Source organism: Mauremys reevesii, linkage group 8 (genome assembly GCF_016161935.1).
Source record: "Mauremys reevesii isolate NIE-2019 linkage group 8, ASM1616193v1, whole genome shotgun sequence".
Classification (NCBI taxonomy): domain Eukaryota; kingdom Metazoa; phylum Chordata; order Testudines; family Geoemydidae; genus Mauremys; species Mauremys reevesii.
In genome coordinates, this window is record NC_052630.1 from 61,470,430 (window position 1) to 61,592,325 (window position 121,896).

Here is a 121,896-nt window from a genome sequence, read left to right on the forward strand (position 1 = left end):
AGCCCAGAGCCCACACCCTCTTCCACACCGCAACCTCTTGCCCCAGCCTGGTGAACATGAGCGAGGGTGGGGGAGAGCGAGCAACAGATGGAGTGAGCGGTGCGGGGCCTTGGAGAAGGGGCGGGGCAGGGTGGGGCCTCAGGGAAGGCGGGGCAAGGATGTTTGTGTGATTAGACAGTTGGCAACCCTACTTTTAGAGCCTGATCCAACTCTTACCAAAAAGTCAATTCCCATCGACTTCAATGGGAGTTGAATTGGGGCCTTATTTGCCACCTCCAGCAGTGCTGTCAGCTCAAGTCAGAGTGTTAAATTTGTTAGTTAAATTGTAAGCTAGCCCGGAAAGGCCTATATCCTTCCCTTCCCATGTAATGTGTTGAGAACCATGTCAGTTGGACTCTAGCAGAACTTGACTTCACTTCTAAGAGGGGAAACAGCATGTCTGAATGTAGAGGGGACAGGACTAGAGGAGAAAGGGTGTTTGATGAGAAATAGGAAAAGAATGAAAGAGATGGCAAAGGAGGTCAGGAAACATGAGAGGAGGGGGTTGGTTTGATAAGATGTGGATACCTTGGAACTGGACACAGAGCTAAAGGAAAACAAAATGAAGAAGTGAGGTGCCAACAATTTTACTTTTTAAAATTTAGCATGATTTTGGCCAGACAGAGAGAGAAGAGAGGATAGAAATGGATGAGGAAGGGGGTTTAAGCAGAGTGGAAGGCAACAAAAATCTGTTTAGGATTAGAGGCGAGAGTGGCTAAGGCCTGGTCTACACTAGGCGTTTAAACCGGTTTTAGGAGCGTAAAACCGATTTAACGCCACACCCGTCCACACTAAGAGGCCCTTTATATCGGTATAAAGGGCTCTTTAAACCGGTTTCTGTACTCCTCCCTAACGAGAGGAGTAGCGCTAATATCGGTATTACCATATCGGATTGGGGTTAGTGTGGCCGCAGATCGACGGTATTGGCCTCCGGGCGGTATCCCACAGTGCACCACTGACCGCTCTGGACAGCAGTCTGAACTCGGATGCAGTGGCCAGGTAGACAGGAAAAGCCCTGCGAACTTTTGAATATTTCCTGTTTGCCTAGCGTGGAGCTCAGATCAGCACGTGTGGCGATGCAGTTAAAAATCAAAATAAAGAAAGAGCTCCCGCATGGACCATGCGGATGTGATCGCTGTAAGGGCAGGCAAATCTGTTCTATCAGCGCTCTGTTACAGAAGACGAAATTCAAAATCATTTTTAAAAAATCTCCAGACAGACGCCATAGCAGGGGCTCAGCGCACTGCTGCGTGACAAACGTAACGGAAAGCCCAAGAATCAAATGGACGCTCATGGACTGGAGGACTCAAGCTATCCCACAGTTCCTGCAGTCTCCGAAAAGTATTTGCATTCTTGGCTGAGCTCCAAATGCTTCTAGGGTCAAACACAGTGTCCGCGGTGGGTCAGGGCATAGCTCGGCAATTTACGCACCCCCCCCACCCACCCCCAGAAGTGAAAGGGAAAACAATCCTCTCTTGACTCTTTAACATGTCACCCTATTTTTACTGAATGCTGCAGATAGACCCGATGCTGCAGCACTCAACACCAACATCCTTGCTCCCCCCCGCCATGGGTGGCTGATGGTGCAATATGACTGGTATCCGTCCTCGTCATCAGCCTATTGGCACATGGGGCAGTGCAAAAGGACTGGTAACCATGCAGACTAGCATCCGTTAGGTCGATCAAGGGTGCCTGGCCCTAATTTTTCATGGTAGATGGTACAGTATGGCTGATAACCATCATCGTCATAGCAACAGGGGGCTGAGCTCTGTCAGCCCCCACCCTTCATGTGTAAAAAAAAGATTCAATTGCCCCTGGACTAGCAGAGGGATGCTGGGCTCCTCTGCTCCACACTCCTTACTGTCCTGTCTGGACTATCATAGCAGCTGGAGGCTGCCTTCCACTCATTTCTCACTAACAAGTCAGTGTGTCTTATTCCTGCATTCTTTATTACTTCATCACACAAGTGGGGGGACAATGCTACGGTAGCCCAGGAAGGCTGGGGGAAGAACGGAATTAACAGGTGGGGTTGTTGCAGGAGCACCCCCTGTGAATAGCATACAGCTCATAATTTCTGCAGGATCTGACACAGAGCAGCTGTGCTCTCTGATACAGTGGTTCTCTAGTACACTTGCCCATATTCTAGGCAGGACTGATTCTATTTTTAGATACCAAAAAGGAGGGATTGACTCTGGGAGTCATTCCCAATTTTGGCTTTTGCGCCCCTGGCTAACAGCAGCCAGGGGCACTTATGACAGCAGCAAATGGTGCAAAACGACTGGTAGCCATGCTCATCTTTTTACCAATTTATGGATTGGTAGATGGTACAGTATGGCTGATAACCATCTCTGCTGTCATGCAAAAGCAAAAGCATGCTGCTGTGTAGCGCTGCTGAATCGCCTCTGTCAGCGGCATCTAGTACACATACGGTGAAAGTCACAAAAGGCAAAACAGGCTCCATGATTGCCATGCTATGGCATCTGCCAGGGCAATCCAGGGAAAAAAGGCGCGAAATGCTTGTCTGCCGTTGCTTTCCCAGAGGAAGGAGTGACTGACGACATTTACCCAGAACCACCCGCGACAATGATTTTTGCCCCATCAGGCACTGGGATCTCAACCCGGAAATTCCAAGGGGCGGGGGAGGCTGCGGGAACTATGGGATAGCTACAGAATAGCTACCCACAGTGCAACGCTCCAGAAGTCGATGCTAGCCTCGGACCATGGACGCACATGGATTTAATGTGTTTAGTGTGGCCGCGCGCACTCGATTTTATACAATCTGTTTTACAAAACCAGTTTATGCAAATTCGGAATAGTCCCGTAGTGTAGACGTACCTTAAGAGAAGTGACAGAGCAGAGCTGAAGGAGAGGAAAAGCTAGTATATGCTTGGTAACTCCATGAGCACAATAAACCTAAATAGAATAGAATGCCCAACACCAGATTTGGCCTTGTTATTAAGACTTGATGACCTGAACAACAGAACTGAATGCAGCTCACTGTCCCATAGGCATTGGTTCTGCAGGGCGATGGGAATAAGCAGCAGTAAAATCTTGTGTGACTACAGCAAACAGCCATTACTTTTGGTCTAGTTGCCCACACTGAGGAATAAGAACCCCTTTATACTCCTGCATTGGCTAGCTGGACCTTGGGCTCAGCATGAAGGAGTGCCTCCTGAATCAAGTGGGCTGGGAGTGGATGGGGAATGGACAGAAACTTGGTTCTGAGGCCTCCATCCCCATCCCCACATCCAACCCTCAGCCATACACTGTGTTCAGCCAGTGCAGATGCACCAGTGCAGAGGGCATCTGTTTGCTGCCAGTATAGGCCAGCAGCAAATTATTCCCCCTCACCAGAACAAGGAAGAAGCAGCACAATGCTCCCCATGGAAAGCAGATCTGTTGCTTTAAAAAGGTGCCATTAATTTGACAGTGATTGTTAATTTCATTTTAATTCTGTTAGGGACATAACATTTACAACAGCAGCAACACCTGTTGCATATCAATGTAATTAATAAAGCTGCTTGTGTAAGCAGAGACAATTTTAGTTTTATGCGCTCTTTCGCATTTAGAGAGGTCTCCCCGCCTCCCACACTTAGTAGATGCTCTAAGATTTAAAGATACAAGTGCCTGCTGAATAGCAGGTTTCCTCTCCCCTTTCAAACAAGAAAAGTGTTCTTAAATTTCATACACCTGTGCTTGCATTCAGACTAACCATATGGGGAACACGATCAATAAAACAGAGTTGCTAAAATATACGCTGAAACATGACATAAGGTGCGTCAGTACTTGTCCTGCTACAGCTTGCATGCAGTTCTGAAGGACATTTGGATTTCTGTTGTCATTAAAAGTACTGTTTTAATAACTATGATACATGATATGCCTGAATTGCAAGCCAGCCCTGGATTCAAGTACAGAATGTCCAATCACTAGTGTTTTCTCCTAGCTCATGCTAGGCAAAAAAAAAGTGTCACAATTTCTTTTCTCTTTCTAGATTACAGGCCAAGTTATACTCAGAAAGTTGTCATCTGGCCTCTGTTTCTGTGAGATAAAAGTTTATTGCATCACTCAGTTTCATCTCACATTGGTCCAATCTTAAAGAGCCCCTGTTCATTTAGGTCAGCCTGGTAAAAGATTTCTCAGTGGTTTGCTTTCCTGGCTGCTGAGGAAGTATTCCACTAGGATATAGTAAAATGCTTTAACATCAATTACGTTTCACAACAGGTCAGATGGTAGAGATGTCAGCTGCTTCTGTTACCTGTATTTGATTCTAAAATTAGCTTAGTTGTTTCCTGCTACAAGTGAGATGATAAGAGTGAAGCTTCACATACGCTGGAGTACATTTGAGCTGTGCAAGAACATATACTGAAATGATTAACTAGATTGTCCTTTCCAAGCACAAGAAACAGAGCTGCAGCTGACATCTCATGGCATCTTCTGGAATGGTGGAAACCCCAGCTCTACAACACTGTACCTGGGACCTTGTAGAACCCCTGAAGCAGTGAAATAGCTCTTTGGCACAATGGAGGGGAGCCAGAAAGAGTGGAATCGGGGACAAGCTGCTCTTAACAGCATTGTCCTGTATGGGCCTACTAGAGTCCATGTTGTTAATGCTTAAAACAGGATTAATTCCCACCTGGTTCCCTGCAGAGCCACAGCTAACCAGCCAAAGGACAGCCTCAGTCAACTACAACTTTACTTGGTGGAAGTTATGCTTCCAGGTGGGACATCACAGCCATCTGAAAGGTTATGGTAGTTGCCCATGCTGAATGGCTTCTGCCTCCCTGGATCCAGTGGTGCCCATCCCCTGCATTTCAGAGTTGGAAGCCTTGCCCCGTTTACTCTGTAGCCCCCTAAAATCCATAGTACTAGTAATGAAAGGACAAATTGCTTAAATTCTGCAAAGTGAACTTTAGAAGGAGTGACAAAGTTAAGGGCACTTTCCCCTCTAAAGGCCACCAATATCATGCTGTGCCTGTGTAGAGACATTTCTGCAAGCTGTTAGAGAGAATCGGAATGTGCTATGGAGCTCCTGCACTCCCTGCCCTATTTCTCCTGGGTTTTGTTCCCTCCCCATCCCACACCAATGGAGGAGAGGATTGTTCATTAGTTGTTTTTAAGAGAGATGCATTTCCCCCTTTGCACTAATTTGTTTTCTCCCACAGGCCAGCTCATATTACGAAATGCAAAATGCATTTGCTCCAGATCCTAGCACAGTGGGTCACATGCAAGGCATACCACACAAGACATTTCCTTTTGCAAATGAGGAAGTGATAAAATCATATCCTGGTGCGGAAGGCTCTGAAAGGGCAACAAACAATGGACTATATAGATAAGTCAGATTTAGCTCTTTTTGTAACAGGAAGTTTCTTGCTAGGAAGGCAATGATAGAACAGTGTGACTGCTTCCCATTCTGATCTAAAGAGTGCGTAAACAAGCCTGTTTGTAGTGTATAGGAATTGGGAAGTATCTCTTTAAATACTTGCCCTCACTCTGTTCCAGAAGCCACTAGAACCCATACATGTAGCTAGGTCTTGCATGTTCTATGTGTTTAGTCAACATGGTCACTTGGACCCCACTTTGCCCAGGTGGTTTCCTCATGTTATGCATGTTGTGCAACAAAGAGCAAAAACACAGCTGCTGTATGAACTGAGGAACTGAAACCAGTTGCTTGGCAATTTGTTCAATCAGCCTGGCCTTGAGAATCCTTTCAAAGTAGGAGATATCCTGAGCTTTCAGACAAGCGATGGGGTGGGAGGAGGGGGGGGGATGATGTCCATTTGACTCTCCTCAGAGGTTGGGAAAGTTAGCATAAATCACACCGGACAGGGATTGGGGCAGAGGGCAGATCAGTCAAAGGTGCATGAAAAATACAATTTATGACATGGCCTATCATGCCCATATGTGCACACAGATAGGAATGAGATAGGCACATGTAAGAACTGCTTCTCCTAGTCACCTGTTTGAACCAGTTCATCCGGTGAGGTAATGATGAGATAAAACTGATAAGTTTACTGGTACATTTTGTACACTGTTATTTTCTGCTCATGAACTTTGCTCATTGCAGAAAATCCTGACAAATGACATAAAAGGTCAGATCCTCAATAGGAGTAAAATGATGTAGCATCATTATGGCAATGGTGCTAAGCCAGTTTACAGCTGAGGATCTGGCCCTCTGTATTAGCCCTTGTGCAATTTTTTTCCTTCTCTTCCATGAACTCAAAAGTGACGTCACTAAGATTCCAAGGATTCCTTCTGAATGTGTCTATTTAGATTTAAAATAAAAACTCGAATCTTATCCAAACAGGGGTTCGTGGTACTTTCAATTGAAATAATGAACATGGGCTCATTATTAAGACAAAATTAGCCCACCACAGTGTTTCCCTCCTGAAATGAAATAAATCTGAACATCAGAAGGGCCAACAATAAGCACAGTTTAAAGAGAACAGAAAACTCATAAATACCATTAAAATGTTGACACGTGTGATAGATCCTTATGATTTGTGATGTAATATCTCTCTCTATTTTCAGTACAAGTCAACTAAACAATGAATTTTCTGTATATGCAGAAAGTTATTCTGTGTAACTATTCATTTCAAAGAAGTAAATATCATGGGATAGAATTTCCCAAAATAGAACAGAAGCTTTTAAGAAGCTTGTTGTTTTTAAAAGCAGAGTTGAATAAATTAGCATGGATTTTTTAAAAACTAACTTTGTAATTTTCTGACTTGTATCTCACTATAGAATTGGCGGAGAAGCCAATTTTAATATTAAAAGGGGCTTAAGTGTTAATTAGGATAGACAGATTTGTGTGTGTGCAAACTTGCACAAACTCAAGTCAAAGACTTTGTGTATCTCCCAGGCTGTGGTGAAATTTTACAAATCAGTTCCCACTGGTTCAAACATCAGTTTAGAACCCACCAAAGATTTAGGAGAATCTACATCAGGTGTGAGAAGCTATGCACAATTCCAATAACCTCATTGGCTAGGAGGCAGCAGGTCATGCCAGATATTGGGTCCTGAGATTACACAAAATAAATACATCTTCAGTATCTCTGATGTGTGGGGAAAGGATTCCTCACTATTTCCAATTGAGCTAATATCAGTTAAAGAAACAGAGAGCTCTTCAAGTTATTCTGAATGTGCATGCCAAGTGAATGGTGAATGTTGCCATCTTGGATGCCGTGACTGACAAAATCCTGATCTGGATGTTTACTAGGGAGATGGGTACCTAGAGATTGGCAGCAATATCTACTCACACTTTTGTAAGGGAAAAAAAAAGACACCTGGGAACTCAGGATAGGTCAAACAGCAGCATTTGCAATATGGGATTTTGAGCTGTTATATGGCCGTTAAAAAAGCGAATGCTGTTTTAGGATGCATCAGGCGAGGTATTTCCAGCAAAGATAAGGAGGTGTTAGTACCATTATAGAAGGCACTGGTGAGACCTCATCTGGAATACTGTGTGCAGTTCTGGTCTCCCATGTTTAAGAAGGATGAATTCAAACTGGAACAGGTACAGAGAAGGGCTACTAGGATGATCCGAAGAATGGAAAACCTGTCTTATGAAAGGAGACTGAAAGAGCTTGTCTTGTTTAGCCTAACCAAAAGAAGTTTGAGGGGGGATATGATTGCTCTTTATAAATATATCAGAGGGATAAATATTAGGGAGGGAGAGGAATTATTTAAGCTCAATACCAATGTGGACACAAGAACAAATGGATATAAACTGGACACTAGGAAGTTTAGACTTGAAATTAGACGAAGGTTTCTAACCATTAGAGGAGTGAAGTTCTGGAACAGCCTTCCAAGGGTAGTAGTAGGGGCAAAAGACATATCTGGCTTTAAGACTAAGCTTGATAAGTTTATGGAGGGGATGGTATGATGGGATAGCCTAATTTTGGCAATTAATTTGGCAATTGATCTTTGATTATCAGCAGGTAAGTTTGCCCAGTGGTCTGTGATGGGATGTTAGATGGGGTGGGATCTGAGTTACTACAGAGAATTCTTTCCTGGGTGCTGGCTGGTGACTCTTGCCCACATGCTCAGGGTTTAACTGATTGCCATATTTGGGGTCGGGAAGGAATTTTCCTCCATGGCAGATTGGAAGAGGCCCTGGAAGTTTTTCACCTTCCTCTGCAGCATGGGGCACGGGTCACTTGCTAGAGGATTCTCTTCAGCTTGAGGTCTTCAAACCACAATTTGAGGACTTCAGTAACTCAGACATAGGTTAGGGGTTTGTTACAGGAGTGGATAGGTGAGATTCTGTGGCCTGCATTGTGCAGGAGGTCAGACTAGATGATCATAATGGTCCCTTCTGACCTTAAAGTCTATGAGTCTATGAAGACCTTTTAAGTATTATACAGGATTTTTTAATTTACGTTATTTACAGTATATCTTGATTGTTGGCATCATTTTTGACAAGCTTCTTTCTAGGCATCTATGCGAGTATGGCAACATAATTACTAAGGAACATAAAATGTTAAATGACAATATGCCAAACATATAATCCATTAAACACAGAATATACACTGTCCAATTGTGGAAAGCCTCTGGAAGTTACTAGTTGCATAGAGTCTTGAGGCAAACTGTAAATTGATAGCTATTTCAGTCCTTCCTGTCAACAATTCAGTCCCTTTTAAAACTACAAAGTTAACTGACCTTTAATAATTAGTTACAGCCTAGGACTTACTGAAAGAGCGGGAAGATACAAATAAAATAAATAATTCAGAATGTAAAAGAATTGACTTGAGCACAAACTTATTTGGGTAGTCCATTAAAAATATGAAGTGCATTCAAGATTTCACTCTAATTGATTCAATTTCAGTTTTTAGAAACTTGTGATTAATTTGCTCTCCACTGAAATTTGCTGAAGGTGCTTCTTTCAGCGTGTTTAAGGTCTATCTACATGGCAAATACGACTTTGCTGGGGGACTCATTTACAATGGCTTTGCTCCCAATGTGTTATAAAAATGTTTTTGCCTGCATAGATAGAACCCTGAAAAAAATCACGACTGTAGCATGGCCCCCTTAACAAGATTATAAACACAGTTTCGTCATGTCTACCTGTCATAGGTTTATTCCCCACTTTGAACTTTAGCGTCCACAAGATGGGGACCTGCATGGACTCCTCTAAACTTAAATCCTAGTTTAGATCTGGTACGCTGCCACCAGCTAGAAATTCCAGTGTCTAGCACACTCCCTTTCCCCCCTCCTCTTCCCCTGAGATTCCAAACAAGGGAAGAAATCAATCAGGTTCTAAAAAGAAAATATTTTATTAAAAGAAAGAAAGAAAGTAATACTATCTCTGTAACACCAGGATGAAAAATATTACAGGGTCTAACTTATAAACCAAGAGGGACTTCCCCCCCCTCCTTTCTCAGAATAATCAAAGTAACAGCAAACAGAAATAAAGAGATTTCTCCAGCAAACACACATTTGCAAATACAGAAATTAATTATAAGACTAATCCGCCTTTCTAATACTCACTATACTGAATAGAAGAAAATACTTCAGGAAACTTGGAGAGCCTGGATATACGTCTGGCCCCTCTTAGATCCAAAGAGAGAACACCCCCCAAACAAAGAACCCAAACAAAGACTTCCCTCCACAGAGATTTGAAATTATCTTGTCCCTTGATTGGTCCTCTGGTCAGGTGTCCGTCATGTTACTGAGCTTGTTAACCCTTTACAGGTAAAAGAGACCTTAACCCTTAACTATCTGTTTATGACACTACCTGATATAATCCCACACCACGCTGGGTGTAGTCAGGCCCACCGACAGTAATTCCGGGCCCCAGGGCAGAATAATCAGGCCCCCATGCACGCCCAAGCCACACCTGCGCGGAAGCAGTCCACCTGACATTTGGATGGTGCTGCCCCTATGCTGGCTGGTGCTCAGCGAGCTGCCAGCTGCGCTGCTGGGCACAGTCTTCTGGCACAGCCAGGGCTTCCACACACCCACCAGGTAAGGTTGCCAACTGTCTAATCACACAAACCTAAAGATCCTTGCCCAGCCCTGCCCCTTCCCTGAGACCACGCCCCTGTCCCTTCTCTGAAGCCCCACCCCCTACTCACTCCATCCCCCCTCCCTCTGTCACTCGCTCTCCCCCACCCTCACTCACTTTCACCAGGCTGGGGCACTGGGTTGGGGTGTGGGATGCAGGAGGGAGTGTGGGGTCAGGCTCTGTGAGGGAGTTTGGGTGCAGGGTCCAGGCTCTAGGCTGGGGCAGGGTGTTGGGGTGCAGGAACGGGTCAGGAGGTCAGCGCTTACCTTGGGCTGCTCCCAAAAGCGATCGGCACACCCTTCTGGCAGCGGCTTCTAGGTTGAGGTCCAGGGGGTCTCCACACGTGTCACTGCTTGCAGGCACCATCCCCTCAGCTCCCATTGGCCACAGTTCCCAGCCAATGGGAGCTGCAGAGTCAGTGCTTGGGGCAGGGGCAGCGCATGGAGACCACATCCCCAGGGGTCGCAGGGACATGTCCTGTGCCGACCACTTCTGGAAGCAGCACGGAGCGAGGGCACACAGAAAGTGTGCCTTAGCTGTGCTGCACTGCCAGCAGCGGTGGCCAGGGGCCCCAGGCCCTTTTAAATCACCCGGGCCCCTGGTCAATTGCCGCCCTCCCCCCATTGGCAGGGGCCTGGGTGTAATGTAGAGAAGTTCCAAAGCATTACAGGAGTGCTTTATATGTGTATATGTAAATAGTTAATAGAGAAAGTGCCAATAGATGGCAATCAAGAATATAGCTTAGTTCCTAGATTTTGTAGGACCAAATCAATGTGTTGTACAATGCAAACAGCTTCCACTGGCTGCTGTTTACCACAAAGGATACGTTCAGCCAGTAGTATAGTGGACTGAAAATAATTTTTTGAACACGGGGCATCCTAACTTGTAGATGGCAGTTGTTCATGGATTCTAGGGTGGCATTTTCACAAAAGCACCTAAATTGATTTAGGAGCACAAGTCTCATTGTCTGCTAATGGCACTAAGGGCAGCCTAAAATTATGATAAATGGTTTACAGATGGGGTTTCAAAAGTGTCCAAGGGTCTTAGAAAATCTCACCAACAAGCCATTTAACATAAAACTAGGCTCCCCCCACTGTTGTTTCATGGCTAATTGAACTAACTGCATGGGCAGTGGGTATCGTAGGCAGGGGGAGGCTACGCCTCCTCAAACAGCCTGGTGTGGCCCTGCCCACACTCCACCCCCAGCCTCCCTCCTGCAGTTCCTGGCACTCTGCCCTGGCCAGGCTGGCTGGGGCTGGGGCTGGAGGTAGCCAGCATGCCTCCCACAGGGACTTGGGGCGACTGGTGCTGGGGCTGGGGACACTGCAGCCATGCTGCCCAGCCACCCGGTACACTGGGGCTGGAGGCACTGCGGCTGCCTGGCACTGGGGCTGGGGGCCATGGCGGGGGTGCTCTGGGCTCCTGAAGGGGAGCGGGGCAGAAAGGGAGGGGCAGAGCCTAGGGCACAAGGGGAGGGCAGGGGCGTAGCCTCCCCCAACTGCTGGGTCACCGCCCCCCCCCCCATGGCTAGCTGAAGCAATTATGGTAAAAGCATGTTTACAGGCCAGTGCAAAAAACATGCAAAGTGTGCAGCCTCAGAAGGACCCTTATTATGAGCTCTGGGTTCTCAGGAACTTAGGAGTGGCTGGTCTGAAGACACAATCTCTGGAAGTGAGTGGAGGTAGAGCAACAGGCTCTCCCCCATTTCGCTAGCTCGGAGAAGAGTCCCATTCCCATTACAAGCTCCCCACTCCAGATTCCTGCCAGTATATCACTGATGCTTGGAAAGCCAACAAATACCTGATCAGGAAGCTATTGGAGTCTTTCTGGAGTCCTGTACATGTGTAACCAGGAGAACCTAGGTCTGGCATTGTTTATGTGGAGTCACTAACCTGGCATAAAAGGGGGGAAAATCAATAAAAATATGTGATAAACATAATTGTATTCTCAGCTGTTCAGAGCAAATATTGGACTCTGGTACATTTTTTAAGCCAGTTTAATACAATCACAAATCCTGTTATTCTGCTTGTATTAACTCCATCCATAATAAATTGTGTTGCAAGTGTCTCTCTCACAATTTAGGGGAAAGGTGTACAACACAAAGTGCACAAATCAAACAGTTCCAACTGAAATAGTATCCTTTGCCTCTTAGTCCAATTCTGTAGTACAACACAAAGTGCACAAATCAAACAGTTCCAACTGAAATAGTATCCTTTGCCTCTTAGTCCAATTCTGTAGTTGTAGGACTGGGCATTTCAATATTATAAATCAATTACTGTATGTTTTACTAGCAAAGATAAACAACACGAGAGCAGGGCATTCGGACTGCAGGAAAAACTTAGCACTTCCAGTAAAGCAGAATGATTTATCATTATTTTATTTTGAACCAATCTGTTCATCTATAAATATCACCACATTTTTCATTTTTCTCCATGTTTCTCTTATTATGAATTAATTGAAACATACACGTCACATAACTACACTGTGAAAAGAAAATCAGACAAGGAGACAAAACAAGGGAGGGGAGATAAGATTAGGTAAAAATGAAAAATGGGAACATTACATTCAGGACTTTTTTATTTTAAGAGGTCAGCATATGGTTTAGGAAAAAGAAGTGGTAATGTTAAGCACTGAACTCCTTACCAGGTTTGGAAATATGTAAAAGCACAGTGATTAACAATGGGGAAAGGACACTATGGACTAAGGCCCAGTCTAAACTAAAACACTATTTTTTTAATTCAAAACTCCCCTAGAAATCTTCTAAATTTGGGTCTACTTACCCAATTTGGGTTTACATCAAGGAACAGCAGCCTTTGGCACGTGGCCCGCCAGGGGTTTACCCTGGCAGGCCAGGCCAGTTTGTTTACCTGCCGCGTCCGCAGGTTCGGCCGATCGCAGCTCCCACTGGCTGAGGTTCGCCGCTCCAGTCCAGTGGAGGCTGCGGGAAGTGGCGTGGGCCGAGGGAACCGCGGCCAGTGGGAGCTGCAATCGGCCGAACCTGCGGACGCGGCAGGTAAACAAACCGGCCCGGCCCACCAGGGGGCTTACCCTGGCGGCCCGTGGGCCAAAGGTTGAAGATCCCTGTTTTACATAATACTAGACTTAATTATTCCTCCTTCGCTGCAATTACTCATCAGGGACTCATAATGGCAGAGAAGCTAGAAGTGCAGCAACTAATTGCTTATGGGTACCCCTTGCGCAAATATTTGATTTATATATATATAGCCCCATTCCTACACACTCTTGCACGCATGAGTAACTTTACTCACCTGAGGAGTCACACTGATTTCAGTAGGATTCCTCATGTGGGGAACTCAGGGTATGGCTATACTGCAACTGGGAGCATGCATCCCAGCCCAGGTAGAAAGGCACCAGCCAGCTCGAGTAGACCCAGCATGCTAAAAATAGCAGTGTGGCCACTGTGGCACAGTCTAGATACCTGAGTTGGCAGGCTTGTACTCAGGTGGCTAGTTCATGCCACAGCACCCATACTGCTATTCTTAGCACACAAGCTCAAGCTGAGCTAGGACGTGCCCATCTACCAGAGCTGGGAGACATACTCCCAGCTACAGTGTAGATGTACCTTCAGTGACTTCAAAGGGAATCCTTGGGTGAGTAAAGCTACATGCATAAGTGTTTGCAGGATCAGGCACCTACCAAGCAGGGGGAAATAAAATAATTTTAACATCACTACAAGAACTAGTTCTGAGAGTGATGCAACAACACTGATCAAAATCATGATGTGACACCATTAAAGGGCATTTCCATTAACAAGAAGAGGAAATGCAGCAACAGGCAAAATACCACACATATATAAGTGGTAGTCACTTCAGCTCCCACAATAGCCGTTTGAGATTCAAGTCTCTCAACTAGCCCTTTGGAACATAGTAACCCCTAACTGTTCAATGTCCCTGTTCTTTAAAATCTGTGAGCCCACATCTGCCCCATTTTACATTTGTAGTATTGCTGGTGGATCTGGCCTGCTGTCCTAGTCTCCTACCATTTATATCTGTTTGGCTCAGACTTCACTGATGAGACTTTTCCCCATTTGAAAGTGCAAGAATATGGAGGGTTTTGAATTGGTAAAACACCGTCTTTATGTCAGAATAAGAACAAGGACTTTGGTTTGGTCTTGGTGAAAGAGTAGTTTTATATCACTGTTTTCACTGTGTGGTTTGACAAAAATATTTGCCAAGTCTGTAAAACTGTAAACTTGGACTATCTAAAAGATCCCCACTCCCTTTGCAATAGCACAGTCATTAACATTTTACAGCACTTCTGACCTATAATGCTTAGCTCCTACTTTATTTGCTGTATATTATGTCTGTGTGTACAATACACCATATGGTGAGTAGGAAGTTATTGCATTAGACCTGGTTATGTAATTGCATGTTTACACTGAAACATAATTTACCATGGTTTTGCACACACTTGTGTTCCTTCAGCCACATGCTGTAGATGTGAATGGACAGGTAGAAGAGGAAATTAAATACCCAGATGTTTGTGGTCAACAGAAGTTCATCAAAAGTTTTTGATATCAGAAACAAAAAGGATCAGAACCACATTATCATTTATATCTTTGTTGAAAACCATATATCTCCATCAAAAATATGTATAATTGAGTCATTAATGTTAATTGAAATTGCACCTGAGCCTTAAGGGCAGGAAGTGATTCTTCCCATTTACTGTTAAGGTCACCAATTCTGGCTGGATGAATTCCTGGGGGTTTCATCACATAACATAATCTTTAATTCCTGGAGACTCCAGGACTATCCTTGAGGGTTGGCAACCATATTTACTGCCCACACCACTAAGAAACAAAATTCATTGCTTTCTTTGCTGTCCTGACACCTTGTTCTAGCAGAATAATGAGTTGTCATTCAATGGTTTCAATGGTTGATCATTAGTAGAGGTGAAAGTGACCCACACGTTTGGATTCACAACTAAGCTTCCTCAAAGATCCAGAAAAACCCATTTCTGATTTTCAATTTTCAACTACTGTACTGAGAATAACGTATTTAAATTGTACACAGTTAGAATACTAAAAAATCTTAATTGCTATGTAGCAGGGTGGACCCCTGCTCCGGCCCTGAAGGGGTTAAAAACAGCCCTGGGAAGGGGCCCAGGCTTGAGAAAGCAGCTTTTAAGCTGGGCTGATTGGGGAAGTGGCTGCAACTGGGCCACACCCCAATCAGGCCACAGCTGGCCCTATAAAAGGCCAGGGAAGCCAAAAGCCAAGACAATCTCTTTGCTTTCAGAGAGAGAAGGCCCTGGCTGCAGGGAACTAGACCGGGTACCTGAGTGGAGCAGGGCTGGGGAAAAGCAGAGGAGCTGGGGAGCTCCAGCCTGGAAAGCCCCAGGCTGCGGCCTAGCAGAGGGCTAACAGGTACTGGGAGTTGCAGAGGGCAGCCCAGGGGTAGGCCAAAGCAGCAGGTCCAAACCCTCCTTGCCAGTGATGAGTTGGCTGATACTGCAGTCTACCCCAGGACGTGGGGCTAGACAATGACTGGCAGTGGCCATACACTGAGGCAAGGTGGGGATAGAGGGTGGGGGTTCCCTGAGAGGGGAGACCCTGAGAGAAAGGGGTTACTGCCAGGGGGCAGCAACCCCATGTAAAAGGGCACCGGGTCCAGGGAGGGACACGGGGGGCCAGAAGACAGGCGGATCACCGGCCTGCAGAGGGTGCTCCAGTGCTGGAAAACAAGCTAAGGTGCCGCAGGGGTGAGTCCGACCCATCTACATGCTATAATTGAAATATTCTTACCAGGAGGAGAGACCTGGACTTATTGTTAGGACACAGGCCTGAGAGTTAGAATAGTTAGGTTCTATTCTTGATTGTGACACAGACTTCCAGTGTGACCTTGAACAAGTCACATCACCTGCCTTTGCCTCAGCATCTCCATTTGCAAGGTGGAGATGATACTACTTCCTCACCTCACAGAGGTACTAAAGGGTAATGACCATGGCAAGCCACTCCACTTTGTGCCTTCCTTTTCCTCACATTCTTTTTCTGTTTTGTCTATTTCATTTGTAAACTCTTCAACTCGAGGACTCTCTCTCAATGTGTCTATATACTGTCGCAACCCTATACATAGTTATGGCTCTGTATGGCCAATTGTCGGTCCACGGCCAGCAACACCGTGGTGTCATGTGCAACCCATAGAGTGCGGTGTGCAACATTATAGTGCTGTGTGCATTTTCCCGCTCTTTTTGCTTGGTCATCTAGGGGTCAGGCTAGTGCCTTGTGCAGAGATGCCAGTGTGCCGTGTCCAGATCCTGTTGGCGTGGGGGGCAACAGCTTGAAGCCTGAAGGGTTTAGGAGCCAGGGACCAATCAGATGCTGACACGAGTGAGTGAGACCCTTCGAATAAAACTAGGTTTCCCCTCAAAATTTGTGTGGAGTGTCCGTGTGTCAGCTGAAGGGCCTGATCAACCTTTCAGCCAGGGTCTCCTCCGGTTATAGCTAGCTCGTGTCGTGTCACTTTGGATTTATCGTCTTGGATCTATTTCTATCAGCTCGTCATGCTTCTGGTGTCTGTTCTGCTGGTCAGCTGCGCCTGGAGTGCGGTATTTGCATTCTAATTTCTGACATTTTGCTTACCTAGCTTCCTATCTTTTCCCCCTTCCTAAGTCGGTACCAAGTGTGTATATAGCATATAAAAGTTGAATTTTTGTATTTTATAGTATTTGGCTAATAATTGCACAGTTGTCTAGTTTGTAAATCTGTTCTGGGTTCTAGTAGATAGTTAATCATAGACTGTTTTAAGTTGTGTGAGTTACTGCTCTGTCTTTGTGTGGAGTGTTTGGGTCTGGGTGCTGTCTCCATCTGGGGATTAGCTGACCAAGGGGTTTCTGTCCCCGCGGTCTGAGTGAGTGGAACCTGCACAATCGCAGCCGCACCACACTCTGGGTAAATCCCTTAGTGTGAAAGCAAGGGCGGTTGAGGCAGTGGCCTGTGGGCCTCTTTTCTGTGTTGCACCGGGCACCGCTCTGACAAACCCGATTTCCATCTTGTGTAACTGGTGTGTCTGTCTATTCAGTGTGAAGCAGTGAGCAGTATAGATTTGTATGTTAATGATTTTTGGGTGTGTTTGTATTGTTTGATAACATCTCAGCTAAGAATTGCCTCCTCCCCTCGGCCCAATTTGTAACTTTCCCCCAAATAAACGCAGCCACTTGGCTTTAAACTTTATTCTGGTCCAGCCTGTTTTTCCTCTCCCAATACCAAAGTTATTCGAACCCAGATCGGTTTTGGACATATACAAAATCTAATAAAATAGGGCTGATATGAACTGGGGCCTCTAAGAAATAATAATAATAAATCAACATCCCTAATTCATTAAGCTCTTTGGGTGTTGGGCGATCATATCCAACATTACCAGCTGGCCCAGCAAAGGTAAGAGGCTTGCCATTTACTAAGAACTAAAGGACTTAATTCAAGTAATAGAGGGTTGTACTAGAGATTCTGGGTTTGATTCCCATTGACAAACAATATCTATCTATATATGAAGCTATAGCTCACTATAGAAGGTGTTATAGGAGTGAAACATTATTAATACTGTGTCTTTTTTTTTTTCTTCCCCCTTCCTTTTTATTTGCCCTCTTTGCAACTACCAGAATACCTGCATCAGATTACCAAACAAACCAACCCCCCTTAGCCAGCTCAGATCTTCCTTAGACTATGAGCTCCTCAAGGCAGGGACTTGAACATCTTGAACATCTGAAAAAACACCTAGTACAGTGTGGATTCTGCCATAAACAAGATACCGAACTAACAGCTTCCAATGATTCATTAAGGAAAGAACAGAATAAAAGTGGTGAAGCTACCATACGCACACCTATGCCCCACTCTTGCAAACACATAAAGACTTAACTTTTCTCCCATCACCAGTCCCATTAAGTCTTAAGAGGAGCTTAAAGATAAGCATGTATGTGAATGTATGTGTGAGTACTAACTCTCATAATTCTCACAGTATTTGGGTTTTTTCTTAAATTACATACTGGAGTCACATTATGTGAGAATTTCAGCTTTTTAAAAAAAAATTCTAGCCCTCATGTTTTTAAGAGCAGCTTGAACATATTAATTGCATCAACCTAAAGGTTCAAAAATCAGAAGGCAAGCAAAAAGCACTCAATTTTATTATTTAGCTTACAAATCTCATGATTTTTAAGGGTCTGACTCAGGATTTTTGAATACGTGGTTAGCAATACTGCATCAAACAGGGGAGGCATTGCTCTTCCCTTTTTCTACAAGTTACATGCTTATGCACACAGTAAGATTCACTACTATTGTAATGCTGTGTATAAGAAAGATGACCATTTGTCACTTGCTACCACTGTTATACCATTGCACAAATCTTGTACTGCTACAAACCTGATATAAGGACTTTGCAGTCATTTGTATGAATATGATCTATTAACCATATGTACAAAGGTATAGGAGAATCTATCTCACTAGAACTCACAAAAGAGAGTCCAGGCAGCAACATAACCTGAAAATGTTTCTTCAGTAAACAGTGTCAGTTTGCTAACTCTGTTACGTGCCTGATTATATTCAGCCTCATTTGGGGAGGAACAATATGGTGAGCTTTTTTATAGCTCGTATAAAAGACGGTTGATCACCTTTGTAACTGTTGTTCTTCGAGATGTGTTGCTCATATCCATTCCTGTTAGGTGTGCGCGCGCCGCATGCACGTTCGTCGGAAGATTTTTACCCTAGCAAGCCCAGTGGGTCGGCTGGGTCGCCCCCTGGAGTGGCGCCGCCATGGCGCCGAATATATACCCCAGCCGACCCACCCACTCCTCAGTTCCTTCTTGCCGGCTGCTCTGACACTGGGGAAGGAGGGCGGGTTTGGAATGGATATGAGCAACACATCTCGAAGAACAACAGTTACAAAGGTGAGTGACCGTCTTTTCTTCTTCGAGTGCTTGCTCATATCCATTCCAGTTAGGTGATTCCCAAGCCTTAACTAGGCGGTGGGGTCGGAGTGAGATGTCGCAGAGTGTAATACTGTGGAGCCAAAGGCTGCGTCATCCCTGGACTGCTGAACCAGGGCATAGTGAGAGGCGAAGGTATGGACCGAGGACCAGGTAGCTGTGCGACATATCTCGTGGATGGGCACGTGAGCCAGGAAAGCAGCAGATGAGGCTTGAGCCCTGGTAGAATGGGCAGTGAGGTGGCTCGACGGAACATGAGCTAAGTTGTAACAGGTGCGGATGCAAGATGTCACTCAGGATGAAATCCTCTGTGAGTAAACGGGTAGGCCCTTCATATGCTCTGCCACCGCAATGAAGAGTTGGGGGGTTCTGCGGAAGGGCTTTGTCCGCTCGATATAGAAAGCGAGTGCTCTATGGACGTCTAGGGAGTGCAGTTGTTGCTCTCTGCGGGATGAATGTGGCTTTGGGAAGAAGACAGGAAGGAAGATTTCCTGGTTAACATGGAAGGCCGATACCACTTTTGGGAGAAAGGCCGGGTGTGGTCGCAGCTGCACCTTGTCCTTGTGGAACACAGTATACGGAGGGTCTGCCATGAGAGCCCGAAGCTCGGAAACTCGTCTTGCCGATGTGATGGCCACAAGGAAGGCAGTTTTCCAGGACAGGTAGAGAAGGGAGCAAGTTGCTAATGGCTCTAATGGGGCTGACATAAGTCTGGTAAGAACCAGGTTGAGGTCCCAGGTCAGGGCAGGGTGACGTACCTGGGGGTATAGGCGCTCCAAGCCCTTGAGGAATCTAGATACCATAGGATGCGAAAACACCAAGCGGCCATTCTCCCCTGGGTGGAAGGTAGAGATGGCTGCCAAGTGCACCCTCAAAGATGATACCGGTAGGCCCTATTGCTTAAGAGACCAGAGGTAGTCCAAGATGGTGGGGATGGAGACCTCGGCGGGAAGAACGTTGTGCTCTCTACACCAGCATGTGAAACGCTTCCACTTGGCCAGATATGTTGCTCTAGTGGAAGGTTTTCTGCTACCTAAGAGTACTTGTTGCACTGGGACAGAGCAACGCAACTCAGACTGGGTCAACCACTCAGGAGCCATGCCGTGAGATGGTGGGACTGTAGGTCTGGGTGACGCAGTTTGCCGTGGTCCTGAGTTATCAGGTCCAGGTGAAGAGGTAGTGGGATAGGGTCGGCTATTGACAGGTCTAGCAACATGGTGTACCAGTGCTGCCTGGGCCACGCTGGAGTGATCATGATCAAGCGGGCTCTGTCCCTGTGTATTTTCAGCAGGACCTTGTGGACAAGTGGGAATGGTGGAAAAGCGTATAGCAGGTGAGTCGTCCACGGTATCAGGAAAGCGTCCGCTATGGAACCCTGTGAGAGGCCTTGAAAGGAACAGAACAGTTTCCGGGATCCAGGGATGGGATGATGGTCCCCAGGGATACCATACGGAACTTCAACTTTATCATGTATCTGTTGAGTTCCCGCAGATCCTGGATGGGTCTGAGACCCCCCCTTTGCCTTGGGGATTAGGAAGTAGCGGGAGTAAAACCCTGCGCCCCATTCGTGTTCCGGTACCTCCTCTATGGCTCCTTTGGCAAGGAGCATCCGCACCTCCTGGAGGAGGAGCTGCTCTTGAGAGGGGTCCCTGAAGAGGGATGAGGAAGGAGGGTAGAAGGGGGGCGTGAAATCAATTGGAGGTGGTACCCAAATTCCAGCGTGCGTAAGACCCAGCGATCTGACATTAGCCGGGACCACGCAGGGAGGAAAAGGGAGAGGCAGTTGGAGAAAGGAGGGAATGGATCCTGTGACGATACTGGTACGACACCCTCGGGTGCACCTTCAAAGGGAGGGTTTTGGCCCTGCAGAAGGTTTGGAGGAACCTTGGTTCTGGCCCCCTTGGTTGCCTGACTGCCTCCGGCGACCAGTTCTACCCCGCCTTCTAGCAAAGTCCTGTCTTTCTCTGGGCTGAGGGTAAGAGCGGTGTGGCTGGGGGCGGAAGGGCCTGCGCTGAGTCACTGGCGTGTGCATGCCTTGTGAGTGCATAATGACCCTGTTATCTTTTAGGCTTTGCAGCCTAGGGTCTGTCTTATCGGAGAACAGGCCTTGCCCTTCAAAGGGGAGATCCTGGATTGTATGTTGGAGCTCCGGGGGAGGCCTGAGACTTGCAGCCATAAGATACGCCTCATAGTAACCCCGGACGATAGGGGTCCTGGTCGCTGAGTCCACGGCATCCAGGGAAGCCTGGAGGGAAGCTCTAGCGACCTTTTTTCCCTCGTCCAGGATGACCGCAAAATCTTCTGCTTCGGGGAGAGAGATCGGTGCCGAGCAGGACCCTGCGCCGGAGATGGCCGGTGCTGCAGTGTTTTGGCGGTGCCGGCATGGTCCAGTGCCGGAGGAGCGCTGCTAGCAGTGTGCTCAGTGGTCGGTGCCGAGGACGGAGGATTCAAAGCTGCCTCCATGAGGAGATTCTTTAGGCGAAAGTCTCTCTCTCTTTCTTTTGTCCTCGGTTTAAATGCCTTGCAAATACGGCACTTATCTGTAATGTGCGATTCCCCGAGGCACTTTAGGCAAGAGTCGTGGGGATCGCTTGTGGGCATCGGCTTATGACAAGCCGAGCACGGTTTGAACCCCGGTGAACCGGGCTTGGCCCCGGCACTGGGCGCGGGGAAGGGGCTAATGCCCAAACCCCGCTGAACTATATACACTAACTATTTAAGAACTATCAAACTAACTATAACTATATATAAAACCAACTATATATAACAAAGATAGCGAAGAAATAAGGAGTAGCTAGGGAAGTGGAGGACAGCTAAGCCGTGCTCCACTGTGCCAACGACCAACATGGGCGGTAAGAAGGAACTGAGGAGCGGTCGGGTCGGCAGGGGTTATATATCCAGCGCCATGGCGGCACCACTCCAGGGGGCAACCCAGCCGACCCACCGGGGGTTGCTAGGGTAAAAATCTTCCGACAAACGTGCACGCGGCACGCGCACACCTAACTGGAATGGATATGAGCAAGCACTCGAAGAAGAATACAGTTGTTGTATGAGTCCTGATTGGACTAGACCAGAACAATCAATTTTTATCACCAAAAAAAATTGCTGTAAATGAGAATAGCCATTTTTTCTTTACTTGCCAATTTTCTCACTAAGCCCTGTCCACTTTGCAAGAGCTGCAGAGCAGAGTTGTCTGGGTGATTACACTGTCCAATTTAGAGTACTGCTTGTTTTGGCAATCTGAGTGCTCTTTGCTGGCCTTAAGCTCAGTTTTGAAGCTGTTTGTTTTCACAATTTTCCATAAACTATTAATGTAGTTGCACTTTCATAGACATCTGGAAAACAAGCATTGCTTAACCCTCCAAAACACATGACATCATCCATCTTCTGCTGTTCACAAAGACAGCACAAGAGCACCTGGCTCTATTTTGGGTGGTTAGAGATATTACCATTTTTGGTGTCTTGAGCCTATGTAAATTTGTAAGCCTAGTTTGTCAGAAGCTGTTAAGTAACCCAAACAATAACATGAATAGCTTTCTGTGGTTTCCAACTATTAACAGAAGGCAGAACAATAGCTTACAGTGATTCATGAAACACTGTAATAATGTCCTGGAAGTCTCTCCTCCTCCTTCAAGGACAGACATCACAGTTCCAGCCACTCAGCATTTCTGATCTCGCAGCATCTTTTCTGGAAGAAATGCTTTTAAATGTCAGCCCTTCTATACATGACGTCAAAGAGGCTGCACTGCTGAGCATCTTTTGGAAGGGAAAACAGTCCCTATACTTAGCCCTGGGTTTCCCCCTGACTGCTTCTTTGGTCTCCTTCTCCCACACTCTATTATTTGCCTTCTCCCATACCTCTCCTTCTGCTTCAGATAAGCTCCAAGTTAACTGTTGCCAAACATCCTCCCTTAGTCTCCTTCTTCAGAAAGATTTCTCAGTCTGTCCACTCCGCAAAGCTTAACAACTAGCCAGTTTGCTCTGTGCAATAGTGTACCCATACATACTATTAGGTTATGATGCAGTATGATGAAGTGGGAATTTTTCATAATATTTTGGATGAATATGTGCCTCAATTTCCCCTATGTACTGCATGATTAACTGGGCGGTGGGAAAAGATGGTTTATTCTTTGTAGAGATACAGGTGTGATTGTCACCTGTCTGTCTGGGGCCTGGGCCCCATGCCCATGCAGAATCTCAGAAGACAATGACAACTCTGCACAGACATCTGGTACCTAGCAACTAACAACCAGGAACTGCTGATCTCTTCTGCAGGAAACCAGCCGGTTTTGACCCTTGGAGAACAAAGAACTAAGGCGGATAGACAGGTGATGAGAGGTTTGCTCGGGAAGAAGAACAAAGGACTGGGGAGAGGCAGAGGGGATTGTATAGTGTGGGCTGCTGGAAGCAGAACACACTTCTGGAGTGGGAATCTGCTGGGCTGGGGAAAGAAAGAGAGCTTGGGGCTCAGGACTGACCCCAGATGGACTATGCTGTTACTCTCTATGTCAACCAAGGACTTTCTACACTGTGTTCCAAACACCTAATAAACCCTTCTGCTTTTTACAGAACCCTGCCTGAGAGTCACCCCAGATTAAGGAAGCTAAGGGTGCATTACTCCCTTGGATGTGCAAGTCTTCCTCAGGTGTGCAATTTGAGTGGACTCACTGAGGGGAGCACGTGGAGTGAAGCAGGGGTGCTGAAGGTTCAGAGGGTCTGTCTCAGGATGTGGTGAAGCCAAGAGGCTTACCCCAGTGAAAGAGAGTGACTTGGGCTGGGAGGGATAGCACGCTGAAGGGGTCCTCCTAGGGCCTGTTCCAGAGCTGTGCAAGAGAGCAATGGATCTGTGATATGCAGCACAAACCACTTAAAAATATGACCAGTCCCCTTGGCTTCAACAGGACAATTCACATGATTCAAGTTAAGCATGTGCTTAAGAGATTTCCTTGATTGAGGCCTGAGATTGTGAACTCTTGATAAGAGGAGAGATTCTGGGCCAGAACCTCAGCTGATGTAAGTCAGCATAACTTCATTTACATTCATGGAGCTACACAAATTTACATCAGGTGAGTATCTGGATCTCTGCTGTTAATTGTTATGCGCTCTTATGGCTCTGTATATTCAAAAGAAAGACACCTACACTAATTCCAAACTTCTTTGGCATTTCTCCAAAGTCATACCAGAATTTGCTACTTAAGCACCATGTAGCTACTTAAATTAAGTTAGTGATCTATAGCTTTACACACACACTATAAATTTAAACCTCCAATGATTGATTTATAGCAAGGATTTAATTAAATCAGTCTCTTAGAGGATTTCCTTAAAATATATACAGATATCCACACATACAATAACTGTTGAAAGAAATTAGATGCAGGTGAAACATTAGGCTTGTTTTATATAGGCAGAAATAAGACAGAATATAAGGCAGAAAACTTACAATTCGGGATGAAGAAATACACTCCTATCTCACTTTTCATTCCCTGGGACCAGTCTTGCACACTGCCATTCACACATAAAAGCGTGAATGGAAAAAGGTAGTTTTTGCATTAAAACTATATTAATTCAATTTCCAGCATTTCTAATTACCATATATATTCGTTCATAAGCCAGATTTTTTTTAGTAAAAAAGGGAAGCACCAGAGAAGGGGGTCGGCTTATGAATGGGTATAGAAAGGGAGAGGTGGGACACAACCCCTCCCCCCAACAGAGGGAGCAAGGAGAGCAGCACAGCCAGCAGAGCCAGAAGGGAAGAGGCAGGGACAGAGTCTCTCCACTTCTGGCCACGCTGCTCCCCCGCCAGCCTCCAAAGCAGCTGCAGCTCCAGGGCTGGCAGGCTGCAGCCGTGTCGCTCGGCTCTGCTCCCCAGAGCAGGCTGTGGCCGCGCCACCCTGCCCAGCCCACTGGAACATGCTGTGGCCGGAGCAGGCTGCAGCCGTGCTGCCCAGCCTGCCGGAGCAGCTCCAGCCAGGCCAGAGAGATCCTCCCCAGATAAGGTGGGAAGGGATGGGATAAGGAGAGTGCGGGGGTCCCAGGCTAGGGATGGGGTCATGTGGGGGGTGGTCACTGGGTTACTCCCCTGACTCCAAGCTTCTCCCCCGCAAAACATTTCCCCACCAGTTGCTGTCCCAGCCTGTCAGGGTAAGCAGCTGGCGCACCAGGATGCTTTGTTTACTTAGGTTTACCGCTGTGCCTATGGACACTTGAGGTAAACAAACCATCTTGACCCCTCAGCTGCTTATCCTGATGACTTTGGAGCCAAAGTTTGCTGACCCCTGAATTATAGGGTCGGCTTATGAACGGTTAATAAAAAAATTTCATTTTTACTTATCCATCTTGGGGGGGGGGGTGGCTTATAAACAAACCACCTTATGATCAAGTATATACGGTAAATACTTTTCTTCTAATTGCCCTTTTTTGTTTATTTTGGTATTTCCTATTGTTTTAAATGCAGTCTTCATGACTGATCAGATTTATTGACTTTCTCTAGTATTTTAGTTGATGTATTTCATGCTCATTATGAAACAGAAATTTATAACATAACACTGGAGAGGTTTCAGGAAGTTTTAATATCTCTACTTGATTAAGGGAATAACTATTCCCTTACTGTTCCCTCTACTATTCACTGTATAGAACCTGTTATTTTTATTTGAACTCTGTGTGCTGTTTGTGATGAGAGAGAACACTTCATATCTAATTAGTAGTTCGCAATGAGTCATGAGATGTGAATCAAGTTCAATGGTAAATTAATCACAACCTATAGCACAGCATCATCTATTGCCACTTCCTCAACGTAATCTCGCTGTTTTATGGAAATCACTAATGCTTTCAATGTCCAAGGTTATAAGCATCCTAAGAGGTTTGGTCCTTTTATTATCCAAGATCGTAAACTTAATGGAAACCATAACAAACATCGAGAGAATTAACACTATTGAAAACAAACTATAAATCACAGAATCATAGAACAGTACCCTCCAGAAAAGAAGCCCTGTTACATAAAACTGTTTAAAGAATGAAATTTTAAGTGTCAAAGTAAAAGATCATATTAAATGTTCCCTGTCAAATAAATATTCTTGGAATAAAACTGATGTTCTAAGATGTTCTGTGGTTCAGACACAAATACATCAAATTCTACTAAGTGGTGTATTTTGAGGAATTATTGAAACAAAATGTGATAAAAAGCAAGAATATGGTTCCAATTCTGTCCAAGATGCATATACAAGATTCCCGTTTTCCACAGGAGAGATGAGTGAATCCAGGGGAAAGCAGCATTTGCAAATATTTTTTTAAATAAAAAAGAACTACAAATTCATTGTGCAGATACTTTATTCACTTTCTGCAAAAATTTGTCCAAGCAAATTTTTGTTTGAAAAAAAAAATTGCAAACAGTTAAAGTAGCACAAAAACTCATGCAAATGTAAATTCAGAAACAAAAAGCCTCTGCAGTTATCTAGAAATCTCTGTGGATTTATTTGGAAGGTCATCCTGCCAAGAGAAAAAAAACAACAAAAAAAACCCCCAAAAAACTATATTATGTGATTAGCTTGCCATCCACAGCACAAATACCAAATACTCTCAGTGGCCATATCCTGTTTACCTTTTTCCTCAATCCCAGCTCTGTCTGTTATGTTCACCCAATCTTCTCCCCCCACTAGAAATCATCCATCACTTTCTCCCTGTCCCCTACTCAGTCTTTCCGACTCCCCTTCCTTCCCCCACCATCCTACCTGTATTGTCTTCTCCACCTTAGCCCAAGTCAGCTGTCTCTTACACCAAAGCCAAGAAATGTCACATCTGGGTAACATTAATGCATTTTGTCTTTATCACACTTGCCCACATGTAAAGTACAATATGGGGCAAAGAAAGAGAGAGAGACTGCCAAAAACACATGTGCTTTCATATACTATCTGGCCTGGGGTAGAATACACTAGGCTGTAAGCCAGAAAACCATGAGAGCTAGGATCACTTCTTTCACACACTGCTGCTAACAGACCAGCAGTTCAGTCTTTATTACTGAGCAAGGCCTTGTATCCATACCTGGAACAGAACCCAGCTGTCTACTATCAGAGACCCCAGTCTCAGCCACTCAGCTACACTGCTTCTCAAGTGCTTGGCTATGTTGTCTGTTAGAACTAGACTAAACTCCGCTCTCAGACCCAAGAATCTTGATACCCAGCATGCCACTGTTGTATCACAAAAAGTTCATTAGGAACCCACTAGAAGTGTCAGGTCCAACTTTAATGTCTGGACCACACAGCCAATGACAGCCTACCTCTACTAACAGTTACCTATTAGTTTAAGGGGAGGCGAGCTATACTATGGATGTGAAGGGGCTAGGTTCAAACTATGCTGCTAACTCACTCAAGGCAAAATAATGTAGGATAATGTCATGAAAGTCTGAATCATAATGCATACACACAGAGGGGCTGAATTAAGGCTGCTCAAATAACCTTAATTCTAACTTTTGAGTGCTTGACTTGCAAGTAAAAGCTTTCTTTTACCAAGAATGCAGGATATATCTAGGAGACCCCTTTTAAGATTTATTGGGCAACTGGATGCTTCAGGGCATTCCTACACAACCTTACTTCTGTAAGTTACTAGATGGAATCCCACTCTAGGGATTCAAAGCTGCTCCTAGTTAATGGATGTGTGGCAGTCCTGCTAGGATATGGGTTTGGAGAGGGACTCAGATCCATTTTTTACATCAAAAACCTACCACCACACTTCAGACTAGTTGACGGGCTCAGAGGAGAGACCAGAAAAAGCATGGATAATAGATAGTGAACTACTCCTGGTACTACTAAAGCAGAGTTTCTCAGCCTTTTCAAGCCACCCTTTGGCTGAAGTAAAGAAAAAATGTTCATGGTCCTCCTATATTTATTAAAAAACTGTAAAAAAAAATGTATCAGTGACAAGCCAATATAATTTGTGTGTTTTGAGAGATTATCGGAGAATACATGGGGTGGAAAGAGCAGGGTTTTCTTTACTTTAGATTGTAATAAAATTTTCAATGCCCACTGGTTGAGAAACACTGCCCTAGAGAAAACCCACCACCCCACTGAAATAGCAGCCAAGGCTATGTGTGGGAAGGTTGCCCTGCTGCTGCCCTGGGTATACACAAATGACTCCATTGTGTCAAGCCAGCACTTTCCACCAACAATAACTCTATGCAGTTATTTTAAATCTAAAGTTCATGGGTTTTATACAAGTTATCTCATTAAACAGTTTGCATGAAATGTCTTGGCACAGAGCTTGGCAGGTGTAGTCTTCCCTAGTCACCTTTCAGGGGAGCAAGCAGGAATTCTTCTTTCCCTGTGCTGTGGAAAAAAGGAGCCAGGAGCAACAGGGGTTGTCTCTGCTGGGTCCCTCCTATGGGCCCTTGGTGTCTGTCTCACTCCCATAGACCGAGATTAAGGCACTTCTACTACTTCTCCTCTACGCTGCCCAGCAGAACAACCTATGCAGTTAGTCCAGCAGGTAAAACCACAAACCTGAGATGATGAAACTCTTCTTTCTGACTCCATCTATCTATTTGTACTTCACCTCTGGGTTAACATTTGTGAGGTATGAGAACAACTGTAGGAGGATAAAAGAGAGAAAAGTCAGAGAAAAGGGGAAGCGATATGCCTCCTATTGCTGGTTGCTTACAAGCAGCATATATAGATATTTAGATATTGATATAGATATTTTATTTAATTCACATGCAATTTAAGAGGATGTTGAAATGTTCTTTGCTAAGAACTGGCCCATAACACCACCGCCTTCCTCACTACAACTTCAGACAGAGGTAAACTATCTGAACTATGCAGGACCCCTCTTTCTCTCCAGTACTAAAGCCTTGCTACGACTAAAAAATGTGTAATGACACATTTGGATTGTCTGGTTAGGACTTTTTGATGATGTCACCCATGTACCAATTTCTAGTAGTGTATATCTGATAGCTTATTGTCTTTGAGAACAAATCCTTGCACACCTTATATTAAATGTGTGGGTGGGTGGAGTTAATAGGGAAGATGAAATTTAATAGGAGCAGGAGGAAAAGAAAGAGGCTGAAGGAGAAATTACATGTTTAAACTTTTCCAAGGGACAAGCTGTTTCTCAGCAGAAATTTCGGGATCTCCAGTCACTTTTAATCACTTTCTAATGTTAAAAACTAAAATGAGAATTGTTCAATATTGCAAATTTAGTTTTTACCATAGAACGTGAGTTTACGATTACTATTACTGTTGAATCCCAAACTTTTGCTGAAAGGATATCTAGGCTTCTAGAGGATTAGAGAAGTAACTCAAATAATCCAGGGAGAGCCACTAAAAAAGGGTGTTTGGGGGAAGGTGGGGAGTTAGAAAACGAAGTCATATTTTTCTTACCCTTCAGTAACCCTTTTGCCAAGTGTCGTTGGCAGCAGAAAGGACCAGATTCTGTTTTCTAGGGGTTCCTTCTGAAAACTTAAATAATACCACCTCAAGCCCTCACCCAGAAACCTGGGAAACTATATTTATCACCCTGAGTGCCCTTGACAGACAATACTTCCCCACGTACAAACACTGAATCCAGGAGTTGAACACAAAGAGCTTTACTGGGCGAGAGGGAAAAGGGTTACAACAGAATAAACTTGGGAACGCCAGCAATTAATAAATTATCAATATCTATTAAGTAGGATAATAGTGTTAATCTATTAATTGCTGGCTTTCCCAAATTTATTCTGTTGTACCCCTTTTCCCTCTCGCCCAGTAAAGTTCTCTTTTTCTTTTGATAGCATTCACAGGACCAGCCTATGACACATTCTGTGGGCACATAGAATCCCCCTCCATATAATCAACATAATCAAAAGCTTTTATTTCAACTTTACATGCAGTGTTGATCACCGTGAGCTCAGTTTTGAAGTCAAAACAGGAGTACATCAGGGGTGTGTCATGTCTGCAATCCTCTTCAACATTGTCATCGACTGGGTAATGCAGCGTACAACAGAAGACATGCCAAGAGGCATTAAATCTTCTCATCCCTTGAAGACCTGGACTTTGCAGATGATCTCACTCTCCTATCACACACCCAACACCATATACGAGAAAAAACAACTCAACAGATTCAGCCAGCAAACTGGACTGAAAATCAACCGCAATAAGACAGATATCATAACCTTTAATATTGCCTCACCATCACCAGTACAGATAGAGGATTATGTTCTCACCAATGTAGAAACATTCACATACTTGGGCAGCACCATCGGCCAGGATGGTGGAACAAGCCAGGACATCCGGAACAAAATCAGTAAAGCCAGGAACACCATCAGGAGCTTAAATACAGTCTGAAAATCATCAAAATACAACACCAAAACCAAACTCAAGATTTATCAGAGCTGCATACTTTCAACATTACTTTATAGTGCAGAATCCTGGGGAATGAGAAAATATTGACAAGTCCAAACTGTCTTCATTCCATACAACCTGCCTCAGAAAAATCCTCCGTATCTTTTGGCCCAAAACAATCTCAAATCAAGATCTATTGACACAGTGCAGCCAAGAAGATATGAAGAACCATCATTGCCAGGAGGCGTTGAAGATGGATTGGCCATGTGCTTCAGATGGAAACTGATTCCATCACCAGAATAGCAATAAGATGGACACCTGAAGGCAAACAAAAAATGCAGCCGCCCAAAAACAATATGGCGAAGAGTTGTGGAAGCCAAACTGAAAAACCTGGGGGACAGCTGGGGAACGATTGAAAGACTTGCCAGAAACAGACAGGAGTGGAAAAGCTTCATCACTGTCCTAAACGCCAGAAGTGTAATGGGAACATGACAATGATAAAAAGTAGGTTCTCTCCCCCCGCCAAAAGTATTTTAACAATAGTCCCAACCCCAGTCCTCCTCTTGCAGTTGAGTGACTAAACGCATTCTACCTACTTCCCTTCTCCCCAGTTTCCCCCGTTTGTTGTCCAGAGTCAGAAGAGTCCAGGAATTCTGTCAAGTTAGTCTCCAGCCTCCAAAGAAAGTGCTGCCTGTGCTGTTCCAGAGGCTCTCCCACCAGACTTCAGCTTTCATTACTGGGTAGAGGGGCCTGCACCAGGGTCCGTCAGACCTGGCTTAAACCCAAGCTACCTCAGAGCCATCACCTGCCTCAACTCAGCTCTATCTACCACCTCAACACCACTTCAGCTCAGCTCTTTCTGTCATCTCAGTGCTGCAACTGTCTTGAACCTGCCTCTATCTTTGGAGAGGAATCTCTAGTACAGAGGACCCTTAACAGAGTCCTTACTGCCAGAGAGGCAGACTCCATAGAAAATATGAACATCTTTCTTCTCTCTTCTTATCCAGGCTCAACTGTGCCTTACTCCAGTCTTGGTCAGGGTGACCCTTCACCTCTGGCACAGCTGGTGCAGTTTCTGGTCTTTTCATTTCCCACCAGGGTCTATAGCATTTTATTGGTCCCCAACCCAAAAAACTTAACTGTATTTTAGCCAAAATACCCAAAACTGTTGGAGAATTGAAATGCAGATAAGAACTAACCTATTCACTCACTTCCCCTTGCTCACCAACAGATGCCCGTAAAGAGCTCCTTCTCCTATGGAGCCTCTGCCCCGCTCTGGAGTTCTCAGGCAATTCTGGACTGCTCTTCTTCCTGTTCACCAATGCATGTCAATAATAAGCGCCTTACTCTATAGGTAGGCTTGAAAGGATAATATTTTTATTGGTAAATGTTGGTAAACACCAATTTTGCCATACACACACAAACCAAATATTTCCATCAATAATAATCTAAAGGTACAGATAGGTAAAGTAAAAAAAAATTCTGCTTGAGAACTTGAGTTTGATTTAAGGCTAAAATGTTGACATGCTGTTGACAGTTCATGTTTTAACTGTTATAAAGCTTTATGTTTTTGAATCTCCAAGTCTGTGGTTATTAAATAATTCTAACCTGTCCCCTCATTTTCTGAGCCCCCCCATAATTTCCTGCAACTGTGAAAATTTAAACAGATAAACATTGGGAAAAATGCTTAAAACCCATAATTTTGTGCAACTGAAAATTTAAATTGATGAAAATATTTAAAAATGCTTAAAGATAATCATTTATTTTTTATAATTTTGATGGATAATATCAACCACCCTAAAATCAAATTCTGCCAAGCCTATCTACAGGACTTCAGGGCACAGGACTTGCACTTCTATTGGACACAGCTTTTTCTAGTGGAAAGGTATTTTCCATAAGCCATAACAGTGATTTATTTTATTAAAATGGAATTTAAAATTAGTGAGACACATTCTAACAGAAACATGCCAAGCCAGCATGTGCATTAGTAGACTAGAAGGGCACTTTGAATACCACTAGCCTAACAACATACACATTTTTGTACTTCTTGCTATCTTTATTCACCATTTGGCATCAATAGCAGCAATCAATAGTGTATAGTGAGATAGTTTAATAAACCCTATGGGGCATATTAAATCTGTTCTATTTTATAACTGGTTTGGTCTTGTTTTCATTCATGTAGCTAGTTAAAAATTATCCATTAAAGTAAAATCCTTATAGAGCGTAGGGGAATCTGACTGGTTGGGGAAACAATAACCTTTGGTTCTCACTGGGTATCTATTGTGAGAAAGAAACCAAATGTGTGTGTATGTAGATAGTGTCATTATTCCCCGCAAATAGAAAGCATTCCCCGCAGTTAAAAGCACAGGTAATTCTTTGTATTCAGGTAATGGTTTGCAGATGTTTCATATCCACTCATTTAAACATTAGCCAAATTAAGAAAAATATTTGCTTTATTTTTCATTTATTGAACTGTAAATATCTGGTGCTGATAAAGTTTCAGAAGGTGCTCTGTTACTGTCTGAGATGTCACCCAAGCAGTTAGCAATGCGTGTTAAAAATCAATCAAAACATTAACATTACCTTCAACTAGTGTAATTAAAGGACCCCAAAACTGTACAAATTGGGGGAAACACTTGCTTATCATGGCAAGATAGTATTTTCATCAGTACACATGGCAAATACCTTCATTAGAATAAGCTCCACTAGATATTGTTAATAAAGGGAAGTGAGATTATCCAGAACAGACAAAGAGTCTCCATGGTTGAATTGCTATTTTGCAGTATTTGTGGATATTGCACATAATAGAGAACACCACTTCGTGTCAGACTCTATTGAAAGGACACAAGCCAGTCATTGTAATTCTTCATGAATGCCTTTCACAGTGTTATCACTACTTTTGTAACTAAACTATTTTTTGACATCAAAAAACAAAATAAATGCCAGACAGCATATTCAGTGCTCCTTACATTGCTCCATTCCCGCTGAAGTGGATTGAAGATCACACTACCTACCAGCAACTGCAATTTAAAAGCCCCTGCAGGTATATATAAAAGTAGTATACGCTAATATAAGAACTTTACTGTTTTATTTATAGCTGATTTTATTAATATTTGGCAATTATGTGACACATTACAAGAAGCCCCAGCCAAGATAGGGCTCTCATTGTGCTAAGCACTGTACAAATACATAGTAAGAGACATACCTTACCCCAAAGAGCTTACAACCTAAACAGAGAAGATAAATAAGTTTTATCACCCCTATGTTACAGATGGGAAACTGAGGCACAAAGAGATTAATACTTGCCCAAGACCACACAGGAAGAGCCAGGAAATGAACCCAAGTCTCCTAAATCCACCTCCTCAGCATGTTTTTAATTATCACCCTTCTTTGCTCCGCCACTATAAAAATTGTATTGTGCACTGGTATTTTTAACCCTTAATAGAGCTTTTTTTTTTTTGTTAAGTAACATGAATTATTCCAATTTCTTCTGGACTCTGTATGAATGGCTTCTGTAAAAGGTTGCATCTAGTGCAACAAGGCACTTTTAATGCCTCTGAACTCAAATAGAGACAGCAGCAGATATTTTCACAAAGTTCACAATGTATTTCAACTCACTGTAAATTTGACACCACTTCTGGGATTCTTTTTCACATTGACATTGTTAAGACTGCATGGAAACAAGGCAATTTTAACAATAATAATCATAGTTGTTAATCTAGGGTCCAATAACTAACAAAGGCATTTGCACTGTACTCAATGAGTAACTAGGTTCTCAATGCTGTTGATGGCTAACTATTTACACAGTCTCATTGACTGCAAAGGGACTACTCCTGTACAAAGTTCTGTAGTCTGAAGCAACACATGCATATGTATTATTTTTAATTCTTCTAGAACAGAAGACTCTGGACTCATATATGAATATTGATCGCAATGGGAGCTAAAGTTGCTTAGCCCTTCAAGATCCATCCCAGTGCATAAAACATTTGTGTCCAGATGACAAAGGTTGTTGGAGGCATTGGAAAGTATTGTCCATTCACCATAAGCATCTGTTACTGTAATGTTTCCCTGACAATTAGAAGTTGTTTATCTTTACATTAAATTCTTTTTCTGTTGCATAAACCTAGAAATTACAAACACCTAAGTTTTACAAACTGGAATGGTGTAATATTATTGGGAATCACCAGATGGCACTACTAAAGAGTTTTACCAGTTTTCTTTAAGTGAACGTAGAGGCCATTAGATCTTAGAAGAAATGCTATAGTTTCAATTGCAGGGTAGAGCTTTTTAGAAGCTGAGTAAATTACTTGTAAAGTCTGTTCACCACCTGAGTCTCTCTGGCAAGTATTTCTTAAGTGCAGAGCTGTGTCTCTAACATATACCCAAACAAAAAAAAGTTTGGGGTGTCAAAAAACATTACAAAACATCAAGGATGGAAGATTAACTCCTGAGGGTTTGAGGTAAATACATCCTATGTTTTTTCCCTGCACTCACTCTATGGTGATATTGCTTTTCTATATTTAATGATATTGTAATGAAGTGCCTAAAGATCACGCCTTTTAAATATATTTGTATTATCTCCATAACGAGGAGTAATGGTGTGATAAATGAAGGGGAGTGGGGTAGCTCCCTTTTTATGGACACCCAGACAGCCAGTTAACTATAAAATCCCTGGTAGTAGCTGTTCTCTACTTGCTTTACCTGTAAAGGGTTAAAAAAAGCCCATAGGTAAAAGGAAGGGAGTGGGCTCCTGATCACAAGAGCCAATGGGAGGGCTAGAACTTCTAAAATTGAGGAAAAAACTCCCCTTTTGTCTGTCTGTTGTTGTTCTCAAGAAGGAGGGGACAGAGCAAAGACAGGGCTGGAGCTATGCTGTAAACCAGGTTTATCTCTCTCATTTTTGTAAGGCATTTGTAGCACCTCTGTGCTAATCCCAGGTGCTTTTGTTTTGTTTGTAACCTTTAAGCTGGACCTCAAGAAAACCATTCTTGATGCTTAATTATTATATTTGCTCTTTTTAAATCTAGCCATAGCCTAAGATCCAGATGTATTTTCTTTCTTTTTGTTTTTAATAAAATTTACCTTTTTTAAGAACAGGATTGGGTTTTTTGTGTCCTGAGAGGTTTGTGCATATGTTGTTTAATTAGCTGGTGGCAACAGCTGATTTCCTTTGTTTTTTCTCTGCTCTTTGCCGGGGGAGGAGGGTGGGTGGGTGGGTGGGTGTGGGTGTGTGTGTGAGAGAGAGAGAGCTTGAGGGTACCCCACAGGGAGGAATTCCCAAGTGTACCTTCCTGGGTCAAAAGGGGTTTTTTGCACTTGGGTGATGGCAGCATCTACCCATCCCAGGTCAGAGAAATGAGGATTTTTACTCACTAAACTTATGCCCAAATAAATCTGTTAGTCTTTAACGTGCCACCAGACTCCTTGTTGTTTTTTTTAGAGAGAAGCTGTAACCTTGGGCGTGTAATACCAGCCTGGAGTAGCCAATATTAATTTTTAGAATCCTTGCGGGCTCCCACCTTCTGCACTCAAAGTGCCAGAGTTGGGAATCAGCCTTGACAAATGGGGAGAAATTAAACAAAGGAATATTTATTATTATATTATTATTATTATTATTAACAACAGGATGGTACTTAAAAAAACGGTTATCCACCTTTTAGTAACTGTTGTTCTTCGAGATGTGTTGTTCATGTCCATTCCAAGCAGGTGTGTGCGCGCCGCGTGCACGCCAGCCGGAAGATTTTCCCCTAGCAGCAGCCATAGGGTCAGCCCTGGCACCCCCTGGAGTGGCGCCACTACGGCGCCCTATAAAGGGGCCCGCCAACCCTCCACCCCCTCAGTTCCTTCTTGCCGGCACTCAGACAGAGGGGCAGGAGGGTGGGTATTGGAATGGACATGAACAACACATCTTGAAGAACAACAGTTACTAAAAGGTGGGTAACCTTTTTTTCTTCTTTGAGTGGTTGTTCATGTCCATTCCAAGCAGGTGACTCAAAAGCCTAAACCTAGGTGGTGGGGTCGGAGTTCACTGCTGACTGGAGTACTACACGGCCGAAGGCTGCATCATCCCTAGCCTGGTGCATGATTGCATAGTGCGACAAGAACGTGTGGATAGAGGACCACGTGGCCGCTCTACAAATCATCTGAGTCGGGATCTGAGCCAGGAATGCCGCAGAGGAGGCCTACGCCCTAGTGGAATGGGCCGTGACTGGAGGGACAGGGGTCTTAGCTATGCGGTAGCATTCCCAGATGCAGGTAGTGATCCATAAAGAGATTCGCTGAAAGGAGACCGGGAGCCCTTTCATCCTATCCGCCACCGCAATGAAGAGCTGAGTCAAGCGTCTGAACGGCTTGGTACGCTCAACGTAAAAGGCCAAGGCCCTGCGGACATCCAGGGAACGTAACCTCCGCTCCTCACTGGAAGAGTGAGGTTTCAGATAAAACACCAGGAGAAAGATATCTTGGTGTCCATATGGAACTGTGAGACGACCTTGGGGAGGAAGGCCGGGTGAGGTCTAAGTTGGACCTTGTCCTTATAGAAGACAGTGTACGGGGGCTCGGATGTTAACGCCCTGAGCTCCGAAACCCTCCTGGCCGAGGTGATTGCCACCAGGAAGGCGGTCTTGTACGACAGGTACAACAGGGAGCACGAAGCCAGAGGCTCAAAGGGAGGTCCCGAGAGGGCGGAGAGGACCAGCTTCAGGTCCTAGGCAGGAGCCGGCTGATGAACATGTGGAAATAGTCTGTCCATACCCTTGAGGAAACGCCCGACCAGCGGGTTCACAAACACCGAGGTACCCCCCTCTCCTGGATGAAAGCCGAGATGGCCGCCAAGTGAACACGAATCAAGGAGAGGGAGAGGCCCAGTTGTCTGAGGTGGAGCAAACAGTCTAAGACAATGGGGATTGGGACCCCCAGTGGATTGTGACCTCACTGACCCGACCATATTGAGAAGTGCTTCTATTTGGCCAGGTAGGTGGCCCTACTTGATGGTTTCCTACTACCGAGCAGCACCTGTCTGACCTGCTGGGAGCACTGCATCTCCACCGGGTTCAGTCATGGAGCATCCAGGCTGTGAGGTGGAGAGATTCCAGGTTTGGGTGGCGGAGGGATTCCAGGTTTGGGTGGCGGAGGGAGCCCCGGTCCTGCGTGATCAGGTCCGGGAGCAGGGGCAGTGTTAGGGGCGCCTGAACAGACATGTGCAGGAGCGATGTGTACCAATGTTGGCGCAGCCTCGCCGGAGGTATCAGGATTACCCATGCGTGGTACCTGCGAATCTTCAAAATCACCCTGTGTATCAGGGGGATCGGAGGGAAAGCGTAGAGCAGACCGACCCCCCAAGACTGGAGGAAGGCGTCCGACAGAGGGAGCAGAATCGTCGGTACTTTCTGTTTTCCCTCGAGGCGAACAGGTCTAACTGAGGAAAGCCCCAGAGCTGGAAGATTGAGCATACCACATCCCGTCGGAGGGACCACTCGTGACCCCAGAATGAGCGCCTGAGGGTGTCCGCCAGACCGTTCTGCTCCCCCGGAAGGTAGAACGCCGTCAGGTGGGTAGCATTGTGGACGCAGAAATCCCACAACGCGAGGGCTTCCCTGCACAGGGGAGAGCAGCGTGCACACCTGTTTGTTGATATAAAAGACCGCCGATGTGTTGTCCAAGAGGACTGAAACACATCTGCCGGCCAGTTGGGACCGGAAGGTCAAACAAGCCAGGCGAACCGCTCTCAGCTCCCTGACATTGCTATGCAACTCGAGGTCCTCTGGCGACCACAAGCCCTGCGTCCTGAGGTGTCCCAGGTGCGCTCCCCAACCCCAATCCAAGGCATCCATTACCAGGGAGAGGGAGAGTTGAGGGGCAGCGAAGGGGACACCCATGCACACTTTCTGTGGGTCGAGCCACCACCGTAGCGAGCTTAGCACCAAGTGGGGAATGGACACCACTGAGCAGGGGGTCCCTGGCCGGGCGGTATACTGTCGCTAACCAGGACTGTAGTGGGCGAAGCCGGAGTCTGGCATGGTTTACCACATAGGTGCACACCACCATGTGACCCAACAGCCAGAGGCAGATCCGCGCCGTGGTAATCAGGTTGCGGTGCAGTCCGAGGATTAGCTCGGAAATCGCATGGAACGTGGATTCCGGAAGGTACGCTCTGGCATGGGTGGAGTCCAGAACTGCCCCTATGAACTCTATTCGTTGCGTAGGAGACAGGGTGGACTTGGCTTCATTCAAGAGGAGGCCGAGATTGAGAAAGGTCCACCAGATGAACAACACCTGGGCCTCCACCTGCTCCCTGGTGCGGCCCTTTACGAGCCAATCGTCCAGGTAGGGGAAAACCTGGATGCCCCGCCTGCGCAGGAAGGCTGCCACAACTGCCATGCACTTCGTGAAGACCCTTGGGGCAGCTGACAAGCCAAACGGGAGCACCGTGAATTGCGGATGGGCGTCGGCCACGACGAACCTGATGTACCGACGGTGTAGTGGAATTATGGCGATGTGGAAATAAGTGTCCTTTAAGTCGAGGGCGGCATAGCAATCTCCTGGATCCAGGGAGGGAATGATTGAGGACAGGGAGACCATGCGGAACTTGAGCTTTCGTGCAAACTTTTTCAGCCGCTGCAAGTCCAGGATGGGTCTCAGGCCCCCTTTCGCCTTCGGTATCAGGAAATCCTGGGAGTAGAAGCCTTTGCCCCTGAGCTCCCGAGGGACTTCCTCCACCGCCCCTGCCTCCATGAGGGACTTCACCTCTTGAATTAGAAGTTGCTCGTGAGATGGGTCCCTGAAGAGGGATGGGGAGGGGGCTGCTGGGGCGGGAGGAAAACTGGATAGAATATCCCCTCTCTACTGTGCGGAGCACCCAGCTGTCCGACGTGATTCGGGACCAGGCACGGTAGAAGGGGGACAGACATGACCCAAAGGTAGGGGTAGAAGGATCCAGAGTCTCGATAGGTAGGTCGCCCTCAACCATACCATCAAACAGGGGGCCTAGGCCCCGATGGCAGTCTCTATTGACCGGACGCCTGGCTGGAGGGGTGGCATTGGTGACGCCTCCTGTCATTTCTGCCCTGCCTGTGCCCCATCTCCTGGTGAGTCTGGGGCAGGTAGGGGCGTGGGGCCTCCTGCGGCCTAAACTGCCTGCGCTGGGTCGCAGGGGTATGCAAGCCCAGCGAGCGAAGCATGGCCCTCGAGTCCTTTAGGATATGCAGACATTTGTCCGTCTTTTCAGAAAACAGCATCTGCCCCTCGAAGGGGAGGTCTTGAATAGTCTGCTGGACCTCATAGGGAAGGCCCGAGACCTGGAGCCAGGCTCCCCGGCTCATGACTAGGCCCGTGGCCAGGGTGCGCAAGGCTGAGTCCGCCGCATCTAGGGCAGCCTGGAGAGAGGCTCAGAAGATCAGTTTCCCCTCCTCCACCAGGGCCGAAAACTCCGACCTCGACTCCTGGGGAAGGAGCTCCGTAAACTTCGACAGGGCTGAACACGTGTTATGACCATATTGGCTTACGACTGCCTGTTGGTTGGCAATATGGAGTTGTAGGCCTGCTGTAGAGTACACTTTTCTACCAAAGAGGTCGAGTCTTTTGGCATCCCTGCTCTTTGGTGTTGACCCCTGAAACCCTTGACGCTCCCATTGGTTGGCTGCATCCACCACCAGGGAGTCCGGGGGCGGGGGGTGTACAAGTGTTCATGCCCTTTAGAGGGGATGAAATAACGCCGCTCCGTTCTCTTGGCAGTAGGGGCCAGTGAGGCTAGCGTTTGCCATAAGGTACGGGACGTATCCGTTATGGTCTTGATCAATGGGAGAGCCACCCTGGATGGCCCTGAGGGAGCCAGGATGTCTACTACCGGATCCACGTCCACCTCGATTTCCTCAGCCTGGATTGCGAGGCTCTGAGCTGCTCGCTGGAGTAGTTGTTGGAGGATCCAAGTGTCCTCCAGGGCCAGTGCCACAGCCGTGCCCGAGACCGCTTCGTCCGGGGAGGAAGACGAGGAAATTACTTGGATCGGCCCTTCCTCAGGTGCATGCAGCCCTTCGGGGTCCTGCGGCACACGGTACTGTGGTTGCGGGGCCGATTCCGATTCTAAATGCAGCACCGCGATCGGTACCGGGATTGCCAGTGAACAGCTTGGCGTATCGGGCGGTGCCTGTTGAGCCCGAACTGTAGCCGCTGCTGGTGTCGCTGCCCGGCTAGGGGGTGCTGAACTTGGATATGGCACACCCCTGCCCGACGACGGTGCCGGTGGAGGAGGCAGCTGCGCTGGGGCCACCAATGCCAAGGAGACCGAGGCCGACCTTGATCAAGGACCAAACACCTGGCCTACCGACTGGTGGTAGGCCCAGGGGGTCCAAAATGGCCACTACGAGGGCAGATGCCATTGCTGCTGCCACTGTGGGTAACGCTGGTGGCTCATCCCTGAAACCGATCTCCTGCTCTGTGACCGGCTGGAGCGGTAGGAGTCTGCCTCTGAGTCTGAAGTCTCTGAGTAAGAGGCCTGGGGGGGGAGCAGCACCCGGTGCCATTGGAGAGCAATGCTGAGGCGGCGGGGAGCTTCTTATCTGGTCCGGTGCCGCCCTAGCAGCGCGGTGCGGGGAAGGAGGCAACAGCATGGCCGGCTTGCCCCTTGATTGTACTGGGGGTTGGGTCATGGAAGGCAACTCTCTACTACAGTGCGGGGAGGCCAGTGCCGGGAGTCCCATCAAGTCTGAGGCTGCCTCAAATGCCTCCGGTGTCGAAGGGAGGCGCAAGTCTCTGCTGAGGTCCAGGGATCTAGGCCGGTCCAGACTCGACCGCCTTCTCTGCGGTGCGGGAGTCGACGGAGCAGCCGAGGGCTGTAGCCCAGCCTGTCCGCTTGCACCCACGGACGGCGTCGGCCTCTGGGGGTCCTGGTGGGGAGACCGTTCCCTAACCGGCTTTCTCTTCTTAGCAGGCACCAGAGACGGTGAGCGGTGTCGCACGGATGCTGACTTCCTATGACCCGACTCTGTTCGGTGCTGGGTCTTAGATGACTTGGGCTGGGCCCTAAGTCCTGATGCCGGTGCCGGGGCGCTCCGCACCGAGGAAGACGTGCTGGGCACCGCCTCGGCTGGTTCCAGGTCCAAGGGTGGCCGCAGGGCAGCCTCCATCAGGGGGACTCTAAGTCTTTGAGCTCTGTCTTTGAGAGTTCTCGGGCGGAAGCCCTTGCAGATAGAGCACCGGTCCTTTTGGTGGCTCTCTCCGAGGCACCTCAATCAAGCAGAGTGCGGGTCACTCTTGGGCATGAATTTCCCGCAGTCCTTGCAGAGTTTAAACCCGGGCATGCCCCAACGGGCAACGAAAACGTGTTGGGAACCCCCCAACTACCAAGAACTATATACAAATGACCTAAGTAAACTAACTATATACTAACTATCTACACGGACTATACACGAGGATAGGACACTGATAACTTGCTACGCAAGAGAAGTTCTAGCTAGCCGTCACCGGCGGTAAGAAGGAACTGAGGGGGTGGAGGGTCGGTGGGCCCCTTTATAGGGCGCCGTAGTGGCGCCACTCCAGGGGTCGCCAGAGCCGACCCTATGGACGCTGCTAGGGGAAAATCTTCCGGCGGGCGTGCACGCGGCGCGTACACACCTGCTTGGAATGGACATGAACAACCACTCGAAGAAGTCTTTATTCAGGCCTAATTTGATGGTGGCCAGTTTACAAATTAATTCCAGTTCTGCAGTTTCTTGATAACTACAAAAAGTAATTTTCCCTCTCTTGCTATTCACCCCTTGTCTAGTTCACCCCTTCTTGTCAACTGCTGGAAATGGGTGACATCCACCTTGACTGCATTGGCCTTGTTAGCACTGACCCCCCATACACACTTGGTAATGCAACTCCCATCTTTTCATGTGCTGTAATATATGTACTGCTTACTGTATTTTTCACTCCATGCATCTGATGTAGTGGGTTTTAGCCCACGAAAGCTTATGCCCAAATAAATGTGTTAGTCTCTAAGGTGCCCCAAGGACTCCTCGATATTTTTTCCAATACAGACTAACACGGCTACCACTCTGAAACCTTAGAAAAATATGTTTAGCTAGATCTCGTATCTGCATAGACAGTGAGGGTTTGTTTATATGGAGATTTAAGATGTTGTTATATGAACTCAGCAACTACTAATGGGAGGTCAGGTTTTTTTAATATATGTAGATTAGTATAAACTTTTATTCTAAACATACTTAATACAAGCTTTATACTTGTTTTCCAATTTTTCTTTTCTAAAATCTCCCTGTCTACTTTTCTAACACAATTGCTTGCCCTGCTAATGCCCTCACTGTCTGAAGCAGGTCTTTCATCTAATACTTTGTTTCCATTCTGGGGAAGCTCATGTTAAATTATTTATTATTATTAAATTATATTTTCTTCTCCATTCTCTTGGAGCAAGTCCAGAAGTCATCTGGCTCCCATGTGACCAATATCTTTCTCTGGATTAAAGAACCGGGAAAGAATATTACTATTCTCCATTGGATAAGAAGTGGGATGTTGCCCTAAGGCAACAATATATTTAAGTCTGATAGTTCCATCCCCTTATCCCATCTTATAAAAAACACAGGCTACTGCATTTTTAACTAGATGCGTCTATCAGCCAATCACTTATTCACAAAGGAGGCACAAACATTTTGATTACAATGATATTGCTCAGTGAATGGAATCCCATCCCTCTCCCACAGTCCCTTTGTACATACTGTGAATTTTAAAGTAATCTACAGCAATAAAAAGTTCTACCTCTGAAGGAAATGGCCAGGTTACATCAGGATCCTTGTCTGTTCAAAGTCTCAATTTAGTAAGTTTTGTTTTCACTGAATACTCTTCTATTTTTAAAAACACTCATTTACATTCAATTCATTATAGAGATCAATGCACTTCTTAGCCGTAAGGAAGTACTTAAACACCTGGGAAAGAAAAGATACCATCATTTTATAATATGGCATTAGAAGATTTGTTCTGGGACAGCCTTCATGCTGACCTCAAGCCTCCTGTGAAATATTGCAAGGTTTCTGGGGATGCAGCATGCGACCATCTAGTCTCACTGTAAGTGAAGTTTTAGGGTATTTTCACATTTAGTTAAGTTTGTGTATTTCTGTAAACAACATTTTAAATTATGTCTAAATTACTCAGACTAATTTGATGTGGTATACAAAAAAACTTCTCTTTTAAAGTATGGTGACCGTCACTAACACATTAACTGCCATAACTCACTTGAACATTACAATGAAAGAGAGAAACAGGATTAAGAATGACCCAAACCTGAGCCAAATATCTGGAAACCTTGACATTAACAGAGACAAGGAAGCATTCTTTGTTATTATTAGATCTGACACGGGTAGCAAGAGCTCAGTGCAGTGTGATCAAGGAGAGCTTACAGCCACCACCTCTCAGCAAGTAGCAGAATTTTTGAAAATGCGCCTGCTCTTTGATGGAGACAGGAAAAACCAAGAGCAGGCAGAATTCTTCACAGAAACTAAACATATAAAGCTTATATTAAGTATAGACAATATACATCAGGTTGTGGAAGCCTACACATTTTCATTTGTTTATGCCAGCAGAAACCACAGCTTCTGGATGAAACCGCTTGTTCCATAACCAGAATGGAAATGCCATCACCTCCCTGGATACAGAAGGAAGGAAAACACACACCTTTAAATTAAAGAAGGCAAAATCTAATTTGCCACATTTCTTTGATCAGCTTATAATATAGATTTTAATGTTTCAATTTTTCCCCACAGTACAAAAACCACAGGTCATCAGATGAAATAAATAGGCAGCAGGTTTAATACAAACAAGAAGGGTTTTTGTGTTTTTTAAACACATAATGCACAATTAACCTGTTGAATTCATTGCCATGGGATGTTTCAAAGGACATACTAGGTACAGAAGAGAACTAGACAAGTTTATGGAGGCTAGGTCTGTTATTGGCTATTAGCCAAGATGGTCTGGGATGCAACTCCGTGCTCGAGGTGACCCTAACCCTCTGACTAGAAGGGAAAGACAGGGGTGGATCTGTCCAAGAAGCTATGGTTCTGGACACTATCAGAGACAGTATACATGGTTAGATGAACCATTGGTCTGATAGAGTATGGCTGTTATGCTCTTGCTCTATGGAAAAAAGTGATTCACTTCCATGGCCAGTGGTCTATCATTTGGCTTGATGCAGACAGCTTATTTGCACTGCAATTAAAACTAAGGTCCACACTGAGGAAAAGTACTTTATTGATTGGCCCTAATAACCGTTGAAAAAGGTCAGAATAGGCTTTTGTTCAGGAGAAAAGGTGTATATAGCACTACATAAAAGGGACCCTGCAGATCCACAAGATAGAATTGGATTAGGATAGACTTTTGGTAGCATAGGAAAAATTAAAGTGATTTGGACAGAAGGGTGCTGGTTCACAACACCCACTAATGTTTTTCCAGTTTCAAGAGTAACTTTTTCCACTCCCTAGTCAATCCCTCCCTCACCCAATCCTCAATAGTCTTCCCAAACCCCCTTCCCCTCAATCAAAAAAAAAAAAAAAAAAGTTTACTACTCTCCCAGCTGAGATCTTGTGTGTAGTGCCAAAAATATAGCTATAAAAGTGAAATATCATGGAGTTTTGTATGGATGGTCAGGTACAGTACAAGTCCAAGGCTGCCATTTAAAAAAAAAAAAAACCTTTTCCCTTGCAGAAATAGAGTTCCGAACAACCTGATCCCAGTGAGGCTTGTCACTATGAAAATTTTCTTCCCATCCCAAGCAATGGACGCAAATGAGTCAGTGAAGCCCGGGGGACTCAACATCTCAGTTGTTCTCATTGGTTGCTTACTTGATCATCTGTATATTGATCACACATTAAATTGGCTCCCATGTCCCAGTCTGAGGCACCAGTACCTCATTTCAGTTGGGTTTCCTCCAGGAGAGAAAAGATGCTATTATACTTCAACAGAGCATTCACTTTTAAGTGGAATGGAATGGTATAAATCAGGGGTAGGCAACCTATGGCATGGGTGCCGAAGGTGGCACGCAAGCTGATTTTCAGTGGCACTCACACTGCCTGGGTCCTGGCCACCAGTCCAGGGGGCTCTGCATTTTAATTTAATTTTAAATGAAGTTTCTTAAACATTCTGAAACCTTATTTTCTTTATATATAACAATAGTTTAGTTATACATTATAGATTTATAGAAAGAGACCTTCTAAAAAGGTTTAAAATGTATTACTGGCATGCAAAACCTTCAATTAAAGTGAATAAACGAAGACTCGGCACACCACTTCTGAAAGGTTGCTGACCCCTGGTATAAATCTTCAGCATCATACATGAGGGAAGCAGGCAGCAGCAGAATCTTCCCTCCATCAGATGGAGCAAAACAATTAGCGAAATCCATACACAGATTTCCCTTCTCCCCCACCACTATGGGTTAAGGTAGCAGAAATACCACATCAACATCTACAGGGCGTACACAGTGTTACTTCTGGCCCTGGTTATAAGAATGCCTTTGAATCCCAAAAAAAGGGATGGAAAAAAAGGAACCACCAAGATGGAAAAATATAATGGAACCCATGGACGTGTGTATTGTTGACACTGCACGTACAGGGAGTTGCGAGGCACAGAGACCAGTAGCATTGCAGTAGCAGTTTAGGCACAATTTCCTATATTTCCTTAAAGATCTCCCCGAATAAAGAACAGACCTGGCCCCACAAAGCACATGAAATCAGAGGAACTTGCAGCCCAAGGAGCTATGCCTGCAGGCAGGTTATGTAAAACTAATATTCTTTTACGAGTTTTAAACATGCTGCCTTCCTTTTCTAAGTCATGTGTCTCTTTTCTTGGAATTGATTATACTGTATTTCTTACGTAGGACTTCTGGGTGGGGACCAAAAGTGGACTGAACATAAAATTAGCATGTATTACCCCTCTGAATCACATTTAATACTTTCATTATATACTGCCTTTTTAAAGACAGTACTATATTTTATTCATTGTAATCAATGTGCTTTGAACACAGCTTTCCTCCAAAAAATGAGGAAAATTTCAGAATAAGCACAATCTATTCATAAAGAAAAGACAAGGTCATGAAACACAGAGGAAAAGAAATGGGGGGGGGGGGAGGAGAAGAGGGAGAGAGAAAATTCTCTCTAGGTTAGTGGCAGAATCACTGTCTGACTTATTCAAAACCAGACTGAGCAAATCAGTTCAGATTATACTATCAGGAACCATCCTGTATAGGTAGGCAAACAGAGTAGACGACCTGTAAATATGTTCCATAATACCAAAACCACTTTAACAGTGCATCACCATATATTATAATACAAACACCTTCCTCTCTCACTTTGAGATTTAAAGCAGATTTATCATTAAATCAGTAAGAATAATTGCAATGCTAGTTTTCCCATGGTCTGGACTGAGGTTATCACTGAAATTTTGTTTTTAAACTCTGGTATTTTAAGTTTTCCCATGCATTTAGTTCTCTTATATGGTTACGTCACCTCCCGCCCCTCCCAAATCTGTCTCTTCTACTGGTCAAGGAACCCCTCCACAAACCTACCAAAGTGTATGTTGAAAGGTTTACAATTAAAACTGTGGAATAAACACATCTCCAGAAAAATCTCCTGAACTCAAATGGTGAACTTCCTTGTTGCAAGTTTGATGTATATGGTCAAGAAGCCATGATTTCAAGTACTATGCTATCCAAAACAGTCACGGTACCAAATGATAGGGCTACAAAATACCACCTGAAGAAAGTTTGCCAAAATAAAAATGGGAAAATTTATTATCTTTTCTACTAAAGCAATGCAGATCTTTTGAGATTACACATTGGTCTTTGCAAGTGGTTTACAGCTAAATTCATACTTTTCAACTCTGTAAAAAATTAGTCAAAGTTCATAAAAACAAAGACACAGGGGAAGTTGGTGAAAAGAGACAGACTATAATACCTGTCAATGGTGATGAACAGAGAAAGCCCAACTGTTATTTTAAAATTCTGACATTCTCTGCATCATTAGAAATCCAAGTCCCTTAACATGGGATGAGGTGTAAATATTTTCATTAGGAAGAGATTAAAACATGGGTACATTATTTGCACATTTTCAGATCTGTAACAATGGCAGTTCTACTTCCCAATAAGCTATGAGGAATTGATCAGATACAACCGTTAAATAATGGAATTTGATCAAGAGACTAAACATTACTTAGTAGGTTCTACATGCACATGATGCAAGGGGAGGAGATTTATAGACCCGTACATACGATACAAGACAAACTGTTACAATTGTCAAACGTGCGCTGGACAAATTTAAAGTTTATGGAAAAGTCTTGTAGGCTTGTTTCATGAAAACAAGGTCAGAAGCACATTATTGTATATATTTTTCCTCCAAAATTATCTTCACTTGGCCTCCTGAGCTTTCTTGGCATTCTGTTTTTCTTTTGCCTAAAGGTAAAAATAGAGAGCATGTTATACTACGATGAGAATACTACCTACTTTTGTCTACAACTCAAAATATACATGACTGTGTTACCTCCTGGAACATAGAACACAATTAAAAGTGGCTTTTGTTACAGTAAAATATCAAACATAATTTGGATGCTTGTCGAATGCTGCACATGAAGTTACTAAACCTTAATATCTCTGGGCATATGCTTATATAACACAAAACAGGTTAAAGACCTCTTGACTCTCTGTGGAAAAATCTGGAAAAAAAACCCCACTTTACTTAAAAACAGTTTAGTCTTATGTTTCTATCTTTTTTCACATAACTAAGGAGAGATATCCAACAATAAGATTTTTTATTACTCTGGAGATCATCTGCTCATGCAGTTTATTCTATACCTGACAATCATAATCCTCCGTATGAATATCACAACTGGAGCAGTGGGAAGAATCATATAAATCAAACAGAAAATGAGCTCAAGTGAGGAATTATCAGTTGATGAGCTCTGAAGCAACAAAGATCTTTTTACTAGTATTTTGCTTCATCATCAAGAAGCACAAAGGAAGAAAAATACAGAAACTAAGAGCAAGGTTATTTTCAAATAGAATTTCTTGTTCAGTTTTCCACAACGTGTTAAAAGTCTACGTTCCATACAAATGGACGTAATTGTTTTGCAACAAACTTGCAGCCTGGTACATCGTTTTCATAACACCATTTAGTAAAATACTAATATGCAAATTTTGGTTTTACCAATATTCAACTAGAAAATGTTGTGTTGAATAGTAATGTGAGAAGATTAGACAGGCAATCATTTCCCTTAGGATGCAAAAAAAAAATAAAAATCTGTCATTGTTAAAATAGAAATCCCTCCCCATTTCTTTCTTGCTATTCATCATATCATTTGCTGTGGTAGCTACACACTAAACTAAGATCAGCAACAGAATTCTGAGGGGTGACATTTCTCTTGATGTGTATATATGGAGCTTTAAATCAAGCTAAAAACTTTCTTTACACACAGATCACACTAATATGCCAAAAAGATACAATCAAGACATTCTCACTTATCTCAATCATTTAAGTTTGAGGCAGTTTTCACATTAAATCTTAGAAGCACCTGGTGGCATTTACCTTGATGTCACATGACTTAACCTCTTCCTTTTAGATATAGATTTTAAAGACTAAAATGATATTGAGAAAGATTATTTACCCATCCATATAGTAACTGTGGTCCTTTGTATAAAGGTGTGCATGCACCTAGCTCTGACTGCTGCTTGTTACTGAACTGCTTTGGCTCTAACTAAAGGACCCTGAAGTAAAATTCTTTGTGCGCCGTTACGAATCCTCTTAAGTCACCAAGTCTCCCCTGAAGTTCAGTAGTGAGACACAAACTCATAATATGTAACTTAATACAAAAACCATACAATGCTGTTGGTAACACAAGACTGCAAAATATATAGTTTAATTAAAAATAAGAAAATTCAAAGCTGGCTTAATTTCTCTGGGTCACAGTTAAACTACTAACTGTAAGGAAGTTTCTTCACGTTTGCACATGTACAGAGAGAGAAGTGAGGCCAACTACTTAAGGCTCTTTAAGAGTTTTTCTGTCTCCATTTCACATGGTAAAAACATTAGACAAAAAACACTAGGAAGTGGCAGAGACCAAAATGCCTTCAACCTCAAAACAGTGGTCCTAACATCAACTGGTAAAGCAGTGATCTGCGCAAGCAACTGGGCTTCTAAACTCCCCCCTTACCCCCAACCCAAAATGTTCAATTAAATGGAGATGCTTGTTAAGCTAAATAAATAGCTATTTATTTAATGTAAGAGTCTAACATTAGGAATACATGTTATATCTACTGCATATCAGACACATATGCAAGCCAATAACATAATAAAAACCCCAATTAAGTTAGCTGTTTGAATAACCTAGCAGTTTAATGATCTTACCAGGGAGACAACTGAAACAATACATACTTTATTTAAAGCTTAAATCAAGGCATGTTTAACAGTAAATCGAAACTATCAGTGGAAGAAGCATAGAAAGGAAACAGCAAAAGTTAGGAAAGATCAGACAAAAGAAGCAGACACGTACAACAGGATGCAGCAATACAGCCACACATGGGTTGCCATCTAGTGTTCACAGATAGTATAGACAGGGTCCTGGAATCTAATAAGACAAAGGATACACAGACCTTGTGTGTGGATAAGTTTTAGATTTCCGTGCTCCCCTTGGGGAGATAAGTTATAGGGGTTCTCTATACCAGAGTATATTGTATGTCTCTCAGAGGTATGAATAAACCATCCATTAAGTGACACAGGTTACACCGACCTAAGTGCCAGTGTAGACAGCACGACGTCAGTGCTGCTGATACAGCTACTGCCCCTGGGGAGATGGTTTTATTATGCCAATGGGAGAGCTTTCTCCCGTCGGCAGTGTCTTCAACAGATGTGCTACAGCGGCACAGCTGCACGCATTTCTAGTGAAGACAGATTCCTTTTGCCCTCCACTTCACTAATATAGTCGTTATTGAAAGGCCCCCTGATTTTACAGCATTAGGGGACTTTGGGCTATCAGGGAAGACACTACCTGGAGCTTTTGCTCAGAAGAGTGTGTACCCCCCATCTTGGTGAGCACTCTGCATCTTCAAAACACAGGGCTGGAGGTGGGGGGGAATCCCCATATATACTTGCCATTTAGTAGCACACAGCAAGTTTAACTAAATAAACCTCTTCCACTTAAGAATTCCAGTTTTAGAAGTGCAGCTACATTTCTGTTCAGGTAGAAAACATGCAAAATACATGAATTAATACATCTTGCTTCTTTTAAAAAGTCGTACAAGAAATGCTCACCTTCTCTACCAGTGGTATTAACTGCTGGTGTTCTGCTAAAGTTTTTAACAATTCCATGATGAAAGGCAGGTAGTTATGTTTTCTTCTAATATTTTCAATCTGAAAATTAATTGCAAACATTAATGGAACTGCTATGTGTCAGACAAAAGGCACCTCTCTCTCATTATAAGAGTTCTCTTAAGGTTACATTCTCTTTTTGAGCCAGTTACCAAGTTCAGATGGTGAGGTTTAGAGCACTTCAGATGCGTCGATGCATTACACAAAGTTTGTATGGCATAAATATAAACCCTCCTTAAGACTCATGCCACCTTATATCATGCCACTTACCAAAACACTCAACCTGACAATGAATAGACAGCTAGCATGTTGTAGCTCCTGCTTAACATGCTGACAAATGCTGTTTAATTGTGCTCCCCATCTCTCATTTTATATTTCAACTATAAGCTCTTTAGAGCATGAACTGTATTTTTGTTATGTATTTGTACACTCCCTAGCACAATGGGGCTCTGCTCCAGGACTAGTTCCCTTAGAGAAAATTGCAATACAAAAAATAATTAGTAGTATTTATCAATTTTTGACAGAGGAAAGATGCTTTACAGAGATAAATCCTCCTAATATATCTCATAGCACTTTGTCATATAGCAAAGGCCTAAATATGCAGAACAGAAACAGAATTTAAGTTCTTACAGGTGACAAAGAATTTTTTTATTGAAACCTATCTTCAGGGAACTAGTAAAATAAATAAGTTTATCCAAAAGAAATTACTGTATACATATGCATTTTAGTAAAAAGCTTTAGGAGTATCTCTCTTGATGGTGACCTGCATAATTTAAAATAAATTTATTTTCTATCCTACCAAGGGGCAGAGAGATATTTATAGATATTAAAGATGGGAAAAAACCTGTATGGTTACCTAACTCATTCTCTTATTTCTCTAAACATTCCACAGCATGTATTCTGTAGGTATAACTAACAAACAATGGAGCTAGATGGCCATCACTTTGGAGAAACTAAAGCAAATAATTTTGAAGTTGCCTATTTGTTGTTTCTTTTATATCCCCTGAAATCATTGGTGACCGGCTCCAAATGTTGATCAAAAAGAGTATGTCTACACTGCAATTAAAAGTGCGTGGCTGGCCTGTGCCAGCTGACTCAGGTTCATGGGACTGTTTTAGTTGCTGGTGCAGGTTTTCAGGCTTGGGCCTAGGCTCTGGTGTCCTCCCACCTTACAGAATACAGCCCAATCCGAAATGTCTGCATCACCAACTAAAACAGCCTGAGCCCAAGACTGCTGTGGGTGTCTAACTGCACTGCAGACATATCCCAAATCTTTCCCCATTTCTATGAATACAATTAAATGCATTCAGATTACTTCCTTATTTAAGATAATCAGTCAGAATCTCTGTTAAACATGACAATTTCTTCTGCACTTCATTCCATTCATCAAAAACTAGGGGCTGGACTTCAAAAAGCAAAGAATATAAATATGCTCTGCTAGTTTCTAAACAGTGTATAATCTCACATCCGTACCTAATGTAAAGATTAAAAAAATGCAAGCTGTTTCTATGCCATATTCAGGGATCACAGATATGTTCTGATACAGAGCAGCAAACAGCTAAGTATTTTCATTTTTCTGTAGTTCATTGCCAATCCAGTACACACATCTTCCAAGACGGATGGTCTTCCAAGAAGAAGGATTGCTAGGCAGAGACAGGCTCCACCTCACGAAGAGAGGGAAGAGCATCTTTGCAAGCAGGCTGGCTAACCTAGTGAGGAGGGCTTTAAACTAGGTTCACCGGGGGTAGGAGACCAAAGCCCCGAGGTAAGTGGGGAAGTGGGATATCGGGAGAAAGCACAAGTAGGTGAGTGCAAGAGGGGAGGGCTCCTGCCCCATTCTGGGACACCAGGACGATCAGTGAGTTATCTTACATGTCTATACACAAATGCAAGAAACCTGGGGAACAAGCAGGGAGAACTAGAAGTCCTGGCACAGTCAAGGAATTATGATGTAATTGGAATAACAGAGACTTGGTGGGATAACTCACATGATTGGAGTACTGTCATGGATGGATATAAACTGTTCAGGAAGGATAGGCAGGGCAGAAAAGGTGGGGGAGTTGCGTTGTTTGTAAGGGAGCAGTATGACTGCTCAGAGCTCCAGTATGAAACTGCAGAAAAACCTGAGAGTCTCAGGATTAAATTTAGAAGTGCGAGCAACAAGGGTAATGTCGTGGTGGGAGTCTGCTACAGACCACCAGACCAGGGGGATGAGGTGGATGAGGCTTTCTTCCAGCAACTAACAGAAGTTGCTAGATCATAGGCCCTGGTTCTCATGGGTGACTTTAATCACCCCGATATCTGCTGGGAGAGCAATACAGCAGTGCACAGACAATCCAGGAAGTTTCTGGAAAGTGTAGGGGACAATTTCCTGGTGCAAGTGCTGGAGGAACCAACTAGGGGAAAAGCTCTTCTTGACCTGCTGCTCACAAACAGGGAAGTAGTAGTAGAGGAAGCAATAGTGGATGGGAACCTGGGAGGCAGTGACCATGAGATGGTCGAGTTCAGGATCCTGACACAAGGAAAAAAAGAAAGCAGTAGAACAGAGACCCTGGACTTCAGAAAAGCAGACTTTGACTCCCTCAGGGAACTGATGGGCAAGGTCCCCTGGGAGAATAACATGACGGGGAAAGGAGTCGAGGAAAGCTGGCTGTATTTTAAAGAATCCTTATTGAGGTTGCAGGAACAAACCATCCCGATGTGTAGGAAGAAAAGTAAATATGGCAGGCGACCAGCCTGGCTTAACAGTGAAATCCTTGCTCATCTTAAACACAAAAAAACAGCTTACAAGAAGTGGAAGATTGGACAAATAACCAGGGAGGAGTATAAAAGCATTGCTCAGGCATGCAGGAGTGAAATTAGGAAGGCCAAATCACACTTGGAGTTGCAGCTAGCCGGAGATGTTAGGAGTAACAAGAAGGGTTTCTTCAGGTATGTTAGCAACAAGAAGAAAGTCAAGGAAAGTGTGGGCCCCTTGCTAAATGAGGGAGGGAACCTAGTGACAGAGGATGTGGAGAAAGCTAGTGTACTCAATGCTTTTTTTGCCTCTGTCTTCACAGACAAGGTCAGCTCCCAGACAGCTGCACTCTGCAGCACGGTATGGGGAGGAGGTGACCAGCTCTCTGTGGAGAAAGAAGTAGTTCGGGACTATTTAGAAAAGCTGGATGAGCACAAGTCCATGGGGCCGGATGCGCTGCATCCGAGGGTGCTAAAGGAGTTGGCCGATGAGATTGCAGAGCCATTGGCCATTATCTTTGAAAAATCATGGCGATCGGGAGAGGTCCCGGATGACTGGAAAAAAGCTAATGTAGTGCCTATCTTTAAAAAAGGGAAGAAGGAAGATCCAGGGAACTACAGGCCAGTCAGTCTCACCTCAGTCCCTGGAAAAATCATGGAACAGGTCCTCAAGGAATCAATTCTGAACCACTTGAAGGAGGGGAAAGGGATCAGGAACAGTCAGCATGGATTCACCAAGGGCAAGTCATGCCTGACTAACCTAATTGCCTTCTTTCTGGACTTTAGCAAAGCTTTTGATACAGTCTCCCACAGTATTCTTGCCAGCAAGTTAAAAAGTATGGGCTGGATGAATGGACGGTAAGGTGGATAGAAAACTGGCTAGATGGTCGGGTTCAACGGGTAGTGATCAATGGTTCCATGTCTAGTTGGAAGTCGGTATCAAGTGGAGTGCCCCAAGGGTCGGTGCTGGGGCCGGTTTTGTTCAATATCTTCATTAACGATCTGGAGGATGGTGTGGACTGCACCCTTAGCAAGTTTGCAGATGACACTAAACTGGGAGGAGTGGTTGATACGCTGGAGGGTAGGGATAGGATACAGAGGGACCTAGACAAATTAGAGGATTGGGCCAAAAGAAATATGATGAGGTTCAACAAGGACAAGTGCAGAGTCCTGCACTTAGGACGGAAGAATCCCATGCACTGCTACAGACTAGGGACTGAATGGCTGGGCAGCAGTTCTGCAGAAAAGGACCTAGGGGTTACGGTGGACGAAAAGCTGAATATGAGTCAACAGTGTGCCCTTGTTGCCAAGAAGGCTAATGGCATTTTGGGTTGTATAAGTAGGGGCATTTCCAGCAGATCGAGGGACGTGATCATTCCCCTCTATTCAGCACTGGTGAGGCCTCATTTGCAGTACTGTGTCCAGTTTTGGGCCCCACACTACAAGAAGGATGTGGATAAATTGGAGAGTGTCCAGCGGAGGGCAACAAAAATGATTAGGGGGCTGGAGCACATGACTTATGAGGAGAGGCTGAGGGAACTGGGATTGTTTAGTCTGCAGAAGAGAAGAATGAGGGGGGACTTGATAGCTGCTTTCAACTACCTGAAAGGGGGTTCCAAAGAGGATGGATCTAGACTGTTCTCAGTGGTAGAAGATGACAGAACAAGGAGTAATGGTCTCAAGTTGCAGAGGGGGAGGTTTAGGTTGGACATTAGGAAAAACTTTTTCACTAGTAGGGTGGTGAAGAACTGGAATGGGTTACCTAGGGAGGTGGTGGAATCTCCTTCCTTAGAGGTTTTTAAGGTCAGGCTTGACAAAGCCCTGGCTGGGATGATTTAGGTGGGTTTGGTCCTGCTTTGAGCAGGGGGTTGGACTAGATGACCTCCTGAGGTCCCTTCCAACCCTGAGATTCTATGATTCTATGATCTGATAAGCTGAGTATCAAATGTTCTTTATTAACTTAAAACATACCCTTATAACAAAAAAAGGCGGAAAGGTTTATTAGAAATATCAATCTTATCAAAGGAGTTCAGAGGGATGACTCCCCCCTCCCAAAAAAACCCCCACCACTATAGCAAAAAAAACAAATTCTGAGAAGTAAAAGAACGCCACTATAGAGCAGAATTAATGGTGACCATAGTTGTAACTTCTTGAGGCACATGCAACTGTCTCTTTCCAGGAGTTCTACACGTCACTATTTACAAAAGCTTTTTGATGAACTTTTATATATACACACACATACTTGAATGGGAGGAGATGGCAGAATAGGGGAGGCTCAAAGAATATACATAAGAAAATGTGATTGTTTTACAATCCAAATAAAAAGAGTAGATAAAAATATCAGTTTCCCAGGTATCTAGAAAGAAAGATGGTGAGTAAACAAACCAATAACTCAGGAGTAAGTTGACGCATGTGAATAATGTAGTGCAGTGCCTTGCTAATATCCTTGTAATTCCTCCAGCCCTGATGTGAAGGAGCATGAGATTGGCCTCATTTTCAGGCCTCACATCAAGTTGGCTCTTCATTATGATCTTCCTGACAGTTTTACTATGAGAAACAAAAAAAAACTACACGTACCTTGTATCTTTTTAGTTTTTGGTTCTCTTCTTCAATTAACATCTGATATTTTGCAACTTCTGACTGAATAGAACTTAATATATTACCACTCTGGTCTGTATCCATTGGCTCTTCCTTAAAGAAAGTAAAATGAATGCAACAAAGTTAGAATTTTATAAAAAGTCTGGTCTGTACAGTGTTTATACTGCTATTACCTAAATTAATATTTTTAGTTTTTTAAGGACTGTGGTAGCAATATGCTACAGCTATCTGGCTAATTCTGTCTTAGTGTTGTACAATGGGGCCCATTAACATAATATCTGAGCATCTTCCATTTAAAAAAAAAAAATCAGTGGCAACATGAAGTCCATAACAAACTTCATAGTCTCTTGGCACATCTCCCTTTGTGGAGTAAAAACACTGTCAGGGTTTTTCTTTTCTCTCCCCCCTCTCCTTTACGGGGCAGGAATAGGTTAGTTGCAAAATAAATAGTAACTAAAACATTATTTTTATAACCCTTCTAAACAAAAAGCGACAGTGGCATGGAACTACTGCATTATTTAAATATCATATCCTACCTCTGAAAGTTGCTGCTGTAATTCTGCTATCTTCTGCTCATATATCATTTTTCTGTCAGACACAATGGCCATAAGGTTAAATCTTATCTCCCCTTCACTGTATCTAAAAGAAGAGAACATAGTTTTCAAAATTAAATCATTTGCACAGCAGCTCCAAATAAACAAACAAAAGTCCTCTATGGTTTCCTTAGTTGTAAATAAATATTTATTTATTTCACATTAAAGTTGTGGATATTGTTTCACTCTTATTGTGAAACAAAAATCACATCATAGATGACTGCATTGAACTACAAACAACACTAAATATGGCAATTAGTCCAATAGTATCTTTTACAGCACCTGCACCAAAGTTTATTTGCCCCACCTGAGCTTAAATGTTAATCTTTCTGTTTATATAATCTGACTGTTAGTTAACTGCTTATTAAAAATAAAACGTAAGAGTATGAGAAGACTCCCTTTAGTAAGTGTCCTCCATAAGTGAGATCATAAAATAAGTTGTGTTTCTAGCCCAAGCTGTTTTGGAGCTGTGATTTGGGGAGGAGGGTTAAGAAGTTAGGAAAACTGATGGCAGTAGCTTATTTTTAGAAAGCTAAACAAAAAAATAGAAAACTACTTTTAAAATCGAAAAAAAGTTAGGAATTGGTTCTTTTGCAGTAAAAAAAGTTATACATGTACGTTCTTTAAAAAAAAAGCAGCACTTAACATTTACTTTTGTATTCGTTTCTCTATGACAGGCCTGACAGCACTGATCCAATCATCTTGATTACAGGCACCTAGATAGGAAACATAAAAAAGGTTTTTTTTAAAAAGTGCCAGCTTTGCTGCAAATTCAAAACACTGATAATTCAGGCTACTAGTGGATCTCTTCTCTGGATAAAGACAATTCTAAACTGTTCAAAATGGTCTTTTTGAAATAGGAAGTTAATCATTGGTTCTTGTTAATATCTTTCAGTAATCTACTGAATAATATTTAGACAATATTTAGAAAAGCAACAGAAGTGGAGTAGATTTTAAAAGGGGGGAAAGGTCTAACCTTTACTCTATTACTGGCAGGGGAAAAAAAGCACAAGTCATTTGGTAAGAGTGTAAAGAAAGAAATTTTGTTTTCCAAATTGGGTGGGTGGGTGGTGGAGGGAGCAAGTATATAAAAATCTTGATTTTTTTCTCATCCAGTAATTTCTGCCAGAAATTTAGAAACTTGGGAAACCTTTATATCATTCGGATCATCTATTCTTCCATTCTGTTCTCCAAATTTTGGAGGGTTCCTCCTCACGTTTTAAAACAATACTTAGCACTTGCAAAGCATTTGAACAGTAAGGGCTTGTCTAAATGAACATTTAATGTGCATTAACCGTTCCTTGTAGCACTTTGATCTACTCTCATTTCAAAAAGAGGACTATATCAAAGAGACCTAAAACTCCATCTGTAGTTTTATCTGTATTCTTCACTTCCAGTCCTAAACTGTTGCACAGCATGCTTTTAAATTCTGTATTTTGCTATAGTAGTGAGTTGAGCAGTTATTATATGCATACTCCCCAATCCTGCAAATGGATTCCATGTCAACAGAGCCTTATGTCCACAGAAAGCCGATATACTTCAATTATACGACATGCAGGTCTGACTACATCAGGGCCATTGCCTGGTAGGAAGTCCCCCCTTAAGCAATCAGAATCTTTCAAAATGAAAGATTCACTATACTGAAACTAATAATCTTTCACATTTGTCTTAATATTTGAGAAACTGTGACAAAAATCCACCTTTCGATGATGCATTTACTTTGATAGCTTGTACGTTACCATAAGAAATATTACAAGGAACAAATAAAGTATCAATTTAGTGCCAAGTAGTGAAATTTCTACTCATATAACATTAGGATTACAAAGATGACTAACATGCTCCCTGGAATATAAAAAGGAGGTGGAAGGCAACATGAAAAAAAGATATGGAAACAAGAACTGTTCCAGGTGAAACTAGCTAGTTTAATACCAAATAATAAGACTGTGCAAATCTTAAAAATTAGAACAGACATCTGATAGATGGTTACATTTTAAGTGGAATGAAAAGATTTGATTTAACTTCTTGACCTAGCATTAACAGGCTCTACTTCTTTGTACCAGTTGATTTTGCCTTGGAACTAAAATATTAAAGGAATGAATAATAAAATTATGAGATTCTGACATCACAAAAACTAGTTGAAAGGAAAAACCTGAAAAGGTGTGGGAGGGGACTAATCCAATCAATCATCCTTTTCAATACAGTGTCTAAATAAGTCTCTCAGTGAAAGATCAAAAAGTATTAACAAGAACCAGCTGTTATCTCAAAAGGACAGTTGTTTTGGTCACATATGGCCACCAAAAACTGTTAAAAATGCAACAAGGTACAATGTTTAAAAATTAGTCACAGTGAACTGAAAACTTACCTAAATCAATTGGTCCTTCCCTTAGTCCATCTAGTTCATATAGCCTTCCATTAACAGGAACATAGCTTACAAAGTGAAATGCATCTTCTTCTTTTGCTGATGACTTCGCATCAAACTCAAACATTTGTTGTCTAAAAGGTAAACAGAGACAATGCTGAAGTGAGAGAGAAAAGATTACTAGATTTTGTATGATTTGTAACACGCACAACTTTTGTTACCTGGCAAAACTATTGTGAACCTGCCGAATCACTTCAGAGTTGCTTAGTGCCAAACCTTTCATCTAAAAATATATATAAAAATAAAATAAGATAAAGAGAACATAAGCCAATTGTTCAAATCAGCATACACCAAGTATAAAAAAGTTAGTTGCACTTACCGCAGCATCAAAACTTTGTGAAAATTCTTTAAATTCTGCTAGTGTCTCTCCTAGATGGATATCTTGATGGATGCAGTTTAATAGCACACTTACTATGGCTTGAGTAGCACAAGCATTGTTTATTACCTAGAAAGAGGTATGGAAAGTGAGGACCAGTTTATTACAGATGATGATATAGAAAGAATTAAAGTTGGACCAATTCTTCCTTTATAAACCCTTATTTTGCATGGATTACACGGCTCTGATTTAGGTTACAAAATTTCAACCTGGAAGCAGTACCTATTTTTTTGGTAAACATGTACTACCACCTAGGTAGCAAATCTAGCCTGGACAGCCATAAAAGCCTCTGCTGTACAAGACAAACCAAGTGATGCTGGTTGTACAGGTGCAAATGGCAAAACAAAGTGCAATTATTCTAAGTAAATATTAGAAACACCCTTTAATCTTCCCCCTCACTTCTTCTAAAAGAACAGTTAAAACAGAGTAAAGAATACAACAACTTGATCAAGCAAGATGTAGTGATGTCATCGATTGCTAAAGCACAGCAAAGAATCTTTTGCTTACTTTTAAGACGCATTTGTTACTTTTAGTATATACCCTTATTCTACTAGTGATTCAGGGCTTCATCCTTACTCAGGCTGACTAGCACCTTACCTTGCTTGATTTCAATGGGACCACTGGCAGAGTAAGGTATTACTCAACACAAAAAGAGTGTCTGAACCTGGCTGTTCATATCGCTATTTCCATATCCCCCTTTAAAATATAATGATACCATTCAATGAACACTACAATTAGTGTAACAGGGAAAAAGACTACCGAAATATAAATTTTTAGAAGAAGGCATCGCATGCGACCTAGATTTAAGATGATCCTATTTAAAAAAAAAAAACAAACAAACAAAGAAAACCCCCTCAAATACACTGAGTTAGTCTCAAATTCAGATCTGTTCTGTGTGAAAGTTTTATAAACTTCAGAGTTTTTGTTTTTCACTTCATTTTATAGAACACTTATCTTCCTTCAATCCAAGTTTATTTTTAAGAGCTGAGACAGTTGCACAAACTAGTACACCAAAAAATTCAAGCCAGTTAATAAGAAGATAGAGTATCAGACATAATTCACCTTGCTGAATTTTTTGGGGGTAAAATATTCTACTTTTTAAAAAAAGTAAATCAAAACCTTAATGTTAGTCAGAGCTTTTGTACATTAAAGAGAGATACACAGCCTAAAACATGTTTTTTAGTGTTGTCAACCAATTAAAAAAATTAATCGCGATTAAGCACGCTGTTAAACAATAGAATACCATTTATTTAAATATTTTTGGATGTTTTCTAAATTTTTCAATATATTGATTTCAATTACAACACAGAATGCAAAGTGTACAGTTCTCATTTTATTTATTAAACATTTGCACTGTAAAAAAAGAAAAAGTATTTTTCAATTCACCTAGTAAAAGTACTGTCATGCAATCTCTTTATCATGAAAATTGAACTTACAAATGTAGAATTACGTACAAAAAACAACATTCAAAATTAAACAATGTAAAACTTTAGAGCCTACAAGTCCACTCAGTCCTACTTCTTATTTGCCAATCACTCAGACAGACAAATTTGATTACAATTTGCAGGAGATAACATTGCCTGCTTCTTGTTTACAATGTAACCTGAAAGTGAAAACAGGCATTCGTATGGCAGTGTTGTAGCTGGTATCACAAGATATTTATGTGCCAGATGCACTGAAAGTTCATATGTCCCTTCATGCTTCGACCACCATTCCAGAGAATGTGCATCCATGCTGATGACAGGTTCTCCTCGATAACTATCCAAAGAAGAGCGGATTAACAATGTATGTTCATTTTCATTATCTGAATCAGATGCCATCAGCAGAAGGTTGGTTTTCTTTTTTGGTGGTTCAGGTTCTATAGTTTCCACATCAGAACGTTGCTCTTTTAAGACTTCTGAATGCATGCTCCACACCTTGTCCCGCTCAGATTTTGGACGGCACTTCAGATTCTTAAAACTTGGGTCAAGTGCTGTAGCTTTAGACATCTCACATTGGTATTTTCCTTGTGTTTTGTCAAATCTGCTGTGAAAGTGTTCTTAAAACTAACGTGCTGGGTCATCATCCCAGACTGCTATAACATGAAATATATGGCCAAAGGCGGGTCAGAACAGAAGACATACAATTCTCCCCAAAGGAGTTCAGTCACAAATTTAATTAATGCATTTTTTTTTAAATGAGCATCATCAGCACGGAAGCACATCCTCTGGAATGGTGACTGAAGCATGAAGGGGCATACTGCACGTAAATACCTTGCAACACTGTCTACAAAAGTGCCATGCGAACACCTGTTCTCACTTTCAGGAAACACCGTAAATAAGAAGCAGGTAGCATCTCCTGTAAATGTAAACAAACTTGTTTGCCTTAGCAATTGGCTGAACAAGAAGTAGGACTGAGTGGATTTGTAGGCTCTAAAGTTTTACATTGTTTTGTTTTGCAGTGCAGTTATGTAACCAAAATAAATAAATAAAAATCTACATTTGTAAGTTACACTTTCACGATCAAGAGATTACATTATGGTACCGGTATGAGATGAATTAAAAATACTATATAATTTTTACAGTGCAAATATTTGTAATCAGAAATAATATAAAGTGAGCACTGTACACGTTGTATTCTGTGTTGCAATCAAAATCAATGTAGAAAAACATCCAAAAATATTTAACACATTTCAATTGATATTCTATTGTTTAACAGTGTGATTAATCGTGATTAGTTTTTTTTAATCGCAATTAATTTTTTTGAGTTAATCGCGCAAGTTAACTGCAATTATTCGACAGTCCTTTTTCTTTTTTTTTTTTTTTTAAAAGGGAGGAGGAAGTGAAATATGGGCTTTGTATATGTTGAAGGATGGAGAGTGAATATTACCTTTCAAAAGTGATAATAAAAGATATGGGGCCATATTCCACCCTTAGTTACCTTTATGTGACCCCAATGAAGTCAATGGAGTTGACAAGGGTGTAATTAAGGGCAGAATTTGGACAAGGAATTACTTTGTATTGGTTTGGGGGTATGTGCAGCATGAGGGATGATTATTAGCTGTTTCATTCAGTAAGTTTGTAGGCAGAAGGGTGGGGAAGAGACTTTCCAGTCTGTGTGAGTAGCATCCAGTATAAAGGTTTACATACATTTTAAAAGACGACAATGTAAGAGGTTAATTATATATCAAGCATTTGAAATACTTCAGGGCTGTAAACATGAAACCACTTCCAACAAAAAAGTGAACAGACAACATCTGTTTTCTAGTCAAAGCAGGTCAGAACAGACTGACACCTTTTCTTTGGCAAGATCAGGGGAAAATAAAACAAAATCCACAAGATACCAGGATGCTAGAAAGTACTCTATTTGCACTTTATGTAGTGAACAGTACATTGGGCTCCATGATATGAGTTTATCATTCAGTTGTCCAAAAATAAGTGTGTCACTGGAAAACTGGACTGCATCTATACTACTGAGTTAGAATACATATTTAGCCTTTTCCCCCTTCAAGCGCATGCATAGCTTTGCATGTAGGAAATACAGTTAACCTAGGTCTGCTATTTAATGGAAAATATGGGATTATGCTCTTGGAAATTGTATGGCTCTTCTAACAAAGGTGCAGCGTTACAACATGCCTCAAAATGTATATTGGAGGGAAGGGGAAGACAAAAGTTATTTTGAGTAATTCACAAGTTACACATATTAAATATAGCCATCTTGGTATGGAGGACAAAGCCAAGATGGACAGATTGCTTAGCTTATTGAATACAGATTATTTGATTCCCTCAACCCTCTTCTCATTTTCCTTGCTCCCCTCACCTCCTAGAAAGAACCTTAAACCTCACCCCTTTTTTGAGAAGACTCAGCTGTTCTCATGTTGTACACCATACTAGATAATTGATTGATTTATAATGCCCGGAAGCCACCTGTTAAGATTGGCATCCCAATGTTCTAAGCACTGAACAAATAATCAGTAAGACAGACTTTGCTTCAAAGAAAGTAGAGTCAATTCTGAAATAAGATGCAATAAGTGGGTGTAAGACAATGGGAAGCAATAGTAGAATTAGGACACAATAATGACAACAACACATGTTTACACAGAGCATCTAGATGCATAGTTATACAGTCAAGCCAAGGGATCAAGCACCTGGGAACACCATCATGTCCCTCAATTAAAGTGGGAAAGGGAAATAGAAGCATCAAGAGACTGAAGTAGACTGGCAGAAAGTAAAAAACAGCACACAGCTGTAAAAGATAAGGAGGGACAAGATTTAAAAAAACTGCATGATATGTGTAGAAGGCACTCAATGTTGAGGATGATGAGGTTTGAATAGAAGCTCTGAGAAATGACCAGGAAAGGTACTTGTAGATACTGCTGAGAGCAGTTGCAGTAAAGTAGAAAGGTCACAAGCCAGACTGAAGGGGCGAAGTTGAGGTAACAGTTGAAGATGGAATATATATGAACTTTAGGTGACAGAGAGAAAGGAGATGGGATTAGCAGGAGAGACAGATGAAGTCTAGAGTAGGACCTTAGAATGAGGGAAGACCACAGCAGATTATAAAATGAAAAACTGAAGGGAAGAGCAAGAGATTAAGGAGAAAAACAAAAGTGGGGGGATAGGGAATCACAAAACAGGAGGTGATGGGGGCAACTGGAAAGTGGGTGAGACACTTGAGAGACTATGGAGAAGTAGGGGAAAGGGAACATCTCTTTTGAAAAACTTGGCAAGGTAGTGGGAGAACAACGGAAGGGTTTTACAACAGAGCCAAATAGTGGCATATAGATGGGATTGCAGGCCTAGGATAATTGAGAATGGAGAAGTAGCTCTTCGTAACCAGGAAGATAGATGAACTGCAAGAGGAAAAAAAGTTTGTAGTGGAGGATGGACCATAATTATGGACCCTTCTTCATAGGTGCTGAGCAAGTGGATGTGGATGTTAGGAGTGAGCTGTGAGTGGTGGGATGGGCTTTGCACCAGGAATGCGGGGCAAAGGAGTCAATGACTGAGTTGATAAATCAGAGGAGGGGACATAAGTCATAAACATTAGTTACAGAAGGACTTGAAGATGTGAAAAGGAACAGTGAAGACAAGCTTGAGCAAATGGCTGTTTTGGTTACTAGGAAAGCTGATCCAAGACTGAAAGTCAAACAAGGAAAGGAGGACATAGAGGTGGGAGGCTAAGAGGTTGGATGGGAAATCAACATGGTAACTGAGGATGAAGATGGGCACTTCAGATGACAGCCAGACATACAAGAACAAAAACAAAAAGGAAAATTAGGTTACCTAACCCCACTCCCACCTTGTCTTTTCTTTGGTTCGACTGATGTCTCCCCAAGTATTTGCCCTTCTACTTAAGCATCTGTGTTGATGCCATACTGCAGAAGTATGGCATAAGGCTATCTTAAATAAGCTAGTACAAAGCTTTTGGCTTTACTGGTTTAAACCCAACATTGTAAGTTCACCCAGAAACCAATATGCAGTTAATGCCTATCCCAGAGCACTCATGTCACATGGTCCCAGTGATATTCACCATTAATAAGTGGGCACCAGCCTTGTGCATCAACTTGAGTTTCTGGGCTGATTTCATGTGTAGCACCACATACATTACAATGCAGTATTCCAATCTACTTTCTTGTGGACAGGGGAGAAGTACCTTGGGCTTGTAGGTCAGCTATTCTCTTTTTCAAAGAGTTCTGGAGAACCAAAGAGGCTGAGGGTCTCGCATTATAATACATGGGTTTGTATCACTGTGAATCTTGTAGATTTATCTTCTAAACTTTTGCATGCCACAAAATAGATTTTACTAGATCTGCAGCCAAATGCAACCATGTTACTATAGGGTAGATTTGGGTTCTAAGACTTGTTATTTTCAACACATGCACAATTTTACCATTCAGAACAAACGTAAGTTCTCTTTATTAGTTATACTCCATTACAGACAATCTCTCCATGACCGGGACTGTATTATGTGTGCCATGAGGTGCAAATGTTTTGTAATTAATTAATTCATCTATTAACCTGGTTAATTCTCAAATTGGGCCAATCTCAATACTCAAATTTAGCATTACTAAACCTGCAAACATAAAGGGCTTGATCCTCAAACAATTTAAATCAATGAGAGTGTTTCATGAACAAAACAAATCTCCCCAGATTACTGGGATGCACTTATGCCTAAAATCCGTTCTTTGGAAGTGACCTTTCCTCCCCCGCCAGGTACAACATGCTTCGTTCCTAGTTAGCGTTCTATCATGCTACTGCAAAAACAGTGAATGAATGCTCAGTAAAAATTCATGTGTCATCCTGATACTAGTAAAATACTGAAGAGACCAAACAAAACAAAATAAAGATCAGTATAAAATGTGTCAACCCACAGTGGCAACTTGTGCAAATGTTGTTCTTGGAGAGATGGGTCTACTTCTTGTGCTAAGCCATGAGCAATTGTTCCTTGACAAACAGTGGTTTGCAACAACATTAATGATTATTGAATACTTTAGTGGCAGCATTAACACATGTAACCACTGTGTTTGGAAAATAAAATTAAGGGTCTGGTTTAACAACACACAGACGTTAAGACATTCAGAGTTAAGGCTGAAATCGTATCCTTAACTCACCTCATTGTGCCTAGGTATCCTAGCTCAAATGGCATGTAAGATCATCCACAGTTCTGAGGCCCCAAATAGAGGACCATATCATACCTAGGCATAACAGGGAGGCCAAATTTAACATGAGTACATATAAAACTGACCAAGATAATAAAAAGTTAATAAGCATGCATATTAAACATACCATCATTCAATTTATTTTTCAAAATACTCAAGCTCTAACCTGTAATACACAGTAGCTGTTAGATTTCAGTTACGAACCCACAACTACGGTACATATTCATGTGCTGTAAAAGTGCTCAGATGCATTCAAAACTTGTTTTTAGATTGTTCCATTGTCATGCAAGGTATTTAAATTTTATAATAAAACACTGTTTCAGACTTATGATCTTTTCATGTAAAGTTTACGTTCAGAAATCTTTTTTTTAAAAAGTTTTAAGATGTATGGAAACTTAGGTACAAATTGAATTGTGCACTGAGAATACCTTGATTTAGTTCCCATATTATAGCACTATCATACAAGGAGATTATATACACTTAGTCTTATCAATATAAAGATTTACCATTACATTATAACAAGTTATCAGCACAAAAGTTAAGAACAAAGTACAAGGTCTCTATCTAGATTGTAATTTTTTTTAAGAGAAACAACATATGGAAGGAGGACGGTTAAAAATTTGGGTTTTCAGAGCAAAAGAGTTGGGATCCTCAAGATGTCTGGAACTCTCACTGTATTATTATTATTTTTTTTAAGAGACTATGCAAACTGACAGACCACCAAACCCCAGTGTTTACTACTCCATTGGCTTACTGCAGTCTTACACAATTGCCAGGAAAGTTTGCTTGCCCAGACAGAAGATCTGCTCACCCTCCCTTTACATTATGGTGGATTATATACAAAAAAAGGATACTTTAATTCATCTGTTCTTTTAAAAAAATAAAAAAATAAAAAAAAAAGCAGCAGTGGCAAGACTATAAAATAGCAATCTGTTCTGAAGATGACTTGCAAAGGAAAAGAAACAAAACAAAACTAGGCTTATGCCTCTTTTTGCTTCTTTATGATGTATAAAGAAAGTTTTACTCCCCCCAACTCACCCCCCATTTCTTATATTTTACATTTCTTACATCTTAGAAATGTAAGAAACAGCCCTGGTCTTCCCTTGTTTTGCTGAAGGACTTGTTGGGTAGCGCTCAGACCACGATTGATGTGGCTGATTCTTTAACGCAGGTTTACTTTCCCCTAAATTTTAATCATTAAACGTTTAAAACGTCACAAACACCTATTTAACAGTCTCATTTAAAAAAAAAAAAAAAAAAACCCCACACAACACTCTTCCCCTCTTAATGACCAGCTTTCACGCTCCTGTAAGCCATAATTTTACTAGTTCTCTAGTCACACTAAATCCTTCAGTCTAGACAAATGTGAATTTCTAATGTATAAAACAAGCAAGAAAACACTTTTAGGCATCCTTATATCATCAAGTGCTTTGATTTAGTTAAGCCGCTGCACTTGTCTAATAAGGACAAGGTCAAAGAAGCAAAAAGGTACCAGCCCATTCCCCTCTCCTCACCCCCCAGCAGGTCGTTTTTCAAATATTTGGTGCCATCATGTGGCAAAATCATGCACTACTACTTTAAGAGCAGTTACCAGTGCACATTAGTTATTTCTCACCATTTAAAAGAAATACAATAAATATATTTTTACAGTAGGCCAGACACTCCAAAGCAGTCATTACTGTCTGTAAGACGGTATCCAAAAAAGCCTAATGATTTCCTTTTCTCCCATTACACAGACGAGCTATACTTTCAAGGTTCAGAGACTACCAAGAACCTTGGCTATTAAACACTCTTTCACCATTTGCTTTGAGGTTTCCTAGCTTTTTCCATTTAGAAATGTAATGTTATTTGAGCTTAGACTCTGTATTTGCATTCTATAGGTCAATTCTCAGAGGCTCCTTTAAACATAATCAAATAAAACAAGTTGTTAAACACCAAGTCCAATGCTTGGACTAGATGACCTCCTGAGGTCCCTTCCAACCCTAATAATCTATGATTCTATGATCCAGAAACAAGCCTAATGGAGGAAGAGAAAAGACATGAGGAACACACAAGCGGTCTAGAATATTTAAGAAGCAACAGCATGTTTGATTATGGTAGAAAGCAGAACCCAGAAAAGTGAATATGCAACCAACCATTCATACAGACACCAGCTGAACAACTGTCAGCTACCTCACTGAATTACAAGACCACAACTGGATCTTAGACTTCTTGTTTGATAAGACTCAAGAGACTGCAGAGAAAATGAAGAAAGTGGGATTAGGAAAGGGCAAGGAATGAAGGCCTCTAGAGCAGGGCAAAAGAGGAATGAAAAAGGAAGACAATGGGATAAGAACAAAGCATAGATTAATTTTCATCAGCATATGACAGAAGCACAGATATAGAGGAGCCATGACAGCTAGAGGGGTTAAGTATGCTTTTATCTCCCACATTTCTACTTGTGGATAGATCTATGTGGATACCTTTCAATTTCCTAAAATGCAAATGTGTGATAATGGTCTCAATTTATAACGGATACAAAACAAGGAACAAAAATAGTAGTGTTCCACTTATGATACATTTCTATAAGCTCTGTTTCAAGATTTGCAAGATTTCAGATCTTTACAAGGACAAATAGGAAAATATAAAATTTGTGGGAAGGATGAATATTTGGTTTAAACTAAATGCTATACCTCTATGTTTGAGAGGCAAGGTATGGTGGGTGGGGCTCACATTTTATGAACATCCTAGCAGCTACGTGCAGTACCATAGTCCTCGTCCTACTCTTGGTGTAACCTGTAGGTTTGTCAGCCTTGCTTGGTGGGTCTTCAGTGGCACAGTCTCTTCCAGGGTAACAAAAGTCCAACCAAAACTATGTCTGTCCTCATATGGGTCTTCAGTCCCAGCTCTGGGAACTTTAAATTCAGTTCTTTGCTCAGGCCTCCAAACATGCCTTGTTTCCTTCTTGAGGTTCACATCACTTGGCCAGTGGGGGAAGCTGGGCCCACCCACTACTCCAAGTTCCAACCCAGGAACCCTATAAACAGCAGTCAAATTCATTGCTGCTGCTACCCTGGGCTGCCTCCTAGCTGGCCTCTTTATCTTCACTGCTTACCTTAAGGGTGCAGTTCTCAGGTCATCTGGCCCCAGCCAAGAACTGACTTGCTAAGGCCCTACAATTGTTTTTATCTGAGCCTGCTGGGCTCCAATTGGCTGCTTCTGTGCAGCCTCTCTAGGCAAGCCTGGAAGGTCCACCTGTATCACTCCTTTCCTGAAGCAGGGTGTAGAAGAACTATTGGACCTCCTGTATGGAGCCATGAAGGTGGTATACCAAATTACATACCTCCCCCCACAGAAAGGATTTGAGGTGGTGGTCCTGTATTAAGGCAGTGTTCTCTCCTATGCAGTCTTTGCCCTTCTTTCTCAGGGCATTCTCTCCCAGGCCCCTCCCTATGGAGAGCTTTTATTAGTCCCTGCCCTGGTTGGTAGAATCTTCTGTCTCAGGCTTCTGTCTGGAGAGCTTTTGTGGTCCTTGCCTTGATTAATCAGGTGGCCTGCTTGGTCGGGGGTCTTCTCTCAGGCACTTCTGCCTGAAGAGCTTCCGCAACTCAGGCTCCTTTTCCTCCAGAGCCTTCCATCTAGCTTCTTTCACAGCATCAATTTCCCTACTGTATTTCTTTGGCAAGGAGAGAAGGCTTCTCACATTCTCTCCTCTCAAGGCTGAGCCCTTTTCAGAAGCCTTGGTCTCATCTCCTCAGAAAGACATCCAACAACTCATGTTCTCTTAGGACTGCCAGTAGAGTCTGCCTCATGGCACCAGGTTCCCCTTGTGGACTCTACTGTCACCTCCTAGCCCCCACAGGCCATGTTTGTGTACACTGACACCTCAGCAAGATTTGTGTCAGTGATTGTAATTGTTCCATGCCACACTCCATCTTCCACTGGATAGGTTTGTCAACCAGTCGTATACACTGTTTCCAGGTCCAGTTCTGATGAACTTAGCTCAGAGGCATTTGTGCCATCAGGCACCTTTTACTTATCCTGCCTATTCTTGGGGCTCCTGCATCTCTTCCTGAAGCAAGCCCTTTTGAAGATGGACAAAACCTTTTTTATGTGGCCCATCTCTCCAAACCAAAGACAATTAAGCCTTGTCCACCTCCCTGCCACTAGCAGAGTTTGTGGTTCTTCCCACAGCTCACCCCAGCAACTCAGTCTTTTCCCACCCCAGTTCACTCAAGGGCAAGCAGTGTCCACAACCATAATATCTCCTCAGACAGGTCTCAGGCCCACTGGATCACTCTTGTCTAACCAGTGCTTGAAGCCATTGCTGCTTCTTTCCTGCAGGATCCATAACAGGTACTGCTGCTGCCTCTAGCCTGTCTAGTTGTTGTGGCAGTTCAAACCATACCTTCCACTACTCTCTGTGAGCCTCACTGAACTGCTGATACAGTTAACACATTTCTCCTTGGCCTTCACTCTTCTTGGCACCAAACCATGTTTTATCAGTCCATTTAGCAGCCATCAGAGCCTTTGGCATCTGAGGGAAGGCATCCTTTGTGACTTTGACCTTTCCCGGCATCTCAGTACTCTGTACCTGCCAATAATCTGTCTGGTTACTCCAGGGGCAAACTGAACTTGCATTCCTTTCAAGCGCACAGTAGATGCATCTACTTAGAGGGCCATCTGACTTCTTTCCTTTTGGCTCCTGTGACACCCAGGTTTATTTGGAGGTCATGGCTTCCTGGCTCGGTTTCAAGCTTCAGATGGGATATCAGATCTCATGCACTTGAGACAGGAGTAAGCATCACGACATCACTCCTTGACGGGAAGGAAGTCTTGTAACCCCACCTGTGATATCAAGTTGTGATGAAGGGGGAAAACTCACCTTCAGTGCCTTCCAGTGGCTGGGTATGCTACCGTAGTCCTTTCCCACTCCTGGCATCCTCTGTAGGTTGTCAACTTTGCTTGGTGGATCTTCAGTGCCTCAGCCCTCTGGCTGGGTCATACAATCAAAATGAACTCCTTCCAGGGTAACAGAAGTCCAACAAAAACTGTCTATCTACCCTCACCAGGTTCTTCAGTCCCAGTCCTGGGCCCTTTAATTCAGCCCTTTGCTTGGGCCTCCAAAAAGCCTTGTCCCATTCTTGGGGTTTGCACCACTTTGCCAGTGGAGGAATCCCGGATTCGCCACTCATGGTTTCAACTCAGGAACACTATAAATATCTGCCATGTACCGCTCACTTTGATTCATTGCTGCTACTTCCCTGGGCCTCCTTTTACCTGGCCCCTTTATCTTTGCCCCTTACTTAGGGTTAAGTTCTCAGCTGCTCTCTCCCCGAGCTTGAGCAAATGCAGCCAGGACCAACATCTACTTGTCCCTTGAGCAACTTTGGCCAGAGAGAGGGGAGCACCCTTCTTTGCTCCTCTGGTCCCAGACAAAAACTAATCTGCTAAGGCAATACAGCTCCTTTTATTTGAGCCTCCTGGTTTGATTAGCTGCTTCTGTGCAGCATCTTTAGGCAGGCCTGGAAGACCAACCTTTGCTGTCCCTTTCCTGTGGTGGGGTGTCGGCAGACACAGGGCCTCCTGTAAGAAGCCACAAAGGCCAGCCCTAGCCAGTCATACATACCTATATGCATTAAAACACACACCCTACTACTGACCTAACTTCTCTTGGTTAGAAACTTTACATTTGATCTGACTACTCTTCCTTGCTTTTCTAAGTCGCTAGTGATATACATTGATCTGCCTGCCAAAGTAAAAATACAAGAAATCTGTATCAGTGCATTATATCTTTAATGAGATAAAATGGATTTCATTAGCATAAACAATATTTTCAATCATTTGTTTCAAACCTTATGTATTTCAGATATAAATAATTAAAGGAATATTTTCAGGTCAAGTTTGTACAGGAAACAGGTAAATATGGCTCTAGAATGTGAACATTTCTCATAACAAAGCGCATTTGAGAAATATAGTGAAAGCAGCTCTACTTTGATGGACTGAAATAAAATTTCCCCCATAACCTTTTGTTGAAAGTGGTTTCAAAATATCATTGACTCGTGAACATATAAAGAAAAAACCTTCTAAATAATCCTTTATGCCACTGAAAGGAAGTTTTAAAAGCATCATTTTCATTTATTCTTCAGCTCCTTCTTCCAACAGAATTTTACTTTTCCTTGTTTGGCAAGATTTTCTCTGACTAAACATACCTCGTACACAGTTGTTCACCTTTGTGCACCCTTCGGTTATCTTCTGTCTTTCTGTATTAAAAAAATGTTTCATGGAGCATATAAGGAAGTCACTGAAATTACTGTACCTGTTTAGCAAAAAATATTGTGTCTAGTCTGGAATCCTGAACAACAGAGCCTGCTGGCTCTTCTCCTGGCTGCCACTTGAAGAGGAAGATCAGCCCATGAACCGGTCTATAAAATAAAAGGTCAAAGCAGAAAAAGTGTGTTGATAAAGAACTATGCAAACTATTTTTAATTTAAGTGTATCGTCATCTGATAAGGCAACTCAGTTAACTCTTCTTTTTTAAACACGATCAGTTAGGCTCAGACTCCCAGATGTGACCTCTAACTTTGAATGATTAAAAATTTTCAGAGATGCCACCCACAATTCCAGGTGGAGTTAGTGCTCAAATAGCACCGCTGAAAAGTCAAAATTTGGCTTGTTGGTCACTTGGTAAACTGGGCTTTAAGTGTCAGTTTGCTTCAGCTCTAATACACATTTAGAGGTTAAAGAAATCCTTAGACCCTGTTCCTCCCTACACCATCACTATATAGTTCCCTGCATAATGCATCTGGCGATTTCATCAGTAACAGTATTAGTACCACTTTCTTTGGAAACTAATATCAGATTCATTATCCAAGCATCGATAAGCACTGAAACTATAAGTTTGGTAATCCTGCTGGGTGCAAAAGGAAAAATCCATAAAGCTAAGATCCCCTGTGAAGATTTCATATGAGTTCTCAATCTGTAAAACGAGGTTAATTCTTTCTCTCTCTCCATCATTGTTTTTTCTTGTCTATTTAGGTTTTATGTCTTTCACAAGATGGACTGTCTCTTACTATGTTTGTAAATTATCCAGCACAATGGGACACTGATCTCAGTTGCAGCCTCTAGGTACTACCATAACAATGGTTAATAACATTTGTAGAGGGAAAGAGTCCTTCTAAAAATGTTTTAGGAAATCTTTTTAAAATGCACTAGCACAAATCTTTCCCCATCATAGTAATCTGAATTTAGGATCAGCTCTAAAACAAAGGCCACAACAACAACTATAGAGTCAACAGTGTGCCCTTATTGCCAAGAAGGCTAACAGCATATTGGGCTGCATTAGCAGGACCACTGCCAGCAGATCAACGGAAGTGATTATTCCCCTCTATTTGGCACTGATGAGGCCACATCTGGAGTACTGAGTTGTTTTTGGCCTCCCATTATAGAAAGGATGTGGACAAACTGGAGAGAGTCCAGGGGAGGGCAACAAAAAATGATTACGGTGCTTGGACACATGACTTACGAGGCGAGGCTAAGGGAACTGGACTTATTTAGTCTGCAGAAGAGAAGAGAGAGGGGGGGATTTGATAGCAGCCTTCAACTACCTGAAGGGGGGTTCCAAAAAGCATGGAGCTAGGCTGTTCAGTGGTGGGAGATGACAGAACAAGGAGCAAAGGTCTCAAGTTGCAGTGGGGGAGGTCTAGGTTGAATAGTAGGAAAAACTATTTCACTAGGAAGGTGGTGAAGCACTGGAATAGGTTATGTAGGGAGGTGGTGGAATCTTCATCCTTAAGAGGTTTTTAAGGCTCGGCTTGACAAAGCCCTGGCTGGGATGATGTAGTTGGGGTTGGTCCTGCTTTGAGCAGGGGTCTGGACTAGATGACCTCCAGAGGTCTCTTTCAATCCTAATCTTCTACGATTCTATGAAATGAAGCACAGTCAGAATGCATGCTCATATGCATTGGCATCATATTCACTACTACAGACATAAGAGGAGATGCTTTTTAAGAGGTATGACAGAATTTTTTCCAAGTGCTTTTAAAATGTGATAACCAAGAGGTTTTAAAAATGCCTACTGAAGACAGGGCAAGTTATGTCTGAGGGCCTCTAGTTTGAATACATTGCTAACCTAAGAAGCTTTAGTCAGATAGCTTTTGAGACCCTACTTTCTGTACTTCTTGTCCTATTTTCTAGCAGATTATAGAGTAGGATATTTACACGGGAGTGAAGAAGGTGGCACTTTTCTTTTAAGGTACTATACATGAACAAATACAGTGCTTTTGATCAAACATGCAGAATCACAACAAAATTATTGTTGACAGGAGAGAGATCAGCAAGAAAGAGGCTGGAGTTGTGCACAAGTGCAATAAATTAATTTAAGGTGGTAGATACTTTAAATATCACTGCAAAAACCCAAGGAATAGAGAAATGTATTGTGTGTTCTTGGGCAAGTCAGTTAATAGTAATGCTGATTAATTCCTAGTCCTATGCTCTAGCCACTTCCCGTAAAGAGGGAAGCTAGTTTAAATAACAAAAGGCATGTCTGAAAGTTCACTAACTTGAACGTATTGTATAATGAAAGCTTAAAATACTGTCAAATTGCTGTGGAAGCCAAAAGCAATACAGCATATTGGACAAATAGCATCTTCAGTGATGTCACAAAGAATTTAGACTAAAGAAATCTTATCTGAGACTGCTTTTGTAGATTCAATAGCTTACTTTAATTTTTCAAAGTTCTCTGGTTCCAGACTCCATATTTCTTCAACTTGTGCTCCCCTGCAACCTGAAAGAGAAAAGATATAGTTTTAACTATCCTAACTTGGAGAGGAAAATGACACACACACACACACTCACACACTCTCTCTTATAACTAAGCCCAGACTTAGAAAAAAGCCTATGACTGATATGGATGAAAGATAAGAGAAAAAAAATGTTTAGTCCAGTTTGCGTAATTTTATAGAGTGAGCAGTATCAAATGAACAGAGTGTCACTGTTTCATTAGTTAGTTACCATTGTGTGTGTTGATTTTTCAGTCTTTATTTAAGAAATAACGGGACTATAAAACCACAAAAATCAGCAGAAGATATTTTGGGTTAAGTATAACACAAAGTTAGCAGCATTCTTTTAAAATCATTAATTTATTTCATGTATAGATATATAAATTTAATTAGTGTTTGTATTACTTAAGCTATATATTAGTAGCAATACTAATAACCCTTACACCATAGCAGCATCTTCCATCAAAGGAGGTAACTGTGCTTTGCAAACATTGCTATAGCATCATATATCCAAAGTAGAATACTTAGCCTAATTTTTTAAAGGAGCAAACTTGGGTACAAGAACATTTAGTAACTTGTTCATCACAAAGGAAGTGTATGACTAAGCCAGGAAGATAACCCCAAGAACTCACAGACCTATGCCTTTAGCCACAAAATCTTCCATTTTTGGATTAGTCAGAAGCATAAAAGCAAAGCGCCCGGGCGGGGGGGGGGGGGGTGATGAGAGAAATCACTGTTGACTGAATAAGAAAGTCAAATATTTTAATGGAGAACCATAAGAATCTCAGAAGGCCACTAATCTTCACTTTGTGACAGAGACAGCAATTTTAATATACTGTAGGTAAAAGCATGTAAAACACTACATAAACATATTAATTTGAATTAATATTCAGATTTGACTACAGACTCTCCCCAAGTTACGTAAACCCGACGTATGCAAATCCAACTTTTTCCATAAGCTAGAAATAGGAGTTTTGGGGTTTGATTTTTTTTTGGGTGGGGGGGGGGAGAATTGGTCGGAGATACATTTCCGATTTACACAAGGTCTGAGTTACGCCAAGCGTTCCGTTCATCAGGGAGCATCTGTACTACACAAATAGGTTTTTTGTTTTTTTTTTTAAATCAGGTCAGTACTTGTGAAAGGGAGCAAACTAGGCAATCCTGGAGACTAAAGTTCTCAATTTGCTCATAAAACAAGTGTCAGTACAAGTTTCCTGAACAGCTTGCCAATATGCCTCAGCTTTGACCTGGTAGGACCATCTCTAGGAATGAGGATGGTTCAGTCTTTCACTTCACTGATAATACTGCCAATAACAGTGCCAATTAAGAGGTGGACTTTTAACCAGGAGAGAGAGAACCAATCTTTTTTCATAATATAGCACAACATTCAACCAATCAAGACCAGTCCTCAGATGTGTCTCGAAGTCTTTTGTTTCAATCCTGAGGCTTCAAATGAGGCTTTGAGTTCCACTTGCATAAAAAAAATCCTCCAAGAATTGACAAAATGTTTATTGATGGCTGTTTGTAGCATCTGAGGATCTAAGCCTATTTCAGTGGGAGTCTGGAAGAGTGAATAAGGAACAGGTTCCATAGAAGACAAATTGTCAAATTATCCCTAGGGGAGGAGGTTGCAGATACACAGTTTGAGAACACTCTTGCTCTACATATCAGACACACGGCCAGTACAATTCACCCAACAAAGGCAACTGAATGGCTTTCAAATTTGATCACCATTTAAAATGATCAAATTTGACACTGACACAAATGTAAAAACAAAATATGCTTTATCCCATTACCAGTCCTTTGCATCATCCAATTGTCAAATTATATTAATTCCTTTCTCATTACCTACAGAAGAAATTATGTCAGCCATCACAAGATTTTACTGAATCAGACTGTGTAAAACAGAGTTTGAGAAGTTTTCCAGAAATGTATGAGCTGGAAAACTAGATCTACTAGCCCAGGGGTAGGCAACCTATGGCACGGGTGCCAAAGGTGGCACGCGAGCTGATTTTCAGTGGCACTCACAGTGCCTGGGTCCTGGCCACTGGTCTGGGTGGCTCTACATTTTATTTAATTTTAAATTAAGCTTCTTAAAACATTTTAAAAACCTTATTTACTTTACAGACAACAGTTTAGTTATATATTATAGACTTATAGAAAGAGACCTAAGAACGTTAAAATGTATTACTAGCACGCGAAACCTTAAATTAGAGTGAATGAACACCACTTCTGAAAGGCTGCCGACCCCCTGTACTAGCCAGATATAGATACAAAGGATGGGAGTGGGGCAGGCTTTGCTGGTGAAGTCCAGAGGCAAATCCTTGGTGAGAAATTCAGCCCATCCTGCAACCAACACCTACTGGGAAGTATGCTGAAATTTCTTCCAAGATGTCTCAGGATCTTGGTTGGGGGAAACTTCTATCAGCTTCTGGCTAGTTCATGTGATAAAGCTTAGCTCCACATCCCTCTAGAATTCTTCCTCTTTCTGGAAGATACAGCCTCCTAAAGAGTAGGATCAAATCTCCACTATTTTACCCCTCTTAGGCTTCCTGGACTGCAGGAAAGTCTCTGTTATTCTACCACGCTCCCACTTCGCCCACCTCCCTCCAAAACTGTGAGTAATTACAGTGCCCGCCCCTTAGCTTTCATAATCAGCGGCAGTATGAAATTAATATGATTTGACCAATTCATTGCTGCCCAAATGATTCTCAACAGCAATAGTTTTACTGCCCAAAAACTTGTTAATCTCATTTGGGTTGTGCTGCTTCACAATGCTGCAAGTAAAAGTAGACACACAGGATCTGTGTCTGAAAACTCCAGCATAGGAACACTACAACGGTTTACAATTCACATTTCGTTGTCACAGCCATGAAGGATGGAAACTTATTTTAAAAAAAGAAAAAAGTTTATGGCTTGCAAAAATGGATGGCTTAAGTGCCCACGTTTGTGTCACTACTAAGGCATTTTTGCAAGCCCTGGTGTAAAAAGTCAGACTTATTCATGGGTCAGATAAATAAGGGAAAAAAGATGAAGCAGGTAAGAAACATGCTTGGAACTATAAGTCAAGATAGAAGATTAGAGTCCTTTACTAGACTATGTGGAACTAGATATGCAATTTAGCTTCTTTGGGCAAAATTCTATGTTGATTTACAATCCATAAAATCCCAATAGTGCCAATTGCATTGTATTTGGTGTGAATTAAGACAGAACTTGGTCCTCTGTAACTCAGTATCCAAATTTGTAAAATTAAGATATTATTTACCTACCTCACAAGTTTTCTGAGTATTAGTTACCATTTATAAAGTGCTTGGAAGATGCAAGTGTGCTATGTAAGTATTACATCTTAAATGCAACATACTGTACATACCAAAATACAAGAAACCTCTGACAGATCAGCAGGCACATGCTCATGCAAACCTGCGTACAAGTTTGTTCATTCAGGATGTTTTTCTCAAAATGCTGATATGTACACCCTGGGCAGGGCTCACTACAGCTACTGAGCATGAGGGCAAGATCTTCCCCAAAGAAACAGCATCAGTTCAGTGCGTGAGGGCCGCAGCCGCCTCCATACACAACCATACAGTCCCATTTTCAAGCACAAATGGGACCCGACTGGGTTTCGGGGGAGCTGAAACGTGCCGCAGGCTGGGATGTGTCGAGGCAGGCTGAAGCGTAGCAGCAGAAGAGCGGGCTATTGTTTCCCCTGCCAAGAGCTAACCCTGCAGAGGCTGAGCAGGTGCTGGGCACTGCGCCCTTCAAGCGGAGGAGGATGTCTGGCTCGGGGGGATTTGGGCATCTCTCCGTGTGATCCCGCTAGAGCAAAACTGCCGCCTCAGCCCGCCTCGTCTCATCCGCTGGAGGCAGGGGGTGTCGCACCCCAGCAACGCCGCTGAAGAGGTATGGGGCGCAGTTCAGGCAGGTCCCGAAGCGACGAGCCACCCCCCTCCCGCAAGAGGCGGAGGGGAAGCTGCAGGCCTCAAAAGTGCCCGCCCGCCCGCCACCTGCCCAGACGCCGTTCCCAGCCCCCTGCCCGGCCCCTCACCAAAGCCCTTGATGAGCTCAGTGAAGACGCCCGGGTCGCTCTCCATCAGGCACCACTCTCCGGCGCTGCCTCCCCCCGACATGGTGGCGGTTCACAGGCTCCCGCTGAGCAGCCGCTGCCACCAGCCGCCGGCTGAGGCTCTCTGCCCGCCCCCACGCACGCCGCCGCCGCTTCCTTCCCAGCAGGCTCCGCGGCCCACACTGGCATCTCTATGGTGAAGTGGGGGCGCGCTCGGCCCGGACGGAAAACGAGAGGCGAGAGCACATCCGGGAACCTACCAGCGGTCACGGGCGAGGCCTCAGCCTATCCGCTGAGGGGATCCGGGCCCTACGCGGCTGTGCCTGACGGGAGCGCGCCATCCGGGTCCTTGGAGAGTGGCCCGACGGGAGGCGCGGCGGAGAACTTTGTCCGGGTCCCAGTGTTCCTCCCTGCCCTGCCGAAGCGGGAAACTGCATCCGCGGTCGCTGGCCCCGGGGGTAGGATAGGCGGGGCGGTTCCATCCGGGGCCTCGGAGCCTGGTCACCGTGGGAAGGAAGAGCGGCTCCATCCGGGTCTTAGCGATGCTGTCATGACAGGAATCCGACCAGGGCGGGGCTGAGTTCGAGGGAAATCAGCTGCCTGAGGAGAAGCAGAGCCGGCCGCAGCCAGCTTGCGGAGCCAGCACCTCCTGCTGCGCCCGGGCACCCGGCGGCCCGGTCCCCGGCTCACGCGCGCAGGTAGGGCCAGGCCCCGCTTGAGTAACAGCAGCCGCCGTCTCCGCCGAGCGTCCTGTGCTGCGCCACAGCCCCGCGCCGCAGGCAGGGCCTCCCTAGGGAGGGCCGCTGGGCAGCGGCCTCGCCATGCACCTCTCGCGCCCGCTTAAGGATCGCCCCTCCCGGCGGCCTTGCCTCAGCAGGAGGCGCCGAGAGCCGCCCGTCTGCTTAAGGCTGGGTGTGGAGCCTTTCTGCGGCCGGAGGCCTCTTCTGCCTTCGCCACTCCCTGGTGAGGCGAGGCCCGGGAGCTGCCCTGGGAAGCGGGAGTAGGCGCTGGCGTGGAGCGTTTCGCCCGCTGCTGATATTCCCAATTTGGGAGGGCGAGGGCGGGTGAACGGCCGGTGTTAGTGGGTTGGCAGAGCAGCTCTCCGCGGGAAGAAGGGGCGCCTAGTAAACCCCCAGGACAGGTGCCCGAGATCCCTTCTATAAGGGAAGGGTAGAAAAAACCACAGAGGGGTGAGGCACACACAGCGCGCAGGGCACCGGTGTTCGTGCTCCAGGTGTTCTGGGATAGTGGTGTTTATTTCTTGTAACCTTTTTTGTTAAGATGTCTCAAAAAGTTATACAAGGGGTTGAAAGCAAGGGGTGAAGAATGGTTTCCTGGTGAAAATGAAATCGCATCTGTAAAATGGAAATGGGAGTCTGCACGTGAAAAGTGCTATATATTAGCTAGAAATCAATATTATCAAACCCCATTTCCTTATCAAAGGTTCTGTGCCAATCTTCCTTTAGACAGTGACCATACTATTTTTCATATGAACTTAGGAATTGCTTTATTTAACTAAACCAGTGGTCTCCATGTGACAACAGCTGTTAGCAGATGTGCAAGAACTATGAAGTGAGCAACTATAAAACAAATTAACAGGAAATTTCTTATTAATCCCCTCAGTTAGAGAGGTAGGCTTATGTCCTGAAGCATTTCTCTAAAGCTGTGGGGGTTTTTTGAGTACTTTAAAAAAATAATCTTATCTAATTTGACAGTGAATATATTTTCAGTATTTATATAAATATCTAATCCTTTTCAGAATTTTGAATCCTTCTAGGTGGTTGGCTTCTATATTAGTATTTTTAAAAAGACTGCAGATGAATAGAGTTCTTTACAGAACAGAAAAATATATAGTCTTAAATGGCTTACAAATATAAATACTACAAATCATTGTAGATTTCCAGTAATTGTTTTTATAGTTTAGCCAACATAAAACCAAAGTTTAGTTTCAAATTAATTCCTAAGTGCTGCATTTCATTTGCAATTCAAATACCTGTTAAATGTAGCAATTGTTAAAATTAGGTTGGAATCCATAGTTTTTATTACAGCTTTTCTTTAAATGTGCTTTTTATGTAAACCTTCAAAATTTGGATTAATTATGTGACACTAAGCGTTTTAAACCACTTTTGAGTACTTTTAGAGCACAAATAAATAACAAATTCGGTGTAGTTGAAACATACAGCTGTAGTTATTCTGAGACAGTTTTTCACTGTCATGTGGAAAATGGTGATTCAGAATGTTATGCTTATAAGAAACACAATTTTTTTTAAAGGGGATAAGGCAATATGCCTTTAAGCATTAAAATCAGCATATGCTTTTATTCACACACACACACACACACACACACATCATATGCTTTTATTTACACACACACACACACACACACACTTCTGCAGCTGGATTATATAGTTACCAATTTTTAGTGTTGCTTGGTCATTGACAGTGTCCAGCTGAAACTGCACACAAAGGAGGGGAGCTAGACCTTTGTCGAACGCGAAGCTTTGATGTTGATGCAGAACGAACCCAAAGTCCCATGGCAATACACCCTTTTCTTTATACAATACGTTTTTATACAAGTGTTTGGACCTTGCTGTGTTACACCCCAGCTGTTAATTACGAGGTAGTTAAGGTTGCTTTTAATTAGAATTACTTGGGTTGTTACTGGGACTATTTGCGTCTGTTTTTATTTTGGTTTTTTTGGCTTTATTTTTTATTTTGTTTTTAGGGTGTATGCCTTTGCTTTAGGGTTGTCAATTTGCCATCTGGGTGATTCTGATAATAAAGTGTGTGCCTCTCAACTCCTTCCTTGACTATTTAGCCCACCTGTCTTTTTTTAATTAATTACCATACATTTTTTACTTACATACCAAACAGTAAATAAGGCAATAATTACAGCCATAAAACTTTTATTCATTTAAGAACAATTATTAATACAATTAGTAAAGAATAAACTCAGAACAATTTTATTTTTTTACTAATTTAAAACTAGCAAAATGGAGTATAAAGCAAAATAAAACAAAATAGAATACACTTTACTTAAGACAATTTTTCCCCGTTAGGGTTTTGGCCAACAAGAACATTGTACTCTGTAGTCCTGAGGGAATTCTGTGCCTAAAAATTATGCACACAATATCTTAACATTCTGCAAATTTTACTTATCAATAAATAACTGTGTGGCTCCAGCATGGCAGTGGGGAGCACAGGCCACTGGCTGCATTGAGGGGGGAGATCACCCTGAAGACCTCACCTCCTCAGTAGAGAGACTTGGCAGTGAGGCTGCAGCTGACCCTGACTCTGCAAGGGCTGGGCCTGCCCCAGAAACATTCTGGGGCCCTGCCCCTCTGTGCCAGGTGCACCAGGTGTGCATGGGCAGGCTCAGCCCAGCAGGATCCTAGTGTGGGGTGAATCCAGATGTGGGGTGAGAGGTTTCTGTGTGGGGCAATCTAGGTGTGGGCAGCTCAGTGGGAGATCTGAATGCACACAGGCTCGTTGGGGGGTTCCAGGTGCAGGGGCAATGGTCCTCAGGTTAAATTATGACCAGCCGTTTTATATTTTATTTTTAAATCAAATATATAAAGGAGAAAAAAAGTGTGCAAAATAGCAAGGATGTAGGGAACAAGTCCCACAAGAATTTTGGCTCTAAAGTATTTCTCAAATTCTGCAAGTTTTCTTCATTCAGGAAAAAACAAACCTACTGTCTGTGTCATAAAGCCATTAAAGTTTGTAGTCACATAAAAAGACAACTTTTTTCCATTCTGCACTTTAGAGAGACACACACAATCCTACCTCTTCTTTTTTTTTTTTTTTTTTTTTTTTAAGAAAAAATAATCCAGTATATTACTGGGTAACATTATTTGTACAGCTTGGCAATAACCATTAGAATGATTATTGCCCTTTTGTTGTTGTTGCTGCTTATGCTGCTAAAGAGGGGAACTTCAGATTATAATAGAGCAAGTTAATTTGAAGTTCAGAGTTTGGTACTGCTGAACGTTGGATAGTAGAAGGCAGAAAACATTGCAAACATAGTAATCTTGGAATCTGGGAGGACCGAAGATATCACATGGGAGAATTCAGATTTAGGAGTTGGGAGATCAACAGAGAAGAGCTCAAATCAGAAATGATTGACTCAGATTTATATGATACAGCAGTGGATATGAACTTTTCAACTGACGTGATGGATCAGTGTTCATGTCACACTCCCCGTCAGTGCTTGGCCCGGGCCAGGGCAGCTAATGATCCAATCAGCGAACCAAATTGGCTGATGAATCCTCGTCACGTGCCACCTGAGGCACGTTGCGCATACACTAAGATGAAGTTTATAGAAGATGTTTCTCATGTTGTGCAGTACATGAGTGGCTACCTTGAGTTTGGTAGGCTTGATCTCAAAGATTATCCTTATCTTTAAAAGTGTGAATTTATTTTGAACCACCTTTTTACTTTGTATTTAAGGCCCAAAAGATTACATCAACTTCAAGCTGTTGAGGTAACTGAGCTGTTTCAGAGTTATCCACTGGGTTGCTAGTCAAGCCACAGCTCTAAAGGCAATTAAAAAAAAATATTTGGCTGATTCCTATTTGAAATATATTGTAGAAACTGAGTCAGGGCTGACCTTGCCCAAGTTAAGGGCGTTCTTAAGAAGATCAGATAAGCAGATTTGTGGGCATGTTATTTTTCATGATTATGTTAATTACCATCTGATTGAAGTCTCTTTTCTAGGAGTTCGTTGATTGAGGCTTTGCAACAGCTAGAATTTGCAGGAGTGAAATACAATCTTGGTTGTTGCATCGAAAACATTTATCTTTATGGCAAATTTGAAGAAGTCAATAGGTCTGGGTCTTCAGATCCAAAGCTGCAGAAAAATCAAATCTGTAAGCTTGAAGCTAACATTGAACATACAGCTATCAGATTCATCAGGCTACAGTAACTAACACACATATGGTTTCAATGTTTTGACTCCACAGTGGCCTAGTGATTAAAAAAAAAAAAATCCATTATTGCAGTGCACAAATTAGCAATCTGCTAGACCAGGGATTCTCAACCTTTTTCCTACTAAGGGGCCCTCAACATGTTATAAAAATTTGACGGCCCACGTCTGCCACAACAACTGGTTTCAGTAGATTAAAAGCCAGGGCTGGCATTAGAGGGTAGCAAGCAGAGCAGTTGCCCAGGGCCTCACACCACAGGGGTTCCCGTGAAGCTAAGTTGCTCAGGCTTTGGCTTCAGCCCAGGGAGGAAGGGCTTGGGATTCGGCTTTCTGCTCTGGGCCCCAATGAGTCTAACGCTGGCCCTGCTCTCTGGTTTATTTTGGCAGATCCCTTGAAACCTGCTTGCAGCCCCCCAGGGGACTTCAGACCACTGGTTGAGAACCACTATGCTAGACCACTTTATAGAGATATTGAGTAAAAAGGAGTGAGGGAGAGAGCCCTACATCAGTTATACCTCTAAAATTACACTTTATTACTATAAAAATATAACAGTGACACAGTGCTGCATATGACTAAGGCTATGATTTAATCATGAGTATATTTAGTAAAAGTCACGGACCGGTCACAGGCAAAAAACAAAAAATCATTGGCCCCATGACCTGTCCCTGACTTTTACTAAAAATATTCAAGATTGAATGGAGGGGGCGCGAACGGGATGACTGCAGGGGGAAAGCTGGGGCCCACTGTGGGGGAGGAACCCCAGCTGGGAGGGGAAGCCCCGGGGTGCCCGCGGCCGGGAGGGGGGAGCCCTGGGTCCAGCCGCATTGGCAACTGCTTGGGTGGTCCCCGGGGCCGCCAGAGCAGCAGTCAGTGACACTGGCTGCGAGACCGCCCAAGCGGCTGGCTGCAGAGCTGCTTTAGCAGCGGCTGGTGTGACTGTCCCCAGGGCTGCCTAAGCAGTTGCTTGGGTGACCCTGGAGTCAGCTACACTGGATGCTGCAGAAGTCATGGAGGTCACAGGAAGTCACAGAATCTGTGACTTCCGCACCTTCCGCAGCAGACACGGAACCCTACATATGACAACTCTTTTTACCACCAGGCTATTTTCCTTTCAGGATATATGGCTCTTGGTGGATATAATGCTTTTGTCTGACAGCACTGTTGTTATGGAATGTACATTTTCCACTGTAATTTAATTAAAACAAGCCATGCAAGTATATGCAGCAGAGCACCAACTCCAAGGATTTGATGCAGGTGCAAGTGAATGGCTCAGGGATAGATAGTTTCCATTATCAACAGGCTGTTCTCTGTTGAAATAAAGGTTCAACTAGAATAAAACACAGTTTTGAATACAAAGGCAGAGTGTATTCAGTAGCAACAGCAAGCTGTTTTAGTGGAGATTTAGACTAATTCTATTCTCTAGAATCCAGATCTTGATTTCAAACTAGATGGGCATTATCCATAATATTGTTAAGCTATTGGAATGAATTTAAAATAAATGATTAAATAGTCTATTCTGACTTGTGGTCTCAGACTGTTGGGGGTTGTGACATTTAATTTATATTACAGTGAAAACAAAACCGAGCATTTAAGAGCAAGAGAAATAGGTGCACTGAAAACGAGAACTAGAATAAGAAGTTGGCCTAGTAGCTGAAACAAGAAAAAGCAGAATATAGTAGAAATGCCTCTAGATAATCACAGCAGCAACAATATTTCTCCTTAATTTGAGAAAATGCGACCATAGCCTGAACATTTGGATGGCCATGTTTTCTTCTCAGACAATTCAAATTTAAATCTTAGCAGTCCATGGCCAAGTGACAAGAATTTTTTCCCCTCAGCCTAATTGGACAGTGATAGTTGTGAGGGGTTGGAGCGCTTGGGAAGCCACCTGATGTGCTGAGATATCAGAGTCTACTTGTTCTGCAGCATAGGCCCCCTTTAACCTTGTGACATTGCACTCTATATGATTTTATGAAAATATGCTAATGAGTGAATATAATGTAACTGGAATATGCTTCATGCAAAAGGTCTCCTGTAAGGTATCATTACAAATCTTATAATGTACTATGTGTTCATCCTGTTTGTATGAATGTATCATTCTTATATCTGAAACTAGAAATATGAAATATAACTCTGAGATCTTATTGTAATGATGCAAAGTGTGGGTCATTAATGGTGGCTTGGAATTTTGATGGCTCCAATTAACCAGGACAACTGACTGTAGATGGCTCTGTTTACTTGTAAGTCTTCCTGTATATCTGCCTGCTGGCAAGTGGGCAATGAAGTCTTACAGTGACATGTGATCATATCACCTGAACTGGAATCCATCTTTAACCTGGTGCTTTTCCATTTAGAAGGAGGGGCGGGAACCCAGAGAGGGACAAAGGATTCCTGCCTTGTGTAAAAGATATATAAGTGGACGGAACAGAACAAAGGGGGCTGCAGTCATGAGAAATCCACTGTACCAGGGGAAAGGATTGGGCCCGGGCTAGGAAGGTGTCCAGTCTGTAAAAGATGCTTATTGAAACATCTCTGAGGGTCAGATTTTATCTCTATTCAGCTTCCCTACTGTATTAGGCTTAGAGTTGCATTTTTTATTTTATTTTGCTCAGTAATTCACTTTGTTCTGTCTGTTATTACTTGGAACCACTTAAATCCTACTTTTTGTATTTAATAAAATCATGTTTTACTTATTAATTAACCCAGAATATGCATTAATACCTGGGGGGGACAGCTGTATATACCTCTCTATCAGTGTTATAGAGGGTGAACAATTTATGAGTTTACTCTTTGTAAGCTTTATACAGGGTAAAATGGATTTATTTGGATCCCATTGGAAACTGAGTGTTGGAGACAGGAACACTTCTTAAGCTGTTTTCAGTTAAGCCTATTTGTGTGATGAATTAATAAAGAATGCATGAATGTGAAGCAACAATGACTTTATTGCCTCTGCAGGTGGTGATCAAAGGGGGGAGGGGAGGGTGTTTAGCTTACAGGGAAGTAGAATGAACCAAAGGGGGTGGGGGGGGGGTGTTCATCAAGGAGAAACAAACAGAACTTTCACACCATAGCCGGGACAGTCATTAAACTGGTTTTCAAAGCTTCTCTGATGCACAGCACATTCTGCTGTGCTCTTCTAACTGCCCTGGTGTCTGGCTGCGCGTAATGTAATAATTGGAGATATACCAATTTCCTAGAACTGGAAGGGACCTTGAAAAGTCATCAAGTCCAGCCCCCGGCCTTCACTAGCAGGACCAAGTATTGATTTTTGCCCCAGATCCCTAAGTGGCCCCCTCAAGGATTGAACTCACAACCCTGGGTTTAGCAGGCCAATGCTCAAACCACTGAGCTATCCCTCCCTTCCCGGAATCAGTGGCCAGACGATTTGCCTCGACCTCCCATCCCGCCATAAACGTCTCCCCCTTACTCTCACAGATATTGTGGAGCACACAGCAAGCAGTAACAACAATGGGGATATTGGTTTCGCTGAGGTCTATCCAAGTCAATAAACTGCACCAGCGCGCTTTTAAACGTGCAAATGCACATTTTACCACCATTCTGCACTTGCTTAGCCTATAGTTGAAAGGCTCCTGACTACTGTCCAGGCTACATGTGTATGGCTACATGAGCCATGGCATTAAGGGGTAGGCTGGGTCCCCAAGGATAACTATAGGCATTTCAACATCCCCAATGGTTATTTTCTGGTCTGGGAAGAAAGTCCCTTCCTGTAGCTTTTGAAACAGACCGGAGTTCCTGAAGATGCGTGCATCATGTACCTTTTCCGGCCATCCCACGTTGATGTTGGTGAAACGTCCCTTGTGATCCACCAGTGCTTGCAGCAACATTGAAAAGTACCCCTTTCGCTTTATGTACTCACTGGCTTGGTGCTCCGGTGCCAAGATAGAGATATGGGTTCTATCTATCGCCCCACCATAGTTAGGAAATCCCATTGCAGAAAAGCCATCCACTAAAACCCATACGTTTCCCAGAGTCACTACTCTTGATAGCAGATCTTTTACTGCGTGGGATACTTGGATCACAGCAGCCTCCACAGCAGATTTGCCCACTCCAGATTGATGCCCGACTGACCGGTAGCTGTCTGGCATTGCAAGTTTTCACAGGGCTATCGCCATTTGCTTCTCAACCGTGAGGGCTGCTCTCATCTTGGTATTCTGGCACTTCAGGGCAGGGGAAAGCAAGTCACAGAGTTCCATGAAAGTGCCCTTATGCATGCAAAAGTTTCGCAGTCACTGGGAATCGTCCCAGACCTGGAACACTATGCAGTCCCACCACTCTTTGCTTGTTTCCCGGGCCCAGAATCGGCATTCCACAGCATGAACCTGCCCCATTAACACCATGATGTGCACATTGCCAGGGCCCATACTTTGCGAGAAGTCTATGTCCATGTCTATGTCCTCATCAGTCTCGTGAGCGCTGGGTCGCCTCCTTGCCTGGTTTGGCTTTGGCAGGTTCTGGTTCTGCATATACTCCAGGATAACGTGCGTGGTGTTTACAGTGCTCATAATTGCCGTGGTGATCTCAGCAGGCTCCATGATCCCAGTGCTATGGTGTCTGGGCTGAAAAAAGGCACGAAACGATTGTCTTTAACGGAGGAAGAGGCAACTGACGACATGGCTTACAGGGAATTACAGTCCACAAAGGGGGTGACTTTGCGTCAAGGAGAAACACAAACAACTGTCACACACAGAATGACCCCCTCAAGGATCAAACTCAAAACCCTGGGTTTAGCAGGCTGTTGATTTCACGGAGGGTGGGAGGAAGCAAATGAATACAAAACAAATTGGGACTATTTCTTGTTTTGATCCACTCCATCTATCTTTTACATCTTTAGGGTGGTAGCAGACGGTGCAGTTTGACTGCTAGCCTTTGTCTCCTGGGTGCTCAGCAGAAGGAGTCTGCCCAGGCACCCATGACTGACCTCACCAGGGTTGGCTAAAAGAGCTCCCAGGAATATGACGACGACGATGGCTACCAATCATAACGCGCCGTCTGTTGCCAAAAGGCAAGGAGTGGCTGCTGTATAGCAATGCAGTCCCACGTCTGCCAGCACCCAGGAGACTTACAGTGAATCTCAGCTGTGTGGGTTCCATGCTTGCCGTGGTATGGCGTCTACACAGGTAACCCAGGAAAAAAGGCGTGAAATGATTGTCTGCTGTCGCTTTCACGGAGAGAGGGAGAGGGGGGCCTGATGACATTTACCCAGAACCACCTGCGACACTGTTTTTGCCCCATCAGGCATTGGGATCTCAACCCAGAATCCCAATGGGCAGCAGAGACTGCAGGAACTGTGGGATAGCTACCCACAGTGTAACTCTCTGGAAGTCGACGCTAGCCTTGGTACTGTAGACACAGTCCGTTGACTTAATGCACTTAGAGCATTTTGTGTGGGGGGACACACAATCGACTGTATAAAAATGATTTCTAAAGAACCGACTTCTATAAATTCGACCTAATTTCGTAGCATAGACATACTCTTAGAGAAGGCTTTAATAGCCTGGCTCAGCAAGACAAGTTCCAGGGGGCCTATGCTGCAGAACAGGTAGACTCAGTGGTATATCAGCACATCAGGTGGCTTCCCAAGGGGTCCAACCCGTCACAGTACAGAATTACAGAAGTGCAAGTACTTACAACACAGGGTAAAATCACTCCATAGATTTCACGCACAGGATTCTGATTCCTGAGAGTCACAATCAGTTGCACATCCCACTTGTATTATTACTGAGATGTTCAGGTTAGTGTTCTATACCAAAATCTTTCTACACGTGGAAGAAAACCTTTGTAATTTGTTAATTGACTAAATTAATCTCTTGTGTAACACTTGACTTTAAAGATTAATGTAGCCCAGTATTTTGAAAGTATGATGTAACTATAGCTGCAATTTGGCAAAGCATACTACTTCATACATGTTGGAATATCATGTGTTTCAGATATCAAAACACTTTTTGTTGCATATATACCTTAGATGCAGCCCTTTTAGCTAACATTTGTTATTTTCAGGGTATCTGGCGTGTCTCCGAAGTCAGTGTGTGTTTTAAAATTAGAGTCTGTCTGCAAGCAGTTTTTGAACAGAGAGCTGTTGACCTTTAAAAGAAAGTTGCACATACTTGCTTTGAAAATCACAGTGAGAAATACTTCTTGAAAATTTTATTTGAAAATAAAAGATGAATAAAATTAACATTCCTAATCCAGTTGCTGGCACCTCACTGCTTGTCAAAAAAAATGTGTATCTAGCAGAGTAGGGATACAACGAGACAACTAATCTTTAACTCTTTCCCTTGTAATTCCTGGATAGGGTGTGTATATCTCATCACATGTAGGGGAGTAGAATACTGACTCTCTTCAATCTCTGAGATGTCAAAGTAGGAATAGAATTAATAACTAAAAATGTTGATTATGTTTTTAATTAAAATGCTTTTAAACAGTAATAGAGTTTAACACCTATAAAAATGTGTGAGCTAGTCATGATCAGTGACCACAGGATGTGACAGTGCCTCATCTTTTTTACTCCTAAAAGAATAGGTCTGTGATCTTCTGTACTTAAAATTGATGCAGCGAAGTACTTTCCAGAGAAGCTAATGTACTTAGTCTTTTCTGTTGCTCCTTTTACTCCCTAGTAATCTAGAAGATCATCGGACACTCAAAGGATTGTTCTTTCTGATACTTAATAGCCCAAGACATAAAAACATGCAAAGTCTATATCTTCAAATTTCCACGTAGGTCTTCTAATTTCCAGCTTATGTTTCACTTGTTATGATGTATGATTCTTTCTTTTGGCTACACTACAACAACTGGATTTTTACTTCTCAAAAAATAACTTTTTACCTTTTAACCATATAAATTTTGTGGCCTTGCGTCTTATTTTGGATGGGAATAAGAATATGGTATACCTACAGATTATATTGTGTTTAGTTCTCTAACAGTGTAAACAAGACCTGAAAGGTTTGGGATGTGTTTTGTTTCTCTTTCTCTCTTTGCTTGTGAGCTTTCTCAGTTCTCATTTAAAAGGACAAGTGTGTTTGAATCTTTATTAATTATGGCATTTTTCTTCATTATTTGTCAGGTGTTTCATTTAAATAGATGATAACCAAAACAAACAAAATACAAAAAGTTTTTTTGTTGTTTTGTTTTAAAGTCTAGGACTCTCTTGCGTTCTGAGTTGCTCAGGTCTCTTACCTTTATCAAATGCAGTGTTGTCATTCAGCCCTCCAGCAAAAAATGGGGGGGAAAGATCTGATAAATTTTAATTTAAAAAAAATCTTTATAATAATTTTTATAACATCAGACAGAGCACAAACACCATCTTTCCCTTGGCAGGTCACCTTTAACTAGCCTGTATGCTGGTTCTAAGGAATTTAAGTTTTCATCTTTGGGATTAAGGCTCTTCCTAATTAGCTTGAATTTAAAAAATTCCCCTTCATAAAGTTTAGTATCATTTTGCTAGTCTTAGGTACAACCTGTCCCACAGAAATTCAGGACCTAACTTCCCTGGAAGACTTACCTGCCTGGAGAACTAGTAAAATGCTGACATCACTCAGAATTTTTAGTTGGACTGCTTATGACTTTTTTTTTTTTAAATCAACACTTACTTATTTTCAGTGACTAACATTTTGGATAAAGGATGTATTTAAATATTTTTACCTCTACCCCTTCAATTAAGCTTTTAGGGATAACAATACAAATGCTTTGAGACCACCAGCAAATTAAGAGGAAATTAAAACCAAACTTGATATCCCTGCTTAAAGCAAACCTTTTCACAATTTATTTATATGTTATAGCAAAGCCAAAAAGGGCATAAACCCAATTTTTAAATATATTATTTGAAGATGCTCTTTAATAACTTAAGCATTTATTGGTCTATGTTATTGCTGTTCTGGAGTATGTTTAATATAAATCTAGAAGAGGCAAGGGGAGAAGGCATTAGATATAATGTACTCATTTGGCTACAGATGTAAGAGGAGGAAATGTTATGAGCCAAAAAATCCAACATAGTTCAACGTTTATTTGTAGTAAAGTTGAACTCTCTTTTTTAACAGGCTTCCTGAAACTGTAAGCAATGGATGAAGACGCAAACCAAATGCAGCCCTTGAATGAGAAGCAGGTGCCGAACTCTGAAGGTGGATATGTATGGCAGGTCACCGATATGAATCGACTCCACCGTTTCTTATGTTTTGGTTCAGAAGGTGGTACATACTACATCAATGAGCAGAAACTTGGCTTTGAAAATGCTGAAGTTTTAATAAGACTGATTGAAGATGGTAAAGGTTGTGATGTGGTACAGGAAATAAAGACATTCAGCCTGGAAGGAAGGGCAGCAAAACAGGAGCCCATGCTTTTTGCTCTTGCAATTTGTTCACAGTGCTCTGATGCAAAAACAAAACAAGCAGCATTTAAGGCTGTTTCTGAAGTCTGCCGCATACCAACTCATCTGTTTACTTTCATCCAGTTTAAAAAGGATCTGAAGGAGGGCATGAAGTGTGGCATGTGGGGCCGTGCCCTTAGAAAAGCTGTTGCAGACTGGTACAATGGAAAGAATGGCCTGGCGGTTGCTTTAGCAGTTACAAAATATAAACAAAGAAATGGTTGGTCTCATAAAGATCTGCTGAGGTTGTCTCACCTAAAACCTGCCAGTGAAGGTAACAGTAATGTTTTATTGACCTTGAGACTGGAGTAGTTAAGAAAATATGCTATATCAGATACTACATTAAGCCTTTCATTTCTAGCATATGTCTGTCCTGGAAGTCTAAAGGTCCTGATGGTGTAGTGGTCTCTCAGCATCCATGTATCCTTCAGGTTAAACTTTAGAAATAAAACAGAAGCTGATAGCTAGAAAATATGGTCAGTTTATCTTGACTCTTTAAGAATAAATGTGGTCTTTTATTATTTTGTGTGACTGCTGTCAAGAGATGGCTGAATAATTCTTACAAATCATTCAGTTGATATTTTTCCCCATCAGTTGGCAAATACATTTATTTTTTCATTATTCAACCAGATCTGTTGTTTCCTCATTATTTTTGACCCTTGGTCACAGTTTTATGTTTCTCCTCAAATATAATCTATTTTTATATGTTAAAAAATGCAGATTACTTCAAAATGTTTTAATGTTTTGTAGCGTGTTGGGGTAACTGAAATATTTATACACAGCAGATTGACAGTCATCTTTTCATTGTATGTTCTGACTAGTTTTATCCCCTTATTTTTCACAAGGCTGTGCTTGCTGGGGCATTGGGTAGGGGACAAAACATTGTAAAGAAGACGACTTGTATTAAGTTTCAGCCTTCCAAAGGGAGATGATACAGTAAATAAAATAAATCTTGGAAAGTATTCTGAATTGTGCATCCTAATGTATTTGACTGTAGTGTTCTAACTTAGACCCACTCTACTGATAGCTGGCTAGAAGTTCTGGGAATGAAACCATAGTTAAAAGCATCCTTCTAACCAACTCTCCTGCCAGACTTACTAAACTCTCTGATAGCTGGGTCATAATCCTGAATGGAAAATATTTTTGTCTTTCAATAGGACTCGCTGTAGTTACTAAGTATATCACTAAGGGGTGGAAGGAAGTCCAAGAGGCATATAAAGACAAGGAATTTTCTTCTGAAACTGAAAAATTGTTAAAATATCTGGAGGCTGTGGAGAAAGTGAAACGTACGAAAGATGAATTGGAAGTTATTCATTTGATAGAAGAGTATAAGCTAGTTAGGGAGCATCTCCAGACAAACCATTTGAAATCTAAAGAGGTGGGTATGTATATGTAAATATTAACATCTTGCATCAAATAACTAATGCCCTTTTAAAATTCGTTGTCTTTTTTTATCTTGACAATTTTGGATTGCTGAAAATATATTTTTATCCAAATGGAACTCTTAAAGCTTTTTTTTTTTTAAGTCATTAATTCAACATGATGAAGCTCTCTGTATAATTTTGACATTTTAAAGTACATTGTTTACATATTTTGCTTGATGTTTTGTGTATACACCAGACAGAGTCTCTCATCAAATTAAAATGTTGTCTCCCCCAATATACTACTGTAACAGGTGTGGAAGGCATTGTTGCAGGAGATGCCCATTACAGCAATGTTGAGGAATCTAGGAAAGATGACTGCAAATTCAGTACTTGAACCAGGAAGCCCAGAAGTAGCAATAGTGTGTGAAAGACTGAGAAATGAGAAACTGTTAAAAAAGGTAAGAACTGTTTTCACTACTCAGTGCTTTTACTTCTGGTATGATTCTCTTCCTAAATTGCATTTCTTAAAAACCTCAGAAGTGTATGTATTGATGAGAAATGTTTAGGTATACTTTGACATAGTTAAATACAATTACATATAATAATTGCTAATCAAAGATAACCTTTTTATGTGAAAAGTTATTTTTTTACTATTCTGCAGTTGACTTCACTTTGCTTATGAACCTGGATTCAGGAAAGCACTTAGTCAAATACTTAAAGTTAAGTATTTGACTAAGTGCTTTCCTGAGTTGAAGCCATGGAGAATTTCATTTGCTGGTCTCATGCATTAATGTTATAACTTAAGCATTCTTATGTGCTGCTTTAGTAATCAATTGTACATGGTCTTCTGAAGCTACTCCAATAGTGGGGTAAAAGTGCAGCAGTTGCTATTTCAGAGTTTGTTTGGATGCTGCTATATAATTAGAAATACTTTAAATTTATGAATTTCTGAAAGTTTAAGATTGTTAATGGAAAAATCTAGCAGAAGCCTGGGAATGGACTGGAAGAGCAGCCTGGTGTACGTTCCATTTTCAGGCCCCTGCACAAGGAGAAGGAGCAGAAGAAGTGAGGTTGTGAAGGTATCTCCTCACTCTTAAGGATCCCAGAGGAAACTAGGAGAGTAAGTGGAGAAGACATGCATAGAGTCAAGACAGGAAGACAAAGCATGATAAGTGGGGAAGAGAGACTCTTCCCCCCGCCCCTACCGCCCTTACTATCTGAGCCTTTAGAAGCATGAAGGAAGAAAGTGGGGTGGTCCTTGCCACAATGATGAATGAGTTACTTGGACTTCAGCACGTGGCTCCTTCCCTGGGCCTTCCATGGACTGGGGATGATGCAGTTAGGGAATCTTCATTTTCCAGGATCCTCTCCAAGAGGCTCACAGAAGAGCAGAAGCTTGTCAGAAGAAAGGGTCTGCTCTTTCCCAGATCCCTCCAAAAAGCTTATAGCATCAGAACTGGCAGGGAAAGGAGTTACCAAAAGGGGGGAGGAGCTATTATGAAAGAGGGAAGAAGGTGTGTACATGTTTAGATCTGTTGGACCTGCACAGTTGCTTGTTGGCACAAGCAAGCTACATAAACACCACTAAAGGAGAACAAAATGAGGGGAAAAATAAATTAGTAAAGCAAAATAAAAAACAATGGCTAAAATACATAACAGACAATAGACTGGTGGTCCCCAAACTGTGGGACGTAACCCCTGGGGGACACAGAGGAACATTCAGGTGGGCACATTGGGGCCCAGGCCAGCCCGCACAGGGGGCGGGGAGGGAGCGCCAACCCAGCCCTGCTTTGGCCCCAGCTTTGCTCCGGCCCTGCCCCCAGCCACGGCCCCTCAGCCTTGGCCCTCAGCCACAGCTCCGCAGTCCCAGTCTGCACCACAACCCAGCCCCCAGCTGCTCCCAACCCTACCCCCAGCTGCGGTCCCAGCCTTGGCTCCCTTACCCCTGTCCGCATAGCCTGAATGTTGCTTCAGGAGGTGTGGGTATGGACGTGGACAAGGCAGGGAATGACCCTTAAAAGTTTGGGGACCACTTGAATAGGCTAACATAGTACTTTTCCAAAAAAGTCAGTTTCAAATAACTGAATTTGGCAGCGTACTTTCATATTTAATACATAAAAATGACAACTTCTATTTTGAAAAAGGATTTATTTTTTCCACTTAGCTCTGAGATGAAACCCTATTTAAGTGCTATAGTAGGTCAACCTAAAAGAAATCTCTTTCAGTTATTAAGATGGAGAATGCTTAACAGGGTTGTATTCTGTCCCTCAAATCTTCCAAGCTAGAAGATTCCCAGGCATAAGTTCTGTTTTTTCCCCCCCTTTTGTTATTACTTTAAATTGTTGATGTTTTCATTTTATACTAGATTGGTCTAAAAGTATGCCTGTTGATTTTTTTTTTTTTTTTTTTTTTTTTTTAAGATCTGTCATTCAGTTGACCATGAGATTTTTTGTTGGCTTGTTTGCGAAGTTTGGATGGGTGGAGCTGCAGCTGTTTGATTCTGTTCTTTCAAAAAAATTCAAAAGATGTTTATGGGCAACTTCAGCTCTGTCCCAAGCACTCGTGTAGGGTGTTGCAGGGATTGATATTGTCACTTCTTTGATTAATGTGTATATGATCGGTAGGAGGGTTAGTGAAGAGACATAGGCTGCAGTTCAGTCAATAGGTTGATGACACACAGCTCTACATCTCCATTGCATCTGACCCAGCTGGAGAAATGGAACAACTTGCCTAATGCCTTGATGAACTTAGGGCATGGATGAGAGCTAGCTGGCTGCAAAGCAATCCAGAGAAAATTGAGTTTATGTTGGTGGGCACCCTCATACCCGTGCCCCTCACAGAGGGAATGTCACTGCAATTTGTAAAACAGGTGCACGATATGATGGTATTGTTAGATCCTGGGATGTGCCTGGGTGCCTTAGTGGAGATTTTCCATCTGTGCCTGATCAAAAGAGTGCAATTTTGTGTATGTTTTGTGAGAGAGAGAGGACCTTGGTGACACAATTATCCATGCTTTTGTTAACTCTCAAGATTAGACTGCTGCAATGCACTGTGCACAGGGTACACATTAGGACTATTTGGAAGCTGAAGGTAGTGTGAATGCTTCAGTCTGCTTATCAAGTGGAGTTGCACTTTGGAAGCACTTTAGACCAGTGCTGTGTGATCTGCACTGATTCCAGTAAGCTTCTAGGTGGAATGCAAAGTGTTGATTATAACTATAAAGCCTTAAATGTATGGGTACCTGATTAGCTGAATGATTCATGCCATGGTACACTGCTGCAGTTGAGATTAACAAAGGCAATGGATCTGGAGTTCTCTCAACATAAATGAGAGAGAGCTACTGGGGAAAAAATTGCTGTGGTAAGTCATTGAATTTTTTTTAAGTTGCTTCACTCTCCTCCCTGGTTTGCCGGAGCCCAAACTTGTTAACCTTTGGGGCATACTGTAAAATTTGTGAAAATTGTGAAATTTCTGGTGGTGCCCTGTAATAATTTATGTTCTGTATTGGCCTGGTTGTTGGGATAGTGTTTGCTGTATGACAAAATTGCTTTAACTCAATTGAGCAGTCTGCAATATAGGTCAGAAGGAGAAGAATCGCTCAATATAGCCATTTATCAGCAAACACTTAAGAGTTGGTATGGGATAATGCCAAAACTATTGGACTTAATTATTCTGTCTCTGGCCTATGGCCAGCCTGTGAAACTGCTTTTAACAGGAATGGCTCAGACTTTCCAGGCACAGGAGAACAAAGAACTCAAAAGGTTTTCAAAAGGACTGTTTTAAAAAGGAGACCTAAGCAAGTAACCAGACTTAAACTAGCCTCAGGCACAGGAACCTGTTGGGGTGTCTGGAGAAGCTAGGCTTACATAGGTCGCCATCGTGAAATGGTGGGAATTAATAGTTAAGATAGACGTGTGTAGACTGTTTTTAAAATCATTTTTCTCTAAAGCTTTGTTCCTACTGCTAAATAAAAAATACTTTTGTTTTTAAGAAGGTTGTTGATCACTGCTTATCACTGGTTTTTGAAGGGTAATTGTAGCCAGGCCCAGGTCTAAGAGTGGGAGAATTGCAAAGTTCCACCCTGAGTCAAGTAAAGTTATGAGGCCAAACAGCTGAGGAGGGTGCTCTCAGACCAGAAAGGGGACAGAGGTGCAAGTAGCCCTATAACCTTTTTTTCTCTCTTTAAGTATGTTGTTGTTAAGAGATGTGGGGACTAAAGTAGATATATTTGTGCATAGCCACATTTGTTTTTATTTTGTTGTGATTTTTAATTTAGGAAATAAGTGCACAGAGAGAGCCTATAATTGTATTTTAAAAATTTGAAGTAACAATAAAATAAGGCAGATAATTGCAACTGTAGAGAGAGAAGGCAATTTGTAGTTAATATTTTCTGCAATAATTGAACTTTGTACTTTAAATGTATTTTTAAAGCATGTTTTGTTTATAGGCTCGAATACATCCATTCCATGTTTTGGTTGCATTAAAAACCTACAAAACAGGACATGGAAACCGGGGAAAACTTCGGTGGCTTCCTGATAAAGACATTTTAGAAGCTCTTGATGTCTCTTTTTACAAAACATTCAAGGTAATGGTCTGTTTAACTATCATATTATAGATCCCTGCTAGAGAAGTCATAAGCCTGGCTTTGCAAATATCTGGAGTGTTTTAAAGCAGAGTAAGCAATAAGATACACAAGTATTCTTACTTACTGAGATTGGTCCTAAAATTATCTCCAAGTATGATGGGGTGGACTAGGCCCAATGGCCCCCTGCTGGAGGTCTCAGGATTCTACCATACCCATCCCTGAAAAGGAGCAGTGGAGAGGTCCTCCAAGGGCCTAGAGTGGTTGCGAGGAAGCAGCCAATCAGAGAGGCTGCTGGAACGGCCAGTCGGGCCAGAAGAGCCATAAAAAAGGAGCTGCAGAACAAAGCAATAGTTAGTTAGTGCTGGAGAAGAAAGGACTGCATGCCTGGCTGGAAGAGCAGCAGGACCACAGACAGTCTTCTGGCAGGGACCAGAGGAGCGAGAGGCTTCTGGCTGGCTGCTAAGACTGAGCCAAAGACAGTTTGCTAGCAGGGGCCCAGGAGCAATGAAGGGAGCACTTGGTTGGCTGCTACTGAGTAGGGAGTGAGCCTGGGGAGGGCTGCAGGAAGATCATGTTTCCAGGGAGGAAGCCCTGGGGGTATGGTCCCATATCAGGGCTGGGATTAATTAAAGACAGCCCAGAGAGGGCTAGAGAAACACCACCAGTGGGGTACGGAGATAGACCCTGGCGGACTGTATACCCCAGAAGGGGTTTGTTCTGGTTCACATGCAGATAGTGTGAGAGACTCGGTCAGAGGGCTGAGTCACTGGAAAAACTGCCTAAGAACCACTGAAAGGGTCACCAAAACTGAAAGGACACAGACACCTCAACCAGAAGGGGGTGTTTGCAAGAGGTGGGTGATGACCCCATTACATCAAGACTATTAAAGGACATTTTGCCTACTGCACTAATTCTTTTTCTTATAGTGCAAGTGGATCTGTTTCCAGCTACCCAGTGCATTGTTAGTGGGGTTTTTTGGTTGTTGTTTTTTTTTAAACTTAGATGGCCCAAAATGAGTGGTGATTTTGTTTTTTGTTTAAGCATAGCTTAATGTTGGGGGGGAGGTTGTTTATTTTAAATTGAGAGACAGATTTTTTGCTGTCATTTTGTTAACCATGTCTGATCATGAGATGTAGTCAGCTTTAAAGAACTTTATGGTCTGCGATATAAATGTGCCTTTCTGATAAACATGATTAATATATGAAGTGTTTAGGGGAGAAGTATTCTCCCCATAATTGAATTTTCCCCATATTTATTTAGGTACCTTAAAGTATAGTGTCCTTTTAACTTTTGTAGCTATCCATCTTTGTTCAAAAGCATTGGCACAAAATAAAAAATACATTACTAAATCATGTTATGAAATTATTACATAATAAAGTTCTTTCATCTGTTAGCATTCCACTTTGTAAAACACAGTATGATGATGTTTTCAGATAACCAACAGTTTCAGTTGAGGAATATCTGAACAATGAAGCTAAGCTAGAAAGTGATAATTTTGATGAGTTAACCAAAACACTCAGTTACCTAGTTAGTCTTTGGTTTTGGTTGGTTGGTTTTTCCCTTGGGTGTCAGGGCCTTTCCTGGAAACAGAATATTATGAAGTCAAGACTGCATTTTATTGCCATGTTTTTATGTCCATTGACTTTCAGATATTATGCACTAGTTAATTAGTTCTATAATTACACTAGTTACTAATCTACGGTTCATGGAAAAAAAACGCTGGTAAATGTTGAAGTAAGCTGGGTGTAATTCTTAAAAAGTTTACATTGCGTTGTAAGTTCTGTCACTAATACAGTATTTTGAAGTCCATAGTACTTTTGCATTTAAACAGTACTTAAATAATTGTTTGGCTAAATTGAATTCAGCTGCTGGTGGTATGGTTAGTTTCATTCGTTCTTGAGAGAACTTTAGGTGGATTTGGTGATTTAGAGGGACAATTTTCTGACAAATTTCTGTAATGAATCAATACCGCAGCATGATTTCATGGGCAGTCTTTCAGATACACTGAAAAATGAGGGTCCTGACCACATGTCATCAATGAAGATTTCAAGACATTTTTTACCAGAGCCAGGGTTATTATTTAATCTCCTTTTTGGCAAGATTTAAACATAGGTAACTTCTTCTGTCAAGCTAAATTCCCATTTACTTTAAACAGATCAAGTTGCTCTTTTCCTCCTAAAACTTATTATGTAGTTCTTACTTGTGTAGGATTGGCTCTGTATTTCAGAGCTAGATAAGTTATCTATTTTTATAAAAGATTCTGCAAATCATTTTAGAAATCTTTTGCATGAGAGGCATTATGTAAATGTAATGTGTAACATAGTATTGATTTTTTGTAGCAAAGGTTTAGTAATTTTAGTATTGTGTCAAAAGAAGGGGAATTCACTTGATTTGTTTAACTGCTTTTAAATATACTCTCCTGGAATAGAAATGGGGGAGAGAATTGAAAATAAATCAGTATTCTGAGATTTATATATATATATTTTTTTTTCTGTCATTGTTTAGACAGTGGAACCAACAGGAAAGCGTTTCTTGCTTGCAGTTGATGTCAGTGGTTCCATGACACAAAGAGTTTTGGGCAGTGTGCTCAGTGCTAGTACAGTTGCTGCAGCAATGTGTATGGTAAGAAATGGATCTTTTCTTGTAGCCGTCCAGAATTCTTTAGGCTTGATTATTAAGAACAGTGAGTCAGTATTGTACTGCTCTTCTGGCACAAAGATGCCTTCAAGATGCCACTAGAGGACTCCTTAAGCATGGTGGAAATCTGTGAGTGGCATAGGGCCATGTAAAGTAGCTTCTGTTCCAACCCCCTCCTGGCTTCTGGCATAGAAGATATGGCCAGGACACCCTTATGCATGGTTGCTAGAAAGGTAACCAGAATCAATAAGAGCAGCCTAAATAATAGGCTGGTACCCCGCATATATTAGCGGAGTCTTCAGGCTGCTTTTGTCTTAAAATCACTTTCCTTGCAGCACAATGCAGACTGAATTGAAAGTGATTTGCAGAAATATTTATATATGAATCCATCTCATCAAGCCATGCTTTGAGGAATGTATTCACACATATGGAATGTTAATTTAGAAAGGATGATAATATTTTAAATGGTGAGGAAAATACATACTTTTTTTTCCTTTTTAGGTTTTAAAATTACTTTGCTGGAGATTAATAATTAAGAAAAATACTCCAGTGCACTTTTCAAATAGCAGTCAATTTGTTTTTAAAACTTAAACTTTAAAATTAAATTACTTGTGCTTTTTAAATTTCAGGAATATAGAAAAATAGAAATGTACCATGTTCAAAATGCAGTCTGTTTCCTATAACAGAAAGGAAAGAGAGAGAGAACAGAAAAAATGCAAACTTTTTAACTAGAAACTAAAAATTAAGGTTTTTTTTGTCATAGTGATTAGGTCCATTAGTTCATCTTGGATTGCTGCAATATTTACAGATTTCAGAGTAGCAGCCGTGTTAGTCTGTATCCGCAAAAAGAACAAGAGTACTTGTGGCACCTTAGAGACTAACAAATTTATTTCAGCATAAGCTTTCGTGAGCTACAGCTCACTTTTTCGGATGCATAGAATGGAACATACAGACAATATCTCCTGTCTGTGTGTTCCATTCTATGCATCCGAAGAAGTGAGCTGTAGCTCACGAAAGCTTATGCTGAAATAAATTTGTTAGTCTCTAAGGTGCCACAAGTACTCCTGTTCTGTTCTTTTTGTAATATTTAGGCACTCTAGGATAACAGTGAAAATTAAGGGTTGAGTTGAAACATTAACTTCACTTTTTTTGCAGTCAGTCATATCTGTATTATTTTAATTTGGTGCTTTGTGTTTTCAGTAGAAAATACGTTGAATTATCACAAAACAAACTAACTGCAGATAATTACAAAGTGATAAATTAAAATACTTGATCTAATTCCTTGAAACCTTATTTTTCTCCCAGGTTGTTGCACGCACAGAGAAAGATTCCAATATTGTTGCCTTTTCAGATGAAATAGTCCCCTGTCCAGTGACGAAAGACATGACATTACCTCAAGTATTACTGAAAATGTCTGAAGTATGTGAACACTTTTAGTTTTGTTGTACTGTAAATTACTTTATAATTCTGATAAATTTATTGCCAAAAATTAAGACATAATTTGAGTGTTAGTATTTTCATTCTAATTTGTGCTTTCTAATTAATCCCTAGTAGTAAATTTATTCTACATTTTAGTAAAATACTCTTCTTGTTTTTCTTAATATACCTGATTTCTACTGAAAAGCTATGTCAAGCAAATCATATTACTTTACTATCTGAATAGTTCAACACTTCATTTTAAAGAAGTGGTATTGGCACATAAATTTAAAAAATGGATGAGAACAATAAATTCTGTAAGGCAAAATGGTGTAATTTTTTTTGTAATATTACCAAAAAGCTTCTGCATATAGTACATAAAGTACTTTACATTTTCAAAGCAACTGTATAAACAATCATCTTTATATCTTCAATTCTGTATAGTCACTGCAATGTTCTAATTCATATTTTTCAGTACTGTTAACTTGTGCTTTACAACAGCACGTGCCATAAAATTTATCAGTTTCTGGGAAATAAACTCCTCTGGTGATGTATCCAAAGCCCATTGCAGTTGGATAAGACTCCAGTTGACATCAGTGGTTCGGTTAGCCTCAAATTACAGTATTGAGTAAAAAAGGCCAAAATTCAGGCCCCAGTCCTACAATTTGATGAGAATAGGTAGACTTGTGCACCCATGTGGAACTCCACTGATTTCAGCAGACATGCATGTTGCATTGCAGGATGGGGCCTGCTGAGTTAGTCATCACAACTAAGGGCTGGTCTACACTGGGGGGGAAATGGATCTCAGATACGCAACTTCAGCTATGAGAATAGTGTAGCTGAAGTCGACGTATCTTAGATCGTCTTAGAATCACCCAATATCTTTCAACAAAACACTTCAGGTTTGATAAATCTGCATTTTCTAACAAAACCCTGTATCTCTGAAATATTTTCAACCAGCTCTATAAATAAACATCATTTTAAATATATTTTGATACATTTTATGTTCAATGTTTCTAATGCAATTAATGTCAGAGTAACCCATTGAATGCTACATTGCAGATAGAAGAAGGAAAGCTGTTAACTTTCTCATGTCCTCCTTTGTACTATCCAATTCAGGGCCACATTGCTCTTGGATAGTTAATCATAGCTGTTAATATGAAAGGATAATATTTATAAGATATCACTGTAATACTTCCAGAATAATATTCTTATGTATTTTTAGATTCCAATGGGTGAAACTGATTGTTCTCTTCCAATGATATGGGCTCAAAAAACACACACAGCTGCTGATGTCTTTATTGTGTTCACTGATAATGAGACCTTTGCTGGAGCTATTCATCCTGCAGTTGCTCTGAAGGAATACAGGGAGGTAAATAACCTTCTGATAATACAGTATCATTGTCCTCTCATACAATAATGGAAAAAATATTAAATTGTTCAGAAATTTGTTTCGGAAACGTAAGCATTTGTGGTTTAATGCAATAAATGTATGCTTTTGTAGTATAGAAAAAAGGTTCATTCTTGGAATCTTTGTACACTCAGGGAGAAATGAATGGCATTAGTTTGCAGATAAATCTTGGAACAAAAACAGGAATTTTCAAATAAAAATTTGTCATTAATTATTGGCCTAATATTTACATCCTGTGTTTAAGTTTCTGTAACAGAATTTGATATACTTAGTGCTTAGTGAATTTTTGAACTTTTCTCTTGGATATATGATTGGTAAATCAGTGAAATTCTACTTGTACAAAAAAAAAGTGAAGTTCTGATATCCCTCAGTGCTTTGTGATAGAGTTGTTTTCAGTAATGAAGTAAAAACTTGTATAGAAATAGCTGCCAGTACAAGGTTATGGGAGCCTGCAAAGAAGGCAGATCAACAGGAGTGAAAAAGCCACTCAAAGCAGAGCTTATGTTGCTTATTATCCTTTTCAGGAGGAAAGCTACTGAAGTTACTAGCTCTGCAGGGCCTCCGGTAGCTTTTCTTGTGCTGATCATGTAAGCTCTGTAGACTTTTTCCCTATAAGTCGATTTGAAATGAAACTTCACTGATAATGAAGTCAAACTGTAGAAAAATGACTTCACTATAAACATGTTCCACTGTAATAAAATGTTGTTCAAATTCTAAACATAGATCTTTGACATCCTCAGTAGGCAAGAGATTTAATTTATATTCGTATTATACCTTTTTAACTAGAAACTAAAAATTAGACCTCAGAGTTCTTCACAAACACTAAAGACTTAGTTAATCACCACAGCACTCTTGTGAGGTAGGTAAGTGTTACCTCTGTTCTGCAATTGGGTAAAATTGAAGCAGAGATGTTGAATGACTAGGCCAAGGGTCACCAAGAAGTCTGTGGCAGAGCTGAGACCTGATCTGACTGCAAGAGCAATGCTTTATCCATAAATGCAGCTGTTCCTCCTATTAGATGATTGGATGGCCATTACTGTCAAGAGTCATCATATGAAATGTAGTCCATAGAAAATTTAAATGTTTTCATTTGAATAGTCTGTGCGGAAAAATGGGTTAACTGTGTATTCCTGTCCCTAGGCTTTGGCAGTGTATAAAAGCAACTAATTGCATTTATTTCATTTTCACATAAATCAAACTGAGACTTTTATTTTGGTTAAAAAGAAAATATTAACAGCTAGATTTTGTAATCCTTACTCATGAAATCTCCTGCTGCCATCATCACTGAATCAGTGCACTGTGGAGTACCTGAGTAAGGGCTGCAGGATTAGGCCCCAGATGATTTATAAATTGTTGTGTGTATATTCTGGTGTACTGAAAATGCTTTATTTGCTTTCCTTCCTACTTCTAGAAAATGGGTATTCCATCTAAACTGATCGTTTGTGGAATGGTATCAAATGGCTTTACCATAGCAGACCCAGACGATAGAGGCATGTTGGATATATGTGGCTTTGATGCAGGAGCTCTAGATGTCATTCGCAACTTCACTTTGGATTTGATTTAATCTGTGAGCACCTGCTATTCACAGTGGGTCCATTGCTGGCAAGAGACTCTGCCCTGAGAACTCCCAGCCAAATGTACACGTGATGCACATATCAGAATGATACCTTTTTGTAAAGGGAAAAGCAGATGAGATATTACTTTTTTTGTTGTTGTTGCACATAGTTTAAAAATAACAATGGAAAAGCCTTCTAAATGTTGCTACACAGTTTTATGATTTAATTTCATTCATAATAGTTGAATAATACTAAGGTTTTCTGTCACTGTACAATGCCTTTGTCTTCAAGAATAAATTAATTAATTACTTCTGGTATTGGGAGTGGGGGCAGGAAAGGGAAATGGTGTTAATGTTTTTAAATAGTGTCAGTTTAACAGCAGTTTACTCAAGGTTTGTTTTTGTTTTTTAATCTTTGTATTTGAAAAGAATAAGATTCAACCATTTCCATTGTTCAGTTTCAAATCTATAAAAGAGAAATTATTTTCTGGAGTGCACTAGACCATGTAACTGTGATGGAGTGTAAAAGTTGTCAAATTTTATACTGACAAAGTGAAAGTGGAAATATGTGATTAAATTGTGATAATCAGACTTTTTCTGAACAGATAACTATCTGGATCTTCTAAAATAAAATATGTAACTTTTTTGGTAAATTGAAAGGCAGTTTTTGTACATTGCAATTTCAGCAGCACTATTGTAGAATTTGTATGCTTTGTAAGAAATCTGTACAAACTCTTTTTAGCAAAAGAAAGGATCCCTGAAGTCATAAAATGAAGTCCCATCCTTCAAAGTAATAGCTTGCTGAGGTTTCAAGTGCTTTTTTGATGAGGAAGATTAACAAATGCATCTGAATTAGTCTAACTCTTAAGTTTTGGTCATCATATCAAAAAAATAGCTCTTAATTTCTGTATTATCTGCTCATTCTTTTGAAGAAATCTTATCCTCCTAAAAAGCAGAGCACTTTATGGCATTTAATCTGCTTAAAGATTAACTTTATTTCTCTGATTTTTAAAAATAAATTAAATCCAGTCTATTTTCAAAACTACTTCCACTTCATAGTGACATTCTTACAGTGATCTTTCTGCATTATACAGCTGCCCTCTTCATACTCAAAATCTTACTTGTTTAGCAATGTATTGGAAATGAGAGTTTTAATCTTCTGTATGACAATAAAGACAGAAGAGGGCAAAAGGCATAGGGGAGAAAGTTATATCTACAGATAACTTCTTGACTCTGTTTTAGAGCAGGAATTAATAGTAATGTGTTTATATAATATCAAAAGGTCTTTTGAAAATGTCACAGATTAAGAACACAAGTTTTATCTTTAAGGTTTTTAGTAATACTTTACATCTTTCCCTAAATTGTATGCATGTGGCTGTCAAGAGTCCTGCTTAGGGTGACCAGACAGCTAACGTGAATAATCAGGATGGGGGTGGGGATAATAGGAGCCTATATAAGAAAAAGACCCAAAAATCAGAACTGTCCCTATAAAATCAGGACATCTGGTCACCCTAGTTCTGCTGTCTGTGATTATTTTAAAAGAGTAATTTGGTGTTTGTTTGAAAAAGATTGTAGTTATAAAATAAGCTAATTTATAGTAAATAATACATGACACTTCTGTTTCTATGCTGAAAATATGCTTTGAGATGTAAAGCAGGTGTTCACATTTGAACAATGGATAAACTCTTTATCTCATTATTCAATATGTTTAAAGTATAAAGAAAATAAGTTCAAGTTAGTGTTTGTAGGATGGAGATTTTAGACTCTGATAATGTTTAAAATATCAGATGGGTGATGGCATGCCCCAGGCTTACTGTCTCAGTTAGTCATACTAATGTCCAAGGTGTCATACTACCCATTTTTGCTCTACTTCAAGGATTAATCAGAATAATGAAGAATCCCACTCTGTCATGAATTTTACACGGATAGCACTTGAGCTGTTTTTTAAAACTCTCATTTGAAGAACTGGTGGTAACGGAGTAGTGCCTTTCAGTCAAAGTGAATGGAACTTCTTGCAGTTAATCGTTGGTAAGTGATAGTGCAGTAGTAGAATAAAGTTTTCAAAATGTGAGGCTACTGATGTTTTTTTTCAGGTGATAATATCCAGAAGCAACTCCATTGCTTTCTTTGTAAAAGGAATTTCAAGAGGCAGCACCCTCATCTTGTTTTTTCCTTGTAACCTATCCTTTTGGAGTGAGAAATTCCCTGACATTTTCAAGCCTCCTGCAAAAGAGGTATAGAGAACGTGGGGAATATACTCGATCAAGACGTGGGTTAGTTATTTCAAATAAAGGCACTGGTGGGTTTTTGTTTTGTTTTTTTAAATATAGTAATTTTTTCTAAATCACACAATAGTTGAATATTTAATAAAATGTTTACTGCTGAGCCAGAAATGTTAATGAAAACTGGGTAGGCGTTGTAAGTACAGTTTCTTATTAGGAAGTAATAAGAGTCTAGTGTTTTAGTATAAATAGTACATGGATTGGAAAATTAGGAAGGTGTGTACTTAGAAAATGTGAAATGACCTTATGCAATTTTGCACAAACCTATGATAATTAAAAGGATTTGATTGGAGTAATGACCGTACTAACAGATTAACAGTGGAGAATTACACTAATATTGAATCACTGAAATAAGCCCAGTTGAAAACCTAAATCCTTGAACTAGATAAGCAGAGTGAAGGTAAACATTCAGTACAGTCAATAGGACATTAAGTACATCTGTTAGAGTTGTGTACCACTTCTAGTCATATCCTCTCCATTATTGAAAAGATGGAGTATGGAATATGCTCCTAAGTACTTATACTAATAGGGTATAATTTTACATTCTGACTGGTTTTGTTTGTATTGATAGGACTATATTGTCCCCTATGTGGGCTGCCTCCCCAAATGTTTCCATTGGTGGATGAGTAGGGTTTGTGCCTTCCTTCCATGGAAGTGGTAGAGAGAAGAGTCCTTTTCCCCCCAATAGCAGATTGATTGAGATTTTCAAAGGCCTTAACTCTGGCAGGAGCTGGGAGGCAATACAGAGGGGCTGCTGTCACCTACATCTCCCCTTGAAGGTTTCCAGAGTACAGAGAGGGACAGCTGAAAGTTTAACACTGACAAGGTCGGTATTCGCGTACATGCTGAAGTCCTGCAAGTCTGGAAGACATGTTGCTACTCACCTCATTCTCTTTTAGCATATGGTTCTGAACCCTAAGGTTGGAAGCATAGAGCATAACATGACTGCTGCTGTTATGTTCTTTAGTCTTAAATCCAGTAATCAAACAGTTTCTAGTCTGCAGAATGAATAGGTCAAGATAATGTGCAAATTGGAGTGTGGATGTGTGTGTGGGTAAGAACTAGACTAATAGTTACAGTAACATTAAAAAAAAAGTGTGAGCTAAGTGTAATTGCCAAGCTTTATTTAGAATTTAATTATTTATGGTAAATATACTGAATTACCTTTTCACCAAAGAGGAGAGATGACCTTATCAAGTTAATATTGTTGTTTGCATTGGTGGAACACTTTGTTTCCATTTGGCTCTAGACAAAATACAATCAGATATAATCGTGCACTAAGATTTATTACAGAAAGGGGAAATTTAAGAGCTAGTTTGAAATTAAGTTCAGTTTTTCAAAGCGAATATGTCCAAATGTCTACGATGGGCAAAAGTCCAGTTAGGGGTGTGATTTGATTTCCTGATACCTGCCTGAATAAAGAGGCTTTCAAATCAATTTACATTTCACTAGAAACCCACATGCTAGTCCTAGATTTTCAATAGAATTATTGATAGCTACAGAATACATATGTTGGTTGTTTAAAGAATGAAAAACACTTAGTAATAGCTGAGTTTGTAATAGAAAGTGCTGCTGTGCAAGAGCCTAATGGGGTTTGGAAGCATTTAAAAAATACCTAACATTATCATAACACCTGAGAATAACACCTAACTATTGTGTATATTTAAGGATGTAATGGTGACAGGCTTGAGCTTTGAGAAAGAAATGGTGGGTGGAGAGAACTGGAAGCATAATATGTAAGTAAAATACAGAAAGGGTGATCAAGTGCTCATGAATTTTATACGCCAAGAGCTTGCCTCAAAGAAGTGAGAGGATACATTTTTGATCAGAGCAGTGACAAGAGAGCCCAAACTGTAGACCCATTGACTCTTCCCCAAAAATCATGTTCATCTATGTGTCTGGTAGTTTTGTTCTTTACTAATACTATAGGTTCAATGAATTTGCCTGGTACTGAAACTGGCTTACTGGCCTGTAATTTCCAGGATCTCCTCTGGAGCCTTTTTAATTGGCAACATATTAGCTCTCTTCCAGTCATCTGGTATGGAAGCTGATTTGAGTGATGGCTTACATACCACAATTAGTAGTTCTGCAATTTCATATTTGAGTTCCTTCAGAACTCTTCGGTGAATATCATCTGATCTTGGTGACTTATTACTGTTTATCAATTTGTTCCAAAACCTCGTCTATTGACACCTCAATATAGGACAGTTCCTCAGATTTGTCACTTAAAAAGAATGACTCAGGTGTGGGAAGTCTCCCTCTCATCTTGGGCAGTGAAGACCAATGCAAACAATTCATTTAGCTTCTCCACAATGGCCTTTTCTTTCTTGAGTGCTGCTTTAGCACCTTGATTGTCCAGTGGCCCCACTGATTGTTTGGCAGGCTTCCTGCTTCTGATGCACTTAAAGATGATGATAGTTTGAGTCTTTTGCTAGTTGCTCTTCAAAATCAGAGAGAACGTAAGACTGATCGGGGTGATGTTCCTGCTCAGACAGCTGCAAGAACCTCACCACTGCACATGCTACAGGCAGTTGGAGAGCTCAGGAGAAGCCTGAGCAGCACCAGCAGCTCTGTGGAGGATTGGCGAATTGATGCAAATAAAATAATGCTGGCTTTGTGAGGTACATCTTAGGTACAGGGTTTAGTAACTTGTATGTGGCTATGTGCCTCCTTTTGATTTGCAGAGCTTAACTAAACATCTAGGTAAGGTGGATATGTATCAACAAACTAGGAGAGAGGAAAAACTTGAATATAAAATTTATTTAAAAAACACTGAAAAGTTGTTTAAAAATGGAAATACATATTTAAGGTACATACTTTCCCCTTTTCCCTCAGACAACCTTAATCATGATCTGCAAAGAATAATAAATTGGTCTTGGGTTCTTTTTATGATATATATATAAAGGCAGGATTTTGTCACCAACCTTTTGCTTGACTTTAGTTTAGCTTTAGTAATTCAGGGGGGGTCCATCCTCGTAGAACGTGTGGTGATGGAAGAATATATGAAACATGAGATTGAGACTGGAAGTGGAGCAATTAAGAGGGGAAGGGATTTTGTGTCTGTTTAGAACTTTTGCTAAACCCTATTTAATTCCAATGCTTAATTGACAGAGAGAAAAAAGGATGTCTTGGTTAAAAATCTGACATTGCCTTGAATTAAAGGCCTCCTAAAGTGCTAGGGAAAGCTTGTGGGGATCAGAGTATTGATACTGTTTCACAACAAAGCCAAGGAAGACTAAACTTGACACACCTAATATTTCTTTTTTTTTTTTTAAAGGAATCCTTTATGATTAACTGCTCCTCCCTCCCATGCCAATTTAGCACCAAGCTTTAAGATATCAGTCTTACAGTTGCTAGCTATCTACGTAACAAGACAGATATGCATGATAGTAGTAACCAAGGGAGGTTTTAAAAAAAAAATGCTGTCTTTCCTGCAACAGCTGTGCAGTTTTATATTAAGATGAAGCTTTAAGAGTATCTCAAGCTGTGTCTTTTACACTGCTGCAACGTAACTGCTGGTGTATAAGATGCTGGGATGAGTCTGTCACACTGCAGCAGGGAAATGTTCAGAACCATACATTTGAGGGGGAAGTGGGTTGACAAATGAAGCACTGAAAGGGAAAGGAAGGAAGCATGGCAGAAATACGGTATATTTACTCTAATTAGCTGTTACATAGTGCTTGTTACCCAAAGATCTCAAAGCTCCTTACAGAGAAAAGTAAATATAACTGTCCCTGTTTTACAGATGAGTTGAGAGGTGAAGTGATTTGCCTAATGTCACACACTTAAGTGGCACAGCCAAAAATAAAGCAAGGGTGAGTCCCAGTTCAGTGTCTTATCTCAAAGACTGCATTGTGACCAACTGTTCAACTCAGAAAATTCCTTTTTGGCCATCTATCTGCCCTTTTTAACAGTATAGCGTTTTATAGTGTCCTAGCTATTAGTATAGAATTTGCAATGTTTGACCTATAATATTGTGCATAGGGACTACATAGCTTCCCAGGCTGTTTTTATTATTCATATGCTCTGAAAGCCTTCTGCAAGTAAGTTTTGTTATGGCACAAAAGTTATGTGAGCCATGCATTTACCTGATTAGTGTGCACGTTGAACTGCAGGAGCTCTGACAACCTAATGGTGGTGCCTTTACCACGCGTTAGTGGTATTAACACTAGTTAAATTACTGTATTTGTATCACTCCAACAGTACCCTGCCAAAACTTAACTCATGACTTAAAACCTACTTGCAACTGATGCATGAAGCTTTCCTGGCACTTCAAGAAGCTAAGCCATCTGTTTTCAGATTTTTTTTTTAAGTTTCTAGCCCATGTGATTGTGAGGTAGACTTGAATAAACTGAAGCAATGTTGTCTTCCTGACTAAAGACAGATTGTTTCAGTCCCTCTGGGACTGCTCAAAGAGCTTCCAAGCAGCAAAGTAATAGCTCTCTAGACAGCTGGCATGCTGGTACTCAGAATCTGGTGGGAGAGTGGAAGAAATGAAAAGCTAGGGCAGCATATGTGGCACCTGAGCTGTTGTCTCAGGACCAGAGGTAGATCTCCCCAAAGTTGCATGACGACTTTAAGTAGTAAGTAAATAACAGTGAGATATGTCAGGGCCTGAAAAAGTTAGGTGGAAAGCAATTGCCCCCTCCTCCCCGCAACAAAGCTGCTTATTTCAAAGTGACACAAAGGAACTGTGAAGTCAGTATGTAACTTATATTTTTAAAAGTACATGTATATTGCATATGGACAATTGAACACAGATGGACATTTAACTTAAATCATATTTCTATATGAAATCTCCTTACTATAGTTACATAGAATCATAGACTTTAAGGTCAGAAGGGACCATTATGATCATTTAGTCTGACCTCCTGCACAATGCAGGCCACAGAATCTCACCCACCCACTCCTGTATCAAACCTGTGTCTGAGCCATTGAAGTCCTCAAATCATGGTTTAAAGACTTCAAGGTGCAGAGAACCTTCCAGCAAGTGACCCGTGCCCCATGCTGCAGAGGAAGGCGAAAAACCCCCAGGGCTTCTGCCAATCTGCCCTGGAGGAAAATTTCTTCCTGACCCCAAATATGGCGATCAGCTAAATCCTGAGCACGTGGGCAAGACTCACCAGCCAGACACTAAGGAAAGAATTATCTGTAGTAACTCAGATCTTACCCCATCTAACATCTCATCACAAGCCATTGGGCATATTTACCACTAGTAGTCAAAGACCAAGTAATTGCCAAAATTAGGCTATCCTATTATACCATCCCCTCAATTTATCAAGTTTAGTCTTGAAGCCAGATATGTCTTTTGCCCCTACTACTCCCCTTGGGAGGCTGTTCCAGAACTTCACTCCTCTGATGGTTAGAAACCTTCGTCTAATTTCAAGTCTAAACTTCCTGATAGCCAGTTTATATCCATTTGTTCTTGTGTCCACATTGGTACTGAGTTTAAATAGTTCCTCTCTCTTCCTGGTATTTATCCCTCTGATCTATTTAGAGAGAGCCATCATATCTCCCCTCAGCCTTCTTTTGGTTAGGCTAAACAAGCCAAGCAATTTGAGTCTCCTTTCATAAGCCTGGTTTTCCATTCCTCAGATCATCCTAGTAGCCCGTCTCTGAACCTGTTCCAGTTTGAATTCATCCTTCTTAAACATAGGAGACCAGAACTGCACACAGTATTCTAGATGAGGTCTCACCAGTGCCTTGTATAGCGCTACTAACACCTCCTTACATGTAACATTACAGTGCCTGAACTATTAGACAAAAGCTTTATTTACCTTATATATCTGTATATAGTCAGATTCACTATTACCATGTATGTTGGACCTTCATCACATTTAAAAACAACTAAACTACTAAAATTGGCAGGGGAGCCAGCAGCAGGTGTAGTACCTGAAACTACTTAACTACATTATTGAAACAGAACAGACTGGTTGTTAAGTGTCTCAAAGTGATTAGAACTTAGCGTGTTTAAAAAAATAAAAAAAAAAGTTTCCAACTGTTACTTGAGAGTATATACAGAACTGTAAGAAAAACTCAACTACTGTAGCTTACCATGATACTGCCTTTAATAACATAACTTTTACATTTGCAGAAATGTAATTAAAATCTCTGTAACTGCAGACTTCATATGAATAAAAGACATTAAGTGGTTCTTTTTAGTGTGTTCAGTGTACATAATTTGACAAAGAGATGAATCAATCTTTAGCACTGATGTGATTTTATAGGAAACACTAAATTGCACTGTCATTTTTTGTTCCAACACAATGACAGTAAAATTAGCTAGAAAGTATAGCAAACCAACTCACATTACAATCAATAGGATACTACAACGTTTTGAAGGTGATTAGCAGTGCAAGTTTTCACTAGTTGTTTGTCACCTATTTCACAGAACCTCGTGTAGCACTTTAACATATTTAAAACATTTTGTCCTTTATGTCTCCAAAGCACTGTAGCAAAAATAGTAACTAATCCACACAAAAGCTCTGTGAGGTAGGTAATGGTTTTTACTTCCATTTTATGAACGGTGAAGCTGAGGAAGGGAGAGTTTAACTATTGCCCAAGGCCGTAATGTCTGTGTTAGATAAATGATTTCAAATTGATGAATTATTCGCTCCAAACCCTAGTTTAGTAGACCATGCTGCACATGTAGGCCTAAATTTTCAAGTTTGGGTGTTTAACAATTGGCACCTAAATTCATAGTTAGGCTGCCAAATAAATGGCCTAATATTAGACCTTGTGGGTTCTCAGAGGCCTAAAGATGGATTTTAAATACCTAACATCTAGACTAGGGGCACTTTAAGTGAGGCTAAGGTAGGCTACATGGCAGATCAGAATTTTTTGCTCTTCTCATTTGACATTGATGAACTAATGGAAGCAGCTTGCCTTCCTGGTGAAGCCTTTGAGTATCTGTAGCACCTCCGATGAAAGCCCCATTAATAAACACTCTTGGAACCTGTTAAGTATATGAAAATTACATTAGTTATTTTGTTGGAAGTAGGCTAAAAACCAAGTGTGGTCATGCATGCTGCCGCACTGCCATATAAACGTAGGAATGCTAAGCTTTTACATACTTGCTATTTGATGGACAGTCTTACATTTCCATAATAACGTTCTATAAAAGGGGTCCTGAGATGCTTTATATTAAACAGAGGCATCACTGCACCTTCTCCTTAAAAGTAATATGTACCATTTGCATATAGGTTTAGGACATGCAGTGAAAAAACACTTGATTCAAATGAAGTTACAGGGAATTGTTACAAAGGCAGAATGTAATTCCCAAAGGTGCCAGGATACTGGGGCTAACACTTCTACCCAAGCAAAAAGTATCCCTGATGGATTTCAGTTTTGTGTCTTTTATGTGACCTTTGTGTAAAGTCTCATCTGAAAGACAGCAGGATCAGCAGTACAGTAACTATCATGACTCTCGAGTGGTACGTCAGCACCAGGAGGAATGTGAGATACCTTACAGAAGCTTTGCTACGGCTTCCTCAAACACCTTGTGTTTTACTTAGGAGCTCATATAAAGGTTCAACGCAGCTAGCATGCAAGATCTGATGAGGTCACAATTGGTGGACTATTGTTTCAGTGAATTAGCCCCCCTCTATTTTAGTTACTACATCTGAAAAGATGTACTCACCGTCCTGCCACCAGTCATTTGATGAAGAATGTCTTGAAACTGGCTTCCATTTTCGTACATGTCTAGTTCTATTGCTGTGTAATTTACATTCATATCCTGGAACAGTTTCTTTGCCATTTTGCAGTAGCCACACGTTGTTTTAGAGAAAATCACTACACAGTTGTCCGAAATGGTTTCCTGTATTTTTTTTTAAAAAGGTTGAGTCAATGTATTCTGCACATGGGTACTAATTAAATGAATTAATCACATTCTTAAAGAAAGTCTTAGACAAAAGCAATATGTTTTGTCTTTTCATTGTGGTAACAAATTCCAAAAGTTATAAGTAGGTGTTTCCAGTGGGGTCCCGCAAGGATTAGTTCTTGACCCTATGCTATTTAACATTTTTTATCAATGAGTTGGAAGAAAACAAAAGATCATTACTGATTAAGTTTGCAAGAGACACAAAGATTAGGGAAGTGGTAAATAATGAAGAGGATAGATTACTGTTAAAGAGTGATCACGATCACTCTGTAAACTGGATACAAGCAAACAATATGTGTTTTTAAATGGCCAAATGTGAAGTTTGTATCTAGAAACAAAGAATGTAGGCTATAGTTACAGTACAGGGGACTCTATCCTGGGAAGAAGAGAGTCTGAAAAGGATTGGGGTGAGGGGAGAGTCATGGTGGTGGTAGATAATCAGCTCAACACAGGCTCCGAGTGAGACACTATGGCCAAAAGGGCTAATACAATTCTTGGATGTATAATCAGGGGAATAGTGAATAGAAGTAGAGGTGTTATTTTACCTCTGTAAGGCATACATTTTAACAGCGAGGGCAATTAACCACTGAAACTATTTATCAAGGGCTGTGGTAGTTTCTCCATCACTGGATACCCTTCTAAAAGTTCAAACAAGAATTTAATTCAGGGACATTGTATGGCCTGTGTTATACAGGAGATCAATCTAACTCAGTGGTCCCCAACACGGTGCCCACCGGGTCATCTAAGTGCGCCTGCCTACTGGCTGGCGGACAAGCATCTGCCGAAATGCTGCCAAAAAATGGCATCATCAAGAGATGTCGCCACTGAAATGCCGCCAAAAAGCGGCATCACCGCCGAAATGCCGCTGATTTTTGGCAGCATTTCGGCGGCGACACCTCTTGACATTGCCGCTTCTCTGTGCCATTTCGGCAGATGCTTGTCCACCAGCCAGTACGCGGGCGCACTTAGATGACAGTCCTCAGTGGCTCGTCGTCCGGCGCCTGCCTCCCGGAAAAGGTTGGGGACCACTGCTCTAACTGTTCACAATGGCCCCTTCTGGCCTTATAACCCATGAAGCAGGACTGGCTAGGCAAGAAGACTAGTACAGGGAGCTGGAGGGGAAACTAGGACTGGCTGGACAAGGAGAATGGGACTTGGATGACAAGCCTGAGGAGTGGAGACTGGGTAGGTGACAAGAAAGGGACCGGGATGAGAAGCCAGGAGTGTGGAAGAGAGAGGACTAGCACAGGGACAAGTTGTAGAGGATGGGTGAGAACGGGCTCCCACTTGAGCGGGGTAATGGACAGAAGAGTCTGGGACCACTACAGCACACTATCCTCCCAAACACACTCAAAAGTTAGAGGGACAGGCCACCTTAATACTGACGTTTCCTGACTTGAGTTCTTGATTTTGTAACCTTAATAACATCATAACTTTTAACATAATGTGCATGTGTAATTGTATATTGTTTGGGTGATAAAACGCACGGGTGGTCCAAGGAAAACACCTCTAAAGAGATCTGAAGACAGAATATGGACAAGGCATGATAAACCCCAGGGAACAGAACATTGTAGGGGTCTGGCATGACAGGATGGACCTTTCCAAGAATCCCCCAAAATATAACAGAGCTGTGAGTAACATGGCTGTGATAAGTCATCTAAAGGTAAAAATGATGCAGGTCTGACAGGCTGTGTAGTCAAAAGATGAATGTGGAAAAAAGGATAAAGTTCTTTCTAGAAATGTAAGACTATTACTTTACTGGAGCTCAACCTGAGATATTTTCTAGCTCTCATTGCTTAATGAATTGGTTTCATTGGATTTAACCCCTCCCCTCCTCCAAGACATCACCATTTAATAATGACACCAGTGGTGAATTTAACGGATTTAAATGGGACACTGTGAAAGTATAAGGGTTTGCCCACATGGATTAGACTGCAGAACTGGAGTTCAAAAGTATAATACATTATTTACTAGACTAAATTTACAGATCAGATTCTGTAGCCTGATGTGATAAAAAAAAAAGCAATCATTGTACTGATTAGAAAAAATAAAGGAAGTTAGTAAATTATGATCCCTTTTTCAAAGGCTAGAAATAATAATTCTTTCTGAATAATAAATGACCCCTTTATTTACCTGGATCTTGTTCTCAGTAGCAGCATTAGACAATCCCATTGAAGTAGATGGGCTATTTCCCATTCTAAAAATAAAAGTATTAGATAGATAAAACCTCTTTTTGAAAAACAGTCATTCATTTTTATGGTTCTCAAGTTATTTTAAATATGATACTAAGGCTTTCTGTCAAAACAACTTCACTACCCCCACCCGATTTTTTACGTATCGGCAAAGTGCCCAAAACAGAGACAGTTTGACATCACAAATCCACTGGTATCCCACGATTTTGTCTCCGCAGGTTTGGCATTGCACAGCAGTCATTAGTTTGAAGTGAATTACAGAAACATTCCTTTTTAAAATGCCACCTAACAAAGGAATTAGCTACATGAATATGTTTTGCTTCTTTAATTATGCTGGTGTAATTAAAGTGGCAAGCCCACCCTAGCCAGGATTCAGTTGCAGTGGTCCAAAGGTACCTGCACCGGCGTAGCTTATTCCGTTTTGCCTGCTAGAGTTTACGGGGTGTAACTTTATCCTTAACACAACGACAACACTCGCTCTCCCTCCCCCAGTTTACTATACCAGGGTAACTCTCCCAGTCCTAGGGGACCAGACCGGTAATGGTGTGGGGGCCTCTGTCCCCCGTTTGCCTTGGGCTCGGCTGATGCATCTGCCCGGATGCGGTGGCGGCGCCGCTGAGAGCGCTGGGGCAGGCAGACCCCGTGGGGGGCGGGCAGCCGGCGGCGGGCAGGCTCAGCCGGCTTGGCTCGCTCCCTGCCGGGCTAGGCGTGCCCAGCACAGGGGAGCACACCCTGAGCGGGGCTCGGCCCCAGCGCGCGGCCCGCCCTGCTCCGATGGGCGCGGCCCGGAACCCCTGCTCGGCAGCGGCACGGGGTCGGGGGCAGTGGGGCAGCCCCGCAGCGGCCACGGAGCAAGCGGGCGACCCCACCGGGGGGAGAGGCCGATGCAGGCAGGGCCAGACCCGCCCTTTCCCGGGGCCCCCGGTGGGTGCGAGGTCACAGCTCCAGGGCCCCGCCGCACGGACCTGAGCCGGCTGCCGGCGGCGCGCAGGGCTCCCCACAAGGCCACCATGGGCTCGCCGGGCCGGGGGAGGAGCCCGACCAGCTCCTGCGCAAGCCGGGCTGCCCGCCGCGCTGCCTGCCCGCGTCCCTCCCTCCGCGGAGCCCAGGGACCGCCGCCCCCTCCCCCCGCGCTGGCCCGGGAGAGCAGTGCCTGCTCCGCTCCCCCACTCGCCTTCATCCACAGCCCGACCCCCGCACCGCCACACACATGCCCCCCGCCCTCTCCCTCCGCGGCCACGGTACCTGAGCCGCCTTCTGCTACTGCATTAAGCAATGGGCGGCCCATCTGTCAGCCGGTGGTTGCGTGCTCCTGTCCCCTGAGGGAGAGGTGGGCACAGTACAGTGGCTTGTTTTGGGAGGGGTTAGGTTAGGTGCTAACGCCACATTCTTGTGTATTGGTGTCAGAGAAGGCAAGGTCAAAGAAACGCCTTGGCACAGGGAGCAGAAGGTGGTGAGGTTTGTGATTGTTCTTGGGTGAGTTTATGCCAGCAATGCCCCTCTGCCATGTACATTGTCCCACGCAATTCGTTGGTTCCTGGGTCCAGTGGTCCCTCCCGGTAGGCTGGAGGAGGGGCCTTTAGAAGTGAGCGGGCGTTAGGCCATGTACATTGGCCAAACCGGGCAGTCTAGGCAAAACAATAAATGGACACAAATCAGACATCAAGAATTGTAACATTCAAAAACTAGAAGGAGAGCACTTCAGTCTCCCTGGACACTCAATAACAGACTTAAAAGTAAAAAACGAGGAGTACTTGTGGCACCTTAGAGACTAACAAATTTATTTGGGCATAAGTTTTCATGGGCTAGAATCCACTTCATGAGATGCATGGAGTGGAAAATACAGTAGGAAGATAGATATAGATATATAGATTTAGAACATGAAAAGATGGGGGTTGCCTTACTAATTCTAATGAGTATCAGAGGGGTAGCCATGTTAGTCTGGATCTGTAAAAGCAGCAAAGGATCCTGTGGCACCTTATAGACTAACAGACGTTTTGCAGCATGAGCTTTTGTGGGTGAATACCCACTTCATTGGATACAAGACTAATTCTAATGAGGCAATTCAATTAAAGTGGGCTATTATTAACAGGAGGAAGAATCACTTTTGTAGTGGTAATCAGGGTGGCCCATTTCAAACAGTTGACAAGAAGGTGTGAGTAACAACAGTAGGGGAAAATTAGCATGGGGAAATTAGTTTCTATTTCTTGTGGCACCTTATAGACTAACAGACGTTTTGCAGCATGAGCTTTCGTGGCTGAATACCCACTTCTTCGGATGCAAGCCATCCGAAGAAGTGGGTATTCCTGCAACTCATGCTGCAAAGCATCTGTTAATCTATAAGTGCCACAGAAATTCTTGCTGCTTCTACAGAACCAGACTAACACGGCTACCCCTCTGATACTTTCTATTTCTTGTAATGACCCATCCACTCCCAGTCTTTGTTCAGGCCTAATTTGATGATGTACAGTTTTCTAATTAATTCTAGTTCTGCAGTTTCTCATTGGAGTCTATTTTTGAAGTTTTTTTGTAGAAAAATGTCCACTTTTAGGTCTGTTATTGAGTATCCAGGGAGGCAGAAGTGTTAAAAGTGGCAATTCTTCAACAAAAAAACTTCAAAAACAGACTTCAAGGAGAAACTGCAGAACTGGAATTAATTTGCAAACTGGACACCATCAAATTAGGCCTGAATAAATATTGGGAGTGGATGGGTCACTACAAAAAGTAATCTTCCCTCTGTTGATACTCACACCTTCTTGTCAACTGTTGGGAATGGGTGATGTCCACCCTGATTGCATTGGCCTCGTTAACACTACAAAAGTAATTTCCCCGTCTGTTGATATTCATCCCTTCTTGTCAGCTGTTGAGAATAGGCCATTTCTACCTTAATTGAATTGGCCTCATTAGCACTGACCCCCCCACTTGATAAGACAACTCCCATCTTTTCATGTGCTGTAATATATATACTGCTTACTGTATTTTTCACTCCATGCATTTGATGAAGTGGGTTTTAGCCCACAAAAACTTATGCCCAAATAAATTTGTTAGTCTCTAAAGTGCCACAAGGACTCTTGTTTTTGCTAATACAGACTAACACGGCTACCACTCTGAAACCTGTCTTAGGGTTGGTTTACACTACACAGCTAGGTCCACATAAGGCAGTTTACCTTGACCTAATTATGTCTTAATTACAGCCTTCTTCCTGCTGGTGTAAGTGCCTACTACACCATCATAATAACTCCTCTGCCACCAGAGGTATTAGGATTATATCCCTGTAGTTAGGTGTATCACTGTAGACACTGCATCCCTTTAATTGGCTGTTGGCTGTCTTGTTAATTTCAGGGCAGGAGTCCTGAAATTGACAAGATAGCCAGGCAACTAGAGCCCAGCTGCCCCCTGCTCCTGTGGAGAGCTGGGTGGCTGGACCCTGCTCCCAGCTGGAAGAGAATGGACCCTGCTCTCAGCTGAGAACCAGGGTAAGAAGCCCACACAGCTTCCCCCCACCCTTCCCCACTTCCAGCTAGAACCAAGTGTGAGAAGCTGGGCAGGGGGACTGAGAAGCTAGGGTAGCTGGACCCTACTCCCTGAAGGTGAGAAGCCCCAGGCGGCTTCCCCTGGCTCCTAGTGAGGAATGGGAGGGGAGAAGCCCTGGGGGAAGGCTCCTGCAGGGAATGGGAAGAGGAGAAGTCCTGGCCATGCAACTCCTGGCCAGGAACAGGGAGCAGAGGGAGGAGGCAGCCGCCCAGGAGCCTGTGGGGCAGCCAGGTACCTGGCAGGGAGCTCCCAGAAGAGCCAAGAGATCTCTCAGCACCTTGCACTGCCCCTCTTAGGTTGGTGGAAGCATTCCCTGTGAGAGCACACAGAGGGTAGTGTTAACATACACCACCACTGTCATTATTGCAGTGACTGTAAACTGACTTAATATAGGTCAACTCAAGTTTCTAGTATAGACAGCCTGAGGCTGGTAAAGGTCTGTTTCTTGCATGCTGAAGTTTTACTCATGTTATTTATAGAGAGTTCCATTGTGCCACAAGAGCAAGTTGTCAGCACTCTTCTCCCTGGAGCTGAAGGGGTCTTCTAGATATTCTGGGCTCAGGCCATGTCGTGCCTTGAAGATCAGGCCTTGAACTTTATTTGGTCTTCTATCGGAAGCCAATTTAGAGAGGAGAGGAGAGGTATGAGGTGCTTGCAGCAGCCTATCTTGCTGAGGAGACATGGTGCAGTAGTGTATACTAGTTGGAGTTTCCTGAGTGCTGAAGACTTCACATCCAGGTTTATCACATTGCTGTAGTTCAGCTGAGGTGATGAAGGCATGAATAACTGAGGCCAAGTCATTGTTGACCAACATGGGATGGTATCTTTTAGCCAATTGGAGATGATAGAATGAGTCACTCTCAGATACTTCTGTGTGAAAGCTTAGCATCAACAAGGAATCCAAGAGTACTTCTTAACTACAGACTGAACTGAG

The 121,896-nt window shown here is 42.2% G+C and overlaps 3 protein-coding genes across 9 annotated transcripts; 1 reads left to right on the forward strand and 2 right to left on the reverse strand.

The window, feature by feature from the left end:
- Positions 1-47,016: 47,016 nt before the first annotated feature.
- UCHL5 (ubiquitin C-terminal hydrolase L5) lies at positions 47,017-79,194 on the reverse strand. Of its 2 annotated transcripts, XM_039483716.1 has the most exons (12): positions 79,063-79,194; positions 74,681-74,744; positions 72,279-72,384; positions 65,933-66,016; positions 59,284-59,409; positions 59,126-59,187; positions 58,908-59,038; positions 57,198-57,261; positions 56,489-56,591; positions 55,932-56,045; positions 50,562-50,660; positions 47,017-47,710 (listed from the first exon to the last, which is right to left on the reverse strand). In XM_039483716.1, exons 6-12 carry the CDS (start codon positions 59,185-59,187, stop codon positions 47,666-47,668), a joined length of 618 nt encoding a protein of 205 aa, XP_039339650.1. In that variant the 5' UTR covers positions 59,284-59,409; positions 65,933-66,016; positions 72,279-72,384; positions 74,681-74,744; positions 79,063-79,194; the 3' UTR covers positions 47,017-47,665. The 2 variants fall into 2 exon arrangements, with proteins under 2 accessions (XP_039339650.1, XP_039339649.1); XM_039483715.1 differs by lacking the exons at positions 65,933-66,016; positions 79,063-79,194 and adding an exon at positions 78,785-79,015.
- On the forward strand, positions 79,166-107,146 carry RO60 (Ro60, Y RNA binding protein). The gene is made up of 9 exons (XM_039483714.1): positions 79,166-79,500; positions 91,782-92,381; positions 93,265-93,485; positions 93,783-93,929; positions 97,919-98,056; positions 100,562-100,678; positions 101,999-102,112; positions 103,335-103,481; positions 104,932-107,146. The coding sequence occupies exons 2-9, from the start codon at positions 91,802-91,804 to the stop codon at positions 105,082-105,084; spliced, it is 1,617 nt and encodes a 538-aa protein (XP_039339648.1). The 5' UTR covers positions 79,166-79,500; positions 91,782-91,801; the 3' UTR covers positions 105,085-107,146.
- A 6,261-nt stretch (positions 107,147-113,407) lies between these two features.
- Positions 113,408-118,907, reverse strand: GLRX2 (glutaredoxin 2). Of its 6 annotated transcripts, none has more exons than XM_039483263.1 (4): positions 118,674-118,907; positions 117,370-117,433; positions 114,997-115,173; positions 113,408-114,312 (listed from the first exon to the last, which is right to left on the reverse strand). In XM_039483263.1, the coding sequence occupies exons 2-4, from the start codon at positions 117,430-117,432 to the stop codon at positions 114,166-114,168; spliced, it is 387 nt and encodes a 128-aa protein (XP_039339197.1). In that variant the 5' UTR covers position 117,433; positions 118,674-118,907; the 3' UTR covers positions 113,408-114,165. The 6 variants fall into 6 exon arrangements, with proteins under 6 accessions (XP_039339197.1, XP_039339195.1, XP_039339193.1 ...); XM_039483261.1 differs by lacking the exon at positions 118,674-118,907 and adding an exon at positions 118,394-118,539; XM_039483259.1 differs by lacking the exon at positions 118,674-118,907 and adding an exon at positions 118,298-118,455.
- Between the last annotated feature and the right edge of the window lie 2,989 nt (positions 118,908-121,896).

Coding starts and splice junctions, on each gene's coding strand:
- UCHL5 (XM_039483715.1), bottom strand. CDS start 78,866: ATGTCGGGGGGAGGCAGCGCCGGAGAGTGGTGCCTGATGGAGAGCGAC. Junction 59,188..59,283: donor CACAAAGTTTTGATGCTGCG/GTAAGTGCAACT, acceptor ATATATTTTTAG/ATGAAAGGTTTGGCACTAAG. Junction 57,262..58,907: donor GGAAGGACCAATTGATTTAG/GTAAGTTTTCAG, acceptor TTTCCTATCTAG/GTGCCTGTAATCAAGATGAT.
- RO60 (XM_039483714.1), top strand. CDS start 91,802: ATGGATGAAGACGCAAACCAAATGCAGCCCTTGAATGAGAAGCAGGTG. Junction 92,382..93,264: donor CCTAAAACCTGCCAGTGAAG/GTAACAGTAATG, acceptor GTCTTTCAATAG/GACTCGCTGTAGTTACTAAG. Junction 93,486..93,782: donor ACCATTTGAAATCTAAAGAG/GTGGGTATGTAT, acceptor CTACTGTAACAG/GTGTGGAAGGCATTGTTGCA.
- GLRX2 (XM_039483259.1), bottom strand. CDS start 118,440: ATGGTGGCCTTGTGGGGAGCCCTGCGCGCCGCCGGCAGCCGGCTCAGG. Junction 115,174..117,369: donor CTACTGAGAACAAGATCCAG/GTAAATAAAGGG, acceptor AAAAAAATACAG/GAAACCATTTCGGACAACTG. Junction 114,313..114,996: donor AAATGACTGGTGGCAGGACG/GTGAGTACATCT, acceptor TATACTTAACAG/GTTCCAAGAGTGTTTATTAA.